General features: G+C 37.2%; 1 protein-coding gene and 1 long non-coding RNA gene across 3 annotated transcripts; both read left to right on the forward strand.

Moving 5' to 3' along the window:
* The first annotated feature begins 17398 nt into the window (after window positions 1-17398).
* LOC114093369 (cell surface glycoprotein CD200 receptor 5-like) lies at window positions 17399-83171 on the forward strand. Of its 2 annotated transcripts, XM_027936150.2 has the most exons (10): window positions 17399-17484; window positions 45602-45647; window positions 54873-55106; window positions 57584-57637; window positions 59269-59589; window positions 59710-59958; window positions 72099-72152; window positions 73682-73999; window positions 80276-80399; window positions 80786-83171. In XM_027936150.2, exons 3-10 carry the CDS (start codon window positions 55043-55045, stop codon window positions 80790-80792), a joined length of 1191 nt encoding a protein of 396 aa, XP_027791951.2. In that variant the 5' UTR covers window positions 17399-17484; window positions 45602-45647; window positions 54873-55042; the 3' UTR covers window positions 80793-83171. The 2 variants fall into 2 exon arrangements, with proteins under 2 accessions (XP_027791951.2, XP_027791952.2); XM_027936151.2 differs by lacking the exon at window positions 57584-57637.
* A 24136-nt stretch (window positions 83172-107307) lies between these two features.
* LOC114093333 (uncharacterized) lies at window positions 107308-109062 on the forward strand. Its single transcript, XR_003582878.2, has 3 exons — window positions 107308-107556; window positions 108214-108384; window positions 108857-109062. It is a non-coding gene; the product is annotated as an uncharacterized lncRNA (long non-coding RNA).
* The last annotated feature ends 35117 nt before the right edge of the window (window positions 109063-144179 follow it).

A 144179-nucleotide genomic window follows, 5' to 3' on the forward strand; every position in this document is an offset into this window, starting at 1 on the left:
TCATTGACAAATAATGATAGTTTGAGTTCTTCTTTTCCCATGCATATCTCTTTAATTTCTTTCATCTGTCTAATTGCTCTGTCTGGAGTTTCAAGGACTATGTTGAATAGAATTGGTGAAAGAGGTCATCCCCGTCTTGCTTCAGTTTTTAGAGGGAATGCTTCCAATTTTTCTCCATTTAGAAAGATGTTGGCTTTGGGTTTTGCATAGATGGCTTTTTACAATGTTGAGATATTTTCCTACTATCCCTAGTTTTTCTAGTGTTTTGAATATGAGACAGTGCTGTATTTTGTTAAATGCTTTATCTGAATCAATTGATATATAATCATATGATTTTTATCTTTAAGTCAATTGATGTAACAAATTATGTTTATTGATTTCTGTATGTTGAACCAAACTTGCATCTCTGGAATGAACCCCTCTTGATCATGGTGTACTACTTTTTAAGTATATGTGATTTGCCAGAATTTTATTGAGAATTTTTGCATCTATGTCCATCAGGGATATTGGTCTAAAATTTTCCTTCCTTGATGTGTCTTTGCCTGGTTTTGGTATCAGGATGATGCTAGCTTCATAGAATGAGTTTGGAAGGATCTCCTCCTTTTATATTTCATGGAATAATTTGAGGAGTATTGGTATTAATTCCTCTTTTGGGGTCTTCTAGAACTTATTGTAGAACTTGTCTGAGAATCCATCTGGTCCTGGTCTTTTTGTGGTTGGTAGGCTTTTTTAAAATTTTATTTTATTGGTTGTTCAAAACATTACAAAGCTCTTGACATATCATATTTCATACATTAGATTCAAGTGGGTTAAGAACTCCCATTTTTACCCCAAATACAGATTACGGAATCACATCAGTTACACATCCACATTTTTACATAATGCCATATTAGTAACTGTTTTATTCTGCTACCTTTCCTATCCTCTACTATCCCCCCTCCCCTCCCCTCCCATCTTCTCTCTCTACCCCATCTACTGTAATTCATTTCTCTCCTTGTTTTTTTCCCATTCCCCTCACAACCTCTTATATGTAATTTTGTATAACAATGAGGGTCTCCTTCCATTTCCATGCAATTTCCCTTTTCTCTCCATTTCCCTCCCACCTCATGTCTCTGTTTAATGTTAATCTTTTCCTCCTGCTCTTCCTCCCTGCTCTGTTCTTAGTTGCTCTCATTATATCAAAGAAGACATTTGGCATTTGTTTTTTAGGGATTGGCTAGCTTCACTTAGCATAATCTGCTCTAGTGCCATCCATTTCCCTGCAAATTCCATGATTTTGTCATTTTTTAGTGCTGCGTAATACTCCATTGTGTATAAATGCCACATTTTTTTTTATCCATTCATCTATTGAAGGGCATCTGGGTTGGTTCCACAGTCTAGCTATTGTGAATTGTGCTGCTATGAACATCGATGTGGCAGTATCCCTGTAGTACGCCCTTTTAAGGTCTTCAGGGAATAGTCCGAGAAGGGCAATAGCTGGGTCAAATGGTGGTTCCATTCCCAGCTTTCCCAGGAATCACCATACTGCTTTCCAAATTGGCCGCACCAATTTGCAATCCCACCAGCAATGTACAAGAGTACCCTTTTCCCTAAATCCTCGCCAGCACATGTTGTTGTTTGACTTCATAATGGCTGCCAATCTTACTGGAGTGAGATGGTATCTTAGGGTGGTTTTGATTTGCATTTCTCTGACTGCTAGAGATGGTGAGCATTTTTTCATGTACTTGTTGATTGGTTGTATGTCCTCCTCTGAGAAGTGTCTGTTCAGGTCCTTGGCCCATTTGTTGATTGGGTTATTTGTTATCTTATTGTTTAATTTTTTGAGTTCTCTGTATACTCTGGATATTAGGGCTCTATCTGAAGTGTGAGGAGTAAAAATTTGTTCCCAGGATATAGGCTCCCTATTTACCTCTCTTATTGTTTCTCTTGCTGAGAAAAAACTTTTTAGTTTAAGTAAGTCCCATTTGTTGATTCTTGTTATTAACTCTTGTGCTATGGATGTCCTATTAAGGAATTTGGAACCCGACCCCACAATATGTAGATCGGAGCCAACTTTTTCTTCTATCAGACGCAGAGTCTCTGATTTGATATCAAGCTTCTTGATCCATTTTGAGTTAACTTTTGTGCATAGCGAGAGGAGGGGATTCAGTTTCATTTTGTTGCATATGGATTTCCAGTTTTCCCAGCACCATTTGTTGAAGATGCTATCCTTTCTCCATTGCATGCTTTTAGCCCCTTTATCAAATATAAGATAGTTGTAGTTTTGTGGATTAGTCTCTGTGTCCTCTATTCTGTACCATTGGTCCACCCACCTGTTTTGGTACCAGTACCATGCTGTTTTTGTTACTATTGCTCTGTAATATAGTTTGAAATCTGGTATCGCTATGCCGCCTGATTCACACTTCTTGCTTAGAATTGCTTTTGCTATTCTGGGTCTTTTATTTTTCCATATGAATTTCATGATTGCTTTATCTATTTCTACAAGAAATGCCATTGGGATTTTGATTGGCATTGCATTAAACCCACAGAGAACTTTTGGTAATATCGCCATTTTGATGATGTTAGTTCTGCCTATCCATGAACAGGGTATATTTTTCCATCTTCTAAGATCTTCTTCTATTTCTCTCTTTAGGGTTCTGTAGTTTTCATTGTATAAATCTTTCACCTCTTTTGTTAGGTTGATTCCCAAGTATTTTTTTTTTTTTTGAGGATATTGTGAATGGGGTGTTTTTCCTCATTTCCATTTCAGAAGTCTTGTCACTGATATACAGAAATGTCTTTGATTTATGCGTGTTAATTTTATATCCTGCCACTTTGCTGAATACATTTATTAGCTCTAGTAGTTTTTTTGTAGACCCTTTTGGGTCTTTAGGTATAGAATCATGTCACCTGCAAATAGTGATAATTTAAGTTCTTCTTTTCCTATTTTTATGCCTTTAATTTCTTTTGTCTGTCTAATTGCTCTGGCCAGTGTTTCGAGAACTATATTGAATAGAAGTGGTGATAGAGGGCATCCCTGTCTTGTTCCAGATTTTAGAGGGAATGCCTTCAATTTTTCTCCATTCAGAATGATGCTAGCCTGAGGCTTAGCATAGATAGCTTTTACAATGTTGAGGTAAGTTCCTGTTATCCCTAGTTTTTCTAATGTTTTGAACATAAAGGGATGCTGTACTTTGTCGAATGCTTTTTCTGTGTCTATCGAGATGATCATATGGTTCTTATCTTTAAGTCTATTGATGTGGTGAATAACATTTATTGATTTCTGTATATTGAACCATCCTTGCATCCCAGGGATGAATCCTACTTGATCATGGTGCTCAATTTTTTTGATGTGTTTTTGTATCCGATTCACCAGAATTTTATTGAGGATTTTTGCATCTAGGTTCATTAGAGATATTGGTCTGTAGTTTTCTTTCTTTGAGGTGTCTTTGTCTGGTTTTGGAATCAGGGTGATGTTGGCCTCATAGAATGAATTTGGAAGAGCTCCCTCTTTTTCTATTTCCTGAAATAACTTGAAAAGTATTGGTATTAATTCTTCCTTAAATGTTTTGTAAAACTCTGCTGTATACCCATCCGGTCCTGGGCTTTTCTTGGTTGGTAGTCTTTTGATTGCTTCTTCTATTTCATCCATTGATATTGGTCTGTTCAAATTGTGTGTATCCTCCTGACTCAGTCTGGGCAAATCATATGACTTAAGAAATTTATCGATGTCTTCACTATCTTCTATTTTACTGTAATATAGTTTTCAAAATAATTCCTAATTATCTTCTGTATTTCTGTAGTATCTGTTGTGATGTTGCCTTTTTCATCCCGTATGTTAGTAATTTGAGTTCTCTCTCTTCTTCTCTTCATTAGCATGTCTAAGGGTCTGTCGATCTTATTTATTTTTTCGAAGAACCAACTTTTAGTTTTGTCAATTTTTTCAATAGTTTCTTTTGTTTCCATTTCGTTCATTTCCGCTCTGATTTTAATTATTTCTTGCCTTTTGCTACATTTGCTGTTGTTTTGCTCTTCCTTTTCTAGGGCTTTGAGATGAAGTGTGAGCTCATTTATTTGTTGTTTTTTTCTTTTTTTGAGGAATGACCTCCAGGCGATGAATTTCCCTCTTAAAACTGCTTTCATTGTGTCCCATAGATTCTGATATATTGTGTCTGTATTTTCATTTATCTCTAAGAATTTTTTGATTTCCTTCTTTATGTCTTCTGTAACCCATTGATCATTCAGTAACATATTGTTCATTTTCCATGTGATGTAGGATTTTTCCTTCCTTCTTTTATCATTGATTTCCAGTTTCATTCCATTATGATCAGATAAAATGCATGGTATTATCTCCACCCCTTTATATTTACTGAGGGTTGCCCTATGGCATAATATATGGTCTATTTTTGAGAAGGATCCATGTGCTGCTGAGAAAAAAGTATATCCACTTGATGATGGTTGATATATTCTATATATGTCAGTTAACTCTAGGTTATTGATTGTGATATTGAGTTCTATAGTTTCTTTATTCAGCTTTTGTTTGGAGGATCTGTCCAATGGTGAGAGAGGTGTGTTGAAGTCACCCATAATTATTGTGTTGTGGTCTATTTGATTCTTGAACTTGAGGAGAATTTGTTTTATGAACGTCGCAGCACCATTAATTGTTGCATAAATATTGATAATTGTTATATCTTGTTGGTGAATGGTTCCTTTTAACAGTATGTAATGTCCTTCCTTATCCCTTTTGATTAACTTAGTCTTGAAGTCGATTTTATTTGATATGAGGATGGCCACCCCTGCTTGCTTATGAGGACCATGTGCGTGGTATATTTTTTCCCAACCTTTCACCTTCAGCCTGTGTATGTCTTTTCCAATCAGATGTGTCTCCTGGAGGCAGCATATTGTTGTATTTGTTTTTTTAATCCATGTTACCAGCCTATGTCGCTTTATTGGAGAGTTTAAGCCATTAATGTTTAGAGTTACTATTGATATATGGTTTGTACTTCCAGCCATGTTTGATTATTTATCTTTTTTTTTTAAATTTAGTTTGTTTCTCCATGATTAGATTTCCCCCCGCCCTCTGTCTTTACTGAGGCACTTCCCACTGATGGTTTTGGTTATTGTTTTTCATTTATTACTCGTGTAATGTTTTGCTCAAGATGCTTTGCAATGCTGGTTTTCTGGCTGCAAATTCTTTTAACTTTTGTTTATCATGAAAGATTTTTATTTCATTGTCGTACCTGAAGCTTAATTTTGCTGGATACAGAATTCTTGGTTGGCATCCATTGTCTTTCAATGTTTGAAATACATTGTTCCAGGATCTTCTCGTTTTCAGCGTTTGTGATGAAAAATCCGTTGTTAACCTTATTGGTTTACCCCTGAATGTAATCTGCCTCCTTTCTCTTGTAGCTTTTAATATTTTCTCTTTGTTCTGTATATTGGATATCTTCATAACAATGTGTCTTGGTGTTGGTCTACTGTGATTTTTGTATGCTCGGTGTCCTGTATGCATCTACAATTTGTATATCCGTTTCCTTTTTTATTTCTGGAAAGTTTTCTATAATTATTTCATTCAGCAGGTTGCTCATTCCCTTGGTTTGAACCTCTATAACTTCCTCTATCCCGATGACTCTTAAGTTTGGTTTTTTTATGTTATCCCATATCTCTTGGATGTTTTTCTCGTGATTTTTTACCAGCCTTTCTGAGTTGGCTAGACTCTTTTCAAGATGATATATTTTGTCTTCGTTATCTGACGTTCTGGCTTCTACTGGCTCCACTCTGTTAATGATACTCTCATTTGAGTTTTTAATTTGGTTTATAGTTTCCTTCATTTCTAGAATTATTGTTTGATTTTTTAAATAATCTCTATCTCCTGATAAAGATGCTTAATTTCTTCTTTTATCTGTTTATGTAATTCATTTTCAATGTGTTCTTTCACTGTTTGAATTTGCTGTCTCATATCCTCTTTAAGGTTCCATTCCATCTGTCTAAGGTATTCCTTGAGTTCTTTATTTGACCATTTTTTCTGATGCCTCTAGGTTCTCCTGAATATTTAGGCTGTCCTGCATTGTTTGTACTCCTTTTCTTCCTTGCTTTTTCATGCTGCTCATGTTACTTCTTGTTCTGTTTGACTGCTGAGTTACTGTTTACTCTTATAAATTTATTTGATGCTTGGGAGGAAAGGTATTAGAAGGGAAGGGAAGAAGTCACTAAACAGAATGAGAGTAAGCAGGTAGAATTCAAGGAAGGGGGAATAAGGAAATTGAAAAGAAATAAAAAGACAAAAGAAAAAAAATAGAAAAGAAAAAAAATTTAAAAAATAATAAAAAAATAATAAAAATTAAAATTAAAAAAATAATAAAAAAATTTAAAAACAACAAAAAAATGAAAATGAAAAAAATAACCCAAATAAAAAAAATTAATAAATGCAGTTTTAGAGTTTGATTAAATTCTCTTCCAGTAGGTGGAGCTGTGCCCACCAGGCCAAGCTTCTCCTCTCAATATGCAGGAACCAATCACTGTACAGCAGCTCCTCCTCCCAGACTGGGCGGGTCTCCAATCCTGAGTGCCTAGGGCCTTCTCTTGTGTCTAGTCACTTCCCCACTTTTCCTCAAGCCAGGCCCCGCTCACCGGTGACGCTCACCACAATACTGCTACACGCCAGGTCTGCTGCTCCCGGGAGCCCTATTTTCATGAATGACTGGGCACACTCTCCCTGTTTGCCATTCCCTCAGACCCTAAGTTTGTGGAGCTTGGGGCTGAGAACCCTCAGCAAATTTTGCTTGCCCTCCGGTAGCCATGCCCCCAGTAGCTGGTGCAAGAGACCTCAGTTGTAAGCACTGGTGGGAGCGGTGGCTGGGAGTTCCGCGCCCCGGGTCCCGCGCCACTCCTGATTCCCTCAGTCTGGCTATCGTGCTCACGGGAGAGCTGGGAGGGGCCCTTAAGTTTTCCCCGCTGTGTGGGGAGAGAGGGCTAGGGGATTACACACCTGTCGCCGCTGGTTTCAATGAATTTATCTCCTCTGCCGCATTCTGGTGACATCAGTTCTCTGCCATGGTGGTATCCCATGCAAATGGCGACAGTTCGTTCCCCTTGCCGGGTGACCAATGCAACGGGTGGGTCCTGATTGGCTCTCCCAAGCCCCATTTCAATCCTATGGCCACTGCCTATGAAGGCTTGGTTGGCATTAACCTCCGCAGATTCAGAAGGTCCGACCAGTCGTTTCAGCGGGATCGTTTAGTGCTGCGTCACAGCAGTTTGTCTGCGAGAAGCAGGCGAACGGGAGCTTGAATTCAGCAGATCCGGGCTCGGTGCGTGTTCTGAGAGGCCCAGACTGTTCGCCCCAGATCCACATCAGCTCAGCATTGCCTAGTGATCCTGAGCAAACAGCATTTAGATGGTTTACGACTCCCTATGCCCGCACAGCTGAAGACGTCAGAGACTTGATCTCTCCGCGCCCGGCACCATGTTGGATCTTGGTTGGTAGGCTTTTGATGGCCTCTGCTACTTCCTTGCTTGAAACTGATCTTTAAACTGTGTATGTCCTCCTGATTCAGTTTAGGTAGATGATATGTCTCTAGAAATTCATTGATGACTTCAAGATTTTCTACATTGCTGGAGATATATTTTCAAAATAATTTCAATAGTGTCTGTTGTGATATTTCCTTTTTCATGACAAATTTTAGTAATTTGAGTTTTTGTTCTTCTTTTCATTAGAGTGGCTAAGAGTTTGCCAACTTTATTCATGTTTTAAAAGAACAGGATTTTGTTTTGTCAATTTTTTGAATTGTTTCTTTTGTTTCAATTTCTTTGATGTCAGCTCTGATTTTAATTATTTTCTTTTACTATTTTTGGTGTTGGTTTGTTCTTTTTTTTTAGGGCTTCAAGATGCAATGTCAGGTTGTTTATTTGTTGACTTTTTCTTCTTTTAATGAATGAGCTTAATGCAATACACTTTCCTCTTAGCACTGCCTTCATAGTATCCTAGAGATTTTGGTATGTTGTATCCGAGTCCTCATTTACTCCAAAGATTTTTTTTTTTAATTTCCTAACTGATGTCTTCTGTTATTCATGCATCATGCAGTAGCATATTATCTAGTCTGTAGGTGTTGGAGTAGCTTCTATTTTTTATTTCATCATTGATATCTAATTTCATTGTTACGGTCAGATAGAATGCCGGGTAGTATCTCTGTTTCTTTTGCATTTGCTAACACTTGCTTTTTGGCATAACATATGATCTGTTTTGGAGAAGGATCCCTGTGCTGCATTTGCTTTTTGATGAAATATTCCATATATGTCTGTTAAGTCTAAATTGTTGATTGTTTTATTGAGTTATAATGTTTCTTTGTTTAGTTTTTGTTTGGAAGATCTATCCAGTGGTGAGAGGTGTGTTAAAGGCACCCAGTATTATTGTGTTGTGGTCTGTTTGTTTCTTGAAGTTGAGAAGTGTTTGTTTGACATACATAGATGCCCCATTGTTTGGGGCATAGATATTTAAGATTGTTATATCTTCTTTATCCTTTCTCACTGACTTTGGTTTGAAGTCCACTTTATTTGATACTCTGCTTCTTTTTGTGGTCCATATGAGTGATATGTTTTTTTTTTTTTTTTCTCATCATTTCACCTTCAGTCTGTGGATGTCTTTTCTTGTGAGATGAGTCTAGAAGGCAGCATATTGTTGGGTCTTTTTAAAAAATCCAATCTTCCAGTCTATGTTTTAATTGATGAGTTTAGGCCATTCACGTTCAGGGTTATTATTGAAATATATTTTGTATTCTTAGTCATTTGGGTTTATTTTTGATTTTTAACTTGACTTTGTTTCTCCTTTGGCCTTTCCTTTAGTGTAGTTCCTCTCTTTGCAGATTTTCATTGTTGTTTTCCATTTCCTCCTCATGGAATATTTTGCCAACAATGTTCTGTAGTGCAGGCTTTCTTTCTGTAAATTCTTTTAACTTTTATTTCTTGTGGAAGGTTTTTATTTCAGAATCAACTCTGAAGCTTAATTTTGCTGGATATAAGATTCTTGGTTAGCATTCATTTTCTTTTAGTGCTTGGTATATGTTATTCTAGGATCTCCTGGCCTTGAGGGTCTGGGTTGAAAATTCTGCTGAGATACAAATTGGTCTCCCTTATATGTAATCTGATTCTTCTCTCTTGTGTCCTTTAAGATTCTATCCTTATTCTGTATGCTAGTCATTTTCAGTATAATGTGTCTTGGTGTAGATGTGTTGTAATTTTGTACATTTGGTGTCCTGTAAGCCTTTTGTATTAGATTTTCCAATTCATTTTTCATATTTGGGACATTTTCTGATATTATTTCATTGATGAGATTGTACATTCCTTTGGTTTGAAACTCTGTGCCTTCCTCTATCCCCCAAAATTTTAGATTTGGTCTTTTTATGTTATCCCATAATTCTTGGATTCTCTGTTCATGGTTTCTTACCATCTTCACTGTGTGGTCAAATTTATTTTCCATATTGTATATTTTGACTTCATTGTCTGAGGTTCTGTCTTCCAAGCGATCTAGTCTGTTGGTGATGCTTTCTATTAATTTTTTTTATTTGTTTTATTATTTTCTTCATTTCAAGGATTTCTGTTTGTTTGTTTTTTCTTCAAAATCACTACTCTTTCTTGAAGTAATCTTTTTCTACCTGTATTTGCTTTCTTATTTCTTTGTTGGTGTGATCAATAGCTGCCTGTGTTTCCTCTCTTATCTCTTTATTGGAGTGTTCAATTTTTGCCTGTATCTGCTCTTGTAGGTCATTCTTTAATTCTCAGATCATTTTAATTATGTACATTCTGAACTCCTTCTCTGTCATTTCCTCTACTGTGCTGTCAATGGATTCTATTTTATAGTATATTGGTTTGTTTGGGGCATATTCTCCCTTGTTTTTTTTTATTTTGTCTATGTGTCTTCCTCTCTTACAGTGCAGATCTGAGGTATTGCAGTTTCTACCCTATAATCTTTTAGTGTCCATGCAGGTTATAATCTCCACATTTAAGGGGACGATCAATGTTTACAGCACCCAATGCTACTAATATGCAGCCATAAATCAATTAGCTTCTTTTGGCCATGACCCATGCAGATGAGGCAGACTGGGTTAAATGGGCTGGCTACAACATTAAGCTAAGAAGAAGATGGTGAAAATCCCACAACACAGAAATACTTTTTAAATTGAGGGCAGGACGGCTCTGCAAATTTAAGGGTCCTGCTTCCACACCCAAATGACATAGGGCCTAAGCCCATGTTTGGTTTATTTTATAACAGGGACATCAGAGGCAGAGATAAGTTTTCAAGTCTTGCTTGAAAACTTGCTTGGAGTCTTGCTTCTGTTCTGCAGATTGATATCTTGGCAGGTCGCACCCATCTCAGGTGCTGTGTGGGGTCTGTGCAGAGGTTGAAGGGTAGGCTCATCTGCATTATGCAATCAATACCTGACAGGGAGTTCACAGTGCCAGACCTATCCCCTCATTTGGCTCCTATGCACAAGAGTCCACACACACAGCCCATGGACAGCTGGTGACAAGCTTCTATTTAGAACCTTATGGTTTTGATGCTATAAATAGAAATGAAGTTTATGGTTATCTTCTACCAGGTAGCCAGTAGGTTTGCATAAGGGCTTATAGTTTCTAGTGGAGGACAAAGAGGGAAGGGGTGGGAAGGATGTGATTTTTATGAGGTAGGATGTGAAAATATAGAGGTATTGGATTATAGGATGAATGAAAGTGAAATCAAAAAGAAGTTGGCTGTTAGCAGGAGAAAAATAAGAGAGAAAGAGAGAGAGAGAGAGAGAGAGAGAGAGAGGCGACCCCATGCAAAGCTTCTTGTTGCCTCTGCAACAGGATGGTGACTGTTAGCACACCTGGTAGGGATACCTCTGGTGTAACTGGGCTCACAGGGACCTTGGTGATGGTCTTCCAGATCCTACTTGTTGTCCCTAGATGGAAGTGACCAGGTCACTAGTTGGTGGTGGCAGTAGTGTCAAGCCTGTAGGTACCTTGCTATTGGGCTTCCAGGCCTCAGTTGGTGTCCCAAGATAGAATCTGCCCCAACTAAGGATGGGTGAAGTGGCAGCAGAGGTAACCTAAGATGATGGTGGAGGTGTCCCAAGATGGAGGCAACCGCTTTCAGAGATGAGGCTGAAAGTATGGGCTGTGCGATGGTGCTGGGCACCTCACTGGGGCACTGTGGTGGGAGATGCTGCAACAGGTAGCTGCCTCCTGGTCCAGTCCCTTGTCTGATGGTGGAGCTTACCACTTGGGAATGGGTATGGCAGTGGCTGTAGTGTCCCAAGATGGAGGTGGTTTGGGGTGTTCCTCTCCACATGGCACAGTGGGTCTGGGCTGTGGGTGTGTAAGGACAATTTATGAGCAGAAACTTTAGCTTACTGGTCAGCTCCTTCACTTCACACTCTATTGAAAAACCTTGAGTTGTGGTAGGAGACAGCATAACTCAAATTGATTTAGCCAGAAAAAAAGCCAAAAAAAAAAAGTATAAAGTAGAAGTTAACATTTAAGTAGAGAATTGTTTGCACTATCTTTTAAATACTTACTTTTAAATGCTTTGTGTCTCACTGTTTCATACTCTAGGAGGGAGAGATCATGCTTAACTTCTCTTGTAAATTACCAAACAAACATTCATAGAAGCACACCCACAAAATACAATGAAAGATAAGGGAAACTACCCATGAAAAGATCTTAATTTTTCTCCTACTTCTACTGAACTGTCTTTGATTGACTTCAGATAAGCTGCTTAAACTTTCTCTCTACTTCCTTATTTATAAAAACAAACAAAATGATACATGATTCATGATTCATAATAATTATTTTGACATAGTTAATATCATTGCAGTTGAGTATGAATCATGAGTCAGATGTGCATGTTTCTCTAGAGATAAAGAAATGTAGGAAAATGTTTGATTCTCAGCACTGCATATAAATAAATAAATGAAATAAAAGTCCATCAATAAAGAAAAAGATATATATGTCTTAAAAATAAATAAATGTAAGAAAGTACAGACAAGGAAATTCAGTATTTATTACCTCAACTCTACAAACAGAAAACATTTATTTTTATATTGCTCATGAAGCAAAACTACAAAGGGCTAATAAGGTGAGGGATTTTTCACCAGTGCTAATGATGCAGCAAAGAAAAGTAAAAGACCACAGCCTGCCTAGGATATGGTGGAACAGAATATAGAGGTGACAGAGGTAAGCACAGCTCAAAAATTCCTTTTGGAAGATGGCTTCAGGTTTTGGGATATGAGTCCCAATTTATCTTCATGTCATAGCTGGCAGGTCTGTCAGGGGTAAGAGATCTTATGGTGGATTAGAGAGAAAATCATGATGAGAAAACACACTAGAACATTTCACACTAGAATGTTTTATGTATTTAAAAATGCTCTATTTTCTTCTTCTCGTCTTTAATTTCTTGGCTAAAAATTTTAGAACAGTCATTGAATGTTCTGTGTTTCTGACAAGCTTCCAGGTAATGCTGATGCTGCCCATTTTCGAATAGCAAGGCTTCAAGGAAGTCTTATTATTTGAAAAGACAGTCTTACAATAAATCTTAGGATATTTCATTGCACCATATACTAAAAAAAAAAAAAAGAGTGAAGAAGAAATTCCCACATAAATGCAAATCTCTTTATAAATGGGCATATGTTATTTAATCCACTTTAGCGGGAATTAGTTTGTTTCTTTATTCTTACAGAAGTGTTCAGGAGGCAGTGTGATGTAGAAAAGCCCTGGCCATTCTCTGTGCTCTCTCTTACTGACTGGGTTTGAATATGCTCTGTTCCTTTGGAGGTAGACTGCATATGTAAAATGGGATGACTATTTTGCCCTCATAGAGAATTTATTTTAGTACTGAATACAGAAATGCTTCTCACAGGGTAGGTGCTCAGTAATTATTTTCTTCTCTCTTTCTCATCATATCTTTTGAAGAATTTATTTCTATATTTATAAATAACTAACATTTTTACATTCAAACCAACTTTATGTCTGGTTATCATTTCTTCTTGTATTCTGAACAATACAGTTTAGTAATTTAGTTTTATTACTGTAATGCAAGCTAACAAACTTTCATTTGTTTAAAAAGTATTTTATGTGTGGCTGGGGAGGTGGCTCAAGCCGTAACGCGCTTGCCTGGCATGCGTGGGGCGCTGGGTTCGATCCTCAGCACCACATAAAAATAAAATAAAGATGTTGCGTCTACCGAAAACTAAAAAATAAATATTAAAAAATTCTCTCTCTCTTTCTCTCTCTTTAAAAAAAGTATTTTATGAATACTTTTCTTCTAGGCTACAGTGATCTTCATTTCAGTGACTTTGAACAATCAAGGAAGCTTTGATAGTGAGAATAATACTGGTATTAAATTGGACATTGAGAGTTAGAGCTATCTGCTACTAATAATATTTGTCAAATTATCTCACATCAGTTTCCTCAGATAAAATGAGGACAATGTTTTTTCTCTCAATGAGATGGTGTAAAAGTAAGTGTAAATAAATATAAAAGTACCCCATGCTAGAGAATAATGAATCACCACTATTAACTACTAAGTATCCTTTGCTTAGTTTGCTTACTTCCTCCTGGTTTTCTTCATCATAAATATTCTTGAACAGTTTGGTACAAGTTTGTACACATGCATTTTATTTCCCAGGGGACATATTTATATTTTCCCCCATTTAATAGAGAACAATTCATGTCATTTTAACCAATGAAGAAAACTGAACTATAATGAGATTAATGATCATTGGCCTTAAGTCCACGTGGTGATTACACAGTGATTTAATAACAAAAGTTTTTTTTTTTTTTTTAATCTTAGCATAGTGTTTCATGATACATGGGGAAATGAATTCAAGGAGAAGTGATAAAAATAAAAGCAAAGCAATAAAGTAAACCAAAACTCATTAACTGAAAGAAATCACCTTTATTTTAAAATTGTATAAATCTTAAATTTCTGATTTTTGATGTTAAAATACTGTTTTAAAAAGTAAATAGAGGGTGCGAGTGATTTTCAAGTGCCTTTACTTTAAAACATTTCCATTAATTTTTTAAAAAATAATTCATAACTTCCCAACATCTAAGTACCATTTTCGAGAATAGAAGAATACCACCTTAAACAAGTGGCGGTACTTGGGTTATCTAGAGAATGTGCATACAGGAAGATGATTACTATTCAGTAGAAGATGATATTTAGAGATTTCTCTACTCATCTTTTAGCTTTTCTTTTTATTTTCTTCCTCCCTTCCCCCACCTCCCTCCTTCCCTCTCCCTCTCCTTTCTCTGATATTCATGAGATAAAGATACAGTAGAAAGATTTTGAAGTGACAAGTCTGTGTCCTAGTTTGCAATCTACCCTAACTGTAGACCAAAGGGAAATATAAAACAAAGTGGAGTTTGGGACCAAGAAAACAAACAAAAGCAAATGCCAAAAAGCTAAGGAGGGAAGCCAACATTTACCAGCTTCTGTTCCTCATTCATTTTAACTACTTCCCCTTTATCTCCCATCTCTTTGGGTCTTTATCTTTTGGGTATTTCTTCACTTCTATTACACCAAGGGGTGCAGTATTTAAGTGAGAGATTCTTCTTAATAAAATGCAACGTTCTTTTCAATCATCTGCTGTATAAGAGTCTTTTCTCACCCTTATCCTCCAGGACGCCTCGTTGCATTTGCACCTTAGCGATTCATTCGTGTTCAAAAATCCTGGAGCTAGTTATCCTGTTGTTTTAATCTCCCAGCACTCAGCAATGTGCCTTCAGATACAGCTTGCACTGGTAGCGCCCAGATATACAGGACAGAAGTGTCAGCTGTTCTATCCAGAAAGGTGCCATGTCTCCCATCCCCTTTACAGGACTCACCCTAACTTATTATCCTCCCCCTGGAGTATCTGATCTAACCCATCTCCCTATGCTTAGACTCTTCTTCAGAGACACCTTTCACAATGCAACCAAATCGCTTCATCAAGTAACCCATCTGACAAAACCATCCTCATATTTCCAGACTCTTCAAGAGCTCCCTACTTACTCTGTCCACTTGATAAAATATTTATTTTTTTGCCACTGAATTCTAGACCTCTGTTAACCAACCCATCTTTACACAATTCTCTTCTTACTAGGTGTGCCCTTCTCATTTGGCCCTGCTAAATTGCTTCCAAGGACTTAGTTTATCGTTTATTTCTGTGTGAGCTTGCCCCACACAACTCTTTTTCAATAGCGAGCCCTCAAAGATTCAGCTCTAAAGTCATCTTCTGTTTGACTTGAGATAATCAATACTGAGTTATTCATGTAAATTAAATGCTTATTAAATTTTAGATTTTTAGTTACTCAGTAGAGAAGAGATATGTGACTCATAGCAGTCAAATGCTGTAGTTATATGCATATGGACACTGGTATTTATATCAAGTGGATCTATGAAGGATATTATTTAATATTCATCTTTATACAATAAAAATGTTTTAGGTAAAAGATGTGTGATTAGTGAGACAGATTGAATAGCACCCTTTAAAATGGCAGGTTCACGGAGATCTTTATCAATACTTTCTTTCTATGTCCAGTGTTATGGTCTGAATTGGACCGTCCTCCAAAGACTCAGAAACATAAAGCATTGGTCCCTAATACAGTGATGTCCAGATGTGGGCTTGTAGGAAATGATTGAATCATGAGGGCTTTACCTTACCAGTGGATTGATCCATTTGATGGATTAATTATTTGAATGGATTATTGGGCAGTGGGACCTAGTTGGGGGAAGTAGGTCACTGGAGGCATGCCCTGGAAGGGTTTATCTTGTCTTTGACTCCTTATTCCTTATTTTCTCTCTCTCTCTCTCTCTCTCTCTCTCTCTCTCTCTCTCCTTCCTTGTTGCCATGAGCTGAGAAACTTTCTTCTTCCAGGCCCCTCTGCCATAAAGTTCTGCCTGTTCTTGGGCCCACAGCAATGGAACCAGCTAATAATGGACTAAAACCATAAACCAAAATAAACTTCTCCCCCTTTTAAAATTCTTTTTTCTCAGTTACTTGTCACAGAGACAGAAAGTTGACTGACATATCTAGTTAATATTTACCTGTTCATACTAGTAGCTATAAAGGCTATGCCCTCTTGTCCTTCTTATGCCTCTGACAATTGTGATGCTGACAGCATGGGAAATAGTCTTTAGAGACAAACCTTCCTGAATCAGAGCTTGCAGGTAAGAGAGAAGTGACATGATAGAAATGAACTGTGCTAACAGGAGAATAACTTGGGCCTCTAGATGGACCAGAATCCTGCCCTTCAGAGTAGTCAAATGGCCATCACTCATGGATGTTGAGTTTTTGTGTATTCTTTTAATGCTCAGTTGGGATTTCCAACATGGCCATGACCTTCTTGTGTGGGTAAAGAAGCACATCTATTGGCAGAATGATACACCTGTCTAGGTCTGGAATGGAATGATAACATTTGCCCAAAACTCTTAGAAGTGTGATTTGTCTTTTGACTTTTATTTCTATGATTCATATCACCTATTCCAATGATTCAAATTTGCTAATGTTGGTATTTGTTGAATATTTATTACATTTCAGATACTTATCTAGGTATTCAAGTGCATTGATTCATTTAATCTTCATAATAATAATAATGATTAGCTTTATTTTTACAGAAAAGAAAATGAGGCACAGAGAGGCTAAGCACTCTATTTCATTATATCTAAAATGCAGATTGTTTTTTTACACATTAACGTCTCCAAAATGAGATGTGCATCAGTCAGAGCCACAGCAGGAAGCAAGTTACACACCCTAACTGGGTAATTTGAGGAGTTTAAGAAAGAGGTGTGTATTTTACAAAGATATGGTCAATGTTTAGGAAAAATAATAAGAGATACTGAAGGTCTGTGAAGCTTGCCACCTCTGTGAGACATTCCACTCCTTAGCCTCAAGTTTCAAGATAAAGGAATGTAGAGAAAGTAGGATTTTTGTATGTTTTGTTGTTTTTTTTTTTAAAGAGAGGTCTGGCTATAAGACAGTGGTTAAAGTAGTGAGATATAGAAACCCATGGCATCCCCACAGGAATAACATTCTGACCTTATTATCTGCCTAACCTCTGACCTACACTTAATTCCCTTTTACTGCCAGTGTTTTCACAGGGCACAGAAAAGATTGCACAGCGAGGAAACAGTAGTGGCAGCATATGAAGTCAGATGATCTAATTACAGAGGCATTCCCTTAACTGATATTCACCAACAATCCTCACTAACCATTCATAAACTCTTGGTTTGTAAAAATTAAACTTGAATCAATTTTCTGTCTTATCAATGGTCTTCAGAGGTGTCCCTTCTTTCAAGGGAAAATAAAACTGAAGCCTGCAAAACCAGCGGAATAGATATTCTGGGCCCCAGGAGGAAATTGCATCACTGAGCATGAACCTCAGATTAACAGGATGGTGACTATGAGGAGAACATACCACTGGGTGGATGGCAATTTGTCTCAGGCAACTTGCTCTGTTTTACATTTAGGAACAAGAGTCTGACAGGAGGTAAGTACGCTTATAGTTACTGCTCTGATTTTGAAAACTTCATTCACTCAATTAGCTCCTCAGGAAATTTTAATTGAATTATATTGGATTTTCATATTCTGTCCTTCAATTTATTACCTCTTTCATAGTTTCCTCCTTGCTATATTTTATTGTTGCAGTAAGATTGTTCTCAGATCAATCTTTCACTTTACTATTTCCTTTTAACTATCTACACTTTTTTAAAATCCATCATTGAGATTTAATGTCAGTGACTTTATGTTTTAGTTCTTTGTTCTTTCAGTTTGCTTTCTTTTCTTTTTTAAAATTATCTTAATCATGTTATTTGATGATGGTCTTCATACTGCCCCATTATTTCTAGTTTTTGTGTTGCCAATTCTCCTCTTGATTGCTGTAATAGAATTATGGAATTATAGAGCAGACAGTGACTGTTGTATGGTAAATAGGTTGGGAAGAACCCAAAGAGTACTTTGCAAAAGAGATGAATTTTATACTAGGCCTAAAGGGTAGGTAGATATTTCAAAAGTTAATCAGGGGGCTGGGGCTCAAGTGGTAGCGCGCTCGGCTGGCATGCGCAGGGCGCTGGGTTCTATCCTCAGCACCACATAAAAATAAAAAAGAAAAAAAATAAAGATGTTATGTCCACCGAAAACTAAAAAAAAAAAAAAAAATATTAAAAAAATTCTCTCTCTCTCTCTCTCTCAAAAAAAAAGTTAATCAGGATGATACAGTCAAAAGAGGACATTCTAAGTAAAGATTTTTGCATATACAAACAGAGAATCATGAAATCTCATGTTGGCTAGAGAAGGAACATAATGCAGTGGGTGGGTGGTGAGTAGAGCAGAGGTAACAAGGAGCTTCAGAAGCAGATAGATACCATAGATGAGCCCCAGGGGCCAAATGGGACTGTGGTGAAATGCAGAGCCATACTAGGTAGAAAGGGTGACAGAAGGTACAAGAGTAATTTAATTTTTCAGCTCCAGCTGATGATTTACATTTGACTATGAGAACCTGGCATTACCAGACCTTTGTTTCTCAAGACAACCTGACATCTATATTTTATATAAACCTTTTCTAATTTAAAAAATTATGTTAGCTCAAAACAAATATAAAGATCTATATAGTTCAGATTAGCCCAATCTTTTAAATCTCTGGCCTGGATATAAAACATGACAAATAAAGGTCCAATTGTAAAAAGCCATGTATGGTGTTCTCAGAAGTTTAGATTTTACTCAGTAGGCAACAGAAAGGAATGGAGGATCTCAAGTAAAGGAATGGCATAACCACAAAATATTTTGCTTGTTTTATTATTATTATTTTTTAGTGGACTAGAATTAAAACAAGACAATGTCAAGGAGATCAGGGTGGAACCTATTTTAATAGTCTGAGATGAGTATAATTGTTGGGCTTGGATATAAACAAACAGAAAACAGAATATTCAGAATACTTAGAAGATATTTTAGTTATAGGATCAACAAAAATTTTATATCGATTAAACATGGAAGTTCAGTAGGGGTTGCTGATGACAGGGGTATTTTCCTCAATGTGGGTGACATTGCCATTGATCACCAAAAGAACACAGTTTGGATAAATAGATTTTGAGATGAGTTGGAAATGCAGGTTTGAAGCATAGGAAATAATGAATGAGATTCCGACTTGTAAGTTATTTTTTCCTAAGTTATGGATAAGCCTAGGAGCAGATGAACATTTCCTGGGAAGAAGATTGCATTGGATAGAGAAAGACACAGGATGGAATCTGAAGAATGTCACATTTTTAAGGTGTGGGACAGAGAAGAGAGACTAAAACAAGAGAGGAAGTACAGTTCTACTTCGTGGAGAAATAAAATCAATGCAAACCAATTATAGAGTTTGGAGGAAAAAAGTTGCAAGTATTTCAAGTTCCTTAAAGAGATTAGGTGGAATAGTAATTTAAAATACCCTTCAGATTAACCAGCACAAAGGCAATTTCAATAGAGTGTTGTGAAGAGTAGCAGCACTATGTCGGAATGACAGGGACTAACTCTTCTGCTTTTCTTCTTTGAATTACTGTGAAACATATCTGGAAACATTTTGAAATATGTCAGGTTTCTTTGTGCAATATCATAGTATTAACAAGATGCCAAAAAATGTATGCTAACAGATTCCCCATTTATATATCCATGTATACCTCCAACCCTCCACCCTGCAAAGATCTTCCTTCTTTTTTACATTTTTAAATTTTTTTATTTTTTAAAAAAAATTTATTTATTTTTTATTTATATATGACAGTGGAATGCATCAGCAAATCTTATTACACATATAGAGCACAATTTTTCATATCTCTGGTTGTATACACAGTATATTCATACCAATTTGTGTCTTCATACCTGTAATTTGGATAATAATGATCATCACATTCCACCATCATTAATAACCCCATGCCCTCCCTTCCCCTCCAATCCCTCTGCCCTATCTAGAGTTCATCTATTCCTCCCATGCTCCCCCTCCCTATCTCACTATGAATCAGCCTCCTTATATCAAAGAAAACATTTGGTATTTGGTATTTTGGGATTGGCTAACTTCACTTAGCATTATTTTCTCTAAATCCACCCATTTACCTGAAAATGCCATGAATTTATTCTCTTTTATTGCTGAATAACATTCCATTGTGTATGTATGCCACATTTATTTTATCCATTCATCTATTGAAGGGCATCTAGGTTGGTTCCACAGTTTAGCTATTGTGAATTGTGCTGCTATAAACATTGATGTGGCTGTATCCCTGTAGTATGCTGTTTTTAAGTCTTTTGGGTATAGACCGAGGAGAGGGATAGCTGAGTCAAAAGGTGGTTCCATTCCCAATTTTCCAAGAAATCTCCATACTGCTTTCCAGATTGGCTGCATCAATTTGGAATCCCACCAGCAATATATGAGTGTACCTTTTTCTCCACATCCTCACCAACACTTATTGTTGTTTGTATGCTTAATAGCTGCCATTCTGACTGGAGTAAAATGATAGAGTAGTTTTGATTTGCATTTCTCTAATTGCTAGTGATGATGTACTTTTTTCATGTATTTGTTGATTGATTGTACATTATCTTCTGAGAAGTGTCTGTTCAGGTCCTTGGCCCATTTATTGATTGGGTTATTTGTTTTTTTGGTGTTTAGCTTTTTGAATTCTTTATATACCCTAGAGTTTAATGCTCTATCTGATGTGTGAGAAGTAAAGATTTGCTCTCAAGATGTAGACTCTCGATTCACCTCACTGATTGTTTCTTTTGCTGAGAAAAAAACTTTTTAGTTTGATTCCATCCCATTTATTGATTCTTGATTTTAATCCTTGTGCTACAGGAGTCTTATTAAGGAAGTTGGGGCCTAATCCCACATGATGAAGGTTAGGGCCTACTTTTTCTTCTATTAGACACAGGGTCTCTGGTTTTATCCTAAGTCCTTGATCCGTTTTGAGTTGAGTTTTGTGCATGGTGAAAGAATAGGTTTAATTTCACTTTGTTGCATATGGATTTCCAGTTTTCCCAGCACCATTTGTTGAAGAAGCTATCTTTTCTCCAATGCATGTTCTTGGCACCTTTGTCTAATATAAGATAATTGTAGTTTTGTGGGTTAGACTCTGTGTCTTCTATTCTGTACCATTGGTCTACCAGTCTGTTTTGGTGCCAATTCTGTGCTGTTTTTGTTACTATTGCTCTGTAGTATAGTTTAAGTTCTGGTATAGTGATGCCAACTGCTTCACTCTTCCTGCTAAGGATTTATTTGGCTATTCTGGGTCTCTTATTTTTCCAGACGAATTTCATGACTGCTTTTTCTGTTTCTATGAGGAATGCCATTAGGATTTTGTTCAGAATTGCATTAAATCTGTATAGTGCTCTTGGAAGTATGGTCATTTTGATAATATTAATTCTACCCATCCAAGAGCAAGGTAGATCTTTCCATCTTCCAAGGTTTTCTTTGATTTCTTTCTTTAGGGCTGTGTAATTTCCATTATATAGATCTTTCAGCTCTTTTGTTAAGTTGATTCCCAAATATATATATTTATATTTTGAGGCTACTGTAAATGGGGTAATTTTTCTTGTTTCCCTTTCTGAGGATTTATCACTGATATACAGAAATGCATTTGATTTATGGGTGTTGATTTTATATCCTGCTACTTTGCTGAATTCATTTACTAGTTCTAAAAGTTTTCTGGTGGAACTTTTAGGGTCTTCTAGGTATAGAATCATATCATCAGCAAATAGTGCCAATTCTTCTTTCCCCATGTGTTTCCCTTTAATTTCTTTCGTCTAATTGCTCTGGCCAGTGTTTTAAGAACTATGTTGAATAGAAGTGGTGAAAGAAGGCACCTCTGTCTTGTTCCAGTTTTTAGAGGCAATGCCTTCAATTTTTCTTCATTTAGAATGATGTTGGCCTGGAGCTTAGCATACATAGCCTTTACAATATTGAGATACATTCCTGTTATCTCTACGTTTTCTAGTATTTTAAACATAAAGAGGTGCTGTATTTTGTCAAATGCTTTTTCTGCATCTATTGAGAAGATCATATGATTCATATCTTTAAGTCTATTGATGTGACGAATTACATTTATTGATTTCCTTATGTTGAAACAATCTTGCATCCCTGGGATGAATCCCTCTTGATTGTGGTGCACAATCGTTTTGATATGTTTTTGTTTTTGATTTGCCAGAATTTTATTGAGAATTTTTGCATCTATGTTCATTACAGATATTGGTCTGAAGTTTTCTTTCTTTGATGTGTCTTTGCCTGGTTTTGGAATCAGGGTGATATTGGCCTCATAGAATGAGTTTGGAAATGCTGCCTCTTTTTCTATTTCTTGAAATAAATTGAAGAGTATTGGTATAAGTTCTTCTTTAAAGGTCTTGTAGAACTCGGCTATGTATTCATCTGGTCCTCGGCTTTTCTTGGTTGGTAGACTTCTGATGGTGTCTGCTATTTTGTCACTTAAAATTGATCTGTTTAAATTGTGTACATCATCCTGATTCAATTTGGGCAAATTATAAGACTCTAGAAATTTATCAATACCTTCAATATTTTCTATTTTATTGGAGTTCAAGTTTTCAACATAATTTCAAATTATCTTCTGTTTTTCTGTAGTGTCTGTTGTGATATTTCCTTTTTCATCATGCATGTTAGTGATTTGAGTTTTCTCTCTACTTCTCTTCGTTAGCATGGCTAAGGGTCTGTCAATTTTATTTATTTTTTCAAAGAACCAACTTTTTGTTCTGTCAATTTTTTTTAAAGTTATTTCTTTTGTTTCAATTTCATTGATTTCAGCTCTGATTTTAATTATTTCCTGTCTTCTGCTGCTTGTGGTGTTGATTTGTTCTTCTTTTTCTAGGGCTTTGAGATGTAGTGTTAAATCATTTATTTGTTGACTTTTTCTTCTTTTAAGAAATGAATTCCATGCAATGAACTTTCCTCTTAGAACTGCTTTCATAGCGTCTCAGAGATTTCGATATGTTGTATTTGTGTCCTCATTCATCTCTAAATATTTTTTAATCTCCTTTTTGATGTTTTCTGTAACCCATTGTTCATTCAGTAGCATATTATTTAGTCTCCAGGTATTGGAGTAGATTTTATTTCTAATTTTATCATTGATTTCTAATTTCATTCCATTATGATCTGATAGAATGCAGGGTAGTATCTCTATTTTTTTATTTGCTAAGAGATGCTTTGTGGTATAGTATATGGTCTATTTAGAGAAGGATCAATGTGCTGCTGAGAAGAAAGTATATTCTCTCGTTTAAGGATGGAATATTCTATACATGTCAGTTAAGTCTAAGTTATTGATTGTATTATTGAGTTCTATAGTTTATTTGTTCAGCTTTTGTTTGGAAGATCTACCTAGTGATGAAAGAGGTGTGTTAAAGTCACCCAAAATTATTGTGTTGTGGTCTAATTGACTCTTGACCTTGAGAAGAATTTGTTTGATAAATATAGCTGCTCCATTGTTTGGGACATATATATTTATAATTGTTAAGTCTTGTTGGTATGTGGTTCCCTTGAGCAGTATGTAGAGTCCTTCTTTATCCTTTTTGATTGACTTTACTTTGAAGTCTACTTTATTTGATATGAGGATGGAAACCCCTGCTTGCTTTCACAATCTATGTGAGTGGTATGATTTTTCCCAACCCTTCACCTTCAGTCTGTGAATGTCTTTTTCTATGAGATAAGTCTCTTGGAGGTAGCATATTGTTGGGTATTTTTTTGTTTTGTTTTGTTTTTGATCCAATCTGCTAGTCTATGTCTTTTGATTGGTGAGTCTAGGCCATTAACATTCAGGGTTATTATTGAGGCATAATTTGTATTCCCAGCCATTTTTTATCTATTTTTGGTATTTAATGTGACTTGGTTTAACCACTGATTAGATTTTCCTTTAGTGTAAATTCTTCCTTCTGCTGATTTTCATCATTGTTTTTCATTTTCTCTTCTTGAAATATTTTGCTGAGGATGTTCTGTAGTGCAGGCTTTCTCATTGTAAATTTTTTAAAAAATATTTTTTAATTGTAGATAAACACAACACCTTTATTTTGTTTTTACATGGTGCTGAGAATTGAACCCAGTGTCTCATACAGGCTAGGCAAGTGCTCTACCACTGAGCCATAACTCCAGCCCTCGTTGAAAATTCTCTTAACTTATGTTGTTTATCATTGAAGGTTTTTATTGCATCATCAAATCTAAAGCTTAGTTTTGCTGGATATAAGATTCTTGGTTGGCATCCATTTTTTTCCAGAGCTTGCTATGTGTTGTTCCACGATCTTCTGGCTTTGAAGGTCTGGGTTGAAAAATCTGCTGAGATATGAATTGGTCTCCCCCTATATGTGATCTGATTCCTCTCTCTTGTGGCTTTTAAGATTCTATTCTTAAAATGCTAGGCATTTTCATTATAATGTAACTTGGTGTAGATCCATTGTAATTTTGTACATTTGGTGTCCTGTAAGCCTCTTGTATTTGGTTTTCCAATTCATTCCTCATGCTTGGGAAATTTTCTGATATTTTTGACTAAAAATGTAGTGATTATGTTGTCCAGGAGCTTATGCACAAAAGATTGTGCATTCTTTTAGTTTAAAACTCTGTGCCTTCCTCTATCCCAATGACTGAGATTTAGTCTTTTGAGCGGTCCCATAATTCTTGGATGTTCTGTTAATGGTTTCTGACTTTCTTCACTGTGGGATCAACTGTATTTTCCAGATTGTATACTTTGTCTTCATTATCTGAAGTTTTAAATTATCTAGTCTGTTGGTTATGCTTTCTATTGAGTTTTTTATTTGATTAATTGTATACTTCGTTTCAAGGATTTCTGACTAATTTTTTTAGGCTCTCTATCTCTCTCCTGAAGTCATCTTTTGTTACTGTATTTACTTTCTTGTCTTATTGTTGGAGTGATCAATTTTTTTGCCGGCATTTGCTCACTTAGGTCCTTCTTTAATTCACAGATCATTTTAATTATGAACCTCTGAACTCCTTTTCTGACTTTTCATCAACTTCGCTGTCCATGGGTTCTGTTATTATAGTGTTATGGTTTGTTTGGGGAACTTTCCTCCCTTGTTTTTTTCATATTGTCTATGTGTCTTCCTTTCTTGCAATGTGAATCTGAGATATTACAGTTTCTTCCCTATATTCTTGTGGTACCCATGCAGATTATCTGTACCTCACCTTGATGTTGGGCTTCCAAACCCTGCTGGTGTCCCTCAATAGTGCTACTGCATCTTGGATCTGGGTCCTGTGCAAGTTGGAGTAGGTGGATCTGGGCTGCTGGGCTTGACTTCCTGCAGTAGTCTGCTGGTCAGAAGGGGTGGTCTTGCACCAAAGGCTAGACTCTGGTGGTGTCTGCCCCACTGGGAAAGGGGTGGACCAGGCCTGCTGTGTGCCTGGGCTCTGCAGAGGCTAGTGTGGGTAGATCTGGGTCCCTAGGCTTGACCACCCACCAAGCTCTACTTGGACATCTAACAATTCAAATTTGATATGTCCCAAACAACTCCCCTTATCTTTCCAAACATGCTCCAGTCCCAGATTTTTACTCCTTGTTGATGGCAACTCTGTTCTTTTACTTCTGGGGACTAAATTCCTGAAATCGTCTTTAAATTCTATCTCTTTCTTTTTTTGTGTACTGGGGATTAGTCCTACAGCTCACCACCTGTTAAGTCAAGTGTTCTACCACTGAACTATATCCTCAGTCTGTTTTTTTTTTTTTTGTCCTATCATTTAATTCCTCAAAATATAATTATGTTTTGAAAAATATTCTTGTCTCTTGCAAAAACAATTTCAAAGTAACTTTAAGGAATAAATCAATTTCTCTAGACAAGAAAACAGTATGGTATGACTTTTAAAAAAAGAAAAAAACTCCGTTTCATAATCTGAAACTAAGAAGTTCTGAGTGGGGCTGGGGATGTGGCTTAGTGATAGAAAATGTGCGTAGGAGGCCCTATGTTTGATCCCCAGCATAAAAAACCAAAGTTTTTAGTGTCAAATAAATAATTCATTTGACTAAAAATGTAGTGACTACGTAGTGAAGGACACTGTCCAGGAGCTTATGCACAATATATTAGAGGGATATTTTTATTTTCTGAAAGAGATAAAAGATCATCTTTTTAAAAATGTATATTTTTTGACTTCTCCGGCATATGTCATCCAGTGACTGTCCCTAACCTCCACTTCTCATTAGCTTTCAATTGCATGCATTTTTATGTGTTCTCAGAAAATTACTTTATCTTTTTTATTAGGAAGAATGTGAATTATTTGGTTAGGATGTTACTGAATTTTCCACCATTTAATTCTCAGCATATGTTTTCTTTGACATCTGCTTGACTAATCTTTTTCCCTTAAAAATAAGGAAAAAAAATCAAAAGTAAGTAGGGTTGAGGGAAGAGCATCATTTTTGGAGCCTGTAATGTAATCTTGTAAGCTTCAGCTTTGCCATCTTTAAGATGAGCATACTGACATCTGTGTCACCAGACTGCTATGAGATGCCTCTTACAAATACTTAGTAAAACATCTTGTAAATGGCTGGTGCAAAATAATTGATAGCTCTTATAAAAAATTATTTCCCCCCTTTTTATTATTTTATTTTATTTTTGCTGCATTAAAAAAATTCATTCTAATTTGTTATATACGACAGCAGAATGCCTTACAATTCACATTACATATATAGAGTACAGGCTCTCACTAAACTGCTCAGGTGGCCTCAAATTTGCTATCCTCCTGCCTTAGCTTCTTGAGTAGCTGGGATTACAGCTGTGTGCCACCTCACTGACTTTGTGGCATATTACAGAAGTAATCTATCAGCCACTCCTGCAGTCTCTGTCTTCACAGTATTTCTAGATTCCTACCACTTCTTAATACTTTTACTGCTATCATCCTGATCTAAGCCAAAACCAGACCTGAACTGCTGAGTAACTGGCCCCCACCTCAGCTCAAACATAAACTATTTGTAACACAAAAGCCTGAGGGAAGCTGTTAAAACATATGTAGATGACCTCGCTCCTCTTTCACCATCTAGTGGATCCCCACTTCACCTTGAGCTTCTGGTGTTCCCCCGCAGCATTATGGGATCTGCCTTGGCACCTCTGTCCTCACCTGGCTAATTACTAGGATCCTCATCACCCACTTACCCTGGCCACTCTATTTTTCTCTCCTTCAAACATTCATGGGATTTTGCAACTGCTTATTTCATGGATTTTTGGATTGCTGTGTTTTTCTTTTTCTTTTTTTCTTCTTCCAGATATTCACAGGGTAACTTCTTCATTTTTTTTTTCAAACTTCTGTTCAAAAGTAATCTTAAGGGAGCATGGGAGGAACAGACGAACTCTAGATAGGACAGAGGGGTTAAAGGGGAAGGGAGGAGGCTAGGGGTTATTAATGATGGTGGAATGTGATGATCATTATTATCCAAAGTACATGTATGAAGACACAAATTGGTGTGAATAGACTTTGTATACAACCAGAGATATGTAAAAGTGTGCTCTATATGTGTAATAAGAATTGTAATGCATTCCACTGTATAAATACACAAAAAAGTAATCTTTTAACTGAAGTTTAACCTTGCCATGGGCCTTCCTTGGGCTCTGTGTGTGTGTGAACTATGTGCTTTTGAGTGTATGGGAGGACTGGCCTGGTGTTGCATGCTCTTTAGGCCAAGCAACACATGCGTGCACTTTCCTCTCACTCTGCCTGTGTTCCCACACAGCAAAGATGGGTGTGACTTGCCAAGTTGTCAATTGATCTACTGACCACAATCACCAAGCTAGACTCAACCCACTGCCTTATTTGGAAAGAACATTCCATGAACCTCCTTTTGTGCTCCACCCCCCCCCCCCCATAAAAATAAGGAATCCAGGTGCACACTCTCTTTCCAACAGACCCCTAAGGTCTAGAGCTGTTCCAGATTTTGAAAAAGTATTTCTGTGTGCTTGTGTGCTTTCTTTGCCATTTTCTGTTATTGATATAGCCAGATTTTGTGAACCCAGCATAGGTCACCAGCCCGGCTAGTTGGAGATATAAACTGACTAACAAATTTAAAATTATTACCAATTCCTACCCTAAATTTTCATCCCCACGTTTTCTTTACTAATTTTTTTTTAATAATGTAGTTCCTACAACACTAACATAGTTAGTTCCTTGACTATTCTTCTTTTTTTTAAAAAAAATATTTTTTAGGTTTAGTTGGACACATTGTATTTTATTTATTTAAAATTCATCCATCCATCCATTCATTCATTCATTCTTATGTGGTGCTGAGGATTGAACCCAAGGCCTTGCATATGCTAGGCAAGCACTCTACCACTGAGCCCCAGCCCCAGCCCCAAATATTATTCTTTATTATAGCATTTTCAGATCCATCTATTCCATTGTTGAATAACTTGTCTAAAAATTATTTCAAACTGAACTAGAAATTTGCATCCTACACTCTATTGGTTACCAACTTTAAGAGTACGACACAGGAATGGTTTATGAATTCTTTGCTACTGATTTAATTTTGATCTCTTCATAAGGTTTGTATATTCAAAACTTGGAAACCTACTCCAGATGTCAAATGGTAAATAAGAAAAATTTTTGAATGATTCACATCAAAGATTTAAACAATATATATTGCCATAGTTCATATGTTTGTATTGGTCTCCTCCTCCTCCTCCTCCTCCTCCTCCTCCTCCTCCTTCTTCTTCTTCTTTTTTTTTTTTTTTTGGTAAGGCAAACAGATCATGCATTTATTTCTACATGTGTAGTTTCAGGGTTATCTTTAATCTTCTTTCTGTCAGTTTTCCCCTCAAAGCTTGTGTAAGCAGATTTTATGTGCAACCCCTGTATTGTGTGTGACTGTAAACACACACATTTGCATAGAGAGGGATGAACATAGTGATGAGTAGTCTCATTTTTGTTATAGTTTTTTTTATCCTTGTCTTATTTATCTGGATTAGAAACAAACAGATTTTGGTCAACTAAATGAAGAATAAATCTCATTGAATCACTAAGTACAGATATTCCAGACTATGAGACACCAAACCCAGATGTCCTGCATACTCTCTTGGTTAATTAATTATTTTTGGTACCCAGGGATTGATCTCAGAGGAATTTTACCATTGAGCCACATCCCTAGCCACATCTTCTTTTTATTTATTTACTTTTTTATTTTGAGTCAGGGTCTCACTAAGTTGCTCAGGGCTTCAATTAGTTGCTGAGGCTGGTCTTGAACTTGCAATCCTCCTGCATCAGTCTCTGGAGCTGCCGGGATTACGGGCATGCACCAACATGACTGGCTCTTTTGGTTAGATTTATCAACTATTTGTGGGATCATGAGGGAAAAAGTAGATTTGATGGACCCTCAATCTTGTGTGATGATTTGAATATGAGGTGTCCACCAAAAACTCCTGTGTTGATGCAGAAATATTCAGAGGTGAATTGATTAGATTATGAGAGCTGTGACCTAATCAGTCCAATGTAGTTTGAATGGACTGGGTGGTAACTGTAGACAGGTGGGGACTGGCCGGAGAAGGTGGGTCACTAGGGGTACCCCTAACCCCTTCCCTCTCTCTGCTTCCTGGTTGCCCGGAATGGAGCTGCTCCCCTCCGCCATGCATTTCTGCCTTACCTTGGAATTAAAGCAACAGACTGGGCCAATCGTGGACTAAACTTCTGGAGCCATGAGGCTAAACAAACCTTCCCTCCGCTATGTTGTTCTCTTGGGGTATTTTGGTCACAATAATGCAAAGTTGACTAACATAGCTTAGATTGGCATTGACCTCAGATTTCTTCATAAATGGGTAGCAGAGACCTATTTATATTTTATGTCTGTGCTATTGTTTATCTTTAGGTCATCATTGAGTGGCTTAGTGTATCAATAATGTCTTTTGAACATTAAGGAGGAAAAATGAGAATCATAAGGAGCAGTTTTCATTCCTAAGAAGTTTGTATTCTATTTAACTAATTTGTTTTAGAACCACCAAATTCTGATAGATTTCATCTGTTTTTTTCTCATGATAATGATGAAACTAAAGATTGAGGGGAGTTGATTATTTGTATGAAAGTTTTTATGTCTTATATGCATAATTTTTGAGATATGTTAGGGTCTAGCAGTGATCTTTGTGGGAGAAAATAACAGAGAGAAACATGTTTCCCTTTATAAGTGGAAATTCATTAAATTTACAGTTGTCAGTAATCTTTGTGAGGAACATAATATAAAAAGAAACGAATTTCCTTTTATAAGTGGAAATAAGTTTTTTTTAATTCACAATTCCTTTGCAGAGAATAACTAATTAAAATCAGATTACATGGTCTTTCTTTTCCAACTTTCTAATGTCTTTGACACTCAAGAGGAAAGAATAAACTTTGGTTTTCCAAGCTTGTTTTAGCTTAGCTGTAGTAAAAATGTGATCCAAAGACCAAAGATGGTCCTCTGGGAGAAGTTCTTAAGGTTGTTTCTGTTTTCACAATAATGTTAAGATATTGTTTGTTTTTTAAAAAATATTGATTTTTATTAAATGTCAACTCCTAATAGATGTTTTAAAATATTCCATTTGGTGAAATGTGAAGTATACATAAAACACTTGTGATACCTCTCAAAGTATGATGGTTGTCTTTAACACAAATGCTTGTGTTACTTTTTGAGTTTTGAGTTGAATGAACTGCTTATTTTTTTTTAAAGAGAGAGAGAATTTTAATATTTATTTTTTAGTTTTCGGCGGACACAACATCTTTGTTTGTATGTGGTGCTGAGGATCGAACCCGGGCCGCACGCATGCCAGGCGAGCGCGCTACCGCTTGAGCCACATCCCCAGGCCAAATGAACTGCTTATTATTTTTTCTGGAATACCATCTTACTTGAATGAACAACTGACACACACTATGGTTATTACAGGTTGAGCACCTCTCAGGTGAAATGCTTGTGATTGGAAATGACTGGAAGTGTTTTAGATTTCGGATTTTTTTGGATTATGAAATATTTGCCTATATATAATGATATATCTTGGCAATGGGACCCAATTCTAAGCATGAAATTAATTTCTGTTTCGCATACACTTTATACATATAGACTGCAGTTATTTTTATACAATATTTTTAGTGCACCTGTTTTGACTGTAACTGGTCACATGAGGTCATGTGTGGAATTTTCCACTTGGGGTGTCATGCTGATTCTCAAAAAGTTTTGAATTTTGGTACATTTCAGATCTAAGAGTTTGGTTTGTTTGTTTTTAGCAATTTATTTCTGAATGCACAATCATTTTCTAGATCCTACATGACATGTTCATATTATTGCTTTAATGTCTTATAGAGTACATACTTGTGTAATTTTGTGTTTTCTAGGTGCATTTTTTTGGATCTTCAAGATACTTTAAGAGTACAAAATTCTTTTATTCACTTTTTCAATTTTAAAATTTAATTTTTAAACCTATCGATTGAAAAAATTAATGAGTTTTGTTGTGCAATTTCCATACATGCTAAAGGAATCTGAAATTAAAGGAAAAAAAGGTAAAGAGAATTTCATCAGTTGTTTTAGTTGATAAGAAATGTATATTATGAGGGCTGGGGATGTGGCTCAAGCGGACGCGCTCGCCTGGCATGCGCGTGGCCTGGGTTGGATCCTCAGCGCCACATGCAAATGGGGATGTTGTGTCCGCTGAGAACTAAAAAAATAAATATTAAAAAAATTCTCTCTCTCTCTTTTTTTAAAAAAAATGTATATTATGGCTGGACATGATGGCGCATACCTGTAATCCCAGTGGCTCAGGAGGCTGAGGCAGGAGGATGGAGAGTCCAAAGCCAGCTTTAGCAACTTATTGAGGACCTAAGCAACTCAGGGAGACACTGTCTTTAAATAAAATACAAAAAAAGCGCTGGGTATATGGTTCAGTAGTTGCATGTCCTTGAGTTCAATCCCCAGCACTGTCCCCTCCACCATGTATGTTATGATCACCTAAGATTAAATTAATTTTAACTTTGGAGACATTGCTTTAAACTTATAGAACATTTTCAAGTGTGGAAAAGTCATAAAAATTTATCAACAGCATTAATTGGTTTATGTGAATGGGCCTGTGAGTCTTTTCTTTCTTTCTTCCTTCCTTCCTTCCTTTCTTTTTTGTGGTGCATGGGATTGAACCCAGGGCCTTGTGCATTCGAGGAAAGTACTCTACCAACTGAGCTATATTACCAGCCCTCATTTTTTTCTTGTTATTAATTTGCACATTCTTCAACCTTAATAACCTGCCTTCTGCATACACACATGATGTGCGTAAGCCACTGTGATTGTTTATGCAGTCTAGCACACTGTGGAACAAGTCTAACCTGCCTTAAACAGTGGCCATGATTGATGAAAATAGTTTCCCAATTTTAACCCTAGTAAACATTTGGATTTTTCTACTTATTGCTCTTATTGCTCTTATCTTCCCAAATTGCAAAGCTTACTATATCTTCTTCTGGGGTCTTTCAAGTTTCTTACTGTTTCAAGATAAATTTCTAAGACAATTTTGCCAAATATGTTATAAATCAGCATTAACATTTATTGAGGGAATATTTATCGGGATTGCTTAAGCATTTAAAAAAATGACATTTTATTTTTTTGAAAATGAAATATACCTATATTAAGTTCAACCAATACAGAAAAACCTAAGTTCTTACAATTCCACCAATCATAAACAAACATGTTAATATCAGCTGCATACTTTTCTATTGATGTATATAAAAAGGAGAAAAAAATAATTTCACAAAAATGCTTTTATCTAGAAATCTTATTTTAAATAAGAAGTATTGTTACTTGATCTTAAAGTGTGAAACTGAAACAATTCTAATTTGGAGATACAAATTTCTTCACAATATTTAACAGTGACAGTGAACACCAACATAAACTGTAGACTGAGGAATAATCTAGAATCAACATAGGCTCATCAGTTATAGCAGATATACAACTTTGGTGGGAAATGCTGATGATGGGGGAGGCTGCACCTGTGTGTGGGAAAGGATCACAGAATGCTTTGTACTTTCCACTCAAATTTTTCTGTGAACTAAAACTGTTATAAAAGAGAAAGTCTATAGGGCTGGGGTTGTGGCTCAGTGGTAAAGGGCTCGCCTCATACTTGAGAGGCACTGGGTTTGATCCTCAGCACCACATAAAAGTAAATAAATAAAATAAAGGTATTGTGTCCATCTACAACAAAAAAAATAAAATAAAAAGACAGTCTATATCTGTACAGAAAATTGAGCTTTTCAGCTGTATTTTATGGTTTACCATAACAATGTGGAAAACATTCAGTGAACTAAAAAGAAGAACATGTTGAATAGAAAGAGAAATCTTCATAAATATATACTTCAATGGATTTGGATCATTGCCTCCTCTATTTTGAAAAGAAAATCTTTGCCAATAAGATACTCGTTTTTATTTTTTTGAGATACTCATTTTTAAAGGAGTTCGCTAAAGAAATTATGAACTATATTAGGAGATGTAACTAGAAGTAACTAACCACTCAATTTTTGTTTTGTTTTTTAAATTTAATTTTTATTGGTTCTTTTTAGTTACACATTATAGTAAAGTGTATTTTGACATATTATACATACACAGAATATAACGTATTCTAAATAGGATCCCATTCTTGTGGTTGTACATGATGTGGAGTTTCATTGGTGGTGTATTCATATATGAACATAGCAAATTTATGTCTAATTCATTTTACTGTATTTCCTATTCCCATCCTCTCTCCCTTTCTTTTATTCCCCTTTGTCTAATCCATTGAGCTTCTGTTCTTCCCTTCCCTCACTTATTGTGTGTTAGCACCCACATGTCAGACAGAACATTCAGCCTTTGTTTTTATGAGATTGGCTTATTTCACTTAGTATGATGGATCTCCAGATCCATCCACTTACTGGTAAAAGTCATAAAGCCATTTTTTATGGCTGAGTAATATTCCATTGTGTATAATATAGCATATTTTCTTTGTGCATTCATCTGTTGAAGAGCACCTGGGTTGGTTCCATGGCTTAGCTATTGTGAATTGTGCTGTGATAAACATTGGCGTGTCTGTGTCACATCACTGTAGTATGCTCATTTGAGGTCCTTTTGGTATATACCTAGGAGTGGGATAACTGGGCCAAATGATGGTTCCATTGTAAGTTTTCTGAGGAATCTCCATACTGCTTTCCAGAGCCTGTTTGTTTATTTTTAAAGTTAGGTTTTCACTGTCACACAATGTCCATTGACTCCATGCAAAACTTGCTCTTTTTTCCACTTTCTGATTTTTTATTTATTATTTTACATTTTTGAGGATTTAAAGTATTTGCATTCTGTTGTTTAGACATAGTTCCTTCAAATATTTAGTCTTAACTATATATTTAAATTAATTTTTTGTTTATCATCAGCATGGTTTTTATTTTGATTTGTCTCTTGGTTGATTGGACATCACTATCTGGAACTGTGTTGTTTTAGAGAAATATAAGAGGGAAGAAGAAGGATTAAAAGAAGAAGTGTGGGGCTGGAGTTGTGGCTCAGTGGTAGAGCACTTGCTTATCATGTGTGAGACACTAGGTTCAATTTTTAGCACCACATATAAATAAATGAATAAAAACAAAAGTCCATCAACATCTAAAAAAAGAAGAAGGAGTGTTTTCTCATTCTCTTCTGTTCCCTTTAATACAGATATATAGGCAAGATGAAATAAGACCCATAATTCCTTACTTAGCTCAGCATGTCTATTTTTGTGATGCTGCTCATTTAATATACGGTAGGATCTATTGCCTGATAATATAATCATGAAGTAATTAGCAGGACTAGTTTTTATTCTTAGGGAGAAAAAGAAGAAGAAGAAGAAAAACCAAACCAAACCAAACAAACCCAGACCCTCAGAAACAAAGCCAATTCTGGCTCATTATCAAAATTACTTGAAGACTACTGATTAAACAATGTTTTTCTCAAATGTTAGAGCAGATATAGAAACTGTAGCATTCAAATGAACTTGACTGTGGTTCAGATGAGAAATAAAGGATAGTGTATTCTAAGCTATGATGCTTGTAACAACCACAAGTAACCACACCATGAGAACACAATACCTGCTTTGTGCGTACATATATTTGTGTTTGTACAATTAGTGCTATTATGAAATGCTTGTATTAGTGGTGGAAATATCTGTGATAACATCAACCTGAACAGGAAGTTGATGTGGTAACTATTTCAGGGTTAAATATGCAGTTTAGAAAGGCTGGTGGAAGAAAAGGGGGGTATACTGCCCAACTCAATGGGGGCTGGTGATTGCAGCTGGCTGTGGAGGGTGATGGAGTCCCTGAAGTCCCTGGCATGTTTAAGCAAAAGCAGGTGAAGTCATATTTGGTGAAAGGCTTTAAAATGTCTAAAAGTAACTTTGAAAGTGAGCATATTTTCTGTACAGGATGTAGGTTGTCTCCAATGGGAATCGCAGAATTTAACTTTTGAAGACAGCAAGATTTTAAGGGTTTGTAAAATGCAGGGTGGTTAGGGACTATGGCATAGAAATGATCCAAGGTCATTTAAAAGCCAATATATTGAGTGACATCAACAAAAATGTAGGAAACTCCAAAACTCTGTTCCTCTAGTTCTTTGGAACTCTCAAACTTTATTAAAATACTTTATCAAAACCAAGGGAATGCGTAATACAGAGAAAACTTACTAAACTTCAGTAAGAGAATGATAATGACATTTTAACTTACCTGCCTACCATCTCCACACCACAGCTGGTCAGTGACTGTCAGAAAGGGCAATACAAATATCATTCTCAAACAATAATCGTGGTGGCATGTTTTGGCTTCTCTAGTGACTCTCTGAGGGTTTGGCCCCCAGGTAGGGATCTTGACTTTATTTTTTTCACTTTGAAACTATCTCAGGGCTGGAACCCCTTGAATGTCATCTGCTGAAAACCATTAAAAGGCAAATGTTCTAGGAATGGCTCTCTGGGGTGAGGGATAAAAAAATGGGATAAGCAGGACACAGACTGAAGAGCTTAGGAAGAAGCTAGGAAGGGAGATCTGTGGGAGGCTATGTACTTTGCAAAGCTTCCATATGCATTGGGGAAACTAACATCTGTCCACTTGACCAGGGCTGGACGTATGCTCAGAAAAGGTCTGAAAAGGCCCTAAATTCTTACATCTGGCTAACATTCAGGTAGGAAGACAGTGAAGTTTAAGGTATATTTGTAAACTGCCTGGTGCATGCTGAAGGTTTTCCTAATGTACACAGAACTCATCTGCAAAGACTAGGAGATATTCTCTTTGGGTTGCAGGTGTTTAAGGAAATTATTGTCAAATCAATGAATAATTAATAAGATAATGGAACATAGAAGTTATTAGGCACACACAGCAAAGAATTTATATTTTATTTATTTTTTATTTTTTTTATATTGTCACTCCCAAAGAATTTTTAATATCCAATATGTAATATAAATACATAGCATGGATGTCCTTCTTAAAATATCTCCATAGTCGATAGGAAAGGTAGCAGAATACAGTCACTAATATGCCATTTTGTAAAAATGTGAATGTGTAACCGATGTGATTCTGCAATTTGTATTTGGGGTAAAAATGGGAGTTCATAACCCACTTGAGTCAAATGTATGAAAGATGATATGTCATGAGCTTTGTAATGTTTTGAACAACCAATAAAAAAAAAGAATTTATATTTTAAAAATTAGTCTAAAAAATTCACTAAACAAACAAAAAGAACTATGGCAGGTAGCAACAACAAATCCAAGGAAGAAGGAAGAATCTGATTTCCAGAGGTATTGCATTATAATATTCAAAATGTTTAGTTTCCAAGAATTAAAAAAAAATTCTCAGGAATGCAAAGATACAAGGAATTTTGACCCATACACAGGGGGAAAATAAAGAAAGAAAATAGAAAGTGTCTCTAAAGAAACATGGATATTTTACCTACTAGTCAGAGGGTTCAAATCAAGTATTTTCAGTATGCCCAAAGAATTAAAGAAGACTTTGTAAAAAGAAATAAAAGAAAATCAGAAGAGTCCAATTTCACCGAATAAAAAAATACCAGCAAAGATAGAAATGTAATAAAGGAAAAAAGTAGAAACTTTGGAACCATAAGTATAATCACTGACATGAAAAAATTCATGAAAGACGTTAAATAGCAGATTTGAGAAGGCAGAGGAAAGAGAGAACTTGAAACTGAGAAATTGATAATCCCAATTGAGATTATGTAGTCTGAGAAGCAAGAAAAAATAAATAAAAGGAAGAAAAATGAACAGAATCTAAGAGCCTTGTAAAACATTATCAACTGTACAATGTGTACAAGATGAGCCCTAGAAGGAAAGGAGAGGGGAGAGAGGGAGAGAGGTAAAGGGGGGGGGGAGAGAAAATGAGAGAGAGAAGGAGAGAGAGAAAGAGAGAGAGGAGAGAGACCAAAAGAATATTTGAAGGAATAATGGCTGAAAAATTCCAAAATCTGATGAAAGACATGTGTTGACATATTTAATGAACTCAATGAATGCCAAGTAGGATGAATTCAAAGAAATCCACACTGATCCACATTATAAGCAAACTGTCAAAAGACAAAAACAAAGTGAGAATCTTGAAAACAGTAAAGAGAAGTGATTTATCTGCACAAAAGAACTTTAACAAGATAAATGGTCAGTGACTAAACAGAAGCCATGAAAACCAGAATGTGGATGAATGACATACTTAGAGTGTTGAAAGAAAAATAATTTTAAGGCAACAATTCCATGTCTGGCAAAACTATCTCTCAACATTAATGGAGAAATTAAGATAGTTCTAGAAAAAAAAAGGAGTTCATTCCCCATAAACAATAACTTATAGTCATAAGAGGAAATAAGAAACATTGGTAAAGATATCTACATGTGTGAATACGTCAGTATTATTTTATTTTTAGTTTCTAATTTTTTTCCTACATAATTTAAAAGGCAAATTCAAAAAGTTTATCTATGTTAAATGGGCCCATATGTTTAAAAGATCGAATTTGTGACAATAGAAATATTAAGGGAAAAAGATGAAGTTGAATAGGACCTAAAGTTTCACCTTATTTTCTTTTTGTTCTGTTGAAGCTAAGTTATATTGATTTAAACTAGATGGTTATAAATGTAAGTTTTAATTATAATATCGAGTACAACCACATAAATAAAAAACAAGAAAAAGGAAATGAAAAAGAAAACAAAATATTTCTCTAAAAAAGAATCAGAAAAGAAAGTATTATTGAGGAACTGAGAAACACAAACAATGTATAGGATACAGTGAAAACAAATGGAAAAATGGTAGAATTAGTACTTCCTTATCTGATTATGATAACTGCAGATTAAATTTTACATTTAAAAGTCAGAGATTAGAGAATGGTGGGAAAACAAACATGATCCAATTATGTGCTATCTAAAAGAGATTAATTTTATATCCAAAGACACAAATAAGATGAAAATGAAAAGATGGAAAATATATTTCTGTAAGTAGTAACCAAAAGAAAGCTAAGATGGATATACCTATTATCCAACAGATTTTAAGGCAAAAGTGTTACAAAAAGACAAAAATGCCACTTACTATTGATAAAATGTTGATATGTTAGATACAACAGGTGATACACACTTATAAACATACACACCTAACAAAAAAGCTCCAGAATGCATGAAGTAGAAACTGACAGCAGATAGCAGAAATAGTTTATAATAATTGTTGAAGGTTTCAGTTCCCTCCCTTCAATAATAGATAAAACAACTAGATAGATGGTCAGTATGGAAACAGAAGGCTGAAAGCACTATACACTACAATACAGCTAGACTCAACAGACAGATACACAACACTCCACCCCAAAACAACAGAATACAAATTTTTCTCAAGGGCACATGAAACAGTCCCCAGAATAGGCCATATGTTAGGCCACAAACCAGTCTGAATAAATTTAAGAATGTAATAAAATAAAAAGCATCTTCCCTGGAAACAATGTAATGAAAAGGAAATCAGTCTCAGAAAGGAAACTGGGAAGTTCACGAATATGTGGAAATTAAACAACTAATGGGACAAAGAAAAAATCATGAGGAAATTAGGAAATACATTCAGATGAATAAAATTGATCTCAATTTTAAAATTTTAAAATTGATCTCAATTTTCAATGTAGTGTTTCTATTTCTCAGTGAAAAATTTATGACTGTAAATGCCTATATTAAATAAGAACAGCTCAAATAAATAACCCTAAATATACAACTTAAATAACTAGAAAAGAAAAACAAATTAAATCTAAAGCTAACAGAAAAAGAAAATGATAAAGACTAGAGTGGAGATAAAGATAAATCAATAATAGGAAAATAATAGTCAAGAGAACCAAAAGTTTGCTTTTAAAAGATAAATAAATTTGGCTAGTTGGCTAAAATAGAAAGAAAGAAGGAGGTTCAAATTTTCTGAAATTAGAAATGAAAGCAGGGGCATTACTACTGATTTATGGAAAGAAGAATTATGAGAGAACACTGTGAATAAGAGTATACTGATAAATTAGATAACCTATGTGAAATTAACAACTTCTTAGAAACACACAAAGTACCAAAATTGAATCAAAAAGAATTAGAAAAATCTGCAGAAGGCCAAGGTAGGAGATAACAAGTTCAAGGCCAGCCTGAATAACAGAGTCCTTGACTCAAAAACAAAACAAAACAAAACAAAAGAGCCAGGAATGTTCTCAGAGCATCTCTGGGTTCAACCCCCAGTACTTAAAATTAAAAAGAAAAAAAAAAAGGAAATATGAATAGGCCTGTAACAAGGAAAGAGATTGAGTCAATAATCAAAAACTTCCTCACAGAAAAAAGGAACACGTTTATACTCTTGGTTGGACTGTAAATTAATATAACCAGTATGCAAATCAGTATGGAGATTCCTCACAAGACTAGAAATGGAGCACTAAATGAGTCAGTTATACAGCTCCTCGGTGTTTATCCTCAAGAATTAAAGTCAGCATGTTATAGTGATATATGTATACCCATGTTTATAGCATGTTTATAGTACAATTCACAATTGCCAAACTATGGAACAAGACTAAGGTGTCCATCACTGAATGAATGGTTAAAGGAATTTTGGCATATTCACATGATGGGCCATTAGGAAAAATGAAGTTATGTTGTTTTCAGCAAAATGGATGGAACTTGAGAGCATTATGTTAAGTAAAATAAGCCAGACTCAGAAAGTCAAGGGTCATATATTTTCTCTCATATGAGGACAGAGAAAAAGAAAGGTGTCAGAGGAATCACATGAAAGTTTAAGGGAAATCCGGTAAAGTGATGAGTGGGGTGGGTGGGGGGAGGTAGAGAAATAATCCTGGGGAATGCTATTGACCAAATTTTATTGTTAAAATGTGTTCATGTATGACTATGTAACAGTGAATCTCACTATTATGTATAATTATAATACACCAATAAAAAATATGGAGGGAAAGAACCTCTCTACAAATAAGGGCTCAGGACTAGATGACTTCATTGGTGAATACTACTAAACATTTAAACAGTTAACAAATTAAATTCTTCCAATAAATATAAGTGAAAGGAACACTTCCTAATTAATTCTATGAGAGCAACATTAACTTGATAACAAAGTCAGACAAAGACATCACAAGAAAATATAGAACAATATCTCTTACGTATATTGATAGAAAAATCCTCAACAAAATACTGACAAACATAATGCATTAGCATCGTAAAAGCATTATACAGCATGTTAAGTGGAATTGAACCACAGAATGTAATGGTTCAACATATTAAAATCAATCAATGTAATAAGCCACATTAATGTAATAAAGAAAAAACCCTACACATGATAATCTCAATGATACCAAAAAAAAAAAAAAAGACACTACACAGAATCCAACACCCTTTCATGACAAGAACACTCAGTAAACTCAGAATAGGGAGGAACATCCAAACACGATAGAGGACATTTATTAAAAACCCACAGCTAACAGAATGCTCAGTGATGAAGTTCAGAAGCTTTGCCCCCAAGAACAGAAACAAGGCAAGAGGGCCCACTTTGTCCACTTTATTTGACATTCTACTGGAAGTTCTATTCAGAGTAATTTGGGAAGTAGAAGAAATAAACATTGTCACAAGTGGTGAGAAAGAAGTAAAATTTCCTTACTCACATATGACATATGTCTTAAACATACCACAAAGAAACCCCAAACCCACGAGGACTAATGAAGAAATTCAGCAAGGTTTGGGGATACTAGAACAACATGCCAAAATGAGATGCATTTCTGCTGTATGCAGTGTAAATGCCTGTAATCACAGTGACTCAGGAGGCTGAGGCAAGAGGATCACAAGTTTGAGGCTTGCCTTAGCACCTTCACGAAGCCCTGTGCAATTTTGTCAGATCCTGTCTCAAAATAAAAAATAAAAAGGGCTGGGAATGTAGCTCAGTGGTAAGGCACTCCTGGGTTCAATTTCCCAGTACCAACCAACCAACCAACAAAAAAGAGATGCATTTCTATACATTAGCAATGAACAATCTGAAAAGAATATTAAACAATATTAAACAATTCAGAAGAATCTGAAAAGAATATTAAACAATTCGATTGACAAAAGCATCAAAAACATTGACATAGGAATTAATTTAATCAAGGGGTTACAAGACTTGTACAGTGAAAATTATAAAATATTGTCAAAAGAACTTCAGAAGATTTAAGTAAATGGAAATACATCCTATGTTCATGGATTGGAGACAATGTTGTTAAAAAGACAATACTTCTCAATAAGATCTACATATTCAATGCAATTCCTATCAAAATCCCAATGACTTTTTTCAGAAGTGAAAACCCTCATGTTCACATGGAATCTTAATTTAAACCAAAACAGTTAAAAATAATAATGAAAAAGAATAAAGTTGGAGGACTCACATTCCTAATTTCAAAACTGCCTACAAAGCTACAGAAATCAAAATAGTTTAGTACTAAAAAGATAGACACATAGGTCAATGGAATAGAATTGAGAGTCTAGAAATAAACCCACACTTTATGACTCACTGATTTTCTACAAATGAGCTAAGACCATTCATGGAGGAAGAATAGTCTATTCAATAAATGGTGCTGGAATAAATGGACCACCACATGTGAAGGAATGAAATTCATACCATATACAAAAAATAACCCCAAAGAGACCAAAGCCCAAATAAACCAAAGCTATGGTTTGGTTTCTTTGGGCTTTGGTCTCTTTGGAGTTAATTTTTTTTATATGGTATGAATTATATGGTATTATTCACTACCTTGTATTTACAATAACTTAGTTGTTATGATACCATACGGGCCCAAGAATCTAAAGAAAATATTAAAAAATGAACTTCATCAAAATTATGACTTTTGTAGTACTGGCGGGTAAATATAGGTACTTGCATATGCTAGGAAAGTGCGCTACCTCTGAGGTACATCCCCAGTTCTTTTTAAAATTTTAAATTTTGAGATAAGGTCTCACTAAGTTGCCCAAACTGACCTCAGACTTGTGATTTTCCTGCCTCAGCATTCTGAGTAGCTGGGATTACAAGTGTATTCCACATATGTGACTTCAAAATTACAACTTTTGTGCATCAAAATATATTATCAGGAAAGTGAAAGATAACCTACATAACTTGAAAAAGTATTTGCAAATTATATGTAAGGTTGTAGTATCCAGAAATTTTATAAATAACTTGTACTATTCAGAATAAACAATTTAATTTAAAAATAGCTGAAAGACTTGAACAGACATTTCTCCAAAGGAAATACACTAATAGTCAATGCATGCAATAAGACGGCCACTGTCACTAGTCATCAAAGAAATGCAAATCAAAACCACATGGAGATGCTACTTCATTCTCACTAGGATTGTTATAATGATAATTTTTTAAGTGGAAAATAACAAATGTTGACAGTAATGTGGAGAAGTTTGAAAGCTCATATATTGGTGGTGGGAAATAAAAAAAATTGCAGCCATTATGAACAAAAATTTGGCAAGTTTTTAATAAGTTAAACAGAATTACAATATGGCCTTGAAATTCCACTCTATGGCCCAAAGAATCGAAAAGAGGTATTAAAAAACCTCTACAGTAATGTTCATAGTAGCACTTTCAGGAATCACCAAAATTGGAAACAACTCTCAAATCCATCAGCTAACAAATGTGTAAGCCAAATGTGGTATATCCAGACAACTGGATATTATTCAGTCATGACAAAGAATGTGTTTGTATACACATGACATGGAAGAACCTTTAAAACATTTTTATGAAAACAAGCCAGGTACAAAAGGCCACATATTATATGATCACGTTTATATAAAATACCCATAAGAGTCATATTCATAGACATATGAAGCAGATGAGTGTTTCCAGGGTTTGGGGCAGGGGGAATGGGGAGTGACGGCTAGAGGGATTCCCCTCCAGGTGATAAAAATCTCCTGAAACTTAGTACTGGTGGCCCAAGATACATTTTTTTATTGTTAATTATAATTTCTACCACATATTAATCAGTGTTCTCTAGAGGAACAGAACCCATACTGTGTGTATGTATAAACAAACAAACAAACAAATAATTTTGTTCAGGCTAGCCTTGAACGTGCAATCTTACCTCAGCTCCCAAGTAGCTGGAATTACAGGCAGGTGCCGCTGTACCTGGCTGTAAGTGCAAATCATCTAAAATTATATGGTAAAAATAATTCAGATTGATTTTTTGGCAATATTCTCAAGGTCTGAGAAAGGGTTCAACATATTTGGTTCTGGGAAAAAAACCTTTTAGGAGAATATTTTGGTGCATCAAGATGGTGATAAAAACAAATTTGTTTTAGAGCAGGGGTTTCCCATTCATTAGCCATGACCCATAAAGCCTGCTGAACACTTAAAAATGGGCTTAATGTGAACTGAAATGTGAACTGTGGAGCATTGGGATGGGAGACGTGCAATTGTCCCTTTAGAACATGAATGAAAACGTCTCTACTGGTTTGGGAGTGTGTTGGTTTGCTAGGGCTACTGTAACAAATGACTTCAACCACAGAAACATATTGTTTTATTGTTCTGGAGCCTAGGAGTCTGAGATCAAGGTGTAGGGGGAGGGGGTGTTGGTTTCTTTTGAAATTTATATAATATATATTTATATATTGTTCAAAAACATATTTTATATACATAAATATATAAATTAGTATATGTGTTATTAAAATAAAAATAAATGATGTATTGACTCAGTTTTGAGGCCCTTGTTGGGGCAACAAGTTTCCCTCTTGAGAACTGGTTGAAGCCAAACCTAAACCACTTCCCTTATCTGGGCTCTCATGCTCCTGGCTGCTATGCACCTGTTCTAATTGCCCTATGACCCTATACCAGACAACTAGGAATGGCCCTTATGCTTTGGAATCCACAAAATTATTCAAATTGCTGCACAAGGAGTCCAGGAAAGCTTGCCAGCATCACCTGGTTTGCAATAATACGCTGCCCCCATAATTCTAGCTGTGCCTGGTATGACCCTTCTGTGACCCTTTTGTGATCGTGTGGCAATCCTCTCCTTTTGAAGTTGTCAGTAACAAGGGTTATTTTTACCAGAGCACCGTGTGGTGTCCCACAATCAATAAACTCTGAACTTTATGAAACAATTGGTGAGCAGAACAGCATGCTGATAAACTTGGTTCTGGCATAGCTTCTCAGAGGTCAGCTGTTGGCTTACTAATTGGTTTCAAAACCACCAGAAGAGCAGCTTGGGAAGGAGCTATTGCCTGTGGTGAGTTTCTGCTTTAGATTTGCCTGCCGTCTGCTTCTATGTCTATTACTGGTTTCCACATCTCTCCTTTCCCACACTTCCTTTGTGTTGAAATATTAAAAATGAGCAGTTTGGGGCTGGGGTTGTAGCTCAGCGATAGAGCGCTTGCTTAGCATGTGTGAAGCACTGGGTTCAATTCTCGGCACCACATAAAAATAAATAAAGGTCTACCAACAACTAATATAATATTAAACGAATTATGAGCACTTTTAATTGGCTAAACTTGGTGGGCTAGAGACTAGGCCAGATGGGGCTCTCTGGTAAGGCTATAGGAAGGACGGATCTCTTGAGTCACACTTTCCTGGACCAGGTGTTTCAGCATGTTTCCTGTCAGCCTGTGGTTGGCAGAGGCCTATTCAGGAGGCCCTCACATTTTTGGCATTGGTATTTATTATTATTTGGGGCAGCACCCTGGTTTGTTCCTGTGTTTGTACAGCCCATATGGAGGAAAGCGGATTGGGCTCCCCCACAGAAGAGCAATGGTACCTGGGATACCAACCTATCTCAGGTGGGATAGCAACCTATCTATCTTCTTTATAGTGACCACCTGGCTGCATTCACTGTGAACTTCATGCTCCCCAGACCCTCAAGGGTATTGTTGGTCATACCCTTGAAGACCAGCTCCCGGTTTGATTCTAAAGGAGTCCTCTGGAACAGGGGAACAAATAGTTCATCCTTATACTGCCAACCCCACCGCAGTGCTTGCCAAAGATACCCATTGATTAACCAATGTATAATCAATCCCCTGTTGGTGTGTTTGAGCCTTAACAAGTGCTGCCGCATGTCAACATGCAAGGGGACTGACACATGGGATTGTCTAAGTTAGGCTGCTAGAACAAAAATATCATAGATGGGGTGGCTTAAATAACAAATGTTTATTTCTCACATTTCTTATAGGAGGCTGCAAAGTTGAAGATCAAGACACTGGAAGATCTGTTATCTGGTGAGAGCTTGCTTCCTGGCTTACAGAAAGAATTCTTATATCCTCACACAGGAGGATACTAATATATAACTTTTAGGAAAACACAAGCATTTAGTTCATAGCAGGAGCTTAATATGCTGTCTAAGGAGAGACATGTTTCCAGAGTCTTTATTTTTACTAAACTCACATTATAAAGCCTCACGGAACACTGCTTATCCCCTTAAAAGTTCCAAATATAACTAATTGTAGCACACATTTCACCTTTCAAATACACAATGCTGAACTCTTGGAAAAGGCATTCAGTAGAATTGTCATGTCCCTAATGAGACCCAAACAGCCTATTTAGTGAGACACATTTATATCTTCACCTCCTTTTTTAAGTCCAATCTGGCAAATAAGCCTTTATTTTGCTTCAGATCTTGATCTCTCATAATTCAAGGCCCTTTGGCCAATTCACACCACACATCATTTTTTTAAAACTTTACCAGAATTCTTACATGTCCTTAAAGAGAGATTTATTCCACTTTCTAATATTAAGGACCGATTATATATGAAGACTTTTAATACTGTCTGATACAAGACCCATTTAGGTCTGAATTTCTACCACTCAAAACACCCTCCCTCTATATTCAGATCATAGGGAGAGGGTAATTTATCTGGACTTTCCTTCTGCTACCCTCCAGGAAGTTCAAATTAGTTCTCGAGGGTCATTACTACAGTTTGTATTACCAAGATGGAATATAGTCAATATAGTCTCCACACAGTCATTAAAAATCATATTTACAGATAATAGTAAAACCAATACCATATTAATCATAAACCCCAAACCATATAAAGCCTCCTTGATAACAAGGCCTGCTGAAAAAAAAATCAGTATCAAACAATAAAAACCTTTCAAGTGGGCTGCACATCTTTTTGTTGCTGGATGCTCTTGTTGCTATTTGTTTGTAGATCTGTGATCCAAAAACATAAACTATCCAGATAAGTCCTGTTTCAACCAAACATGATCAGTGCTTAGGCCTGCATGCTATCGAGTGGGGTTAATGCAAACCTTGCAGCCCAGGGGTCTCATTGGCTTGTCTATCATCAACCAAATTGACAACAGAGGCAAAGAGCCTGAGGTAATTGGCTGAACCAGAGAGCCTGCTCTAGTCTTAAGTTCCAGTCTTAGCCCATATCTTAGTCTAATCTTAGACATTTTAATTAGCAAACAACCTGGCACTCTATTTAGCTCAAATACAACTATATGATTTAAAATCTATTTGTAAGGGGCTACAGCTCAGTGATAGAGTGCAGGACTAGCATGTGTTAGGCCCTGGGTTCAATCCCCAGCATTCCCTGCCACCAATAGGATTAAAAATAAAAAATAATTGGCAGAAAAACATATATTATCATTCCAAACCTTAGACTGTTAGGAATTTTAGATTTGGCCATCCTTAACTGAAGTTTTAATTATGCTAGTGCATTCTGTGCTTTGGTGCTTTATAGCAGTATCATGGATGCTTACATCACCTTTGTTTTCTGTGCACCCACAAGCCCCTTAACTTTGAAAGACATTTGCAAGTCAACCTTCCAGGTCCAACATTGCATTTAAATTTTGTAAACTGCTCAACTTTGTATAATAGCATACATTCACAAAATAAAGACCTATATCAACCAGAATGGGTATCCACTTGAAAATAAGGGCCCTGTTCAATGTTGTAGAAGACATCGCTCCATCCCTGAGGGGCTTGGAACATATCATTCCAAGTCCTTTTGGATTTTAAAATTTTTGCTGAAAAATCAGAAGTATTTCTGATTGACTTGCCTTTATATGTGACCTGATATTTTTCTCTTGAGATTTTAAAATTCTATCCTTGTTCTGTATGTTAAGCATTTTAATTATAATATGTTATGAAAAGGTCTTTTTTGATCTTGTGTAGTTGGGGTTCTAAATTGCCTTTTTTAAAAATACTGTTTATTATTGTCAATGGATCTTTATTTTCATTTATTTATATATAGTGCTGAGAATCAAACCCAATGCCTTACACATGCTAGGCAAGCACTCTACCACAGAGCCACAACCCCACCCCCAAACCAATAAAATATTGTTGAAGTTTCAACATGGTTCACTTATGTGTGGAGCAAGGTGTACTCTGTTTGCTGATTTTAGCTCAGCAGCAAAGATTCTACCCTGTGAACTTGTGGTGTCCCAGTAATTTTCTGGCACCTCCCAGAAAAGGGCAAAACAAACAATAGCAATAACAGAAGCAAATTACAGCATTACAATAAATACCTGGTGCCTATTATGACTTACACAACACTAATTACCACAGAAACAGGAATAGAAGGGTCCCCAACTGCCAAAAGCAAAACCAATAATTAGCCACAAAGTAGATCTGGCACTAAAGTAAACTTCAGGTGTCAACTACTCCATACACAGTGTTAGTAAATTCAGCAACATGAATGGAGGGGGCTGGAATTATATGAACCAGAAATTCTAAAAGATGATAATAATAGTTCATTAAGAGAAAATAAAATGTGATAGAAAGGTAAAGGAAAGTTGAACATGTTCAAAATTTTAACAGAAAAAGAAGAGATATAGCAAGTGATGGCTATAAAATGGAAGAGAAAAAATAAATAAAAGAAAAAGTAAAGGGATAGAAAATGAGAGAAGAGAATTTGGCTATTAGAGGAAGAAGAGAGGAAACACTAAAAATAAGCACTAAAAATAAACAAAAATAAAAACAAAATAAACAAAACCCAATCCCTCAAAAGACAAGACACAGAAAAATAGCAGTCATTCAAAAATGCTAAAAGTGAGAGAAAAAGAAAAAAATATGTAAATGTACATATATCCACATGTACATCCATATATTCAGCTCAGCATGAATACACACATCACCACTACCACCACTCCATGGAAAACAGACTCAATGAAAATGAAGATATTTTCTTCACTGAGTTGGTCAAAACTGTCAAGGAGAATCTGGATGATCATTGCCTATTCCTGACTATCCTTTCCATTTCTTCCTGGGTGGTGTATCCCTTAGAGCAAGGGCTGAGTTTTTTCAAATCTTTTCTCTTTTTGTGTGGTTCATTGAACTGCCAGCTGGCATGGCCTCAACGGAGGCTTCCCTTCTCTCCAGTCTAAGGCAGGACAGAATGAGAAGTACGGTTGATAGGGATTTTGTCTGGACAAACTGGATCGAGACACTCTGAGGGTGGGGCTGCTTCAGAGTTCTAAGTAGGCAGTTCTGGTGGCTTGGGTTTTCTGATCAGGCTTTTGGAACTTTGTTGGGTGGTACCTGCTCTAGAAAGATTAGATCGATGCACCTGTAGGGCCAGCCAGATGCCAATCTCTGCTGGATGGATCTCAGGAACCCACCAAGAATTCTACTTCAATTTCACATTCTGCTGCCCACAAAAATGGCCTTCCCAAATTCCATCCCTGAGGATATTTATGCCTGCCTGTTCAGTTTCCTGACCCTCTTCAGCTGGTCATGTGAGCCATCAGATTCAGCCTACCCTCCTTATGGTTAGCACCCCTCCATATCTCTGACTTGAGTCCTCCTGGGTACAATATTCTGTTTGTGCCTGTTTCAATTATGTTCTTGTAGGTACACTCTGGTCTTTATGGTAGATAGATGCTTGCTAGGACAGTATGGCAATGTTTGCTCTGATCTTCTGAGCTCTCCAGCAGCAAGTTGCAATGTGGGCTCCTCATGATGGCTCCCTGTCTCATCTCTCTGTTTGCCAGTTGGGAAACCGAAATTTTCAAAGACAAGTTTGCTATGCAGTTGCTGGATCAGCTAAGTTCAAACTCTTTTCTATCCTACAGGTCTTTCCATTGTCTGTGTCCACTGTGCTTTTCTCTTTGTGCTATCCCTCCTCTCTGTAGTGAACTGGCACTGGTTCTGCAACTGGCCTGGCTCCAATGTACTCTTCCTTGTTCTTTGCACAATGCACCTGAATTTCTGAGTCTCTATGAGACTATCACTGTATGATATTGAATTTCAGTGAATTCCCACTTTGACCCAGAGAAGAAGTACACCTGATGCTTGAATCCCAAGCAGTGGAGCAACTGGAAACTCAGATTTCCTCTCGTACACCATCTAGCTCCATTTGAGAGGCCTTGACTAGAGGCTGTTAGTTTCCCTTCTTGAGCATCTGATTTAATTCCATGTCTCAACCACTTCTCTCATGCAGATTTCACATTCCAGGTCATTGGGCACCCACCCTTAATTGTTCCAGAACCAGCTGTCAGAAAACTAGGAATCACTCATAAACAGCTAACCCAGATCTCATGAGATTATTCAAATTTTTCAATGTACAAGAAGCCATGGAGACCAGTCCCCTCTCCCTAGCTGGCCATATATTGCTTGTCCTCTATAGCCCCAGCTTGTTGTGACCTTATCTTCAGGTATAACTCCTGGGTAGACCTTCATGGGAGCCTTCTCTGATTTGTAGCTATAAGTAACAAGTAGTTATGTCCTTCATTTATCCAAGTGTCTTTGTGTTAAGGCCTTTTGTCAAATTAGTCTTTAAATTCTATAAAAACAAGAAGGAAGAATCCATTCCTTGTCTCTCTTCTACTTTCAAGTGTTCTGCTGACAGTCTTTGGCACTTTTCTTAACTTATAGACAAAGCAATACCCTGGTCTCTGCCTTTATCCTACATGCTTCTTTTCCTGTGTGCATGGTTAGCCTAATTTTCTTCTCTTTATAAGGACATTGGTCATATTGGATTTGGTCCAGGCTTATTTCAGTACATTTCATCTTAACAAATTATATTTGCAATGATGCCATTTCCAAATAAGATCACATTCCAAAGTACTGGGGTTAGAACTTTAATATGAGAATGGGCAATTTGGCTCAGGACAAGAAGTATTTATTAAAACCACATATACAACTTTCCTATGACCCATCAATTTCTTAAATTGTGCTTCATTTTATTTTGTATTTGTTGTCTTTAGTTATACATGACAGTAGAGTGTATTTTGACTATTATACATACATGGAGTACAACCTATTCTAATTAGGATCTCATTCTTGTGGTTGTGGAGTTACACTGGTAGTGTATTTATGAGAAAAGGAAAGTTATGTCAGATTCATTTTACCATCATTCTTATTCCCATCCACCCTCCCTACCCTTCCTATGGTTAGCATCCACATATCAGAGAGAACATTTGGCCTTTGTTTTTTGGGGACTGGCTTATTTCACTCAGCATGATAGTCTCCAGATCCATCCATTTACTGACAAATGCCATAATTTTATTCTTCTTTATGATTGAGTAATATTCCATTGTGTACATATATAATGCATTTTATTTATCCATTCATCTGTTGAAGGGCACCTAGGTTGGTTGCATAGCTTAGCTATTGTGAATTGAACTACTATAAACATCGATGTGGCTGTGTCACTGTAGTATTCTGACTTTAAGTCCTTTGGGTATAAGCTGAGGATTGGGATAACTGGGTCAAATGGGGGATCCATTCCAAGTTTTCTAAGGAATACTTAAACTGTTTTCCAGAATGGTTGCACCAATTTGCAGTTCCACCAGCAATGTATGATTAAACTTTCCCCCCACATCCTCCTCAACATTTATTGTTACTTGTATTCTTAATCATTGCCTTTCTGATTGGAGTGAGATTGGGATCTCAGTGTAGTTTTAATTTTATAAACTTAATTGTTAGAGATGTTGAACATTTTTTCATATTTTTTGACCATTTTTATTTCTTCTTCTATGAAGTGACTTTTCAATTCCTTTGCCTATGATTATTATTTTTGGGGGTTAAGTTTTTTGAGTTATTTGTGTGTCCTGGATATTAATTTTTCTATATGAGGTGCAGGTGGCAAAGATTTTCTCCCATTCTGTAGTCTCTCTCTTCACATTCTTTTTTTCAAGGGGAGGTACTGGGAATTGAACTTAGGAGCACTTGATCACTGAGCCACATCCCCAGCCCTATTTTGTATTTTACTTAGAGACTGGGTCTCACTGAGTTGCTTAGCACCTGCTGGTGCTGAGGCTGGCTTTGAACTTGCAATCCTCATGCCTCAGCCTCCCGAGCTTCTGGGATTACAGGTGTGTACCACCTTGTTGGCTGTCTTCACATTCTTAATTGTTTCCTTTGCTGTGAAGAGCTATTTGGTTTGATACCACCCCCTTATTGATTCTTGATTTTTCTTCCTGTGCTTTAGGAATCTTATTGAGGAAGTCCATTCCTGAACCAACATGATGGAGAGATGGGCCTACTTTTTGTTCTAGAAGGTGCAGGGTCTCTGGTCTAATGCCTAGGTCCTTGACCCACTGTCAGTTGAGTTTTGTGCAGGGTCTTAAACAGGGGTTCAATTTCAATCTATTACGTAAGGATTTCCAGTTTTCCCAGCACCATTTGTTGAAGAGGCTCTCTTTTCTCCAATGTATGTTTATGGAGTCTTTGTCTAGTATGAGATAACTGTATTTATGTTGATATGACTCTGTGTCTTCTGTTCTGTTCCATTGGTCTTCATGTCTGTTTTGGTGCCAATACCATGTCATTTTTGTTACTGTAACTCTGTATTATAACTTAAGGTCTGATATTGTGTTGCCTCCTGCATACTTCTCTCACTATGAATTGTTTTGGCTATTCTGGATCTCTTTTTTTTCTCAAATGAAATTCATGACTGCTTTTTCTATTTCTACTAAGAATGTTATTGGAATTTTAATAGGAATTGCATTAAATCTGTATAGCACTTTTGTAGTAGGGCCATATTGACAATATTAATTCTGCCAATCCAAGAGTATGGGACAATTTTCCATTTTCTAAAGTATTCTTTAATTACTTTCTTTAGTGTTCTGTAGTTTTCATTGAGAGGTCTTTCTCCTCTTTTATTAGATTCACAATTTTTTTGAGGCTATTGTGAACAGAACAGCTGATTTCTCTTGCAGCTGATTTGTTATTGGTGTATAGGAATGCAATCGGTTTATCCATGTTAATTTTATATCCTGCTACTTTGCTGAATTCATTTATGAGTTCAATAAGCTTTCTGGTGGGCCTTTTTGGGTCTTCTAAGTATAGATTCATGTCATTGGCAAATGGGGACTGTCTGAGCTCTTGTTTTCTTGCTTGTATCGCTTTAATTTCTTTCTTTTGTCTAATTGCTCTAGCTAGGGTTTCAAGGACTATGTTGAATAGAAGCAGTGAAAGAGGGCATCACTGTCTTGTTCCAATTTTTAGAGGAAATGCTTTCAATTTTTCTCCATTTAGAATGATGTTGGTCTTGGGTTTAGTATATATAGCTTTTTCAAAGTTGAGTTATATATCCCTAGTTTTTCTAATGTTTTGAGCATGAAGGGGTTCTGTATTTTTTCAAATGCTTTTTCTGCATATATTGAGATAATCATGTGATTCTTGTCTTTTTGTGATGAATTATGTGTATTAATTTCTGTTTGTTAAACCAACCTTGAACCCTTGGAATGAACCCCACTTGATCATGGTACACTATTTTTTTAAAAAAAATTTTGGTACTTGGTATTGAACTTAGGGGCATTCAACCAGTAAGCCACATCCCCAGCCCTATTTTATATTTTTATTTAGAGACAGGGTCTCACTGAATTGCTCAGTGCCTCGCCATTGCTGAGGCTGGCTTTGAACTCACGCTCTCATGACTCAGGCTCCTGAGTCACTGGGATTACAGGTGTGCCCCACCATGCCCAGCATACTATCTTTTTAATTTGTTTTTGTATGCATTTGCCAGTATTTATTAAGAATATTTGTGTCTGTGTTCATCAGGGATATTGTCCTGAAGTTTTCTTTCCTTGATGTGTCTTTGTCTGGTTTTGGTATCAGAGTAACACTAGCTTCATAGAATGAGTTTGGAAGGGTTTCCTCCTTTTCTGGTTCATGAATAATTGGAGAAGTGTTAATGTAAGTTCTCCTTTGAAGATCTGGTGGAACTCAGCTGAGACTCCATCTGGTCTTAGGCTTTTCTTTGTTGGTAGGCTTTTGATGGTGTCTTCAGTTTCATTGCTTGAAATTCATTTGTTTAAATTTTCTATATCCTCCTGATTCAATTTGGGTCATAAGTCTCTAGAAATTTGTTGATGTCTTCATGATTTCATATTTTATTGGAGTATAGACTTTCAAAGTAGTTTCTGATTACCATCTGTATTTCAATAATATCCATGGTGATAGTTCCTTTTTCATCACAAATTTTAGGATTTGCATTTTCTCTCTTTTTTCTTATTTAGCTTGGCATGAACCACCAATTTTACTCATAGGTATATATTCAAGAAAATGAGTGTGTACATAGACCAAACAACATGTGCAAAGCATGAATGTTCATAGAAACTATATTTATGTTAGTCTTAAACTGGGATCATCCAAATCCACAAAGAAATTGATGAATAAATTATAGTACATTCATTAAAAAAACCCTACCACATAGCATTTAAACTTGAACTATGTAAAGAATTTTAAATATGTGATTCTATAAAACAAGCAAAATGAATTAATGATGTGGGGATGGGTATGTAGCTTAGTGGTAGAACACTTGCCTAGCTTCTTTGAGGCTCTGGATTCAATTTCTAGCACCATAAAAAAAAAAGAATCAATGATGATATAAATCAGAGTGGTACTGACCTCCGAGGAAAGAATATTGAATAGAATAAGTTATACTGCATGTATGTATAATATATAAAAATACATTCTACTGTCATGTATATCTAAAAAGAACAAATAAAGAATTAAAAAACAGAATAGTGAGAAAGCATAAAGGAAATTTTGAGTAATGAAAATGAGAGCCACCTTGGTTTTGAAAATGTTTATGTGAGTGTATGTATATATGTACAAGTTCACCAAGGTGTAACCTCTCTGTGCATTTTATCATATATAATTTATACTTTTAATAATGTTACTTTTAAAATAAAATTTGACCAATTATACTATGTGCATATACAAATATAAAGAATCTCAATCTTTGTATAATTATAATGCATCACTAAAAATAAAATAAATTGGTATGTCATTTATTTTTAATAAATAAATTAATAATTTTTTAAAACTAGTGTCTTATGGATGTACATGATGTTGAGATTCAATGTGGTATATTCATATACAAATGTAGGAAAGTCAGGCTAGATTCATTTCACTGACTTTCCCTATCCCATAAATTGCTATGTAATTAATTTTGTTACTTTAGTGCTATGGGAGAATCAATGATTCTTGGCTTTTTTCCTTTATCACTCACCAAAACTAATTGTATTTCCTTCCCATGACTAATCAGCGAAAATCATACAGAAAGAAAATGAAGATAATGATAAACAAAATGATAAGGAGAAATGACACGTAATCCTGTTGAACTGAGAGTAAACAGAAGTGACCAGAAGGGAGAGATTCAATGAGCCCAGAGATTGATTCACAGTGGATTTGTGTTTAAGTAGAATACCATTCCAAATGCATACTTTGAAGAGTACTTTGGCTTTGAGGTTACTGACCTCCATCTTTATCATGGTACCTGGTAAGTGTGACATTCTGACATTTTTAGAAGAAAATAAAACCATCTTTAAATAGGGACAAGGATTCTCTTGATTCAATTGTAAGATGCTTTTTGAATTGTCCTGTAGTGATAAATTTGTGCACTATCTGGCACACAGCTTCTGATGTCTCTTATTCCAGTGATGCACTAACTGTGGTCACCATGCAGTACAATAGACCATTAAAACTTATTCCTCCAGTCTAATTAGAATTTTGTACCCTTGGACCAACACCTTACCTTTTGCTGCTCCTCCCACAAACCTCCAGTGTCTGGTAACCACGTTTTTACTCTTTGTTTCTATGAGATCTACCTTTTCAGATTCTATATAAAAGTGAGATCATGGGCTGGGGATGTGGCTCAAGCGGTAGTGCACTCACCTGGCATGTGGGGCGCTGGGTTCTATCTTCAGCACCACATAAAAAATAAAATAAAGATGAGATGTTGTGTCCACCGAAAACTAAAAAAATAAATATTAAAATTTTTTTTTCTCACTCTTTAAAAAAAGTGAGATAATATAGTATTCATTTTCCTGTATTTGACTTATATCACTTAGCATAATAATTTCACTTAGCACTTCCATCTCTGTTGTCATGAATTACAAAATTTTCCTTCTTTTTAAAAGGCTATTCTGGGGTGTGTGTGTGTGTGTGTGTGTGTGTAAAGTGGAAGATATATATGTATATATACTTGTTTTGTCCATTCACCCAGTGATGGACATTTAAGTATTGCATATCTTGGCTATTTTGAATAATGCTGAAATTAACAGAATAGTGCAGATATACATGACATATGTATTTCAGATCTTTTAGATATATGGCCGGAAGTAGATTGCTAGATGATGTGAAGTGAGGAGCGGTAGGATAAGAAAAGTACAGTAAAATGAATCTGACCTAACTTTCCTATGTACATGTATCAATATACCACTGTGTATCTCACTGTCATGTATATCCACAAGACTAATTTTAAAAACTATTAAAAACCGAATATGTATCCCCTTGTTGTTGAAAGTAGTCTAGAGAGGACAGTTATACCAAGTTGATTGATGGGATTATTGAGTTCAGTTATGGGTGTCCTTCCTGATTTTATGCCTGTTGGTTCTGTCCATTTTGATTTATTCTTAATATTATATCAGTTTTAGCCTCACACATTTTGACACTCCGTTGTTAGGTATATATGTGTTAAGAATTATTAAATCTTCTTGGAGAATTGATCACTTTACACTTACACAATGCCTGTCTTTAACTCTGATACTTTTCCTTGTTCTGAAATCTTTTCTGACCAAATTAATGTAACTATTCACATTTTCTTTTACTAGAATTATCATAGTAACCTTTTTCCTCCCTTGTACATTTAAACTATATTGATCCTTATATTTACGTGAATTTTGTATAGATATAATACAGTTGGGTCTTGCTTTTTGACCTATAGTGAAGAATTTCTCTCTTAATTGGTGTGTTTAGATCATTGATATTCAGACCTGATGTATTTGGATTACCAGCTGCTGTAGTTTCTACTGTTTTCCTTTTGTTGCCCTCTTTCCTTTTTTTCCCCCTCTGTCTGCCTTTTATGGTTTCAGTGGAGCATTTTTAATAATTCTGTTTTGTCTCCTTTCTTAGTATAACAAATATGTTTCTATTTTTACTTTTCATGGTTGCCCTAGAATTTGCAATATGCATTTATGACTAACCTGAATATACTTTCATAAAACAGTATTTTGCTTCATGGTTAATACAAGTACCACATAATAACAAAATAATTTGAATTTCCCATTCCTGCATCTTGTATTTTTTTATAACACAATAAAATAAGTTCTCAGTAATCACATTTGAGAGTGTATAGGACTACTTTGATGAGAAAAAAAATTCATCTCACCCAAGGGTCTTAGGAACCATGAAGTTAGAAAGTTGAAGGAGGTGAGGACTTCCAACTTTGTTCCTCCTTCTGACTTTGCATCACTGCCTCCCCTTTTAAATTAAAAAAAAAAAAAAACTTTGGGACAGAAGAGAGATAAATGAATTCTTCTCAATTCTGATCATAAATAAAAGGCTCTCCTTTTCCATCTAGGTGAGGTTCCCATTCCTGGACCATACAACTTTAGTTAGGTGGTGGCATATACAGTTAGATGCCCATACTGTACCAATCTCCCTAGCTGGAGAAGGAGTTGGGGGTAGAAGAAGGGAGACAGGGTTACCGTGTATAAAATGGATGACAAAATGAGGGGTCCTATAGTAGGAAATCATTTATTAATACCTTCCAAATATAATTTTCAAGTAATTGTCAAGTAACATACTTTATTACTAGATGGCATAATTTCTAATTTCTGTTTTGCAATGATTATATGATAGTGGTGGTTAACCAATTGTCTCTCATGTTGAATGATAATATGGAGAAATAATGGCTTCTAGTCTATTTGAGCACATAAAATTGATTTCATTTACTCTTCTTTAAATACTCTCTAGATTCAAGTAGTTCTTGCTTGGATGGACAGCAGACGGCATTACCCCCTAGGGAAGGTAATATGCTTCCTTATTGAGGGCCAGCACTGAGGGGATGAAGAGTGGAACTTTGTTAGAAACAGTGGCTGATGGCCTGGTTGCAGGCCAGCCCTATGACTAACTTTTCAATATGGTGATCTGAATGTTGTGGTTGGGTGTCCCAAATGACCCTACTACTACTTGCTCCCTAAACAAGGCACAGTCTTATTTGCTGCTACACCTCTGTCAAGCTAGAGTGGTGGGAAGAGTGTGGGTTTAACTTCCTGTCAGGACTGAGTTTAGGTTCCATCTCTTTCTTTATCTAGTTATGTGATGTTTGGTTGACCATGAAATGCAAGCACTTGTATACACAAAAGAGAGAGTGATACTAAAACAGGAAAGGACAGGTATTAATTGTAGATTTTAGTGAAAGAAACCTTCATTCACATAAAAGGTTTGCTCTACTATAACTGCTCTGCCTGTGTTAAAGTGATGACATTAATGACCTCACCTTTGTTAGAGGTGAGTTGTGGCAGGTGCATTGTTGAGTAATCGCCTCTCAGTAAACCATGCTCAGTCTTGGACAGCATATGCTGTTTTATGGGAAGTGTGAGATTCTATGTTTGATGATACTTGTAGGTCAGAGGGCTTTTTTAAATCAAAAAGATAGACACAAGGGGTCAACTGTTATATTTAATTCTGAGAATTGGATTGAACATACTGAAACAAAATACGTAAGCGCAGGTCATAATTCATCTATCTATGGGTATATGTTGGTCTAAACAAGAAGAAAGAAAAAATATCCAAAGTCTATGATAAATATCACACATTTGCAATAAAATCCTTTTTTATGAAAAATTTCCAAAGCAGAACAAATTTTGGGTTTTGTTTCTTAATTTACATAGCACATTTCTTTTTCACCTGAAGTGAATATATGTAGACATCTCTAGGCATTGTCATTTTTCTTTTTTATGTAATCACTAATCTGATGAAATAACAGATTATACTAAAATCTGTTGATTTCACTGAGTTTGTTATTCTCTAAAAATATAAAATGTTTCCAACTGATTCAACCTGAATTCCATCTGAGTTACTTTTAATGAAAGTATCATATACTTTCTAGATGCATGTTTATCTTAAATGTTACCATGAGGGACAGATATTCAATTTTGATGCTACGAGTTTTTTTTTTTGTTTGTTTGTTTTTGGCATTTATTGAATTTCAAGGGGAGACAACCACATAACTAATATTCTGTTTTCTTTTGTTCCCCAAGGAGCATATATTGTGTGACTAATCCAACATTGCTCACCACTAAAACATTAGATTTAGGACATTACTTGTCCTAAATTGTCATTTTATCTAGAACTCTTTTTTCTGTCAGTCTGTTTTCAGATATCAAAACTCTGATTTAATTCCAACATATTTATAATGCATTTTCTTTCCATGATAATGCATAATGCTGAATGAAATTGGTTAACATTTGGATTTGGTATAGTATATTATATATATTTTGGGAATGTTAATTTATTGTATAAGTCTAATATTTCTGGAATAAGATCAACAGGAAAGCAAGGTTCTAGCACAACTTTATGTAGTCTTCTGTAAATAAATTGAAAACACAAAGTTCTTTATCATGGCTTCTTTTCTCATTCTCCTTGTGTGTGTCCAGATAACACTTGGCTGGCTGTGCAGATGGGTACAAAGGCTGTGCTCTGTTGCCCTCATATTCCACCAACATCAGTGTTGATACTAACAACATGGAAAATACACCTCAGAGACAAGCCTTCGTGCACCATTTCCCTCAACAGAGAAACAAATGAGACCGGGAAAAACAACTGTACTGATGGGAGAATCTCCTGGGCCTCCAGACCTGACCAGAATCCTGAACTTCAGATCCATCCAGTGTCCATCTCACATGAAGGGGATTACACATGTCAGATGGGAACAACTGATGGAAATTTTGAACTTACATATCACCTCCAAGTGTTAGGTAAAGAATGTCATCTACTGTGATATTTTGGGTTACTGGATTTGTGACTGAAACAGATGTCTCTGTAATCCCATAACCGTATGTTGAGACTGAAGCATGATTTCCCTTCCATCTCTGCAGTGCCCCCTGAAGTGACCCTGTCTCCGGGGAAGAATAGAACTGTGGAGTGCAAAGCAATTGCAGGAAGGCCAGCTGCACAGATTTTTTGGGCCCCAGAGGGGGATTGTGTCACTGGGAAAGAATACCAGGACAATGGCACAGTGACGACCAGGAGTAGGTGCCATTATCCAGATGGCAATGTGTCCACCGTGACCTGCTTGGTCTCCCACCTGACTGGCAACAGGAGTCAATCCACAGATCTGCTTCCTGGTTAGTAATTCTTCTAGTTGTTAAAATTTGTTTGATTATTTCCCATTATTTTAAAAGAGTTATGTTAAGAAAGAAAATATGGTGAAATTTTATTCATAGTTGTTCTTTTCAGCTTCCATTTTATCACTCTTCTCTTCCTAAAGAGGTGTCTAGGAGAATTTGTTTTAAAAAGCCATATTTTAGAATGCAGTGTATTCTCCTTTTTGAAAATGTTTTTTTAGTGCATCATAGTTATACATAATAATCAGGTTCATTTTTACATAATCATACATGCATGAAATATAATTTTTAAATTTCATTCTCCAGTGCTTCCTCTTTGCCTCCCTTCCTCCCTTCTCCTGTTACTCTACCTCTATTGTTCTTCCTTCTTTTTATATGTTGTTTTTAAATTGGTGATTTAAAGGTGAAAGGTGAAATTCACTGGTATAGTCACATAAGTACACAGCATAATTTGATGGATTTCATTCCTCAGTTTCTCCCTTCTCTCCCCTTCAATCTCTGTCCTTTATTCCACTAATCCTCCCTCTATTTTCATGGAATCCTCTCAGTTACCCTAATTTTGCTCTAGCTTCCACTTTTGAGGAAAAGATTCAACTCTTGACTTTCTGAGTCTGGCCTGTTTCAGTTGGCATAATGTTCTCCAGTTCCATTCATTTACCAGCAAATGCCATAAACTCATTCTGCTTTTTGGCTGAGTAAAACTCTATGGTACATATGTACTGCATATTCTTTATTCATTCATCTGTTTAGAGTCACCTGGGTTGGTTCTAAACTTGGCTATTGTGAATTGCATCATCAATAGATGGGCAAAATAATTAAATAGACATTTCTCAAAAGAAGAAATACAAATGGCCAACAAGTATACAAAAAAAGTTCGACATCACTAACAATTAGGGAAATACAAATCAAAACTATATTGAGAGTTCATCTCACACCAGTTAGAATGGCAAGAAAGGGAAGTCAGAGCTATAATAATAATAAATGCTGGCAAGGATGTTATGGAAAATGTATACTCATGCATTGTTGGTGGTCCTGCAAACTAGTACATCCACTATGGAAAACAGTATCAATATTACTCAAAAGACTAGCAATAGAACCAGAATATGACCCAGCTATCCCACTCTTTGGTATTTATCCAAAAGAACTAAAATCAGCATAGTATATTGATATAGGCTCATCAATGTTTATTGCTTATTATTCTTTTAATGCTCCCTTCTATACTAGTATTGACTTGAATAGTGTATTTTTAAAAGCATATTCATGTTTTTTAAATATTCTTTTAAAAAATATTCTAATTAGATATACATGACAGTAGAATGTTTTGACACATATTTCTCATTCTTCTGGCTCTACATGGTACTGAGTCACTCCAGTAGTGTAATTATACGTGTATATAAGGTAATAATATCTGTCTCATTCTCCCATCCTTCCCATCCCTATAGCCCCATCTCTCCCTTCACACCCATCTATACAAACCAAAGTTTCTTAATTATTCTCTGTCTCACCCATGCAACTATAGATCATCATCCACTTATAAGAAAAAACATTCAGCTTTTAAATTTTGAGGATTGGTTTATTTCACTTAGCATGATATTCTTTAGTTTTACCCATTTACCTGCAAATGCTATAATTTCATCTTGTTTAAGGCTGAGTAATATTCCACATTGTGTGTGTGTGTGTGTGTGTGTGTGTATCTCACAGTTTCTTTATCCATTCATGTGCTGAGGACGTCTAGGTTGGTTCCACAGTTTAGCTATTGTGAATTGAACTGCTATCAACATTGATGTGGCTGTGTCACTGTAGTATGCTGATTTTAAGTCCTTTGGGTATAAACCAAGGAGTGGGACAGCTGGATCAAATGGTGGTTTTTTTCTAAGTTTTCTGAGGTATCTCAAACTGATTTCCATAGTGGTTGCACCAATTTGCAGTCTCACCAGCAAGTATGAGTGTACCTAGTGAGGACATCATCACCAACAATTATTATTGCTTGTATTCTTGATAATTGCCATTTTGACTGGAGTGAGATGAAATCTTAGTGTAGTTTTGATTTGCATTTCTCTAATTGCTAGAGATGTTGAACATTTTTTCATTTATTTATTTTTTTTTATTTTTTATTTTTTAATTTTTTATTGTGGGTTGTTCAAAACATTACAAATTTCTTGACATATCATATTCCACACTTTGATTCAAGTGGGTTATGAACTCCCACCTTCACCCCATACACAGATTGCAGAATCACATCAGTTACACATCCATTGATTTACAAATTGCCATACTAGTGTCTGTTGTGCTCCGCTGCCTTTCCCATCCTCCCCCCTCCCCCCTCCCCACCTCTCCCCTCCCCTCCCCTCCTCTCTCTCTACCTCCTCCACTGTATAACCCTGAGGGTCTCCTTCCATTACCATGCAATTTCTCTTCTCTCTCCCTTTCCCTACCACCTCTCATCCCTGTTAAATGTTAATCTTCTTCTCCTGCTCTTCATCCCTACACTGTTCTTAGTTACTCTCCTTATATCAAAGAAGACATTTGGCATTTGTTTTTTAGGGATTGGCTAGCTTCACTTAGCATAATCTGCTCTAATGCCATCCATTTCCCTGTAAATTCTATGATTTTGTCATTTTTTAATGCAGAGTAATACTCCATTGTGTATAAATGCCACATTTTTTTTATCCATTCGTCTATTGAAGGGCATCTAGGTTGGTTCCACAGTCTTGCTATTGTGAATTGTGCTGCTATGAACATCGATGTAGCAGTGTCCCTGTAGCATGCTCTTTTTAGGTCTTTAGGGAATAGACCAAGAAGGGGAATAGCTGGGTCAAATGGTAGCTCCATTCCCAGCTTTCCAAGAAATCTCCATACTGCTTTCCAAATTGGCTGCACCAATCTGCAGTCCCACCAGCAATGTACAAGTGTACCCTTTTCCCCACATCCTCGCCAGCACTTGTTGTTGTTTGACTTCCTAATGGCTGCCAATCTTACTGGAGTGAGATGGTATCTTAGGGTGGTTTTGATTTGCATTTCTCTGACAGCTAGAGATGTTGAGCATTTTTTCATGTAATTGTTGATTGATTGTATGTCCTCCTCTGAGAAGTGTCTGTTCAGGTCCTTGGCCCATTTGTTGATTGGGTTGTTTGTTCTCTTATTGTCTAATTTTTTGAGTTCTTTGTATACTCTGGATATTAGGGCTCTATCTGAAGTGTGAGGAGTAAAGATTTGTTCCCAGGGTGTAGGCTCCCTATTTACCTCTCTTATTGTTTCTTTTGCTGAGAAAAAACTTTTTAGTTTGAGTAAGTCCCATTTGTTGATTCTAGTTATTAACTTTTGTGCTATGGGTGTCCTATTGAGGAATTTGGAGCCCGACCCCACCGAATGTAGATCGTAGCCAACTTTTTCTTCTATCAGACGGCGCGTCTCTGATTTGATATCAAGCTCCTTGATCCATTTTGAATTCACTTTTGTGCATGGCGAGAGAAAGGGATTCAGTTTCATTTTGTTGCATATGGATTTCCAGTTTTCCCAGCACCATTTGTTGAAGATGCTATCCTTCCTCCATTGCATGCTTTTAGCCCCTTTATCAAATATAAGATAGTTGTAGTTTTGTGGATTGGTTTCTGTGTCCTCTATTCTATACCATTGGTCCGCCCGCCTGTTTTGGTACCAGTACCATGCTGTTTTTGTTACTATTGCTCTGTAGTATAGTTTGAAGTCTGGTATCGCTATACCGCCTGATTCACACTTCCTGCTTAGCATTGTTTTTGCTATTCTGGGTCTTTTATTTTTCCATATGAATTTCATGATTGCTTTCTCTATTTCTACAAGAAATGCCGTTGGGATTTTGATTGGCATTGCATTAAACCTATAGAGAACTTTTGGTAATATCGCCATTTTGATGATGTTACTTCTGCCTATCCATGAACAGGGTATATTTTTCCATCTTCTAAGATCTTCTTCTATTTCTCTCTTTAGGGTTCTGTAGTTCTCATTGTATAAGTCTTTCACCTCTTTTGTTAGGTTGATTCCCAAGTATTTTATTTTTTTTGAAGATATTTTGAATGGAGTGGTTGTCCTCATTTCCATTTCAGAGGATTTGTCGCTGATATACAGGAATGCCCTTGATTTATGCGTGTTGATTTTATATCCTGCCACTTTGCTGAATTCATTTATTAGCTCTAATAGTTTCTTTGTAGAGCCTTTTGGGTCTGCTAGGTATAGAATCATATCATCTGCAAATAGTGATAATTTAAGTTCTTCTTTTCCTATTTTTATGCCTTTAATTTCTTTCGTCTGTCTAATTGCTCTGGCCAGTGTTTCGAGAGCTATGTTGAACAGAAGTGGAGAGAGAGGGCATCCCTGTCTTGTTCCAGATTTTAGAGGGAATGCCTTCAGTTTTTCTCCATTCAGAATGATGCTAGCCTGAGGCTTAGCATAGATTGCTTTTACAATATTGAGGTATGTTCCTGTTATCCCTAGTTTTTCTAGAGTTTTGAACATAAAGGGATGCTGTACTTTGTCGAATGCTTTTTCCGCATCTATCGAGATGATCATATGGTTCTTATTTTTAAGTCTCTTGATGTGGTGAATAACATTTATTGATTTCCTTATATTGAACCAGCCTTGCATCCCAGGGATGAATCCTACTTGATCATGGTGTACAATTTTTTTGATATGTTTTTGTATCCAATTCGCCAGAATTTTATTGAGGATTTTTGCATCTAGGTTCATTAGAGATATTGGTCTGTAGTTTTCTTTCTTTGAAGTGTCTTTGTCTGGTTTAGGTATCAGGGTGATGTTGGCCTCATAGAATGAATTTGGAAGTTCTCCCTCCTTTTCTATTTCCTGAAGTAGCTTGAAAAGTATTGGTATTAGTTCTTCTTTAAAGGTTTTGTAAAATTCTGCTGTATACCCATCCGGACCTGGGCTTTTCTTAGTTGGTAGTCTTTTTATGGTTTCTTCTATTTCCTCAATTGATATTGGTCTGTTTAGGTTTTCTATATCCTCCTGACTCAATCTGGGCAGATCATATGACTTAAGAAATTTATCTATGCCTTCACTATCTTCTAATTTGTTGGAGTATAAGGATTCAAAATAGTTTTTGATTATCTTCTGTATTTCTGAAGTGTCTGTTGTGATATTGCCTTTTTCATCCCGTATGCTAGTAATTTGAGTTCTCTCTCTCTTCTTCTCTTCGCTAGCATGGCTAAGGGTCTGTCGATTTTGTTTATTTTTTCAAAGAACCAACTTTTAGTTTTGTCAATTTTTTCAATTGTTTCTTTTGTTTCGATTTCATTAATTTCAGCTCTGATTTCAATTATTTCTTGCCTTCTACTTCTTTTGCTGTTGTTTTGCTCTTCTTTTTCAAGGAATTTGGGATGAAGTATGAGATCATTTATTTGTTGTTTTTTTCTTTTTTTAAGGAATGAACTCCAAGCAATGAATTTTCCTCTTAGAACTGCTTTCAATGTGTCCCATAGATTCCGATATGTTGTCTCTGTGTTTTCATTTATCTCTAAGAATTTTTTAATTTCCTTCTTGATGTCTTCTATAACCCATTGATCATTCAGTAACCTATTGTTCATTCTCCAAGTGATGTATGCTTTTTCCTTCCTTCTTTTATCGTTGATTTTCAGTTTCATTCCATTATGATCAGATAAGATGCATGGTATTATCTCTACTCCTTTATATTGTCTAAGAGTTGCCCTGTGACATAATATATGATCTATTTTTGAGAAGGATCCATGTGCTGCTGAGAAAAAAGTGTAACTGCTTGATGTTGGGTGGTATACTCTATATATGTCAATTAGGTCTAGGTTGTTAATAGTGTTATTGAGTTCTATAGTTTCCTTATTCAACTTTTGTTTGGAAGATCTGTCCAGTGGCGAGAGAGGTGTGTTGAAGTCTCCCATGATTATGGTATGGTGGTCTATTAGACTCTTGAACTTGAGAAGAGTTTGTTTGACGAACATAGCTGCACCATTGTTTGGGGCATAAATATTTATGATTGTTATGTCTTGTTGGTGTATGTTTCCCTTAAGCAGTATGTAGTGTCCGTCTTTATCTCTTTTGATTAACTTTGGCTTGAAATCTATTTTATTTGATATGAGTATGGACACTCCTGCTTGTTTCCGAAGTCCATATGAGTGATATAATTTTTCCCAACCTTTCACCTTCAGCCTATGTATGTCTTTTCCTATCAAATGCGTCTCCTGTAGGCAGCATATTGTTGGGTCTTGTTTTGTGATCCATTCTACTAGCCTGTGTCTCTTAATTGGTGAGTTTAAGCCATTAACATTTAGGGTTATTATTGAGATATGGGTTGTTCTTCCAGCCATATTTGTTTATTTCTGTTACTAAACATGGTTTGTTTTCATCTTTGATTATTCCCCCCCCCTTTACTGTCCTACCTCCCACTGTTGGTTTTCATTGTTATTTTCCATTTCCTCTTCCTGTAATGCTTTGGTGAGGATGTTTTGAAGAGATGGTTTTCTAGCTGCGAATTCTTTAAACTTTTGTTTATCGTGGAAGGTTTTAATTTCATCCTCCATCCTGAAGCTTAATTTCGCTGGATACACAATTCTTGGTTGGAACCCATTTTCTTTCAGTGTTTGAAATATGTTATTCCAGGATCTTCTAGCTTTCAGAGTCTGTGTTGAAAGATCAGCTGTTATCCTGATTGGCTTACCCCTAAATGTAATCTGCTTCCTTTCTCTTGTAGCTTTTAAAATTCTCTCCTTATTCTGTATGTTGGGCATCTTCATTATAATGTGTCTAGGTGTGGATCTCTTATGATTTTGCACATTCGGCGTCCTGTAGGCTTCTAGGATTTGGGATTCTGTCTCATTCTTCAAGTCTGGGAAGTTTTCTTGTATTATTTCATTGAATAGACTTCTCATTCCTTTGGTTTGGAGCTCTGTACCTTCCTGTATCCCAATGACTCTTAAGTTTGGTCTCTTAATGTTATCCCATATTTCTTGGATGTTCTGCTCATGGTTTCTTAACAGTCTTGCTGAGCTGTCTATGTTCTTTTCCAGTTGAAATACTTTGTCTTCATTGTCTGATGTTCTATCTTCTAAGTGTTCTACTCTGCTGGTAGTATTCTCCATTGAGTTTTTAAGTTGGTTTATTGCTTCCTGCATTTCTAGGATTTCTGTTTGTTTGTTTTTTATAACCTCTATCTCCCTGTATAGTTGATCCTTTGCTTCCTGGATTTGTTTGCATAATTCGTTGTCGAAGTGATCTTTCATTGTCTGATTTTGCTGTTTAATGTCTTCCTTGATACTCCAGATCATCTGAAGCATGTATATCCTGAATTCTTTATCTGACATTGCATCTGCTGCAGCTGTTACCTCTTCTAAAGTTGCGTTGACCTGCATTGCTTGTGGTCCTTTCTTTCCTTGTCTTTTCATACTGCTTGCGTATCTTTCCTGCAGGTGCGGGCGGCGGCTCTGCTCTCTCCTTATTCCAATTGGGGTTTCGTGGCTACCACGCCGGCAGGTCACTGGGCCTGTTCTGGGAGCTGGCGGCGGCTCTGTTCTGCCCCTACTCCAATTGGGGTGACGAGTGTACCACGCCGGCAGGCCACCGGGCCTGATCCGCCGGTCGATTGCAGGTTTGCCTACCCTGCAGGCGCGGGCGGCGGCTCTACTCTGCCCCTACTCCAAATGGGGTGACGTGTCTGTCGTACCCGCAGGCCACTGGGCCTGTCCCTCTGGTCGGTCGCAGATCTGCCCACCTTTCGGGCACGGGTGGAGGCTCTGCTCTGCCCCTACTCCAATTGGGGTGTCGTGACTACCCCGCCTGCAGGACGCTGGGCCTGTTCCTGGCACGGGCGGCGACTCTGCTCTGCCACTACTCCAATTAGGGTGGTGTTTGTACCACGCCGGCAGGCTCCTGGGCCTGATCCGCCGGTCTGTTGTAGGTCTGCCTACCTTGGAGGCGCGGGCGGCGGATCTGCCCTGCCCCTCCTACCACGCCTGCGGACCCCTGGGCCTGATCTGCAGGTTGATCACTGGTCTGCTCACCCTGCGGGCACGGGTGGCGGTTCCGCTTCGCCCCCACTCCAATTGGGGTCACGTGACCACCACACCGGCAGGGCCTGATCCGGGCGTGGGAGAAGGATCTGCTCTGCCCCTACTCCAGTTGGGGTGACGTGTGTACCACACTGGCAGGCCACTGGGCCTGACCCGCCAGGCTGTCACAGGTCTGTTTACCTTGCAAGCGCGAACGGCGGCTCTGCCCTGCCCCTCCTACCACGCCCATGTACCACTGGGTCGCGGGTCTGGCCACCTTGCGGGTGCGGGTGGCGGCTCCGCTCCGCCCCCTCTCCAATTGGGGTCACGCGGTCACCACGCTGGCGAGCCGCTGGCCCTGCTCCGGGCGCTGGCGGCGGCCCGGCTCCTCCCCTCTGGCTCGACGACAAATTGATGAGACTCGGGTGACTGTGCCTCACCCCCCCTACCAGGAGACCAACTGCTTATGTCACCGCTGGTATTGATGAAGTTCTCTCCTCCGCCGCTTTCTGCAGACATCAGATCTCTGCCATGTTGGTATCCTATGCGAATGGCAGCATTTCGTTCCCCTTGCCGGGCAACCAAAGCACCGGGTGAGTCCTGACCGGCCCTCAGCAGGACCCGGACCGAGAAGCAGTTTCCGCGGGCTCCTAGCCCCAGGCCAGGGAAGTTCCGGGAGCCGGAACTCGGCCGCTCCGTGCTCAGTGTAAGCTCCTATAAGTGTAAGCTCCAAGAAGCAGTCCCCGCGGGCTCAGTTCCGGGAGCCGGAATTTGGCTGCTTAGTGCTTGTTGTATGCTCTGATAGGAGCAGGGTCCAAGAAGCAGCCTCCCCAGGCTCAGCAGCCCTGGGCCAGGGCGGTTCCGGGACGGTTCCGGGAGCCGGAACTCGGCCGCCCCGCGCTCGGTGTTCACTCCGATAAGATCAGGTTCTAAGAAGCACCCAGGCGCTGAACCCTAGCAATCTGTCTGCAAGCCGCAGGCGAATTGCAGCCTGAAATTACCTGTTCTATGGCTGAATGAGCTGCGGTCAGTCGAAAACAGGGGTGGTGACGTCAGTTTATCAACATGGTGGCTGCTGGCCTCCTCTGTGGTCTGACTGGTGTGGAGAACCGAGATGGACCGCTTCCTTCCCCCGTCTCGAACCCAGAATTCAGCCCTGAGTACGGTGCTTGCGCGGCTGGCCTCATTTATTTTTTGATCAATAGTATTTTTTTTTCTGTGAAGTTTCTGTTCAGTTCCTTAGTCCATTTATTGATTGGGTTGTTTTTTCGGTGTTACATTTTTTGACTTTTTTATATATCTTGGAGATTAGTGCTCTATCTGAGGTATGTGTGGTAAAGATTTTCTTCCATTCTGTAGGCTCTCTCATCATGTTATTAATTGTTTCCTCTGCTGAGAAGAAGCTTTTTAGTTTGAATCCATGCATTTATTTATTCTTAATTTTACTTCCTGCACTTTAGGGGTCTTGTTAAGGAAATCAGGTCCTAAACCAACATGATGAAGATTTGGGCTTACTTTTTCTTCTATTAGGCTCAAGATCTCTGTTCTAGTGTCTAAGTCTTTGATCTACTTTGAACTGATTTTTGTGCATGGTGAAAGATAGAGGTTTAATTTCATTTTGCTACATGTAGATTTCCAGTTTTCCCAGCACCATTTGTTGAAGAGACTATCTTTTCTCCAATGTATGTTTTTGGCACCTTTGTCTAGTATGAGACAACTGTATTTAGTGAGTTTGTCTCTGTGTCTTCTATTTTGTACCATAATATCAATACCATGTCATCTTGTTACTATAGCTTTATAGTATAGTTTAAGGTCTGGTATTGTGATGCCCCCTGCTTCACTCTTTTTGCTAAGGATTTCTTTGGCTATTCTGGGTCTCTTATTTTTCCAAATGAATTTCGTGATTGCTTTTTCTAGTTCTATGAAGAATGTCATGGGCATTTAATAGGAATTGCATTAAATCTGTGTAACAGTTTTGGCAGTATGGCCATTTTGACTATATTAATTGTGTCTGTGACATTTCATGTACTGTGCTGTCAATGGATTCTATTATTGTAGCATCTTTGTTTGGGGTACTTTCTTCCCTTATTATTCATGGTTTTAATTGAAAGATAAAGTATAATTTTAAAAAAATGCTTATGGTTTTAGTAAAAGGATAAAGTTATTCAAAAAAAGTTGCCTTCATGAACTTTAGTGTGGTAAAATTTCTCCTCTAGGCTCTTCCTGATAAAATTTCTTAAATGCTTTTATAATCACATCTGTAATTTGGTTTCTTGGTTCTCTGCTTCAATCCTACCTTCATTTCCTTTTATTTAAAAATTTAAATATTATTAACATCAATGTAACATACAGAATTAAAAGTCAAATTGTTCTATAAGTCAGTAACTGAAAGATACCAGCCCTACTAGTGCCTTTCCAACCCCACAACTGTGTCCTCATTCAAATCCCCAGAGGCAAGTACTTTGAAATCTTTAAGTGTTTCTTGTGGTAATTAACTCCATTTTCTTAAACCACATTCTCACAGTGCTGTTTCTTAGTGTGTTGAATTTAGACTTTATGTACTCACTTTCTCTTATGGTAGATGAAGATTTAACCTTATCTTACTCCCTTTCCTCATCTTTCATGTTATTAATATATCAGCACTTCATTAACTTAAGTGGCCAATGTTTGCATTAATTTGTTATTAAGTGCTGAATCAAGAAATAAAGTAATTCTTTCTCTTTTGAATAACTTCTTGTTTTTCCTGGACTTCATAATTGCTTTACTTTTTTGGGATTCCTTAATGATATATATACCTTTTGTTACTTATTATTGATCTCACTGACTGAACTAGAGAACACCTAGTAATATTTTTTTCCCTCTGAAGACAAACTTTCTTGAAGTTTTTTTTAATGCTCTGAGACTAATAAGTTTTGCTGGTCACTTGACTTTCTGCAAAGCTATGGGCCTGGACATTCTCCTTGCCTCAATCTTTTGCTTGATCCTATGTTTACTTAATCTGAGCTCCTTTTTTCTCCTGGATATTGGTTTGTTTTTCATCTTTTTTCCCCTCATACAATACTTTTATTAACCCTTTGGTAATCCTTGCTCTCAATAAATTTCAAATTGAGCACTAAAGAACCAATTCAAAGCTGTATTATCTGATGGTGGGATTTACAAACTAATAAGTTTTGATACATGAACAAGAATGTAAATGATTTTTGTCTTAAAAAAATTTGTTCTTCCTTACATTTCTGAAGGTCTTTTTCTCTGGGACTGTTCAGACTCTTTGGAGAATTACTCTTCAGTACTTTGCCCTGGAAGAATAAACCTGACCCTGGTGTTCTGGAAGGGAGAATGCTGTGTGTGTTCACACATTCCACTGTTCATAGCTCAGACTTTCCTTTAATATTGCTCTTTGGTTTGGCACTTCAGCTCCACCCTTCCTAATGTCTGGATCCTTGACTCAGGAATCTCTAGTTTTACTATGAAGGTGCTCAGGATTATTTTCATTATAAAAAATATTATAGCACCCAAGGGAACTATTGCATGTGGGTCTTGGAACTATGAAATTAGAATATTGAAGTAGATAAGGACTCTCACCTCTGTTCCTCCCTCTTATTCTGCATCATTTCCCCTCCATATTTTTTTTTATCTTCCAAAGTAGGAAAAATATGGTAAAAGGGTAGACAAATGAAGTCTTCTCAATTCTGTTTCTAAAATCCTTGAGAAAAGGCTCTGCTTTATCTGTCAGGGTGAGGGTCCCATCATTAGACCAAACAACTTTAATTAGGGAGTGGCATATGGAGAAAGGAGTTGAGTCAGATCAGTTCATGTGAGATGCCCACACTGGACCAATCCCTCTGGCTGGAGAAGGGAGACAGGGTTACCTTGTGTAAATGGTTGACAAGATTAGGTGTCTGAAAAATGTGAAACCTTTGATTAATACCTTCTGAATATAATTTTCAACGTATTAACATAGTTTTATTACTAGATGGCATAACTTCTAATTTGTGTTTTGCAATGGTTATATAATTTTCGTGATGGTTAACCAATTGTCTCTCACGTTGAAGGAGAATATGGAGAAATACTGGCTTCCCCTCCATTTGAGCATATCAAATCGATCTCATTTACTCTTCTCTAAATATTTTCTAGATTCAAGTAGTTCATGCTTGGATGGACAGCAGATGGCATTACCCCCTATGGAAGGTAATATGCTTCCTTATTGAGGGCCAGCACTGAGGGGATGGAGAGTGGAACTTTGTTAGAAACAGTGGCTGATGGGCAGCCTCTTGTCTGGCTTTAGAATATGGCAATCTGAGTGTTTTGGTATGAGGTGTCCCAAGTGACCCTACCACTACTTGCTCCCTGAACAAGGTACAGTCTTACTTTCTGTCAGGACTGTGTTCAAGTCCTATCTCTTTCTTCATCTAGTTACATGATCTTTAGTTGATCACAAAATGCAAAGGCTTGGGTACCCAGAAGAGAGAGTGATACTAAAACAGGAAAGGACAGATGTTGATTGATTGTAGATTTTAGTGTAAGAAGGTTTCATTTACTCAAAAGGTTTGCTCCACCATAGCCGCTCTGCCTGTGTTACAGTGATGACATCACTGACCTTACCTTTGTTACAGGTGAGTTGTGGCAGGTACATTGGTTGAGTAACCACCTCTCAGTAAACTATGCTCAGTCATGGACAGTTTATGCTGGTTTATGGGAAATGTGAGATTCTATATTAGAAGATGTTTATAGGTTACAGGTCTCAAGTTTTGCTTTAAAAGATGGACACAAGGGGACAATTTGTATATTTAATTTTGAGAACTGGATTGAACACGCTGCAGTAAAATATGTAAGCACACGTCATAATTCATTTATCTGTGGATATATGTTGCTCTATAACAAGAAGGAAGGGAAACTTCTCCAGATACTATGTTTGATAATATCACACATTTACAGTAAAAACTGGAAGTTTTTCATTTTTTTATACACCAAACTACTTTTTTACCATAAATAAATATTTTGAAGGTCTCTTTTCACTAGGCATTTTTCATTTTCATGGAATGGCTGAACCCGTGAAACTGCATATTATTTCAAAATATATTGGTTTTACTGACTTGTGATTTGTAAATAATAAAAAATTAAAAATTTCCATCACACTCAATCTAAATGCTATATTATTTAACTTTAGTAAAAGTGCCACATACTTCCCACATTTATGTTGTCTGGAATTGCACCCTTAGTAACAGGCATTTAGATTTGATGTTACTGATAGTTTTGTACTCATCAAACCTCGGGGGGTGATCACCGCCTGATAATTATTCTATTTTATTTTATCTCCCTAGGAGCATGAATTGTATGATAAAATCAGTATTGCTCACTGCCAAAATATTAGAATTAGAACATTGTCTTTGTCATTTAATTTAGAATTCTGTCTTCTTGTCTGTTTCTAGACATTGAAACTCCTGATTTAATTTCAACATATTTTATAATGCATAGTTTCCCTAATAATTCATACTGCAGGAGAAAAATTGTTAATGTCTGAATTTCCTTTAATACATTATGTATATTTTGTGAATGTTAATTTCTTATGTAAATCTAATATTTCTGGAGTAAGATCACCAGCAAAGCAATGTTGTACTAGGACTTCAGTAATGTGCGGTGGATAAATCACACACACAGGTCCTTTATCAAGGCTTCCTTTTCTCATTCTCCTTGTGTATGTATGCATGTGTGTCCAGTTACCACTTCATTGTCTGTGCAGATGGGTACCAAGGTGGTGCTCTATTGCCCTTGTATTCCATTGACAAGAGTACTGATAACAACATGGCGAATACGCTTCAGAAACAAGCCTTCATGCAAAATTGCTCACGACAGGGAAACAAATCAAACCATCGAAACCATCTGTGTTGACAGGAGAATAACCTGGGCCTCCAGACCTGACCAGAGTCCTCACCTTCAGATTTATGCAACAGCCATCACTCATGATGGATATTTTAGGTGTCAAATGGCAACATATCATGGGAATTTCCGTCGTGGATATCACCTCCAAGTCTTAGGTAAAGAATGTCATATATTGTTGGGCTGGGGATGTGGCTCAAGCTGTAGTGTACTCGCCTGGCATGCATGGGGCACTGGGTTCAATCCTCAGCACCACATAAAAATAAAATAAAGATGTTGTGTCCACCGAAAACTAAAAAATAAATATTAAAAAATAAAAAAGAAAGGAGTGTCATATGTTGTGAATATGATATTTCAGATCATCAGATTTGTGACTGAATTAAGTGTCTCTAAATTTCATATTTCTTATGTTAAGATTGAAGCATGATTTCCCTTACATCTCTTCAGTGTCCCCTGAAGTCCCTGCTTTCAGTGCAGAATAGAACTGGGGTGTTAAAGGCAGTTGCAGACAAGTCAGCTGCACAGACTATTTGGACACCAGAGGGGGATTTTATCACACAGACAATTCTATGACAGTGACACAGTGGCAGCCGGGAGTATGTGCCACTCTTCAGATAGACACGTATCTATTATGACCTGCTTAGTCTCCCATTTGACTGGCAATAGGAGTCTATCCATAGATCTGCTTCCTGGTTTGTGATTTTTCTAGTTTGTTTTGTGTTTAAGAACTTGATGCTCTTACTTCTTCACTCTAGCTCTTGCCTTCTACTCATGTCCAAGATTCTTTACAAAACGAAACCTACATTTATTGTCTCTTTTATGTTACCTCACATCTATCCCTTGACATTTATTCCTTTGTGTCTACCTTCCCAGAAAGTAGTTGGACAAAAAGCATCAAATATTCCCCAGATGTCAAATAAAATATAAATTTTTCTTTGTTTGTTAGCTTAATTAGCTTTATTGTAAGTTTTCACAAATATTAATGTTAAATATTTACCATTCAGTGATATTGAATAATTGGTAACTTTAAATAATATTTATCAATTCTTAATAGTTGATTTATTTTTTGTTAATATTCAGTATGGTCACTCCTCCTTTCTCATGTGTTTCCCTCCCATTCTCACTTGATTCTCTTCCTTTTTCTTCTGTATATTTTTTGATGAATGATAATTATGCATAATAGTGAGATTAATTTTTACATATTTGTAAATGCACATGACATAGCATTATAATTAGGTTAATATCATTTCCCTGTATTTCTCTTTTCTATGCCCTCTGGTTCCCTTCCTCTATTCTACTGGTGTCCCTTCTATTTTCATGAGACATGAGACCCTCCCTGCAACCTTTTTCCCTTTTTCCTCTACAGTTTTCACATATGAGGAAAAAAAAAAACAGGACCCTTGATGTTCCGAGTTTGGTTTACTTTGCTTAACATAATGCTCTCAGGTTCTATCCATTTTCCTGAAAATGACATAATTTCATTCCTTATGACTAAATAAAACTCTATTGTGTATACATACCACATTTTCTTATCTATTCATCCATTGATATCCCCAGGCTCATTCCAAAATATGACTATTGTGAATTGTCCTATTATGAACATGGGTATGCATGTACTATAGTATGCTGACTTTATTTCTTTGGGATAAATACCAAGGTGTGGCATAGCTGGGTCACATGGTGATTCCATTTCTAGTCTCTTGAGGAATATCCATTCTGATCTCTGTAGTAGTGTACTAATTTATAATTCTAACAACAGTGTAAAAGTGTTTCATTTTCCCCCCCACATCATCACCAACATATATTATTGTTTGTATTGTTGATTACTGCTATTCTAAGTGAAGATAAAATCTCAATGTAGTTTTGATTTGCCTTTCCCTAATTGCTAAAGACATTGGACACTTTTTAAATATATATGTTTGTTGTAATTTGTATTTCTTCTTTTGAGAAATGTCTGTTTAGTTCATTTTCTCATTTATTGATTGGGTTGTTTTTGGTGTTAAGTTTTTTGAGTTTTTAACATATGCTGGATAGTAATTATCTGTCCAAAGAGTAGCTAGCAAAGATATTTTCCCATTCTGTAGGTTCTCCCTTCACCTTCTTAATTATTTTCTTGGCTGTGCAGAAGTTTTTTTAATTTGATGCCATTCATTCATTAATTCTTGATATTATTTCCTGAACTTTAGGAGTCTTATTGAGAAAGCCATTGCCTATGCCTATATGTTAGAGTGTTGACCCTACATTTTCTTTAATGAGTTACCAAATTTGTTGTCTAATTCCTAGGTCTTTGATCCACTTTGAGTTGATGTTTGGGCAAAGTAAAGAAATAAGGATTTAGTGTCATTCTTCTATATTAGTATAACCAGTTTTCCCAGCACCATTTGTTAAAAAGCCTGTATTTTCTCTAATGTCTGTTTTTGGCACCCCTGTCAAGGATCACATGACTGTAGGTGTGTGTGAATCTGTTTCTGTGTCTTCTGTCTGGTACCATTGGTCTATGAGTCTGTCTTTTTTATTTAAGAGAGAGAGAGAGAGAGGAGAGAGAATTTTTAATATTTATTTTTTAGTTTTTGGCAGACACAACATCTTTGTATGTGGTGCTGAGGATCGAACCCGGGCCGCACGCATGCCAGGCGAGCGCGCTACAGCTTGAGCCATATCCCCAGCCCTATGTGTCTGTTTTTATGCTAGTTCCATGCAGTTTTGGTTACTATAGGTCTGTAGTACAAGTTCAGATCAGGTATTGTGATGTCTCCAGCATTGCTTTTTTTTTTTGGTTTAGGATTACTTTTGCTATAGAGCATTTTTTTATTCTTCCAAATGAAATTTACGACTGCTGTTTCTAGTTCTATGAAGATTGCCATTGGTATTTTAATAGGGATTGCACTGAATCTGTACATTATTTTTGGTTATTTGGCTATTTTAACAATATTAATTTTGCCTATCCATGAAAATGGGAAGTCTTTCTATATTGTGTCTTATTTAATTTCTTCTTTCAATATTCTAAAATTTTCATTGTAGACATCTTTCATTTCCTTGGTTAGTTTCATTCCTAAGTACTTTATTTTTGTTGAAATTATTGTGAATGGGATTATTTTCCTGATTTCTTAGCAAATTCATTGTTGGCATATAGGAAAGCTACTGATTTTTGTATGTTGATTTTGTTTTCCATCCCTTGGTTCTCTTCTTAACATTCATTTGACTTATTTGTTTTCATGTATTCATTCTATGAATGAAAGTATTTCTATGGGTTGCATCCTTGACCTGATTCTCACTTATCTATGTTCCTTGAATAACCTCAAAATCATACCCATTGCTTCATCTATCAGCTAATTCTTAACTCTCAAATCTGTGTTTTCTTTTTGCCCAGATTTTGCTTCTTAGCTCTCTCAACTTGAAACTGAACAGGTTCACTTAGATGCATCAAGGGCAACTCAAATATTTTTACCCCTTCATGAGTTCTGCATGTTTGTTTTATAACTTTAAATTTTTGTACATTCTTTTGTACAAATCTTTCTGCACATTCTCTTCAATTATTTTCTTTTCTTCATATTTTTATTTGTGCATCATAATTATGCACAATAGTGGGATTCATTGTTACATATTCATACATGCACTTTATAACTTGATAAATTTCTTAAGCTAGAAACTTAAACAGATTCTACAACATCCTTCTTTCTTATTCCTCATATTCAAAACCAGTCACTCTGTTTTATTGATTTGACCTTAGAAATCATTCTTAAATATGGAAGCTTCTCTTTCTATCTTAGTTATTTGTATGATCATCTCTCACCAAGATTATTGAAATGGCTCTAGAGCAAGACTACTGGCCCTTAGCTTACTTAATTTCAATTTATTCCCTGGATTATTTCACAAGGACCATTCTAAAATGAAAAATGTTCCACTCCTCTACTTACATGACCCCCAAGGCTCCTTTGGCTTCATGGAAAGCTAAACCCCTTTGACAGCTTGCACTACAGCAGCTCTTTTCTGCCTCATGTCTCACTCTTCTCCAGTCTGCACCCCAGGTATGTGGGTCCTTTTCGGCTTTTCAAAAGTATTCTGCTCTGTTTCTCTGTTGCCTTTTACACTCAGCTTCAACATCCCCACAATGTACTTCTTTCTCTGTGCTCATTTCTTTCATTGCATTTGATCAATTCTTATTGAGTTTTGAGCCATTGCTCCTCTGGGATGATTTTTTTCTTTAATTTGAAGCTTAGTCAACTATTTATTCTCTGTATTGACGTAATGCTTCATGCGTGCCTCTGTCAGGGTACTTCCATATGTCTGTCATTGATGGCTCTGAACTATTTTCACTCACAATATGACACCAAATGAGCATGGTTCTTTTCTTTGCACACCAACCAATTCTCTAAATCTCCAGGTATTAACCAGGTGTCTTGAAATTCAATTTAACTCTGATGCTAACTCCTGGGATTAGCACAGATCCCACAGCTTAGGGAGTCAGTCTCACATACTGCCCCCACTTGAGACACCAGTAACAGGTCTTAGTTGCCACCTGTACTTATAGCTAATTGACTATAAATTCAAGGAGTTCCCACATTCCTCCGATCAGATTCAATAATCTGCCAGAATGGCTCACAAAACTCAGGAAGGCATTTTATTTACTGTTATTCATTATTATAAAGGAAACAACACAGGAACAGCCAAATGGAAGAGATACATAGGGCAAAGTACAGGGGAAGGGGCCTGGAGCTTCCATACCATCTTAGAGAAAGCCATTCTCCCAGCTCCTGGATATGTCTTCTAATGCAGAAGCTATCCAAACCCCATTGTTCATTGTCTTTATGGAGACTTCATTACATAGGCTTGATTGACTAAATCATTGGTGTTTGGTGATTAACTCAATCTCTAGCCTCCTTAGAGCTCAGTGATGGTGGTTGTGGTGGTGATAGAGGCTGAATGTTACAACTCTAATCATGCCTTACTTTTTCTGATAACTAATCCTCATTCTGAAGATATATAAGGTCTTCCAGACACCAGTCATCTTGCTAGCATACAAAAGACACTCTTACTATGGTGATATTTCCAAGGTTTTAAAAGCTATGTGCCAGGAGCCTGGTAACAAAGACATTATATTTCTCTTTGTATCACAACTACAGATGTCTTTGATTTCCAGTACGTTGTTGTAAGTTCCTTGAAAATAGGAACCACTTTTTTTTTTCCAATTCTACATCACTAAGATCTGTCACAATACCTGACACAAATAATTGCACAATTAGGTTCTGATTATCACAAAACCCAGTCTCTACATTTTTCACTCTATGCCCCAAATCTTCAAAGCTTTAAGTTGTTCCTTTCCCTTGAAACATCCTTCCTTCTTCTCTTAACCTATTTAATACTGCAGACCAGCAAAGCTCAGTTTAAATCCCACTTCTCTCTGACCCTCGGAGTTGATGAACCATTCTTATTCCTCAGATGGCTTATAATCTAATGCTCACCAGCACCATTTGCTCTCTCATGACTTCTCTTTCATTTGTGTGTGTTTGACTTCTCCAGTTAGACTTTGAGCTTTTGGGGGACTGCATTCATATTGTCCTTTCTTTTTTTAAAATTTATTTTTAAAATTTTTTTTAAATTTTATTTATTTTAATTTGTTATATATGACACTAGAATGCATTTCAATTATAGTGCACATTCGTATCTCTGGTTGAACACAAAGTAGAGTCACACCATTCATGTCTTCATACATGTACTTAGGGTAACGATGTCATTCTCATTTCACTGTCTTTCCTACCCTTGTGCCCCCTCCCTTTCCCTCCCTCCCTTTTGCCCTGACTAAAGTTCATCTATTCCTTCCATGATCCCCCACTCATCCCCGGTATGAATCAGCATCCTTATTATATTGTCTTCTTATCCCCTCACTGTGCCTTTTCATAGAAGAAAAGATTGCAGAATAATGATCCGATTAGTCTGCTTTCATCTTTTAAACAAATCCCAGGGGACATTTTACAGATGAGTAAAACGAAAGTAGGAAGACATAAAACACTTTATTAAAGTGGTTCTATCTACTCAGTGACAAAATCATTTCACTGTGTGTTGAAAGTGTTATCAGATCATGCCCAAAATATTCAGAATAAGATTAAACTTTGCAAGGGAAATTTTCTTTTTCTTTTTCTTTTTTTTAATATTTAGAACAACTAAAAATGCTTAGAATATTCTTATTCTTTCAGAAAATATGTGTTAAAATATGTGTTAAACCAAGTACAAAACAAAGATATGGTTCCTGAACTCAGTCATGAAATAATGATACATTAGTAATATTTGAAATATAATTTAGATTTTTTAAAAAAATTTTTGACAATCTATGAACTTTTAGGAATATTTTTAAAGTATTCTTTTAAACCATTGACTCTAATTTGTTAATTATAAGAATCTTCAAACAGACTTTTAACTCTTACCTACATTTAAAGGTCTCGGAACACCAGAATCTCCAGGTTCAACTCTGCTGATCATTCTCTATGCGAAACTCTCTCTTCTTGTGGTCATTCTGGTCATGGTGGGATTTGCTTTCTTCCAGAGGATAAATGATTGCAGGTAAGAACTGGTAAGACTCAGTAGGAAGCAAACATCACTGGGAGACTTTTGAGTTCCTTCTGTGCTGGAATGAGCTTGACACATTTCATGATACATTGTGTTCGCTGCCTCAGCTGCTTCTTTAACATTAGGCTTTGTGAACAACCAGAAGACCTGGCAGAAGTGTCCACAGAACTGGGGCCAGAGGTTGGTTGTGATTTTGAACCAAGAGAGTCCTAGCCTAGCACACTCCTTGAGATTCCAGCAGGAGGTTAAGAGGCTGCTGGTACTTCTCAAGAGTTTACTTCCATGTTTCCATGATTCGGATGACTTGTTTCTTGCATTATTATTATTATTATTATTATTATCATTATTAATATTATTGTTATTATTATGTTTCTTCCTAGAGAATAAAAATCAGAAGAGCTGGAAGTCAGTTGATGAGACATCACAAGAAAACAGCCATTTGTAATCAGCCTCATGTTCAACATCTAGCTGAAGTGCACTTTCGTACCTAAGCGTTTATGAGAATGGACATAAGTTGCAGGCAGTTTCAGTCTCTTAACATACAGTATATACACATATGCAAAAGCTTGGTGTTTGCTGTCATAAATGTCAAGGATGCTTTGTCTATTCTTCCCTTTCCTTCAGTGAATGCTTATTAGACAAAGTAAAACAATCCTGCTTCCCAGCCTAAAGAAGAAGATGGCTCAGCAATTCAAACAGCAATGCTGAGCAGTTTTTCTACACCCCTTGAGTCCTTTGGATGGTGCTTTCATCCAGCTTCTTGGTTCCTTTGTCCACTTGAGATGCTATCAAAGTTGCAATGGCTAGAGCCACTATAAACACTGCCTGCAAGTTGGCCAGTAGCGAACCTTCTGTCCTTTTTTTTTTTTTTCTTCCTAGCAAGTACCAGGGCAGTCACATTGCATATTTGGACTGAATCCTAAGTGAATGGCTTAAAGTCTTTTTTAGCAATAGTTGCATTTTAGTAGAAGTTATAAATTGTTCCCAACTAAGGAACTGCCAGTGTCCTTGGATACAATGCTGAAGGTCCCCTGACCTTTCAGAGCTCTAAGTGTCTCAGTACTGTTTGTTGTTTATATTATAAGTTACAGATTGGAATGGATTAATGAGGGTAAAGGGTGGGATACTGGTGAAGCCCTAATATCTTGAAAGGCTGCTGATTCAGATGGTAATCCTGTAGTAAAAAGTGTTGTTTTACCTAAATGTATCTTTCCGCCCCCCCCCCCCCCATACTGTAGATTGAACTCAGGGATGTTTCACCACTGAGCCATGTCCCCAACCCTTTTTATTTTTTATTTTGAGATAGAGTCTCACTAAAGTTTCTTAGGGCCTTGCTAAATTGCTGAGACTACCCTCAAACTTGTGATCCTCCTCCCTCAGCCTCCCAAGTTACTGGGATTACCAGCACGCACCACCATGCCCAGCTAAAGGAATCTTTTCTTATGTAAAGTTGTGAGTGATTTGGGCTGCTAGTTTTGTTTTCAATAAAACTGTAGGGGAGAAAATGAATGCTTAATATTGGAAGATGCTACACTAGTCCAGTACTCTAATTAGGTGGTGCTTTCATCCTAGATTCTTGGTTGCCCACCAAAAAAGTTTAATTCTTACTCAAATCACACTCCAATGTAGTTGGTGGGTCTGGGACAGTGGTTTGACAGGTATTGCTCCAAGCTAGCATTTTATCCTCTTTATGCTATGACTCTGATTTCCTCAGAGTACTCTGTAGTCACCTGGTGAAAAGGCAGCAGGATTTTATGTGGGAGGATTTTACAGGCCAGACTTGGAGTAGCAGTTACTTCTACTGGCATTCCATTGTCTAGTGTTCAGTCTGAAGGTCATGGTAACTTGTACAGAGCTTGGAAAATGGTCTGACTGCTTTGGAAGAAAAGGAATCAAGCTTGTTATACATCTAGCCAATAGTAAATAATAGGACTAGTGCTAAGATTAATGCCTACTCTATTTGTCATCTAACATGAATTAATAAATATTTTCATTAGTAAATATCATAGATATTTATTAGATTTTGTATTAGATTTTTTTCATGTTTATGATAGCATATTGAAAGTGAAGGAGTCTTGTAATTCAATTCTGTAATAGACTGAAAAAGACAGCAGAGATTGCAAGTTGCCTGGTCCATTGTGGTCCTACCCTTTCTCTTTGTGGCCATTGATTATGCTCACACCCCCTTTTACCCATGCAAGCTTTCAGCGGATTTCAAAGTCCTTTCCGTAAGGAGAGTACATGCTTATCCACCATATGTAATTTGCTTTGGCCAATAAAATGAGGCAGCAGTGGCAGTGTACCATCTGAGCATGGGTCTCATGAGGTCCTTCATGTTTCTGCCTGCTACTCCAATGAGAACATGTCTGGCCTAGCCTGCTGGGGAGTGAGAACCACATAGAGTATAGCTGAATCACCTCACTCCAATCTGCCCACCTCCCTGTTGAGTTTTGGCAAATGAAATATAAGCATATCTTCTGTGATATTTTCTGGAAAACTTTTTGAAAGAGAAAGGAAGGGTGCTTTTCTGCTTTTCCTCCTTATTTCTTGGACTGCAACATTGGTGTGATGACTGGAGGTCCAGCAGCCAACTTGAGCTATGAGTGACCCTTGAGGAAGAAGACTATTCACTGAGATGGATTTAAAAAAAATGGAAAAAGAAAGATGGAAGCATCCTGGGCCTGATGACCATGGAGCTTCCCTACCAACCCTAGTCCATCTACCTATTGACTTTGTATAAGAGAATAAACTATTTTATTCATGGCACTGCTATTTTGGGTTTTACTGTACACAAAGCCGAACTTCATCCTCATTGTCATAAACACCTAGTTGGTCAATCTGAAGGTTTGTTGTCAATCTTGCAAAAACAGGTTATGTTCTACTTATGTGCATATAGTGATCTATTTTTGTTCTTGACTTAGAGGTAATAAAACAGGCATAACATCAGAGGTTAGGAATCACAGAGCCATTTCTATGAAGATTTTGCAAGAACGGTTGGTTATGTAAAGTTAAGTGATGCTGTGGCTTGTGGTGGGTGGGAAAGGACTTGGGAATCTGGGGCTGTGAGAAGATCATCTAGTTGTCACTAGACATGAGAGGACATATCTGCTTTGTAGGATTGGAAAGACCAACATACCATTGTGAGTAAGAGAAACAGAGGAATTGAGATCTATTGGACTTTATTGTGTTAATTCTTTTTCACCAAAGGGACTCAGTCATTTGTGGGAGAGACTTACGTGAATTCAGGCCACCTTTCTATCCCATTCTCACTGGCAGGACGTTATTGATGGCACTTGACTGGAAGAGTAGAAAACTATAGCCCCTCCTTCCAACCTCCATCTTCCTATCTCTACATAAAAAGAATAAAAGGTGGTGGTGGGGGGAGACCCATATTATTTTTCTTTCTTGAACACCCATATGTATTATATATGCACCTACAGAAAAATTAATCACAGTCTCAAACTAAAGAAAATCTGGAGCTACTTGTGGCAAGACACAATTGAGGGCCACTAGATGGTGCTTCAACTTAATTCTTTTAACATTTTGAAGCAAGTTAAAAAAGCTACTTAACCTAAGGCAAAATAATCCTGTATTTTTTTTTCTTTAATTTTTCCATACAACTGCCCTACCATTTACTAATTCTTCAGGTCTTCTTGGGTGGTTTTGAGACAATTACATCAGCAGTGGGTGGGGAATGTTCTAACTTAAAATTAAGGAGAAAAAAAAGTTTTTTTCACTTCCTAAACTTGTACTACTCTTTTCACTAATTTAGTAGAAACATTATCTTTACTGAATGAGGTAGGAGTGGATTTTAACAGCCTGGCTGCAGGGAAAAAGTAGTGTGAGTCTTCATGGTAAACCAAGATTACTACTCATTTCTTCAGATGAAGAGTTGAGATCACCCAATTCTTAAAACTCAAACTGCTTGTTAAGTGTTAATGACTCCAGATTGTTAGAGCTATGGATAAAATTAGTTGGCCTTCTGCACTTCCTAGGCCCTCCCCAGCATCTTTGAGAAGCATATTTGGTATTCTAAAACTGGAAGGAAGCTACAGATAAATTAGGTCAACTTCCTCATTTTTCAAAAGAGGAAACTGAGACTCTCAGAATTCAGTGGCTACTGGGTCTTAGAAAGAGGCCTATTTTTCTTAGTGCCCCAAGGGAGGCAGGCAGCCATCATATGGCAACAGACAGACAATGGCACTTCAGAGGAAGAGGAATGTCCCTCTCTTTCTTGGATTCTGTCTTCCTAGTGAAAACCAAGAACCCCCATGTGCTTCTTCTCTCCTTTGATGGTCAAGGCCACAGGACAGTTAAGAAACAGATACTATGCTTATGTTGATTGATCTTTTGTGGAGCTAGGGCTAAGATCAACAATTTTCACCAGACACATATCTTGGTGGGAGAGATGTGAGTGGAGACCTGAATAAATTTGGGGCATTGCTAAGAAGGTAGAAGTGGAGAGTGGGTGTGAAGCCTCAGTGAAGGAGATGGTAATAGTCAAATTGAGTTTTATACGATGCCTTGGTGGATCAGGACAGGCAAGAAAGACTGCCAGAAGAGAAAACCTCATGGGCAGCAGAGACATACGTCAGGGTGCTTATCTCTCCAGGCGATGGGGAAACTATCATCTCATAAAAATCTTACATTTCATGAAGTCATGTGGGGACAGAGGACAGTTATTCTACTAAGAATGCCAGGAGAGTTTTGCAGATCCAGCAAATCTTGATGAATTTATAATGTTCCCTGAACAGAATGTCCAAATCTTCTGACTGATTCACCCAACACTGACTTTAAGATCAAATGAGGAGCCAAGAACATTGGTCTGTACACAGAGGAGAGCCGGAGAGGCTGGGAGAGGCTTGGGTCTGATGGATAATGTCGCTGAGTCTCAGAAGGGTGGGACTCGCTTTCTGATCTGGGTGAAGCTGGCAGAGCTGAGTCGTTTCTCCTAATTCTGGTTTTGCCTCATGAAATAGGAAAATAATACTAGCTCTTAGTGTAGCTGAAGAGAGCATTTTGAAGATAATCTTTATATATTTATAAACGTCCTTGTGGAAAGTGGTCTAGGAAGACAAGATCTTATTATTTAGCCTACCTGCTGCCAAATGTACCTCCTGTACACATGAGTGTGTGTGTGTGTATGTGTGTGTGTGTGTGTGTGTGTGTGTGTATGTATTCTTTTCTCCTATGTAAGAAACAGAGAGCCCATGGGTACCATAGACACTGGATTCCATTTCTAGTGTGCCTTCTCTATTCCAAAGCTCCCTCATATTGAAGAGAGCTCTTCAGAGACACAATCATCACCAGGGAGAAAAGAAATGAGCTTCTTTGCACAGTAGAGGGAGGCTATAGAGCAAAGCAAGATAATTTGCAACTTTTTAACTAGAGGAAGAGAAAAAATATTCACAGGTTCATATTAAAAACAAACAAATAAACAAAAAACAAATGTAACCAGATATGCTAAAACAATAGGACTTAATGAAATTCAATTCAGTGTTCTGACTTTTAGGAAAAAGAAAAAAAAATCACTTTCTAAATTGCTGTTTCGATTCACCTGTTGGTAAGAATGGGATCCCCCTGGGAAAACAAGGATGTACATGAGAAGCCAATCATTTACTGCTACCCTGTAACCTGATGAAAACACTTGAGGACATCATGACTTTGCAGTTTCTCTTTCATGCTATCTTTCTGAAAACAGAGCAAGAAACCTACTGAGGAGGGTGGTCTGTGACTAAGACGAGTTTTACTCTGATTCTGAGGGGCATCTAGTCTGCCATGCAGCAGGCGGGCATTCAGTGGGGACCACAGAACCTAGAAAGGAAGTGGGTTTCCTCCTTTGTGGGTACCATGTGGCAGGCCACGCTATTGGGAAGACTAACCTGGTGTGTGGCTGTGAAGCCTTTCAGTTGACATGAATGCTTCTGCAGTTCTGAGGGAGGCTGGGTGGGAGTCAGGAGGAGATGAGGTTATATATTTTGTGTCCCCCTTCAAGAACTTACAGTTTATTTACCAAAAATTCCTGCATTCCCAGTTTTAAGGCTTTTGGCCCCAGACAACACCATCCACAACATGACACCTTTGAAAAAACTCTGCCACAGACTTTCCCCATATTCCTTGTAATGGAAAATTGCAACATAATTTACAAGACATTGAAAACCAAGGAGCAGCCCAAGATGTCAGCTCCAAGAAGCTACAGTAAATGTCTTGGGACTAGAAAGAATGATTAAACAACTATCATTCCAGCAAGAAGCATCTGTCTTTTGTCATTCTCCCCACAGCTACATAAAATGTGCAGAGGAAGGCCGCCATTTCGGTGGAGGCGAAGGAGATCAGCTGTATGTAACATTTTCCACTAAAGCACACATCCCAGTACTCTCCAGCTGCCTATCAAATGTAGCTCAAGACGGCCTGTTGCTGTCCACAGTAACCCATGACAGCCATTGCATCCTGCAGGTGGAACTTAGGGAGGATCGGATAGGAAAACTTATTCTTAAAAAAATTGGGCCTGGGTTTTAAAATTTATTTCAATTTTGCTTTTTTTACCCCCTCTCTGATTTCTACCCCAAACATGCTTTCTTTGGCAGTCTCCCCAGAAAACTGTGAAGTCATAGAGCATAAATTATTTAATTCACACCTCTACAGGATGGTAAAACTTGCAAACCACAGCTGTTCTTGGGCAAGAGCTCTGGAGAGGCAAAAATCAGCTGATCCCCGAGCAATGCACACGTAGACGCTGGATGGACTGTGGGACAATCCATCTTCAGCTGTCATCACATGTCAGGGTGAGGCTATCTAGGTTTACATGATCTCTCCAAATTTTTACTTAATTCCTCATAGTCAGTAGTGTTCTTTTCTTTAATGACTGCTTCTCAAGGAGACTAGGAAGTGAATTTATTCCCATGTTTCTTATTTATGGGTAAAAGATTGAGACAGCTATACCCTACTTTTGTGTTCTGTCTTCCTCTATGATCCTCTTATTTCGATCCACACACCTATTATCCAAGTTTCCTGGAAATTTATCTCTAGTCCTTTCTTGTTTAATTTTCTGCTTTGGTTTGTGGTATTCCTGCCTTTGTTGCTACCCCTGCCTTCTCTTCAGTGTAACAGTATCCATAAAATCTTTCCAGATGCCTTGTTCTAAGTGAGGCATGGCCCCACCATAGAACTTCTTAAAATAGTATTTTGTGGAAATATCCTTGATTTTTATAGGTATTTGTGAATATTTGTCTCCAACACTAAATTGTAAAATCCATGAGAACAGATGCCACAGGGCATTTATTTTTATATTTTCTTGCTTAGCACAATATATATGTATATTATATGTATTATATATATATATCTTTTTTGCTTAGCATAGTGTGTGTGTATGTGTGTGTGTGTGTGTGTGTGTGTATATATATATATATATATATATATGCACTGAATTTTTGAAATTGAACTTAAACTTTCCTCCAAAAAAAATATTGAAAAATATATGACCCACAAAGGGATATGTGGATACTTTTGACTATGTGAATAGATGGAATTCTACCCATGAAAGACAGAAAGGGAGGAAATATTTGCAATATATATAAGACAAAATATTATTACCTTGACTCTGTTAACTCCAACAAATCAAAAGAAAAATACAAAATAAAAATCCCTTGGAAACATTGGCAAAAGATATGAATAGCCATTTCATAAGATAGAAAATAAAAATATCCAATAAATAGGAGGGAACAGTGGCACATGTCTGTAATCCCAGTGACTCAGGAGACTCAGTCAGAAGGGAGCCAAGTTTGAGGCCAGCCTCAGCAAGTTGGCCAGACCTTCAGTAACTTGTCTCAAAATTAATAAACAAACAAACAAATAAATAAAAAGGGGATATAGCTCAGTGGTAAAACACCCTGGGTTCTATCCCCAGTACTCCTCATCTATCTATCAAATAAACTTGAAATGATATTCAAACTAGTAATCAGGAAAAGGCCAATTAAAAAGAAAACCAAATATATATATATATATATATATATATATATATATATATATATATATATATATATATATTTTACATATCACAGTGGTAAAAATAATAATTTTGTAGTATCAACTGTTAAAAGAGACCTGGGGGACAAGTGGTTTCTAAAGGGAGTGTAAGATAATGCAGCCATTTCAGAGAGCTGTTGGCAAGTAAGACCTCATGATTCCTCCTTTCAGTATCTACTCAAAGTACCATTGCTCATGTGCACAAGAAAGTACATTTTACCACACGGTTTATAGTAGCAAAAAATGGGCCCACACCTCACCATCCATTTTCGGGGGGGTGCAACGTTGCACAGCACTGACACTGTCTTAGCAGAGAGGCACTCCTGACATCTAATGTACCACCCTGCCTGCATCCCTTCACCCACTTTCTTTCTTCTTAGCACCCATTCCTTCATGTTCTGGCGTTAGTCATTCTCATGCTTATTTGACTATTATCTTTCACCATCTCTAAAATTTAAGACAGATGGAGGCAGACTCAACCTGTTTTTCCTGTGCCATGGGTGCAGCCCTTGGTGTGTATTTTCTAGCACACAATAGAGGCACAATAAATTTTTATGGACTATACAATGTGGAGCTATATGTAACAACACGGAAAGATTTTCAAGGCACAAACAAGAAAAAAAAGTAACTTATAAAATAATATCTAATGATTCCATTGTCTCCTGACACCCTCCTATTTCTAACATGGCCATACCCAGCAGAAAGATGTAAATGGACAGGAGGTAGGGAGGTCACCTATAAATCTCTTCCTAATATTGGTTTTTAAAGGAACAGAGAGAATTTTGAGCTTCTTTCCTATCTTAATACCAATGCACCCTAATAAACAAAGCAAAACTACCTTGAACTGAGAGGATTTGGGCATGTGGAACAAGTGATGAGAGTCTGGACTCCTTTGGGGATGGGGGACTATTTCTTCCAGGCAGAACCCACAAAGTAAAAGGCCCCAGAGGGAGCATTGTCAAAAGAACCCGGATGGCACTGGGGCATTCTCTTTAGCGAACACTAAAGTAGAAGACTGATTCTTACTTCTTTCAATGATGATGTGGCAAGAGCAGTCTCTAGATCCAAAGAGGTGGGCAAAGGGGAACAAGGGTTTCCTCCCTAATGCCTATGGCATAGATGGCACACAGGACCAACCAGGTACTTCTCTGATGACCACCAAATTTAGATACACAGGGTGAAAACAAGGAGAGAAGGAGCTGACAACTGGGAATACTTTTTTTTTTTTTCATGTTGCTCAAACAAGTCCTCGAAATGCCATGATTTTTCTTGCATACAAGAGTAAGAAGCTGAGCTTTTCACCTGTACTATCATTCAATGTGTACCTGGAAAATCATCTGGAAGATTGCAAGCTTGATGATGGGTGATGGTGAAGAGAGGCTTGAGCTTCAATATTTGAGTTTTGCACCGAGAATATATCCATGTAATTAAAAAATGCATTTTCCCAAAAAGTAGAAAGTAAAACAACCTAATGTACTTTCTTGGCAGAAGGTAAGGCAAAAGTTCTAGGGTTCGCTAAGACTGACTAAGGGCAGATCCAAATAAGGCTGCAGGGTAGCCGACCAGATATGACCTACAGGAAGCTGTGATTCTGTACTTTTGTTTTTTATTCATGAAGATCATTTTTTTCTGTCCTGCTTACAGATTTGTTTAGCAGTTTAAAAATACTAGAATTTATGAGAGTTTGTAACTCAAGAATTAATGAAAGACACATGGTAGGAAAGATGAACCATTAAATCCAAGTACTGTCATGCATATGCCTTTTTAATTACTTGAGAAAACAGCATAAAATCTGAAATTTATGACTATCTCATACATTTTAGCTGGTTTCAACTTCAAACATGTTAAATTGTATACATATTAAGTTTCATGTTCTTGGTGTTTTTGCTTTAACTAGAATGGCTTTGGAATTAATTTTATTTTGCATTTCTTGATACCTCTGTTTCTTGTTGTTCATGACAGGTTAGAAGTTATTTTAGTAAGTTAATGAACATTTAAATACAAGTCTAGAGAAGAAGAACTTAGACTGAAAGCTTTTTTTTTTTTTTTTAAAACAAACCACTAGTGTTTGAGAATCCCAAACCCCTGGTGCACTGATGTATACCTATAATCATTTATTTTAGAAATTGTGTCCTTTTACTTTATCCTTCCCTAAGGTGACTCAGTTTCTCCCTGTCCATTACATTGTACTTTTGAAGACAGAGTCAATCAACCAGAATGAGATAATCTTCTCTCCTAAGTAGTTCCTGTTGACAGCAGATATTTTACATATCTGATTCTTCCTTCATGTCTTCCATTATAACTACCACGATGTAGTGTGTATATATCAGATACATATTTAAGCAAAAAATAAATTTACTAGGTAGCTCATAGAATCTCTGACCCTGGAAAGCTAGTACTGGGAAATGGGCAGGAACAAAGCCATCTAGTAAAGAAGGGCACCAATGTCATAACCTCTAGACCACAAGATGCCATAGCTTACAATGTTGCCATTTGGCCAACAGATGTCAGACACTTCACCAGCTCTCATTGCCTGCATATTTGCATCTGCTAGCTCGTGATATAAGATCTTAAGTGGACAAGTGCACCTGATGAGTCATGCCTGGGTCCCTTGTTCAAACCCCAGCTACCAGAGGTCTGCATGGGAAGGAACAGAAGCTTCTTGCTGACATTGCCAAAGTAAGTAAGTGTCTGGCACCTTGCATTTGCTAGGTCTAATGCATTATCTAGGAAATGCATTATCTCTTACCAGAATCCAGGAGGTACAGAATTCACAGAGGAAGGGTGCTCAAAGGCCAAGGAGTCACCAAAACCCAATAATGTCTATCACAGGGATTAAAATGCAGCCTTTTAGGGCTGGGGCCGTAGCTCAGTGGCAGAGTGCTTGCCTAGCATGAGCAAAGCACTGGATTCGATCCTTAACACCATATACAAATAAAATAAAGGCATTTTGTCCATCTACAGCTTTAAAAATTTTAAGAAAAAATGCAGCCTTTTAACTCTTACTGACCACGAGAGGTTTTTAAACACTGGTTCTCGGAATATTAGCTTTTAAATCTCTAACTGATTATATTAGTTTTGTATTGCTGCATAGCAATTTACCCCCCAAAAGTAGCAGTTTAAAACAAAAATAAACACTTATTCTTTCACACAGTTTATATGGGTCAAGAATTTCAGGAAGCTAAAATAGAGGGTTCTTGGAACTCTCATGAGGTTGAGTGGAGGTGTCAGCTGGGGCTGCAGTTCTCTGCAGGCTTGATATGGGTTTGGGCATCCAGTTTGAAGATGGCTCACTCACTTGCTGACAGTCCATCTGGTGTTGGCAGGAAGCTTCTGTGCCTTGCCACGTAGACCTCTTTGTAGGGCTGAGTGTTCTCATGATGTGGAAGCTGTTAGTAATCCAAGAGTGAACAAAGCAGAAGCTGCAATATCTTTTATGACTTTTCTACACCACAGTCTGTTGGTCACACAGTCAATTCCTAGTCAGTGTAGGAAAGGATGATGGTGGGACATGGGCACCAGGTTGCAAGGCAAATAGAAACTTGTGAATTATCTATTTAATTTCTTAATCAGAATGGAAAGTCAAAAAGATCCATTCTCCATCTGACTCTGAGATATTTAGACATATTTGGTTTTTTTTTTTTGCAATGAGGATATCATTATTACTCGATTTGAAGGCCAAAAGTTTTGCTGACTCCATTAAGTTAGAATGATTAAACAAAATCCAGAAACAATTCAAAGCCTATCAAACAGATTCAAGAATTTTTTTCAATTGAAGCCAATTTGGAATTTCTTTATTGAAATATACTTCCCATTTCTCTTTCAAACTTGTCAGAATAAAATAAAATTGAAAATCTAGAAAATTAAGGGGATTTGCTCTTCTTGAAGCTTTTTATTTGGCTGATCAGAAAGTTTTAAATTATTTTAAAATATTAGTTTCTTTTTGCTTAGAATTATGAGCAGTCATGAGGTTTTGGACCCAGATTGGGAACGATAAAGACCATTGTTTTTGTCAAGCTTTAGGACAAGTCTTAGCCTTTTTTTGTTCAACTCTCATGAGTTTGGCTCTGTCTTTCTAATCCTATTGCTCTCATGAGATCAGAAGAAATTACAATTTAGACAAAATTTTCCTTCTTGGGTCCCAAGTGAAAATTTTTTGTATATATGTTTATCTTAGTCCATGTAGGCAGCCATAACAGAGTACCAGAAACTAGGTATTATTAGCAAAGGAAATGTATTTCTAACTTGAGGACAAGGGAGTTTTCGGTAATCTCTTTAAGAAGGGCCTAAGTACATGTATGGAGATGCAAATGGTGTGATGCTACTTTGTGTACGACCAGAGAAATGAAAAATTGTGCTCTATATGTGTACTATGAATTGAAATGCATTCTGCTATCATGTATCACAAATTAGAATAAAAAAATAATTTTTTTTTAAAGAAGGGACTTTGAACTGAGCATGGTGGCACATGCCTATAATCCCAATGACTCAGAAGGATGAAGCAGGAGGATCACAAGTTCAAGGTAACTTTCTGCAGTTTAGCAATACACTGTCTCAAAAAAATATGGGTATGGGACTATGGATGTGGCTCTGGGTTCAATCCCTGGTGCCAGGAATAAGGAGCTCTTCCCTTGTGACCTGATCACCTAACCAAAGATCACCTCCTAATACTATCATATCAGGGGTTAGGATTTCAATATGAATTTGTAGGGGACAAATAGTCTATAGTATGTCTCTTTGGTTTTAAATAAGTAACACAGCATTTAAGAGAGTAATAAAGAAAGGAGAGAAGAAAGACAGAAAATACTTACCAATCATCAACTTCTCAGGGGCAGAGAAAATGAGTTTTGATCTAAGGAGGAAAGTGGACTTAATATCTAGTCCAGAAAGTGCTCAGAAATTTATTGAGTTTAAGGGCATGCCAATCATTTCATCACTATGAACAGGTTCTAAACTAGAGGTGTCCCTAATGCTGGAAGCAGGGCATAGTAGAAGTTCCTATGAAACTTCATGGTGGTTGCAGAGTCTGAGAAGATCTCTTGAACAAAGAGAAAGAGTATTCAACTGGAATGACATCAGTCATGTGCTGGAGCCTGCTCTTGGTAGCTTGTGAGATTTGTTACTCATTATTCAGATAATTTGTGAATTGATTATTAGACTGTTGGTAGCTTGAAGTAGGCCATTGTGGCAATATTCACACCACAGTGCCATCAGGGCTCCCCCTGTGCCCACCTAGAAAGCATCAATTAATCAACATATTGCAATGAGGATACCCTGAGAAGACAGGCTATGATATGGAATTTACAGCAACACCGTGGTGGGGGAACCAGTGGGGAAACCTGAGGAGCCTTGGGAGACAAAACTGGGTGAACCAGCCAAAGACAGTGTTCACAGGACAGAGAGAGCTAGTTCAGGGAGATGTACAGGGATTAGAGCCAAGGAAGCTTTTTAAAAAATAATAAAGGTGGGGCTGGGGTTGTGGCTTAGTGGTAGAGTGCTAGCCTGGCATGCTTGAGGCACTGAGTTCGATCCTCCACACCACATAAATGTAAAATAAAGATATTGTGTCCACTTGAAAAACTAAAAAATAAATGTTTAAAATAATAATAATAATAGTGACCTCAGACCAGAGTGGTATAGTCTACAACCTAAAGGGGGAATTTAGAGTTTAATTAGGTAAAGGAGACAGGAGCCAACACTTATAAAGAGGCACTTGCTTCACAAACTTAATTGTTTCATTAGTCTTTTGAGGTAGATAGTTAGTACTGTTTTTTTAAATATATTTTACAATTAAGAAAACTGAAGCTCTATTCATCTGTTGAAAGGTACCTAGTTTGTTTCCATAGCTTAGCTATTGTGAATTGAGCTGCTATAAACATTGATGTGGCTATGTCACTGTAGTATGCTGATATTAAGTCCTTCGGGTATAAAACCAAGGAGTGGGATAACTGGGTCAAATGGTGGTTCCATTCCAAGTTTTCTAAGGAATCTCTATACTGCTTTCCATAGTAGTTACAACAATTTGTATTCCTACCAGCAATTTATGAGTGAAACTTTTCCTCACATCCTTGCCAACATTTATTGTTATCTGTATTCTTAATAATTGCCAATGAATTGGAAAAAGAAAGTGTGGTATATATACACAATGGAATATTACTCAGCCATAAAGCAATACACTGAATAAAAATATGGCATTTGCTGGTAAATGGATGGAACTGGAGACGGTCATGCTAAGTGAAATAAGTCAATTCCCCAAAACTAAAGGCCAAATGTTCTCTCTGCTATGTGGATGCTAACACATAATAAGGGAGGTGGAGAGAAGAACAGAAGTTCTTTGGATTAAACAAGGGGGAATGATGGGAAGGGAGGGGAAATAAGAATAGAAAGACAGTAGAATGAATTGGACATAACTTTCCTATTTTCATATATGAATATATGATCAGGGAAACTCCCCATCATGTACAACTGCCAGAATAAGATCCTAATTAGACTGTTATACTCCATGTATGTATAGTATGTCAAAATATACTCTATTGTCACACATATCTAAAATGAACAAATTTAAAAGAAAAAATTTTAAAAAGATAAAAAACACAGAGAAAGAAAGTTGAAGCTCCAAAGGCCAACAAGTAGAGTTGAGCTCCTAACTCAGAGTTTTCCCACAGTCCTGTAACCTCCTAGATCTTCTTCTAAGAAGTTGGAAAGGGGAAAAGGAAGACAAAGTGGAATTGTTCTGGGACCAGAAATCTCCAGAAGGAGCAGAGAAGTAAATGCAAAATCAGTGAAGAAAGAAGTGAAGTTCAAAGGAAGAATGTCTGAGTGGATTCCTCACCAAGAGAGGAAGGTAGGCTGGCTTGAAAAAAATGGGTTTTGTATCTAAGTTTCTGCTCTAGAGCCAGGAAAGGGTACACAGAACTCGAGTATCATGGAAACAAAGGAGCAGCTTTATAAATTAGACCAGGGTTGCCACCATGTGCAGCAACCCTATAGCTATTCTGCAGTCCCTACCCAAAGAGTCCAAAGGAAATTGGTGAAGACTTCTCTTTAGCTGGAGATGGACTGATAGTGAGCTTCTCTTCGTCTCCACTCGACTTCTGTTACCTTGTTTGAACCTCAGGTTCTATAAACTGGCACTCTTTCTGCGTGAACAAGGAATGAGATTCCATGCTCCTGGAGGGCAGGAACTTGGCCTTCTTCATGGGTATGTCTCTTGACAACATGACATATTGGATGAACAATAATTACTTTTCAGATAAATGTGTTGAGCAGACATTTAAAGCCTCTGCTAAAAATAAAATTGGCTGCAGGTTTTGTTGCTCTACCTCTGTGGTCTCACTGCACACACATATGTTTTAGATCTGAGGCTATTAAGGACATGTGTTCTGACCTATTATTTATAACAAACTGAAATGGAAAATGCAACCAGAAGCTTAAAGAATTTGCCTGTGGACTATAAATGCAGGCTGTGAGGTGGCCAAATCAGGGATCCAGGAATAATCAGAAAGCATTCAGTAAAACTATGTGGCTCATGACCCTTCGGTGGACTCTTTCTGTCCTGCTGTGTAACTTACCCTACCGAGATCTGAGATCATGCACCCAAAGTTTCTTAGAACTTCAAGCGCTGGTTTATTTTCATTCTTGCTCAAAATCCAGAAGATTTTGAGTTTTTAATCTGGGCAAGGACAGCCTCCTATCTCTGCCTTTCCAGGGATAGCTACAACTCTTCTGAAGTTAGTGATGCAGGTTAAACCATTCTTATCCTTTTGTCTTGGCAAATAAAAGTACTAGCAATGGGAAAAAGATGATTGCTGAAATCCGGTGTTCATGTGTTTCCTAGTTTTGACTGTAGAAAATGAGGGAATGAAAGATCACAATTAAAGGGAAAGCTTGAATCCCCTCCTGTTGCTGAGGAAGCCTCAGGATAGTTATGACTGCTGATTCCAAACATGTGTGCCCATCCTTGCTTTTAGACATAACAGCATTTGTGCTGATCAGTTTTATGTTGCTGTGACAAAATACCTAGAATCAACTTAAAAGGAACAAAGGTTTATTTTGGCTCACGATCTCAAGAGGTTTTGGTCCATCGTCCCTTGTCCTATTGCTTTGGGCCTGTGGTGGCACAGTATCTCATGGCAACAGAAAGCAACAAATAAACGAATAATAAGAGAGGAAGGGTTAGGGTCCCAATATCCCCTTCAAGGAAACACCCCCAATGATCTAACTTCCTTCTCCTAGGTCTCACCTCTTAAGTAGTCCATCACCTCCCAAGAACACCACAGAACACCTCTAGCATTTAGGCCTTTGGGGATTATTTAGATCCAAACCATAATACCATCCATGATATTTTTGAGACACTTAGATAGTGGACAGTAGATATACAGAATATATTATTCTAGTCCCAGATGTTTTCATTTCCTTTTTCTTTTGCCATAGATAGAATATAAATATATAAAATACTTCTGAGTTTGAATTTAAATTTAACAGATTTCCTTTCAATGCATTAATAAGAAAATGAAAAAATTGAAGGTTTGACAATGGTTCTAAATTCTTTTCTTCTTTCAGGAGATCGATAGGGGGAAACACCAGAATTTGTTTGTGAAATACTGGCAGTTTAGAAACCCACATTTTTTAATGGAAGACATCCCAGCTGAAAACCTAAAGATCTGAGTTTTAACACCAGGTTTCAGATACTAAGCTTTCCCATGCCTTAGTTTGCTAAACTGTGAAATGAAATTTAGATAATGCTTACCTAAATTGCTTTCCTTCTGAGGTCCTAGGCTTCTGTGGTACCTGGATATAAACTGCAAAATATTAGTTTAGAAGAAGAGTCTGGATCCAAAGATAATGGGTCTTAGATCTGAGTTTGAACATTTTGTGGTTTTATTTCCTCATCTCTGAGAAATGGAGAGTAATATCTGTCATTTGGTTACAAGTGTGATGTCAGATTACACATTTCCTTGAAATAACAGTATTACAATTAATTGCAAAATACTTGTAATACTACAATTTGCAGGTAAAAAACAAATGGAAGTCTTCCCTTTCAAGATATTAAAAATATGAAAAGCAAGATTAATGAGATACAATGTAGCATCTACATAGGAAAAAGCAAAAGATTAAATATGTATCAGCAGGTATTTTATTGAAGAAAAATACAAGTAAATAATACACTAACGAAAAAGTACTAAGTAGAACTACAAGTCAAAGAACTACAAGTCAAAGAAATACAATTAAAAGCATACTTTGTTTAACACATAAGTTGAAATGTTCAACATCAAGTTGGTAAAGATATAGAGAAATGAATACCATGAACACCAACAATACACTGTTGTTGAGAATATGAACTGATACAGGCATCTTTTTAATTAAAAAAATTTCTTAGTTCTAATCAGTTATACATGGCAGCAAAAAGCTCATCAATTCATTGTGCACATATGAAGCCCAATTTTTCACTTCTCTGGTTGTACATGAAGTAGAGTCACATCATTCGTGCAATCATACATGTACCTAGGATAATGATGTCCATCCCATTCCACTATCTTTCCTAACTCCATGACCTCTCCCCCACCTTTGCCCCACCCAAAGTTCCTCCACTCATCCTGTGCTCCCCATGCCCCACTATGGATTAGCATCCACTTATCAGAGAAAATATTTGGCTCCTGGTTTTTTGGGATTGGATAATTTCCCATAGCATGATATTCTCCAACTCCATCCATTTACCTGCAAATGCCATAATTTTATTCTCTTTTAATGCTGAGTAATATTCCATTGTGTATATGTACTACATTTTCTTTATCCATTTATCTGTTGAAGGGCACCTACTCTAGTTACTTAGTCTAGCTATTGTGAATTGAGCTGCTATAAACATTGATGTGGCTGCATCACTGTTGTATGCTGATTTTAAGTCCTTAGGGTATAGACTGAGGAATGGGAGAACTGGGTCAAATGGTGGTTCCATTCTAAGTTTTCTAAGGAGTCTCCATACTGCCTTCCAGATTGGTGGCACCAATTTGCAGTCTCAACAGCAATGTATCAGTGTGCCTTTCCCCCACATCCTCACCAACAATTATTTTTGCTTGTATTCTTGATAACTGCCATTCTCACTGATGTGAGATGAAATCTTATAGTAGTTTTGATTTGCATTTCTCTAATTACTAGAGGTGTTGAACCTTTTTTATATATATATTTGTTGATTGGTTATATATCCTCTTCTGAGAAGTGTCTCTTCACCTCTTTAGCTCATTTATTTATTGGGTTGTTTATTTTTTTGGTGTTAAGCTTTTTGAATTATTTATATATCCTGGAGATTAGTGCTCTATCTAATATGTGTGTGGCAAAAATTTACTCCTAAAACGTACACTCTCTCTTTATCTCATTGATTGTTTCTTTTTCTGAGAAAAAGTTTTTTAGTTTGAATCCATCCCATTTATTGATTCTTGATTTTATTTATTCACTTTAGGAGTCTCGTTAAGGAAATTGGGGCCTAATTCAACATCAGGAATATTTGGGCCTATTTTCTCTTCTTTTAGGAGCAGAGTCTCTGGTCTTATTCCTAGGTCTTTGATCCACTTTGAGTTTGATTCCTGCCACAATGAAGTAAACATTGTCTTCTACTTCACGCTCTTGCTGGCACGATGTATTGTGCCACCACAACAGGGCAAGGGATCATAGACCAAAACCTCTGAGACCAAGAGCCAAAATAAACCCTTTGTCCTTTTAAGTTGATTCTAGGAATTTTATTACAGCAACAGAAAGCTGACTAATGCAGAAGTGGTTCAACACAAGATTGTCTATCCATAGCAAGGAGTACTATGCAATTGTTAAAAAGAAAGAGTTAGCTGTCCCTTAACGGACATGAAACTATCACTAAAGCATACTGTAAAGTAAAAAGATAGTTATAGAATAGTTTAAATTACTTATGCCTGAACACATACAAAATAACAAAAATATATATGTATGTGAAAATGCCAAGAAAAAAGTTCTGGAAGGATACACCATGAGCTGATAATAATAATAACTTTTGCAACTTTGAGAAGGGGAATGGTAATAAAAGGGACTTACACTATCTGGAACATTTACATTTTTTTGTGTGTGTATGTAAGATGGCATTCTTGCATTATTTAGACATTAAAGAAGATTTTTTTTTTTCCAAATTGAAGAGAGTAAGATAAATTGGCTTGAACATTTTCTATTCAATTAAACTAAAATCGGTCTTGAGTTATTTTCTTTCAGGCAAGGTTATATGAACTTCCACATATACTTCATGTGCTAGAATACCACCCAATTTACTTGGTTTGAATCCTTTAAATAAACTCAGGATTTCATAAACTTTATTCTTTGATTTACCTCAAAATACAGCCATTGATGGTAAAATTTGATTTCCCAAGTGTTCAGAAACTATTATCCAGACTCTGTTTAGGTAAAGATAATTCTGGGATTTAAATCATTATGGAATTATTCAATTTTATTGAAGTCAAAAGCATAAGGTCAGAGAATGTGGTGGTATTTCTCCAGAGGTGGATAATTATCTTAATCATTGTTGTTACAAGTACTCTGCTATGGAGATACTGTTTGCCTTTGCAAAAGAGCAGATTGCAGAATTCCAGAACCTAGCTATAATTCTTCCACTGGACTTTTAAAAGTCTATCCTTTTCATCAGAAGTTAGTAATTTGAGAAAACACAAATGCATGCTAAACAATAGTTGTTAATTTTAGAAACATGAAGAATGCAGAACGTGAAGTTGGTGACCCACAGTGACAAACCTTGTCCCCTTCAACAATCTTGAAAGTAGAGAGGGAAGATATTGTTATGTCCCATTTTGTATATTAAGAAAATCAGACTCAAAAAGTTCAGAAATTTGTCCAAAGACACCTGGCAAGTAGTAAGAACAATTTAGTTTTTCTCCTCAACTGCAAGTCTAGCAATCTTTGCACTCCATTTAATCCCTACCATCTTGAAACTAGGAGCTGAAATTTGAAGTTACAAGTCCAAGTTGACCTACTGAGTCAGTTCACATGTCACCTAACATATTTTGAATGCTTACCAGGCATCTGGTTCCATTCCAGATCCTTCCATAATATTCTCTTGAATTTTATCAGAACTATGTAAGTTATTATGATCCCTGGTTTAAAAGTGAAGAAATGAAGCAGTTTACTCATGCCACCTCACCAAGAAGTGGAGGGGTAAAACATTCAAGCCTGTGACTTCCTGTTAGCAACTCACTAGGAGTCATTCTCGGCAGCAGACAATGCAATCCTTGAAGAGTTTATCCCCAAATAGACTTATGCCCTTGAGTCTAGGTTAACTGCCTTTTATAGGACACTCATCAAGCAAAGCAGTGTGGCCAGCGTGGGGTGTTTTTATATATGGCTTGGAGTCATCTGGTCATATTAGCAAAACAAACCATTTCTAAATAATGGCATCTGTGAGCCAACAAGAGATCCTTTCTTTCATTTCTCCTCAAGGGGCCTCTCCACCTCCTCAGCTGGAATGAATGTTAGGGCTCCCCTTATACTGACCCAGAGTAATTTGTTTTAGTAATGTCTGAGCACTCTGAGGTAATAGTCTCATGACCTCAACTAGTGCATTTAAGGAAGAAAGAAATGTGACTAAGTAGAACACTTATTTTTTCCTCTTAATTTCTAAGTTCAGAAATAACTAGAAAATCATCTGAACAGTAAATTTGGGTGCATGTTACCATAAGCCTCAGGAAACCTATTTGAATGAGAATATTTTATTACAGGGCAAATTTGAAAATGGCAGATACGGGGAGAAAGAAAGAATAAGAGAATCAAAAGAGGCTCCCCTAGACTGATGATTTGCCTTGATCATGACCACATTATTTACGAGCACGTACTGCATATCAGGCACTTCGAATGAAGTAACTGATTCATTCTTCTAAAAATTCAATGAGGAAGGTTTGTTTTAGTTCCACTGAATAATGAAGAAACTGAGAATAAATCGTGTCTATGTCAGAATGCAAACCTAAATCTATCTCTGGCTTTAAAAAATATTGTTCCTTCCCCTACTGGCTCCTGGGTTGAGGGCAGAGCATGTAATCTATACTAGTGGTTTGCTGAGTGTTGTTCAAGAAAATCCAGGCAGCACTTATTTGTCTATGATGGACTTCTGAATTATCTTCCTTCTTTTATATGAGATGTAAGCTCATTCACAGCCAAGATCCAAAGAAAGCAATGCATTCCAAGAGTGCTTGGCCCATTTCGACAGATGGCATTGAGCTCTGGGGATATTGTAAAAAAAATTATGATATAGGGTCGGGATTGTGGCTCAGTGGTAAAGCACTCACCTAGCCATGTGTGAAGCCCTGGGTTTGAGTCTCAGCACCACATAAAAATAAATAAATAAAATAAAGGTATTGTTTCCAAATACAACTAAAAAAATAAGTATTTTTTTAAAAATATGATATATTAAAAAAAGTAAAACCAGAAGATGTAAACAGTAGAAGAGAAATTCCTGACTCACTTCTGGGCTTGAGAAACAAAACTTGACAAATCCAGTAAAAGCCTTCTGTGTGCCCCACTCTGATTTCATCTACTCTCTCTGTTCTAGAGATCACCACTATCTTTCATCTAAAGTAAGTCATTGTGTTGAAATTTCTCACAGCTACCACATATGTTCATTTGCATCTTTATAAAATACATTTTATAATTTTACATATTGTAGATTTTAAATTTTATATAAATGGCCTTATATTTATGTATTTTCTGTTCTTAGATTTTTTTTTACCTTTTTTTGATCTGAAGAACTGAAACACTATCTCATGATTTCAAAAATGCTTATTTTAATTATTGGTGATATTGAGTGCCTTTTCATATGTTCATAAACCATCTGTTTTTCTTGTTCTGTCATTTGCCTATTCATTTTAAGTATGTATTGGATTACCAGTTTTCCTTTTGATTTATGGGTATTCTTTATATATTCTAGAGAGGTCTATAAGTAGGTATATAGATATCTAGATAAAGATATATAGATATATGTCTGTATATACTTTCCAAATAACTTCTCCTGGTTTATCTTCTTTGTATCTTGACCTGACTGTTGGTAATGCTAAATAAACAAAAGCAATCATAATTTTACAATTTCTGGTACTACCATTTTCACTTATGAAGAACATTAAAATAGGGCTGGGGTTGTGGCTCAGTGATAGAAAGCTTGCCTACCATGCAGGAGGCATTGGGTTCAATCCCCAGCACCACATCAAAAAACTAAATAAACAAAATTATGTCCTTCTACAACTAAATTTTTTTTAAAAAAAGGACATTAAAATAGGCTTTCTAGAAATTAAAGAAGACCATAGAAGATGGAAAGATCTACCTTGTTCTTAGATAAGCAGAATTAATATTATTAAAATGACCATACTACCAAAAGCACTATACAGATTCAATGCAATCCCAATCAAAATCCCAATGACATTCCTTATAGAAATAGAAAAAGCAATCATGAAATTCATCTGGAAAAATAAGAGACCCAGAATAGCCAAAGCTATCCTTAGCAAGAAGAGTGAAGCTTTCCTATACCAGACCTTAAACTATACTACCGAGCAATAATAACAAAACCAGCAGGATATTGGCATAAAAATAGACTGGTAGACCAATGGAGCAGAATAGAGGACACAGAGTCTAACTCACATAACTACAGTTATCTTATATTAGACAAAAGCACCCCCCAAAAAATACATTGGAGAAAAGAGAGTCTCTTCAACAAATGGTGCTGAGAAAACTGGAAATCCACATGTAACAAAATGAAATTAAACCTCTATCTCTCACCATGCACAAAACTCAACTCAAAGTAGATCAAGGAATTAGACCAGAGACCTTGTGCCTAATGGAAAAAAAAGTAGGCCCAAATCTCCATCATGTGGGATTAGGCCCCAACTTCCTTAATAAAATTCCTTTGGCACAAGAATTAAAACCAAGAGTCAATAAATGGGATGAATTCAAACTAAAAAGCTTCTTCTCAGCAAAAGAAACAATCAGTGAGGTGAATAGAGAGTTTACAGAATGGGAGCAAATCTTTACCACAAGCACATCAGATAAAGCACGAATCTCTAGGATATAAAAAGAACTAAAAAAAACTTAACACCAAAAAAAAAAAAGAAATGACCCAATCAATAAATGGACCAAGGAACTGAACAGACATTTCTCAGAAGAGGATATACAATCAATCAACAAATATATGAACAAATGTTCAACATCTCTAATAATTAGAGAAATGCAAATCAAAACAACTCTAAGATTTCATCTCACTCCAGTCAGAATGGGCAGTTATCAAGAATACAAACAATAATTGTTGGCGAGGATGTGGGGGAAAAGGCAATGAGTATACATTGCTAGTGGTACTGTAAGTTGAAGCAGTCAATCTGGAAAGCAATATGGAGATTCCTTGGAAAACTTGGAATGGAACCACCATTTGACCCAACTATCCTACTCCTTGGTGTTGAACATCTACACAAAGAAAAGACCACCGACTCCAATTTTAAATCAAGTTAAAGCATGCTCATATTTGTGTACACAAGGCTGGCCATCAACAGTCTCACCTGAAATTCCGGGCTAGAGATAAGTACCCCAGCTTTCGAGGGACACGGTTTTATATCACAAAAAGTTGCAAAGGGGTGTATCTTGAGAACTTACAGATAACAGGATTTTGACAAGCATAATACAAAGGCAGATAGCAGGTTAATGATCTAAATGGCATGATATTTCAAGGTAGGGAGTAAATTCAAATCCCAACATCAGAATTTATGAGGTGCCACTAACGTTTCAGAGAGGATTATTATCTGGTCAGGGAAAGCAAGGCATGGGTGAGTTCAAAGCATGGGCAGGAATTCCAAACAAGTTTAGAAATCGCAGTAATTTATAGTAAAACAGAAATGAACTTTTCATGACTTTGTAATGAGATGGCTCCCAACCTTAAAATGGAATCAGGCTGGGTTCATCACTCAGTTTATACCCAAAGGACTTAAAAACAGCATTCTACAGGGACACAGCCACATCAATGTTTATAGCAGCACAATTCACAATAGCTAAATTGTGGAACCAACCCAGGTACATTTTAGTAGATGAATGGATAGGGAAATTTTGGTGTATATACACAATGGAATATTACTCAGCATTAAAAGAGAATAAAATCATAGTATTTGCAAGTAAATGGATGGAGTTGGAGAATATAATGCTAAGTGAAGCAAGCCAATCCCTCAAAACCAAATGCTGAATGTTTTCTTTGATATGAGGATGCTGACTCATAATGGTGGTGGTGGTGGTGGGGGGAGCATGGGAGGAATGGAGGAACTTCAGATAGGGCAAAGAGGAGGGAGGGAAAGGGAGGGGGCAAGGGAGTAGGAATGATAGTGGAATGAGTTAGACATCATTACCCTAAGTACATGTATAATGACATGAATGGTGTGAAAATATTTTGTGTATAATCAGTGACTTGAAAAATTGTGCTCTATATGTGTAATATGAAATAAATTGCATTCTGCCATCTTGTATAACAAATTAGAATAAATAAATAATTTTAAAAATAGGCTTTCTATGAAGACTACTGTGGCTTAAACCATTAATATTACTGGTACTTGCAGTAAGTTTCTGTAGAGGTCTCTGTTTTAGATATATTTGAATTTCCATGTGATTTTCCTATAAAATGAAATGATCTTCATGTGATCAGCTCTTTAGAAGTTTTTGCATGTGAATAATTTGGAAATAAATTTATATTTGGGTGCAGTGGTACATGTCTGTAATTCCAGCAATGATTATCGAAGAAAGGCTGAGGCAGGAGGATCACAAGTTCAAGGCCAGCCTCAGCAACTTAGCAAAAGTCTCATCAATTTAGTGAGACCCTGTTTCAAAATAGAAAATAAAAATGACTGGGGATGTAACTGGTTTTCATCCTCACCACCAAGTGATGATGATGATGATGATGATGATGATGATAATTTATGTGACTTTTTCCCTTGCTCTAGGAGATGAAAAAAATAATGTCTTCTGCAAGGTAATTAACTTTATCATTTTTTTCCAGTACTGGAGGTTGAACCCAGAGCCTGTGCATGCTAAGCAAGTGTTCAATCACTGAGTTACAACCCCAGCCCCAAATTTTATTATCTTTTTAAAAACTGTTCCCCGTTGTAACTCGAAAACTTACTGACTATGCTTATGAGGGGGGGATTCTCTTCAAAGTGAAGATCAAGATTAAAGTTATCCTCCAATTCATGAGGGTGGCCACTCAGAGCTGTTTTTGGTGACCTGTTGCCAACTTCCATCTATCCTATGTGGATAATTTATCCTACCTCATCCCATCTCCTTAGGAAGAAGTAAGATACAGTCGTTAAGACTTTGGGGTCAAAAGCTCCATCACTTTCCAGGGGAACTTTTTAGGCAAATTATTTACAATATATGAACCCTAATGTCTGCATTCAAAATGTGAAAATGCTTCGTTTGTCACAGCCTTCCTTAGAGGTTAAATGAGATCACATCTATCTGGTACCTTTGCATTAATGGTTGTTACTAATACACAGTCTCTGTGAAATCCTCACCCAGTTGAAAAATAGGCTTTAAAAATTCTCCAACTTCTCAAAGAAAACATGCCCTCTTTTTTTTTAAATGGAGGCACATGCTGGGGACAAAAGATTTTTCTGGAAAAGACATAGCTTTATGAAAGGAACTGAAAATTCTCTCCTTCTTTCTCAGCTCCCCAAATTGAACTATTGGTCTTGTTTGGCAACTCAGCTACACAGGAACGCAGTGTATTAGGCTGGACCATAAAGGCCAATAGAACCTGAAAATATAACCTGTTCCTACAGAGATGATAGAGGACTAACCCATGTTGCCCCTGGCAGAACATTTTGTTTAGCCACAATGTTTTTCAAAGCTACAGAACACTCTAGTTGTTCTGTTGTATACAATGTGCTTATTCTTTGGCCTTACTAGCTCTATATTAAAGCTTATTTGTCTACCCCATGGACACATCTAACACTTGCACACACACACACACACACACCCAATATACACACTAATGCTTAAATTGAACAAGGAGACTATAAATAGAAAACAACTCTTCTCAAGATAATAAATAAAGGATCAGCTTAGATTTCCCTAGCCAACTGTGATTCTATTGGAGTTCCTCAGAGACACCAATTTACTTAGAATTTTATAAATATATGCCTAGTTTTCCTAACAGGGACTCAGTCCATCTTGCTGTTAGGAAGTTTTGGTATTCTTGAAGCATTTATCTTAAACTAACAAACAAATCTAGTAACTTTTTGTTGAAATAAATATCGGAATAGGTTACAAAATGGGTGAAAAGAAATAGAAATATTATCTTAGAATCTTGGACTATATAATTTACTCTCTGTGGGACCTGAAATAGTCATTTATTTAATCCCCCCTGCACCTTATCTAGTCTGTAAAGTGGACCTACTAAGAGATATAAACCAGAGTAAGAACTCGGGCTGCTGGTGCCTGGACCAAAGTGAAACGTTACAAATACTTGTGAAACATAACTGGTCCTTTTTTAGACTCTCTGTCTTAGGTTATGCAAATCTATATCCTTCTACACTTTCAGGTATGTCATTTTTCAGGAGAATAGTAGGGGGTTTCCACAGAACCCCTCTGATATCTTATGTCAGAGTTCAGGTGTCAAAGGGACCCAGATAGCACCAAAAGCTTCTGGTTCTGAAGGTCATCTCACAGGTCACGGAGTTCAGGAAAGAGGGGAACAGCAGCCATGCCCTAACTCCTTTTCTCCTCTCAAGTCTGTCCGTGCTGGCCTGGGGGAAGTGTGATGTCCACTCAGTGCCAGGGCTTGGGCTGCTTCCACCCAATGGGGAAAGCTACAATTTCTGTTTTTAAGGCAGCGGCATCTGGCAGGAGTCAGGTAGGACAGGGCCTGCCTTTGGCTCACAACCCAGAATTATTGCTGTCATCTCCTAGAGGGCAGGGGTGGGGCAGGAAAACATCCTCCTCAATGTTTACTTCTCAGAGTCCATTCAACACCACATCCTGGCAGGCAGGTCTCACAGGGTGGGCAGGGAAACTGAACTCAAGGGAAGGTGGGCTACTCCACCCTTAGCAAGAAGCAAGCACACTGTGTTCAGAGATCCCAAGGTCATTGCAGGTGAGTAATTTTTATGGTGAGAATCTCAGTTGTGAATTTTCTGCTTGGAGGAAATAAAAGTCTCACAAGCATTGGGATAGCATGAGAAATGTTTCTCCAAGAACAACATGTGCAAATTCAAGATTGTCTCCAATGCACTTAACCTCAGACTCTGCCTAGTCTTTCTGTAGAGGGCCCATTGTATGACCTGAAAGGAGCCAATTTAAAAGGCCCATTTCTTGCTACTTCTAGCAATAGCTGATATAACTGTAGTTGCTGAGTATTTTTTATTGAGATAGTCGTATTTTCTTCTTGCAATATGTTTTCCTCTTTTTTTCCCCCAGAAAGCCAGCTTGCCCTTTGAGCCCCTCCCTTGTCTCAGGGGAGGTTTGCGTTATGGGTACATGAAACAAAAATTATCTAATGTAGATGAGAAAGGCAATGTCTTTTTCTGACTCGGGGGCTGTGCTTCTTGGGAGTATTATGCCAGAGAGATGGGAGAAAAGTGAGTACTCTTTGAGAAGGTGCCTCCCGAGACAGGAGCAAATGGAAATCTGCATAGGAGAGGTAGGATTCACTCCATGGACCAAGGAGACAGGAAGGAAGGAGACAGGACTGAGGAGTTTGGACCCTCACAAAGAGTTCTGCCTTGGCTATGATTTCTCTGCCGTCACACAGCAGGTAAAATAGTGGGGATACCAGATCAATGCTATTTGGACAATGGATGTATCTCAGCAAACCCAGTGTGGAGCTGAAGTTCTCTGAAGAAGTCACATCTCCATTAAAGATTCTGAAGACCAATGTTGACGGAGTACAACATCGTGATTGAGGAGAGATGAAATGCTGCAGGTCAAGAGCCAAAATTATCTTGGGCTATCTTAGGCCTTTCAATAGCTACTTTCGACCTTTGTATTTGACCTAACATTCTTATGACTCTTAACGTAAGACTACTGGAAGTTATGCCTAAGCTCAGCAGACCTCTGACTTCCACAAACCCTAAAGCTAAGACTTCTATGAGATAATATCTGAAACCCACAGGAAAGGTATCCCCACATTACTGGAATCCACCTAAATAATGTCCTGACCCATGTATTCGGTAATTGCATTGATTTATGATTTCCTCTTTTCCTGTGACCTTAAATGTTCACTTAACCTCTTTCATGGTGGAGTATGTTATTCAGGGCCATCTGAATCAGTGTTCCCAGACCTTGGTCACTGATATTTGGCTCAGAATTCTCTCTCTCTTATTTCCTTTGAAACAAGATCTGTATTTTGTATTGATGCCAGAATGATCTGATGTTTGATTTTTCTATGATCTCAGGAAGGAAGACTCTTATCAGACAGAAAAAAAAAAATTCTACCCACTGAAGTTTGGTCTTGGAGGCCTGCTAATTAAACTGGCAAAAAGATACCTTCAGAGGCTGGCGCTGTAGCTCAGTGCAGAGCCCTTGCCTAACATGCGTGAGGCACTGGGTTCAATAGTCAGCACCACATAAAAATAAACAAATAAATAAATTTTTAAAAAGATATGTTCAATACATGACTGATTTTTACTTTGTCTGTATATAGGAGTTCAAAGAAAAATGTGACACAAGGTGTTTAGAATCTGAGGTTTATATACCATCTTAGGGGAAGGGGAGGGAAAGAAACCAAAGAAATGAAATAGTTTTCTCATCTCTTGAGTTCATGGAATAAAACTTGTACAGGCTACAAATGCAACTGCCCCTAAGATATATAAAATATATTCACTTATTACCAATTATTAACACTCTACTGCATATTATTCATCAATAGGATCAAATTAGAACTAGTTCTCTGAAAACAGGAAAAAATGGCAGGAAAAAATTGAAAAGAGATAGCAAGAAATGAAGGCTCACTGGTGGAGTTGGAAAATCATCAGGCCATTTAATTGGGTATATGACCTTTTCTTTCCATCCACAGCTGAAACCTCCCCTTGAGTTTCTTTCCCTCCAAAACTAAACAATTATTAGCATCTGGGGAAAAATACTGATTGGTGCCTAGGTGTTCCTGTATGTGAACTTGATTCCTCTCTCTACCTTCAGAGGATGGTGTGTGCAAAATTCTTTTAAAACAGGCATTCTGCAATAAATGCAACCATGAGAACACAGGAAAGAAATCAAACTAGAAGAGTAGATAAGAAAATGAGAATTAGAAAAGAAAGAAACATTAGAAAGGCAACAAAACGACAGACAGGATTTAGTACATACCGTTCAACAATACTCTTAAATATAAATGGTATTAATTTTCCAATTAAAAGACATGCACTGGCAGATTGGATTAAAAAACAATACCCTACTCTTTGTCACCTGTAAGAAACTTACTTCTTTGACAAAGACATACACAGACTGAAAATGAAAGGATTGAAAATAATATTCCATACAAATGGAGTCCTAAAGCAATAGGAGTAGCTACACTCATATCTGATAAAGCAGACTTCAAGCTGTTTGGTTGAATTATAGTTTGGATCTAGAATATTCCCCAAAGTCTCCTGATAAAGACTTAGTCCCTAATGCAACAATGTGGGATTCATAATTTGGTGGCATTGTCGGAAGTGGCAGAAACTGTAGGAAGTGAGGATTAATTGTAGGAAGTATACCAAAAAGCACATCTCTGGCCCTTTTAATTCTCTTTTTTGCTTCATATCTGCCATGAAGTGAGTAGCTTTGGTCTGCTACATCCTCCTCACCATGTTCTGCCTCACCACAAGCGTACTGGAGCCAAGTAATGACAGTCTGAAACTGTCAAAATAAATCTGCCTTCCTTCAAGTTGTTTTCCTCATTTATTTTATCACAGAGAGGGGAAAACACACAGGCCAAAATTAGAAGAGACAAAGAAAATCACTGCATATTGGTAAAGGGAAAAATACACCAAGAAGATATAAATGTATACTAGAACATCAGTCTGCCCAATTTCATAAAACAAACACTACTTTACATAAAGAGATAGATAGATTCTAATTTAATAATAGCGGATGACTTCAATACCCTACTTTCACAAATAGATAGGTCATCTAGACAAAAAAATCAACAGAGAAACATCAGAGTTAAACTACACTATAGATCAAATGAACTTATATCTACAAAATACTCTGTACAATAGCAGAATATACATTCTTTTTAGAAACTCATGAAACTTTCTCCAAATAGATCATATTTCAAGCCATAAAGCATGTTCTAACATATAAAAAACTGAAATAACATCTTGCATGATATCAGATCAAAATGGAATGTAATTAGAAATCAACAAGAGAAACTATACAAACAATTCAATTTTAGATTGAAGAATAAATTTTTGAATGATCAATGGATCATTGAAGAAATCATGGGAGAAATATTAAATATCCTAGAAACAAATGAAAATAGAAACATGGCATACGTGGGATAGAGTAAAGGCAGTTCTACGAGGGAAGTTTATAGATATGAGTGCCTATATTGAAAAATCAGAGAGGTCTCAAATAAATGCCTCTCAAGGTCCTAGAAAAACAAGAACAAATCAAATCTAAAACAGGAGAAAAAAAGAGCTAATATGGAGCAGAATCAAAATTGACAAAATAGAGACTAAAAGAGCAAACAAAGGATCAGTAAAACAAAGAGTTAGTTTTTTGAAAATATGAGATTGATAAATCCCTATCCAAACTAACCCAAAGGAAAGCAAGAGAAGACCAAAAGTAATAAAACTATATGTGAAAAGAGAAAATTACAACAGATACCACTGAAGTTCAGAGGATCATTAGTGACTATTTTGAAAATTTATGTTCCAGTAAATCTAGAAAAAAAATGGATAAATTTGTGGACACATAAAGCCAGCCATAAATGAATCACAAGGATATAAAAACCCAAACAAATTAATAACAAATAGAACTAAGGCAGTAATAAAATGTCTCCCACCAAAGAAAAAATCAGGACCAAATGATTCCCTGCTGAATTTTACCAAATCTTTGGAGAATTAAATCCAATGATCTTCACACTGCTCCATGAACAAAAAGGGAGAGAATGATTCCAAAGTCATTTTATAAAGCCATTATTACCCTGATATCAAAACTGGATGAGAACACACAACAGCAAATATAGACCAATATCCTTGATTAATATGGATGTAAAAATCTTCAATAAAATACTTGCAAACTTATTTCAACAACACCTTAGAAAGATCATAAGCCATGATCAAGTTGCTTTCACTCCAGGGATGCAAGAATGGCTCAATGTATACACATATTGATTATAAGCATAATACACTACAGAAATGGAAAAATTAACATGATCAGCTCAAAAGCTGCATAAAAATCTTTGGTAAAATTTAACATCCCTTCATCATAAAAGCCCCAAAGAAACTAGGTATACAAGGATCTTGCCTCCACATGACGAAGGCTATGTATAACAAGCCCATAGCTAACATCAATAATACTGAATGGGGAAAAACTGAAATAATTTCTTTAAAATCCAAAATAAGACAAAGAAGTCCACTCTCACCACTCTCACTCAACGTAGAAATTTTAGTCAGATAAATTAAATTAGAGAAAGAAATATAAGTTATACAAATAAAAAAAGAAGTAAAACTTTTCCTATTTGCTGAAGATAAGATCCTATACAGAGAAAATCCTAAGGATTTCATCAGAAGTCTTTTAGATCTGATTTAAAAATTCAGCAAAGTAGCGAGGTACAAAACCAACATACAAAAGTCAACATTTTTTTTTATAAACTAATGATGAACCTGCAGAGAAAGAAATCAGAAAACAATTCCATTCACAACAGCTTAAAACACACACACACACACACACACACACACACACACACACCTAGGAATAAATCTAACCAAGGAAGTGAAAGACCTCTACAATGAAAACTATAGAACACTGAAGAAAGAAATTGAAAAAGACAGTAGAAGATAGAAAGATCTTCTATGATCATGGATCTGCAGAATAAATAATGTTCAAATGGTATATTGTTAAAAGTGATCTATAGATTCTATGCAATCCCCATTTAAAAAAACACAATGTATTCCTTACAGAACTAGAAAAATCAATCCTAAAATTCATATGGAAGCATAAAAGATCCAGAATAGCCAAAGCAATCCTGATCAAAAAGAGCAATGCTGGGGACATCACAATACCTGATTTCAAAAGTAACAAAAACAGCATGATTCTGGCATAAAAACAAAAAAGAAGACCAATGGAATAGAATAGAGAACACAGAGAGAAACTCACATAGCTACAGCCATCTGATTCTTGTCAAAGGTGTAAAAACATATGTTTGAGGAAAGACGGCCTTTTTAACAAAAAGCACCAGGAAACTGAATATCCACATGTAAAAGATTGAAACTAGATTCCTGTCTCTCACCCTGTACAAAAATCAACTCAAAAATATCAGAGACCTAATACAAGGCCTGAAACTTTGAAACTGCTGAAAGAAAACACAGAGAGAACACTTCAGGATATAGGCACAGGAAACAACTCCCCGAATAGGGCTCTTATAGTTCAGGAAATAATAGAGTCAACAAGTGGGGTTGCATCAATTGTAAAACCTTCTGCACAGCAAAGGAAATAAAATGAATGAAGAGAAGGCCTACAGAATGGGAGAAAATCTTGACCATTATTCTTCCTACAAAAGATTAACATGCAGAATAGGTGAAAAACTAAAAAGCTCAACACACACACACACACACACACACACACACACACACACACACAAATAAACCAATAGATAAATGAACAAATAAACTGAACAGACACTTCTCAAAAGAAGCACAAATGGCCAGTAGAACCAGTTGAACACTAAAAAAGTTCAACATCTTTAGTCATCATGGAAATGCAAATTAAAATTACTTTGAGATTCCATCTCACCCCACTCAGAATGGCTATTATCAAGAATACAAAAACCAATAAGTACTGATGAGGATGTGGGGAAAAGGAAAGGTTTATGCACTAGTGGTGGGAATGTAAGTTACTACAGCCACTCTAAAAATCATTATGGAGTTTCCTCAAAAAATACTCAAAGTAGAACTATCACATGTTCCAGCTATACCACTTCTTGATATGTACCTGGAGGAGGAGTTAAGGTCGGCATGTTACAGAGATACCTGTATACCCTTGTTTATAATGGCATGATTCACAACGGGCAAGTTATGAAATCAGTCTAAGTGCTTTTCAACAGATGAATGGATTAAAAATGTGGCATATATACACATTAGGGTATTTTTTTTAGCCACAAAAGATAATGAAAATACGTCGTTTGCAGGAAAATGGATGGAACTAGAGGTTATCACATTAAGTGAAATAAGCCAGACTGAGAAAGACACTTATCATAAGTTTTCTCTTACATGTGAAATCTAGAAAATAAATGATGTGAAAAAGTAGAAGGGGCTGGGCACAGTGGTGCATGCCTATAATCCCAGTGGCTCAGGAGGCTGAGGCAGGAGGATTGTAGATTTCAAAGCCAGCCTCAGCAAAAATGAGGCACTTAGCAACTCAGTGATACCCTGTCTCTGAGTAAAATACAATATAGGGCTGGGGATGTGGCTCAGTGGCTGAGTGCCCCTGAGTTCAATCCCCAGTACAAAAAAAAAAAAAAATAGTGGAGGGGATACCATTAGAGAACAGGAAGGGAAATTGGGAGAGGGGAGAGTGAAGGAAGACAATGGGGGGATGGATATGATCAAAGTAAGTTATATGCCATAATGAAGCCAATTTTCTTTATAATTAATATGCACTAATAAAAAACAGGTCTTCTATGATTAGGTGATACCTTGAGGTAAATCATTATTTGGAGTTTCCTTTTTCTTTTCAGTAGTTTGGCCCTGCTATGTCTTTATCAGTGTGTGGTAAAAATTTCAGATGGTCTCTGAATGTAGTCTTTCCTACCCTTTCTAATGTCAACACCTCTGCATTTCCCTGAACCACTAAGAAAAGAGAATTATTAAGCAATATATTATTTATTGAAACTCTGGTAAGGATGACAGAAAATAAAGTTATCTTATAATGCACAGTGAACTCTTTAAAAACATTGTTTAAAATCTCTGTTCCCCAAAATTTTCATTTTAGCTACTCAGCAACTGTATGTTCTGCTTTTTATTTTTTCCAAACATGGTCAAGCTTCTACTCTTCTGCTGAGCAATTCAATTCTTCTCCTAAACTTGCAATCCCTAGGTGCTCAATAAAAAAAATCAAAGTCTACAGTGTATAGGACTTCCCTCTCCTATTAGGAAAATGTTGAGCAACTGTTTATTACTACTTAAAAATGAACTTGAATATCTCACTCTACCCTCACCATGTAGTTGATTGAAACGTATTTCCCCAAATATGTAAAATTATTTTTTGTAGAAGAATGATGGTAAATATACATTTCTCTTCCTGATTGCATAATAATGTGGCTGCTTATCAGGGTCATTAACTGTTAGCAAATTCTAGGAATGTCAGGATGTTGAAAAGTTCAAGAGTCTCAGAAAAGATGTTCATTCCCTGAGAGTGACCAGAAACTTTTTATTTTCTTAGATTCTGAAACAGCCTGAAAATTTAAAAGTAATTCTGAAATAATTCTATTTTGGCTTTGTTGTTACATAAAAAAAAAAACTACCATTAAGGTGTGGGGTTGTGGCTTAGTGGTATAGCACTTGCCTAGCAGGTGTGAGGCACTGGGTTTGAGCCTCAGCACTGCATGAAAGTAAATAACAAATAGGTTTCCATCTACAACAAACAAAGAATTTAGTGACTTAAAAATGATTTTATTTTTGCTCAGGACTTTTTGGTTCAGAAATTTGGTAAGAGCTCAATTAGATGGTTCTGGTTTGGGATCACTGAAGAAGTTGAAATTAGACATCGCTGGGGCTGTCATCACCTGAAGGCTTGACTAGTCTGGATGGTCAAGAATAACTCACAGTGCTTGTGGTTGATACCTTCTGGAAGCAACACCGGGAGTGTCAAATGCAGTACCTACATGTGGTCTTTCCACAGAGTTTGGCTTACTGTTGGCAGAGTGATCTTCGGGTTTCTTATGTGGAGCTCTGTACTCCATGGAACCATTCTGGTGAACAAGGCAAAAATCACATTGCCTTTTATGGACCAATCCTGGAAATCACAAAGCATTGCTTTTGCTATACTCAGCTATTAGAAGCAGTCACATGTCCTGCACAGATTCAAACCAAGGGGAATTAGACTCACTTCTTGATAGGGGAGTAGCAAAGTCACATAGAAAAATAGAGATATTGTTGGTAAAAACAATCTCTCCGATAATGCAAAGAGGATCAACTGTGCTGCTTGTACGTGAACAAAAATGAAGTGTGAAATAGGTTTATAAAAGTCTTTTCACAAAACCTTCTTCCATTGCCATTGTCTCCAACCAAATCATTTATCATTGCTCATAGGAATTTCACCTGAAAAGATGTGGCTTAGATTTCTAGGGCTCTCAGTAGAAAGAGAGTGTGTAGTGGTCTGAAGGTATATGATAGATTTCTTTCTTGAGATTTAAGTTCACAATTTTATATAGAAATAGGAATGATTTTGTTGTGGTTGATTGGACTTAATCACATCAGAGCATGGACCATATGTTTCACTGGTGAGGCCTACAGATGTCCAAGGAAATACTAGATCTTCAGTGTATGAAAACCTACATTGTATGTAGGACTTTATCTAATAGTATGTTTCTCCTGACACCTGTTACAAAGTCCACAAAATACCATATGCACAGGTTAGGCTGAACTATTATTGGAACAAGGTTTTAGACTTGATTTTACAAAGCTTCTTGCTGGGTTTGTTTCATGCTACAGAGAGGAATAGAATGTCCTAATTAGGTCACCCAACTCTGTATCAAGTAGAGTCCAGAGCTAAGCTACATTAAATGGAATTAAATTGCAAAAAGTGTGTGTGTGTGTGTGTGTGTGTTTTGAATCTATAGTGCCTTTTCTTCTGATGAAGAAATTTTAGAATTTCCTCTTCTATCATATTCAGATTCCTGCATTACAGAGAGGGACACTGTTTAGTATGGGAACTTTGTTCTCTCCTAAAAGAAAATATAATTGCAAATCACACTGAGCAAACTGTTTACATTTCTGCATAACTGAGGAGTTCAACTTTATTTAATGGGATCTTTGGGCTCAGCATAGTGGGAAAAAACAAAACAAAACAGGATACCATATCTGACAGAGAAATGTGACAGTCTTGCAAAAATAAACTTCTGATAAAGCCGTAATCCCTTTGTTGGTTTAACCATGATTAGATTTGAGACTCTGGAAAAGTCCACAAAGGACTTTCACATAGCATGGACAATAAATTTGTTAAGCACATATTCACAAGGGAAATAGGGGAAGAGTTATTAGGCCCTTTGCTAAATGCATCATTTCAGCAATGCTTTAAAGTTGGACATACCCCTAATTCTGAGAGATTTGAAGCTCTTGTCTTATTCCCACTCCCCTGAGAACCAGGTGGGTTTAGTTGGCATGGCAATAAGGGAGGCAGAAATGAATCCATGTCAATCTAGATTATGAGAAAGAAGATGATCTTAAATGATTTTATTGTAGGTTTGAATTCAGCTTGACTCAACATCTTGTTCAAGAAGCAAACTGTGTTCCAACAGGAAGTCTTCTTGTCCTACGGCTGCCACCTAGTTTAGGGGTATAGTCAGGCTCTGATTAGTCTAGTAGTTTGGACCTCTTACTAGTAAGGTTTTATATTTTATTAAAAAGGGAAATTGGAAAATCTAGCAGTCTACAAGATAAAGAAGCTTTAATTACTTCTTAAGATTTGAATCCATTTGGAAGGTGATCTATGCAAGTTACCGGGAAACTCAGTTAAAATGCCACAGCAATCAGGATCCAGTCAGTAAAACCTAGTCCATGCCAGATATTCTAATAGAAATAATTTAGTGCAGGGCAGTAGCTACCAAGGGGCTGGAATTGCTGAGAGAGCACATAGGGTTTCTTAAAGATTGGTGGTTTAGAGATTAGTAACTGCAGGAAGCCACTACCATCCACAATACTTCAGGGACAAAGGAAGGAGATAATGTTTACCAGAGCTCTCAGGATCTAAAAGATGGATGATGAGTGGAAGCTGGACCATGGAAGAGGGCCTGTTGGCAGTGTCTGGGATTATGGAGAGGACAAAGCCAATAATGGAGACACTACATGAATTAGAGGAAAAGGGGAAGAAATACCTTGGCTTCTCCTTTCCTGACTCAGATTTCCTGCTAGGGCTGCTGATGACTAGATCTGGATGAAATCAACTGGCCATGGAGTTTGGAAATATCATTTTCAGGGAAGAGTGCAACTGTTATGGTTTGGATCCAAAGCGTCCCCCAAACACTCATGTGTTGAAGAGTTGGTCCCCGTTACAGCAGTGTTCAGAGGTGGGACTTTTGGAAAATGATTGGAGAATGAGGACTCTGACTTCATCAATGGAATAATCATTAAGGATTCTTGCTTACTGGGTTTTGGGAGGAGAGCTTTGTTGGAAAAGTAAATTCTCTCTCTTGCTTCTTGGCCACCATGAGGTGAACAGGTTTACTCCATCATGTATTCCTTACCATGATTTTCTGCCTCACCACAGGCCCAGAAACAGCAAAGCCAAATGACCATGGACTGAAACCATGAGCCCAAATCAATCTTTTCTTCTTTAAGTTGACTTTCATGGGTATTTTATCATAGCGATGGAAAGCTGACCAACAAAGCAACATAAATCTATAAGCAGGTAAATTACCAGTACAATAGATTAAATAAAGAGGATTTATTTTCCTATTTAATAAGAGATCCTGAGGTAGAAGCTTATTCATACTGGTTTAGTGTCTATGATAGCAAATTATCTCAGGTAACAAAATACCTGAGATAATGAACTTAAAAAATGAAATTGGCCCAAAGTTTTGGAGACTTCAGTTCATGGTCAGTTGACCCATTTCTTTGGGGTCTGTTGTGAGGCAGTGTGTCATGTGGGAATGAATGGCAAAGGAAGCTGCTTACTACATGGTGCTTGGGAAGTGATAAAAATAGAGGAAGATACTGGTGTCCACAGTCTCCTCTGAAGACATGCACTCAAAACCATAACTTCTTTTGAATAGGCCCACCTCCAAAAGGTTCTGCTACTTCTTGATAATGCCATGGGCTAAGATCCAAGCCTTTAACACACAAGTCCTTTGGGGGACATTCAAGATCCAAACTACAGCAGTTTCTAATGAGGTAAAGATGGAGGAAACTGAAACTCTCTTGGCTATTCCCTCAGGCACCTGAGTTGTCCAATGTAGCTCCCATTCTTATGTCCACATTCTACAGAGGAAGAGGAGGGAAGGGCCATATGAATTATTTATGTCTCCTTTTATCAGGAAAAAATGTTTGTTTCCCATATATGCCTGAAAATATATATGCATTTAATTTAACCTACTAGCACCAGGTGCTATTATAGGAAGCTGGGAGAAACCAGTAGACAAAACTGTCAAAAGTTCTTAACACTTCTAGGGCTTATATTCTGGTGAGGAGAACAGACAATAAAATGAAATAATAGTCTGTTAGAAGGGGATAAGGGCTATGGGAAAAAAACAGCAATTTGAAGGTGATAAAACTCTCCATAAAGAACAAAGGTATTTACAATTTTACATAAGATGTTCAGGGTAGGAATCCTTGATTCTAATGCCACGTATGAAAAAGTAAGGTTGGAGTTTCTCATAGTTGGGGACCACATCACTTCTTCTTGATCTTTTCAAAGCCATGGGGTCCTTTTTGACTCCAAGTTTCTCTATCTTTCAAAGACTAATAATTCTCTGCTCTTTAAAGCCAATATTTGTATGCTTGTTTTTTTCCTGGGTTGCCACAGAGAGCATATTAAACAGCTAAATAATTTAGAATTTAAAAAATAACATTCCACTTATATCAGTAATTCTAAAGTTTGATTAATTACCATCAACATATCCTTTAAACATTTCTGAATTAGTTTTGAAATAGATATACTAGTGCACATTGGAAATACAAATGAAGAATTTTCAGCCACAACTTCACATTTAACTTCATGCTTGACCAAACAATTCTTCTAATTTAAAATTTTGATCTTCTGACTATTGTACAGATTTTTCTTCCAGGAAGGTGGTGCTATATAAAGATGATTGTACCTCTCTTCCTGGCTTTCACCAACTCCAACGATGCCAATCCTCATTTCCCATCCCATTTCCATCCTTCCCAGGAGCCATACACATCCAGAACTAGGTCTGCAGACCCACCTACCTGCTCTAACCTGAATAAATAACCAACCAAACCTGCTCAGTTCTCAGTAGAATTGCCTGCAATTGTGGGTGGTTGCAGTTTTCTGAGAAAATCAATAGCAATTCTCACTTAAATTCAAAGTTTCAGTGTTATTCCAGTTAACATTGTCCTTTTCTTAGAGAACACCTCATTTCTAACAATACTTTTCCCCTTTCCTGGGACTTTGCATTAGGCTTTTCCTTCTTTCCATGACCCTAGAACTAAGCCAGGAATACTTGTAAATTTTGAAGTAATCTGGGATTCATGTTTAAATGTAAAAGTCAAGACGATTCAGTTCTGCTTTGTTATTCTGGTGCTAGATAATTTTTTTTAATTGAGCTGCTTGCCAAAAATCCTTCCATCTTCTTTATGATGATGATAGAAAAAGACATTGTTATTTCCATAGTTCATAGAGAAGACAGCTGAGGAATTCACTGGCAAGCTTGTGAGTATTGCTTTTTACAGTGTTTAATTGTGAAATGTAGATGAGTCATTGTCAGATCATTGCTACAAGACTGCAGTATTCTCAAAGAATTTTTATGTAATTCAAATGGGTTAGAAAATAAAAAGACTTCTGAAGAAAGAGAAAGAGAGAGACACAAATCAGCCATGTCCATGCATGGCACTACATAAAGGAGTCCTTGAATGATTTTAATCCCTCTTGGAATGTGTGGAACTTGATGAAATGTGGAACATTTTTGTTGGAGCTGTGTATTCTTACTGTACCACCATCTGACTGGAACCAGAGTTTGCTGTGATATTTACTATGGGATCATAACACTATGATTGCAATAATCCATCATGTGGAATTATAGGCAGAGTAGATCTGTTAGTCAGTCAATACAAAGATTAAACATTTTAACAAAAGTCTATTACAGACTACCATGTATCCAATAGTTTTCAAGGTGCAGAGATGAATAATCATAGTTCTTACTCTCAAGAAATTTACATTCCAGTCCAGGGCCAATGTGAGTCTTTTTTCCTTTGAAGGCTAGATATTCAGTATACATATTTCCACACAGCTCTTAGGAAACCATCTCTAAAATATTGGTGTTGGTATGAGATAATTCCACTACTTACAAGGTCATGATTTTACTGGTAGCAGCAACTATCAATGATGGGGGGCTGACTCTGTAACTAGAGGGCTATGCCTTTTCTGTGTATTACCTCATACAATTTCCACAACACTTCTATTACTATCTCCATTTTATAGAAAAGAAAACTGAGCTAAGACAGGCTGCCTAACCTGCTAGCATTGACAAGCACAGTAAGCATTAAAACTAGGATTTGAACTCTGGCAATCTGAATCAATCCTGTACTGTTAGGATTATATAATAGTACTTCTTACATTCCATCTCTAATTAAGGTCTTCAACTTTTTAAATTAAAATTTTAACTGTTAAATTCCTCTTAAATTTTCTCTTCTTAACACAGAGGAATCAAAACCTCTTTATTGTATTTATTGGATTTTCCATTTTTCTGAACTTGTAATTCCTTTATTCAATACTAAGTGTTCTGAGCCCTGCACTAGATTTTGGGAAATAGCAGTGAATAAGACAAAGAAGTTTCTGCCTCATGAAACTGACATTCTTAGCCTTTCTGAGTCAATGACCTCATCTTCACTATAGGGCTCTGAGATTGAATTTAGGCGAAGGTTTGGCATAGGGGACACTGTCCTCAGAGACTCAAGAGTCAATGGGATCATTGCCACTCCCACTATCATATACTAGTGTCCCACAACCTGAAAGAGACGGTGGCTTAGTTATCATGGCTTCAGCTTTAGGCCAGTGGGATCAGGGAAGAATGGTGAATCAGCTTGTTCAGGATGTAGCAGAGGTTGGGTATTGAAACTCCGAGAAGAGGCCCTGGGGGAGTGTTAGAAGGATACACCTACAAGTTCTTGAGTCTGAAGTAAATTAGTCCACAACCATATTCATTGCCTCCACCTGATTCTAAGTTCCAGAGAGTCACTGTGAGCCTCATTGAGACAGGAAGGGAGTTTTCTGGGTAGGCAGGAGCAGATAGAGAGTAGGGCATCAGATGCAATGAATTTAGCCGTGCAACAAATGGTTTTTAGGTAGACAACCAAGGCCTCTAAGTACTAATGGATTATATTTCTGGAGAACTATGTAAAAATCCAGGTAACTTTTAAGATTTAGGTCCCTGGGAATAAGTGCATTGTAAAAGATCAATTGAATGCATTGTGCAAAATGAATTTGCACGTAAGCTTATATGTCCCTTGATTCATATGTACAAAAATTAAAGGTATGAAAGATAGCTATCATGGATGATCAAAAAGACCAGTGGGGTTTGAGAACCAGAAAAAAACATTCCTCTGAGACAGGCTTATCAGTTTCCTGATAGTCTAAAGGTGACCAAAGATGACTAACATAGAAATGAGCACAGCATATCTGGCTCTCAGAGATAAGATCAGCATCAGATGACTGGTCTCCTGTAAGTGAAAGGCCTGCTGATAGTCTGCAAAGACAGAGACCAAGGTGGTAGTCTAAAGGACTGCTGAGGACTCCTGTGGTTCTTCCTTTTTTCAGTGTGGTGGACACCAATGCCCATGATAGGCAAACAAGGGACGGTACAGAAGGCCTTGTGTGGGGATAAGTGATTTGTCAGCACCATTCACAGTTTAGGCCCACCTGTCATTTTTTGTTTGTTTTATTTATTTTTTTGAACTCTCCCTCCAAGAATCATTTCTCCTAATGTAATCCTAGGACTCCCAAGATAAGAACAGGACCATTGAAAAGATGGATCAGATATTTAGTTAAGTCTTATTATAAACCATATTCATCACCACCATCATATTGCTTAAGGACAAATTTGACTCTAAAATATGGACCTATGCCTTATAGACTCAGATTCAAAGATCAGGGTGCAGGGGACGGGAATAAACATCATTGTAATATGGACTGTTTTGTATTATGATGGGTATTAAAGGGACTAAGATTCTACAGAAATAAAAATCCCCTCAGTGCACTTTTAAATTAATAATGAAGACAATTAGCCATGGTTTGAGGTGCTATGGCAAAGATCAAAGATCTTGGAATCAGCACCAAAGGAGCTGCCAAAGCAATATTGCAATGCCCACTGGGCTCAGGCAACCTGTCACTGGACATGATAGGGATGGGGATTAAAGTAAGAAGTAAAGGTATCTGAGTAAAAGCAATAGAATATCAGCCAATAGATATGAGGGGGACCAGGCTACTAGCAATATGCTCTTCACCTCCATGTTCCTGCTTTCCATAGGAAACCAGCATTCTAGGATCCATCCTTGGTTAATGGTCTTTGGGCATGAAACCTAAGAAGCAATCAAGTTGAAGAGATGAGCTATGAACTCACCATGGCCCACCTAATGGAAGCACCCACAATTGGTACCTATAAAGGAATACAAAGTGAGGTCCCTACCTGCAACTGTGAGGAACAGGGTTAGGGTAAGCATGGTTGGGTCTGAAGAATGCAAATAATTGCTATGGTGACTTTGAATCTAGGAAATATAGTTAATCTTTTTAAGCTGTTCCCTTCTGTAGAGTATGTTCATTCTTGCTGCTAAGTTCCAGTTATTTGAGAAAATAAAGTAAAGCTATGTTTAGCAACTATTATAAGCCAGATACCAAGTAGGTTCTATCACTATGCAGGGGAAGGGAATCAGGTCATTGTAACATGGACTGTTTTGTATTGTTGTTATAAACCATATTCATCACCTCTACCCTGTCATTTAAGGACAAATTTGACTCCAAAACATGGAGTTGTGACTTATAGACTCAGATTCAAAGGTTATTAGGGTGCAGGGGAAGGGAATCAAGGTCATTATTTACCCTCCATAACTCCGTTGAATAAATACTGTTTTCTTATTTTGCAAATGGGAGAATTGTCTTAATGAAGACAAGTAGCTTGTTCAAGTGACATAGAGCTAGTAAGCAGGGTAGCCTCTATGACTTTAAAGCCATAGTAAGTTCAAATCCTGAGCCTGTCCGACTTTCTTTAATCTCTGGGCCATTGAACTTCCTCCTACATCCTTCTCCCACCCACACCCACAGACCTCTTCTCTGTTTGGTTTAGTAATTGTCCTTTGCATCAGGGTATAGCTCTCACTTCCTCTGAAAATCTTTCCTGCCCCACCCTCCCTCCTCCAGTTTGGGTTAGCTAGCCTCCTACGCACTTCCATTTCCCCATCCCAGTATTTACCACATTTTATTGAAACTGCCTATTTACTGAACCCTGTCTCTCCGTACGCTGTAGTCTCCCTGAAGATAAGGCTAATGTTTTTATTTATAACTGTATCTCCAGTAGGGACCAGAATTCAAGGTAGGGGGTTTCATAATGTGTTTGAGTTAAGACTGAAGTTCAGTGTTTAGAATTGGGGGGGGGTGTCAAAGTCAGGGTCAAAGTCTACAGTAATTGAGACCAGGACCTAGATGGCTGGGTAAGATTAGTTCACATTTCTCCCCTTGGACCTGTCTCTTCAGGATCATAGAGAGACTTGGGATGGGGGTGGGGAACAGTCTCCCTCAGAGGGCCACAGAGGCTAGGTATCTAGCAGAGCCTGGTTCTAGAAGGCAGAGACAAAGGACATTCACTGATATGAATTTGGCACCAAACCAGGGAGGCAAAACCTCAGAAGATGCCCCCTCCTGGATGTTTTGGGTTACACCTTGAGCCCTGCTGTCCATATGTGGGAGTGTGGGTGATATGGGTGGAATATGCTATAGCCTTAGCATCTTTATTTCTCACTCTTTGACTCATTACAACCTCTTCTGCCCTTGTACACCTGATCCCTGCCCCCAATCCCCAGTATGACCTTCCAACCTGGCTCTTCCATCAGATGCTCTCTGTTTAATTCATCCTTGCTCTGCAGCATCAGTCCTTGCCTTCTAAGCGTTCATAGCAATCATCATTGTCCCTCAGGCTGGCACACTTCCTAACACTGGTTCACAGGAACTTCACTTCCCTTTCCCTTGAGCCTGCTGTTGGCCTGACTTAGACCCCCCAGACCTCATCCTGCCACAACTCAGACTTGTTCTTCAGCGAGACTTCACCAGCCTCCAGCTTGGATTTTTTTTTTTTTATTTTTATTTTTTTTAGATGTTGATAGACCTTTATTTTATTTATTTATTTATTTATTTATATGTGGTGCTGAGAAATCAAACCTAGTGCCTCACACATGCCAGGCAAGTGTGCTACCATTGAGCCATAGCCCCAGCCCCCAGCTTGGATTTTTATATGATGTTTCACCATATGTTTCTGTTTTAACTAATATGTGTCTTATAGCATCAAGAGATTCTGTGGAAGGTGAGGGTGGGTTCTGTTCTCACCTAAAATCTGAGACCAGAGTAAGCAGCCCTGTCTTTCACTGACTAATCAGTCATCAGAAAACATTTATTGAGAACCTATTGCACATCATCTGATTGATCCACAGAAAAAAAATTACTTGGAATACAAAGTAATAAGAAAGAATAATATTTAAAAATTAGTGATACATTTCTATGCCAATTTTATTTTTTCCCCAGTATCTTCTCTAATGTGTATAAAATCGAACAAATAGCAGATATCACTCAGACCAGAGTGAGAAAGCCTCGAGCCAAATTGTATCAGAATTATTACCTCACCAGGGGGGCATTAGTTTGCCCATTACCTGATTCAGGGCTTCCTTCTCTGCTTCTCTCATCCCTGAGTGCTACACATCTTCATACATCCAAGGGCTAATTTTACTTTTGAACACCTTCAGCACAATCAATTGCCTGAAGTTTCTTTTTCGAAGGAGAAACCAACTCTGTCCTAGAAACAGCTCACCAGTAGTTAAGGCAATGGCTGAATAATCTAGTTTCTGCTTTTGAAGTTTAATGAAATCTTGTGAGGCAGACACAGAGGAAACAGAATTTTGCTGACTCAATTGCTCATAAAAATAGATATTTTTGGAAGTTACTGAATTCCAGACCTAGATCAGGTATTACTATCAGCTATTCAGTTTAGTATCTTTATGAAGATGTGGGTGTCAGGCTAGGTGTAAATGATACCCTGAAGTGAGCCTCATAATCTCCCCTGGAGCTGAACTCACTATCCATGGGGATTACAAAATGAACATCTCCCAACCCCATGAGACATTTATCATACTACTTCATCTACCAAACACTTATTAAATGTCCAAATACCTCGGAGACTACTGCTTGAATGCTTACACTCTTTGGTAGTAATAGGTTTTGTTACTAGAGCCCTCTCAGGGAATGTGCTAATAAAGCACAGGCTTCCAGAGATAATGTGGGCTTAATCCACAAGACTGAATTAAACAGTGGCATTTCTGGTATTCTCTAGGCCATGAAGAGAACTTTGACAACTGGAGAGTTTTATGGACATGGGGATGGTCAGTGCCTTCTGCTCCATCAGTCCACACCAGCAGCCTCCAACTCCTTCAGGTTCCTCACCCACTGCGGGCCTATTCTTCCCTCACTGGTTCTCTGAGGAGGACATCATTCATCAGTGATAGTGGCTCCCAGAGCCAAGGATTCTTACTTGAGAGTAGGAAACCGAGGGTTCTGTCCACTGAGAATGTGCAAATCCTGGGGAAGTACTTTGAACTCCACCCCAGGGTGATTCTGATTCTCCCGTTTGATCATTGTCAAGAACCTAGGGTGCAGAAGAGCACAGACTGCTGAACTGTCATAGAGAAGTCTCTCAGACAGATGATATCAGAGCAACTGGAAGGGAGACTTTAAAATCTGTGCCTTCACTGCTGAGAAAACCTTTCCTGGAACCCTCAGAAATTGACGGTGGGAATGCAGACTGGAGCATTCTTTCTGGAGAAAAATTTGGCAGTATGTGCTATACTTAGGTGAGCCTATGCCATATGACCAAGCCACCTCTCTCTGGAGTCTACACCCCCGAAAAACCCAGGCACTAGCTTATAAAGGGATGTGTATCAGGGTGTTCATGGTGGCACTGGTATGGGGATAATAGTGATGGTGATGATGGTGATACTGATGTTTTCTAACTCCCACTGGATGCTTGTGGGTGCTAAGGAATTGACACATTCCTAGTATGCCATGAAGTAGATACTTCTACTATTCCATGTTTTAAAAATGAGAAAACTAAGGTTAGAAGTTGTTTAGTAGATGTGTTTAGTTGATGCAGATTGTTTTCACAGGTTATGACGCCCGGCAGTCTGACTCCTGAGTACTCCTAACCACTGTGCATTATGATCTACTTCTGTAACTGCCACCTGAGTAGGGTGCATCAAGCTCATGGACAAATCTTAAAAGCATAGTGCTGAGTGAAACAATAAGTGAAAAAAAGAATGAGTTCCATAATCGAATCTTCTATCCATCTATCTATCCATCCATCCACACACACACACATCTTTACAATGTACACAGAGATAATCATAAAATTTCAAATGTATTACTATGTGCACACACCCAAGTACATATTAGTGAGCATCTATGAAGGTGGCAAATAGAAGCCAGGAATGAAGAATACACGTATAATATGAAGTATAACAAACAATAGCAACAGTAAACAAGGAAGAGCCTTGCCTGGAATGGTGATGATTGGGTGCCATGAATTGAGGTTGTACTTAATCCTGCCCTCTCCTCCTTCCCACCCTATAATTCCTTTCATGAAACTGAATCCAAAGCTACAACCCACCTATACGCAGAATCAGAGGAGTCACATTCATCCTCACTCTCTTCTTCAGGGCTCCATCTAGTGAGCACAGACTCCTGCAATATGTGTGCCTTCTAGCTGATGTTTTATTCCCCCTTACTCTGTATGTGCACTTCCTCCCGTTTCACAGATTCAAAGAGAAGCAGTTCAGAGAGGAAGCGACTTGCAAATTATCTGCACATCAGAGATTCAGCCTTGTGGTTTACAGCATACCACTGCAATGGTCCTGATGGCCACCAGTTTCATCTATAGAAATAGCCACGTGTTTCCCAGAAACTGAGATATTGCTCTAGTTACTGCTTGAGAAAGACCACAAATTAAGGACGAGATATGCAGCAATGATGAGTAGTTTCCTAAGGTTATACAGAAACAGTGCATAATTGCAAAGTTTTGAGAACATTAGTTATTTACATATCTCTGATGGACCTTAACACTTGGCATCGCTTATGACATGCCAACATCTGCATGGCGTGCTTGTCTGTAGATGAACCTCTCTCAGTCTGTTCTTGCCTGAGCATCTAGAAATGTGAATGCCAGCACTTCTAAACGAGATCACTTGACTGCATACGATTTGTTTCTATACAGATGCAGAATTAATTCATAGTTAAAGTTGTGATCAGACAGACTTCAATAAATGATTCAATAGGACAATATTTGGCAAATGCACAATAAACCACAGCTACTTCAACTGCCCTCTTTTAATAGATCTGGTGGCATAAGAACTCTGTTTCTTTAAACCCTTGTAGGTTTTATTCCCACAACACTTATAAGTTGTTATTATCTATCTGACACTGTGCCCCCCATAGAAAATAAAACTCTGGTTGGGGGACAAGTTGGCTGTGAAACCATGTTGGATGGTGCAGCTCACCTGGTAGGTCATGTGAAGAATCTGGATCAAAATCCTAAAGAAATAGTGGAGGAGGTTTGGAGAGGCTAGGGGAGGAGGGAAGAAGGCAGAGTAACATCCCTGAAAGTGTGAGGTCAGGGACGAGGAGGAGGGTGGAGGTGGATGGGAGGAAGGAGGACAGTGACAAATGAGCCTGAGAAGAGAGTGCATGGTGGGGAGAAGAGGCACAGGGCTGAGGAGGCGAGGTTGTGCTGGTAGAGAAGCAGGGTCTTGGTACCAGGCTTGGCCGTGGACTTACAGGGGTGTGCCTCAAAGCAGGTTCTCCCTCACACTGACTCATGGGTGTGAAAGCCCACGGGACTCAGGAACAGGCTCATTTGTATGTGGACTTTCAGTTCTCTCTAATCACCAGATGCAGAAAGGAATACCAAGGCGTAGAGTGAACATCCCCCGAAGCAGCTTTTCAGGCCTGCAGATTCAGACAGTTCATAAAAGATGCCCCAAATGCTAGAGGACTTCAACCCAGAGCTTTGGCACAGGCTGTTCCTCGCACTGGATAGTGTTTCTCTTTCCTCTCCACCTCTCTAGACCTGTGCTGTCCAATACAATGGTCACATGAACACTGGAAGTGTGGTTAGTCCAAATAGATTAGAACTGTAAAGAAAATATTCACAGGATTCTGAGGACTCATTATTTAAAAATAGTGAACTACCTCATGGAGAAATTAATTTAAAAAAATATTTATCTCATGTGGAAGTGATAATATTTGGTTAAATGAAATAATAACATTAAAATTAATTTTACCATGTCGTATTTTTTTATATGTGACTACTAGAAATTTCCGAATCGTTTATGTAGCCTATATTACATGGCTACCGAGCAGTCCTTCCTTATATTTTATTCATCTTCAGGAAGGTGCACAGCATAGGAGTCGAGTCCCCAAGCTCTGGAGCCAGGCTGCCAAAAAATTTAAGTGTTGGGTACAGATCTTGCATATTTATACCATGTACTGTGTACCTGGGTCCCTAAACTTCATGCCTGCCACCAGGAAGAGCAAGGCCTAGATGCAGGCTCTGCTGTCCCTCAGAAGCTCCCCCTGGCTCCTGTTGCTTGAGGCCTCCCTCTAACTGTGGCTGTGCTTTGGCACTGAGTACTTGGGCTCATGGTGTATAAGTTGTTTCATCAATTTCCTGAATTGCACTTTGATAACTCATTGTTGCCTCTCAGATCTTTTTGCCCGTGTATAGGTGTTGTGGATGGGATGTGGCATCTCCTCCCAGAAAGGCTGCAGAGTTCCAGGTCCTCTGCAAAAATCAGGCTCACACAGGTTCCACATTCCACGGGTCACAGTGATGCAGTTCTCTATGGGTGGGGGAGGGGAGGGCAAGTTTGACTTCATTTACGAGTAACCTTATTTTTTATTTGTGTGTAACACATCCAGAAAAATACAAAATTCATTAACAATGAGTTTTTAAGAAAGTAAAATTTATTGTGACCTTCATATATTCAAGAAATACAAGGAAAACCATTCCAGAATCATCCATGTACACAAGAGCCGAGCCACTTATAGTCCCTCTTCCTTCCCAGAAGATAACCACTTTTTCAGTGTGCTTACTGGAGATTTTTTTTTTTTTTTTGGTCATTTTGATTTGTTGTGAGTGAAATCATCCTCTTATGTTGGAGTTCTTTAATGCAGCGTTAGGTTTATGAGACTCATCCACATTGCTGTGTTGCTGGTAGGAGTTTGTTCATTTTTAATGCTAAAAATGGTATACCATTTTAATAAATTTAACACACTTAGCTAATTCATTCCATTGCTAATGGATATTTGACCCATTTTCAGAAGATGTTATTGTGAACAATGCTGCTTTGAATAATCCTGAGTACCAAGGAGTGGAACTTTGGACTTTAGGATAGGCATATATACCGCAAGAGTAGATAATTATGTTAAGTAAAATGCATAGAAGCCATTGGTTTGGATGGAACTCCTGCACTAGGCCCAACAGACCTAATAAAAAGGGAGTCACTCATGCCAAAGTTCCAGGTCACCAAGCCCAATCTAAGCTCTTCATCTAAATTTCTGAGTAATCAAGAGGGAGATAAAAGCCAAAATCTCAAATTTAGCTGGAATGATAAAGTTGCTTTAACTCACAAAAGAAAAGTTAACTTTGTTATACTCCTGTCTTTTTCTTTTTCATTTTTTTCCATGTTGGAGATTGAATCCAGGGGTGCTTTATCCCTACACCCCAACACCACAACCCCTTCCCCTTTAAAAAAAATTGTAGTTGTAAATGGACAGAATGCCTTTATTTTATTTGATTATTTTTATGTGGTGCTGAGGATCAAACCTACTGCCTCCGCATGCTAGGCAAGTACTCTACCTATAAAATCAAACTCTTCTGTGGAACTCACAGACATGATCAGTCTATTTTATTGAATGATGTTTTGCCAAATTTTAGGATCGAAAATAAAACTAAGATCTTAACACGGAATTTGTTGTAATTTTTGTCTTTTCACACTTCTAAACTCACTTTTAAACTGTTGGGACCAATTTCCACTCCTGATAACAATGTATGAAAGTTCCAGATGTCCCATGTATTTGCCAACACATTTCCTTCATTCTGAGGGCAGGGAATAGTTTTAATTTGTGTTTCCTTAAAAGATAGGCACCTTTTCATATCCTTATTAGCCATTTGTGTATCCTCTTTTGTGAAATTCAAGTCTTTTTCCATTGACCCCCACGCTCCCCACCCCCCACATTTTATTTATTTGGGTTGATTGCTTTTTTCTATTGACATATGTGATTTCTTCAAATACTTTCACCTAAATCTATTTTGGATGCATGTATTGCAAATATCTTTTCCCAGTCTGTGGCTTGTCTTTTCACTCTCTGAATGGTATCCTTTTATGGACAGTTATTGAATTTAGTGACATTAATTTTTCCTATATGCGTTAGTTATTTCTGTAATCTGTTTAGGAGATCTTTGCCTTTATGATACAGCCAATTTAACATTAGTAAATTTTATCAACCTTGCCACAGTATTGGGCCTAAAAAATAAGTGGAACTCTCCATGTTAACAACTCTGGTAACCATTTGACAATGGTTTATGCCGTGATTCTAAATGGTGTAAGAGCTTCTCCTTCAGCTCCACTCCTCCAAACCTGACATCCATCCCCAACAAACTTTCTCTTTGATCTTTCCTGTTTTCCTTTCCTATCCTTGGCACCCATAGTGCTGCTACTTGGGTTACCTTCTATGTCAAATATTCAGGAGGCTCTTTCATACTTAATAGTGTCAATAAACAAAACTTCAGGAAATTTACTTTAATGATCTACTTGGCTTTCATTAGTGATTCAAGAATTGAATGGCATTCCATCAATGAAATAGAAAGGCATTCTGGCAAAACAGTCAGTTTTTATAAAGTACGAAGAAACAGGATTGGTTAACATCAGGTTGCTCCAGGTTGCTTTCTTTGTAAGGAGAGGAGACTTCCTATTCATGCTGGTTAAAACTGACCTGTTTGGGGATTTAGCTGTCATCTCCCTTCTGATTTCTCAGAAGGTCAGTGGAACCGTAGCATGAGTGATTCAGTTTAGGATTGATCTGTTGGGGACTTAGTGCAGGAGCTCAGTCCAAATCAATGGTTGTTGTCTTGATCTGTTGCTATAACTGAATGCCACAGACTAAGTGATAAAGAACAAAGGTTTTTTCAGATCATAATTCTGGAGACTGGAAGATCCAAGATTGAAGGACTATATCTGAAAAGGGCTTTCTTGCTGGTAAGGAATCTATGCAGAGTACTGAGGTGGTGCAGGACATTTACAAAAGACTGAGCCGAACTGGCTTTTATAATGACTCAGTCTCAAGATAACCCATCAATCCATTAATCCATAACCCAGTCATCTTGTAAAGATGCTCCTTCCTCTTAATACCTGAAAACGGGATTAAATTTCAGAATAAATCTCACTGGGGACATTCTAACCCTAGCAACCTCCATAAATTTTATTTAACAAGAGTAGTAATGATTATTAATATTTAATGAGCACTCACTATGTATCAGGAACCGTGCTAAGTGTTTTCCATGCATTCTATCATTAATTTCATGGACCATTCATGGGTTACCTATTGGCACATTTTCAGATTAACAAACCTGAGGTCTAGAGAGATCAAGGGCATGCATCTAGAAAACTGTGGAGCTAAGATTCAAACTGAGGTTGCCTGGCCCATTATATCACACAACATATTCTAGCCCTTAGGTTATCTTTTTAGCCCTGGTTCACTCTCCAGGACAGGAAGGCCATTTAGCATTGCTTTTTGATTGATCAATCAACTTCTGAGCAAGAAGTTCAAAAGCCTCAGTTCAAGGGGTGCTCATTCCTTACATGTTAGATCTTGGCAAGAGTGGTCAGCCCTTCCGTTTGTGCAATCCTTGTTGTCTCTACTGACATCAGTTTTACCTTCTCCTCTCTTGCCATCTTCCTAAGAGGTCCATTGCAGCTGTTTCCTGCCAGTGATGCCCCTGCATATTTCAGGGTGGGCAGTGAGCGAGTCCAGTGTGTGGCCCTGGAGGACAGAAGGGGTCCTCAGTCCTCATGAGTTAAACCTGATAGACTCAGAGAGCATAAGGAAGGTTCTCAGAAGCAATGCGAGGAGGCAGATTGGGGGAGGAGAATACATTCTTTTAAAATAATCCTTCATAATATAGACGTTTTTCTATTTCTACTGTACAAAGAGTGAAACCAAAGTCCCATCCTTGGCTTCCAGAAATACAACCCAGACCACATGACGTGAATATAAGTAGGAGTGCCCTGATAAAACCCACATAAGTGTGCCTTGCACTTTACACTTTCCTGTAACTTTCATATAGAATATGTCATCTGAATCCTGGCAGAATCCTTGTGAGGTCAAGAAAGAAAATGCAGAGAAGCCTATTTTATAGTATAACAAGCTGAGTTCAGAGGGGTCAAAGAAAATGCCTGCATTATTTCAGGTAAATGATAAGATGTCCAGACCAGAATTTAAGTCCCTTTATTCTAGCTCAGTGTTGTTGTTGTATTTTTTTTTTAAACTAGATTTCACTACTTCTATAACAAGGCTCAATAACATTTAGATCCATACTCTCTGATCAGTTTTTAAGTGTCAGGCATTTTGGTTGCAAGAGAAAATAGTCCTCAGGGAAGATACTAGTGGAGACGATGGGATATTTAAAACCTTCTTATTGAAATACAACATATGAACAGAAAAGTTCATAGCTCCTCAGTGTTCAGCTGACTGCATTCTCACAAAGTGAACACACTGTGAGGTCACCGCCTAGGTGAAGAAATGGACCAATATCATCATCCCAGCAGAACTCTCTATGCTAATAATTAAATATACTAGTCAGACTAAAATAGAGGTTAACAGTTGTAGAATTGAGGTCTTAATGGTATTGGAAGAAGAATAGTTCCTGGAGGTAGGCGTCCCAGGTGGGGGGGGGGGGGATCCAAACATCTGCCTCGCACAGAGGAATGGTATAGGGAGGCCTCAAGGGATGGCGGGAGAAGAAGTGGAGCAGGAAAGAAGCTCAAACACCAGGTTTGAGTCCTCTGTTACCCCCATGGGAGGAAGCAGGGAGAGGCTAGGGAGGGTCTGAGCACTCCTAGCAGCTGAAAGGACCCTGCAGCTGCTGCCACTTCTCACCAAACCTGCCTCTGGGCTGGTGGTGGTGCCTTATGGGTGAGTCCTCAGTTCCTCTCTCCCTAGCACAATCAACCTCACGCTCACACTCTCTCTGTGAGGTTCTTATGGTGGCAAGAAACGTGAGAAAATGTCAAATGTACCCAAACGAGAGTTAGAAGAGACCCTTGTGGCTTTTGCTTAGCTGCCTCCTGAGGTCCTACCTGAGATCAAGACAGAGGGCAAAGGAAGCTCACATACATAGACTCCCCGCTCAATGCAGAGAAAACTGAGAAGTGGATGTGGTTTAACCAAGCCTTTCTTTAGGAAAGACTGTTGCAATATTTGTAGAATATGTGCTGTGGTGGTTAAGAATATAAAGTTTCAAGTGTTCTCATGTTTGAATTGTAACAGCTCATCATCTAATTTAAAATTGGAGGCTCTGTCTATGCTTCACAGTCTTATTAATCTAAGTTTTAGAAACTCTAAAACAGAAAACTATATGATCAGATGGTGGCTTGATCATCTTTTCATTAATTATTTATACCCAGCCTAAGAAAGAAGCAGAGATCTCTGGTTGTTCTTGGTCTTTTTCCTGTGCATGTCTCTATCTGGACTAATATTTTTCAGGATGCTTTAAGATTAAAGGTCTATGGCCATTTTGCCAGAGGAAGCAATTAGAGAATATTTAGGGATTTAGGAGTATTTGAGTAAACTATTTTTATACAAAAAAGATAGTACACTCTAACGTAATGATAAAAAGCATAGTATAGTAAAATATAATCCAGTCTAATAAGTTCATTATCGAGTATTAAGTACTTACATAACTGTATGTGCTACACTTTTATACCAATGGCAAAAGAGTAGGTTTGTTCACAATGGCATTACCAAAATCATGTGAGGAATACGCTGTGCTACAATGTTCTGACTCTAACAGAGTCACTAAGCAATAGGAATTTTTTAGCTTCATTATAATCTCATGGGACTACAATTATATATGTGGTCTGCCATTGTTACGAAACACATGACTGTGAGTAAATAGGCAGACAGAGGTGATTTATTAGGGGAGTTGGCTCATGGGGTTGCAGAGACTAAGAAGTCCCATGACAGGCTGTCTGCAAACTGGAGACTCTAGGATGACTTTAGCTTGGCTCAGTCCAGGTCTAGCTTCAGAAGAAGCCAGAGGGGCCATGGGAGTAAGTCATGCAGCCCAAAGGCCTGAAGGCCTGGAGGACAGGGTAAGAAGAAGATCCCAGCTGCAAGAGAGAGAAGAAATTATCTTTTTTTTTTGGTTGTTGTTCTGCAAAGGCTTCTAATCTCTCGCCCACCCACACAGAAGGCAGATCTTCCCCTCAGTCCACCAACGCACACACCAGTGTCCTCTGAAAACACCCTCACAGCCACATCCAGAAGAAATGCTTTACCAGTTGTCTGGGTATTCCTTTAAGCCATCAAGTTTACACCCAAAATTGCCCATCACAACAGCGAACTTTCTGGCTCACTTTTTGGAGGGGATCAACATAAATTCCCCAGTGAAGGAAATGACTGGAGTGAAGGATTCTTAATGACTAAAGTTAAAAAATGGTCAATAAAACGGTGACCGGAAGGCTCTGAATTTTGAAAGCCTACATCCAAAGGGCAGCTTTTGCTGTAATAAAAGGGCACTGTAGAGGGGACCCAAAAGAGTTCAGGAGGAGTGCTACAAAAATGGAAGCTGGGCTCAACCTCAAAATTTACCTTCATCACAATTTTTTTTTAAACTGGCCTTAATTCTGGACCATTCTTCTCATTGCTACTATCTTTATATGTGATTCAGGAAATCGTGACATGAAAGTTGGATCCAGAGTTTATCTAGGCAGACTTTTCTCTGGACCATGAAGCAACTTGTACCACGAAGCGAATTCACTAATTTGAAAACACAGAGGGGAAAAAACAGCAAATACAAACAAACTCACACACACGAACACAAAAATTTTGTCAAATGTGACTATCATCTTCTATCCCTCCTTACCTCACCTTCAATGTCGTATTTTATAGCTTACGTTAAAAAAAAAAAAATTATTCTGCCTGTGCTACTTGTCCCTGAGTGTATAATAGGGATAGAAGTAGAGAAAACCTTATTCCAATCTTTTCCTGGAAGATTCTAGGTATCAAAAAGAACTGTGTAAAGTAGAAAAGTTCTTATGACTGGGTTCCCCACATATGAAAGAGATTGAATGCAAAGGCCCCGGACAGGTCTAAAGGTCCATTGTGAACTGAATTAAAAAGTCAGAAGACACAAACATCTGGGAAGTGTCCCAAGAATATTAAACATTTGGAGACATGTGCTGCTAGATTTTGTTAAGCAAGTGTCAGAGCTATGGTGTCATGTGCACAAGAAATACTGCTGTAACTGCGGGTATGATGGAGAAGTCTGTAGTGGGCCTTTCAAGGGGAAAGTGGTCAGGTCTGGGTAAGTGTTTCATGTTCTTGTGACCTTGGGGATAAACAAGCTAATGAAATCTCCAGACGACATCTTGGAAGCTTGCAATAGGAGAGAAGGCCAAAGAATTATGAGTAGGACTGAGAAAGGAATAGGATCCTTACTTTGGGGGTAGAAATGCATTGCTATAGAAGAAGTAAATACCACAAGACAGCTTCCCATTTGGTATGAGGCCAGACTGGCGTGCCCTTAGGGAACGATTCTGAAAGGGTATAATCAGCGAGTGGGAGTCATGGCCTTGAGAGCAAATGTGACTGACCAATTAAACAGGGATATGGACCAGAAGAATTTCTATAATAGTAGGGAAAATTAACAAAGAGGGCATCCTTGTCCCTCCCTCATAGTACAATTTTAATTTGGAATTTGATTCAAGGTTTTTCTTGCAGGTACCAGCATTCTAATCCCATCTCTAAGTACTTGGTCTTAACTGCTATAGCAATTTAGGCCTTGAATTAGGCCAGACATTACTAATTTGAAAGGGCCTCTCTCTCTCTCTTCTGTTGCAAAACCCAAACCAAGAAGTCCTGATCTCATCTGTGCCAGCAGCATGGTGTGGTGGTGGAACACACTGCTTTGCTCAAACCTTGCCCTTGAGCTTTATTCTTTTGGATTTATGGGGAATTAAACCTTTTCTAGTTCTTGCAAAATTGAAGAATATGAACCTAGAAGGTATACACTCTTCTTTTTTTTTTGTTCTTGCACTGCTTTTCAGAGACTTTTCCATTAAAAAAGCAATGAATAGCATCTGCTCATGAAATGGCACAGACTTGCTGAGCTGAATGCCACACCTGGGGAATGGAATGGAGGAGGAAGTGGAATTCAAAGCATTTGACATTCCCTTGTTTTTGACACAATTCATTCAGTGACCTTGATTCTTGTAAATTCAGGTGGCTTAGAGGTTTTTAGCTATGAAATCCACTTGGACAGAAAAAGTGCAGCAGAGTGGCTTTTTAATTAGGAGAGGTGAGGCTCCGTGGGAGCTTGTTGTTTCTAGGGTCTCCTTAACTTCATAGGGACAAAGTTTTGAAGCAGTTATTGTTTCTATAGGTCAATACATTTTCTTATACTTTATTGCCTTTTGGGAAGGATTTAGAACATTGCCGATTTGACACACTGAAATGTTTTCTCGAACTTCATATTCTGTTTAACTATGTCTGACCCTAGAAATCAAAGAGAGGCAAAGCTGGCCAAAGTTCTATTACATGCCACATAAAAAAGGGTCAGGTTTGGCATATCATAACCATGTCAACTTCCTGTCATCTCCCCCATGGTGGCTCACACCAAAGACAAAGGAAATGATGGCATTTCCTTTAGCTGTGAGTGGGATTTTAGGAGAGATGCCTTGCTGTTGTTAAAATTAATATGCTAAGCAAACCTCCCCCAGGCTGATGGCCTACCATCTGCTGCTGTGTGTGTACCTCACCAGTGTTTTGGGTCAGTTGCTTGTGAGCTTGTTATTAGATTACAGTTAGGTGGGTAGAGATATATCTTATCAGCTTTTATGTCACGAGACGGTAGCTGCTTCATAGTAGAAACGCAGAGAACATTTTCATACTTACCTCTAGCATATAGCAAGTCTGAGATGATGCAAATAAATCCAAAAAACCAGGATATCAGGGGTCCATGGTATGGTGAATTGTGTCCCCCCAAAAATGATTATGTGATTTTATTTGGAAAAAGGATTTTTGCAGATGTAATTAAGTTAAGGGCTTCGAGATAGGATAATCTCATATTATCCAGATGGGGCCCAAATTCTATAACAGGTGTCCTTCCTGGAGACACAGAGGACAGACACACACAGAACTGAGAGAGGCAAGGATTGGGATGATATATCTACACTAATAACTGCTGGCAGCCACCAGATGCTGGAAGAGAAGCATGGAACTGATTGTTTCTTGGAACTCCAGAAGTAATCAACACCACAAATACTTTAATTTTAGACTTCTAGGTTTCAGAAAGGTGAGAGAATGAATTTATATTGCTGTAAACTATCAGGTTTTTGGTCATTAGTTACGGCAGCCATGAGAAACTGATATAGGATCTACAGGAAATTCAGAGAAAGCAGAGCACAACGTTTATTTTTCAAATATCTCTGTGGAAACTGACAGTTCCCACCCCATGGTATGTATAGGAAGACAGGCCAAATGAGGGTCACAGTGTCTAACCCAGGGTGTTGCCTTCTCCTGTAAAGCTCACTGAGTAAGGACTTCCTGTTTCCGAATTCTGGTCCAGTTTCACTTTGGGTAAGTCACTCTTTCTCCCTGGACTTCAGTTTCCCGGTTACAAAAGGGAGGTGCTCTCCAGCTGCACCTCACAGTACCTCCAGAACTGTTTGAGGTGGGGGAGGGGAGTGAGCGGGCGGTAGGGGTGTGATGTGAGAGAGAATCACATGACTGGCACAAGTTAAGGGCTGGCTAGTAGAGCATTAAATAGTAGAAGATATTTAGATTTCCCGGTAGCCTCCCACCAAGGAGTTTGTGGCTCCTCTGTAATTCTGGAGTGGGGACACTTACTCATTTATTTTCCAGACAGACCCAGACCAAAGCTTATATATCACTGCCTTTTTATGAGGAATTAACAGTCTTTTGGTGACAACACAGCTATGCCAGCTGAATCAATATAAATTTTAACCAAGAACACTGTAGGCTAGAAAAATGGCCTATGCTGAAAGAACATCAGTCCCAAGAGAGGCCACCTGGAGCCTTACACTCTGTCCTCTTTGGCCCCATGAACTGAGCTGTCCTTGCTGTTCCATAATTGGCTTGGTTCCAAGAAGCCACTGCATGAAGTGACATAAAAGCAAATGAGATATATCACTACCCACCAAACTATAATCTAATAACAGGCTCACAAGCAATGGACTCAAAACACTGATTCCTCCTCCCTTTACCTCATGATGAAGCTCATTTGAAGGACCACCCTACCCTGTGTGCTTAGGGCTGAGGCTCAGCTGAGGGTGGGGTGTGGGGTGGGGTTCCCCAGATAGGCACAGAAAGTCATGGGGTCTGAGGCCCACAGCAGATGATTCTAAGTCCACAAGAGGGCTCTGCACCCATCCTTGTCTGGGTGCCAGGGTGTTGTTTATATAAACTGAGCAATGCTTTCTTGGTCACCAGCTATGAAGAATCTGCCAGTGGATTTAACCTTCTGAAGGATGCATGCCACAAAGCCCACATAGAAAATTCTGGGATGAAGGCAGAGTTATCGCACATGGCTCTTCCTACCACAATGTCTAGAGTCAGAGAGTCTGGATTGGAATCCCAGGCTCTGTCCTTACCAACCATGGTACTTCTTCTCTAAGTCTCAGTTTTATAATTTGTAAAATAATACTAGCACATGATGTCATTGTAAATATAGAGGTACTTTGGATTAGACAGCGGGGAATGAAGGGAGGGGAGGTGGTATGGGGGTAGAAATAATAGTAGAATGAATTGGACATTATTACCCTGTGTGTATATATGATTACATGACTGGTATGATTCTACATCATGTACAACCAGAAGAATGAGAAGTTATACTCCCTTTATGTATGATGTTATATCTGCTTTCAACTGTCAGGTATAACTAATTAGAACAAATTTTTTTTTAAAAAGGGGTCCTGGGGATGTATCTCACTGAACCCCTCAGATCAATTCTCAGTACCAAAAGAGAAAAGAAAAAAATATAACAATTATAAATATGCAGGCTCTAATAGCAGACTCAAACATTAATGAATAAGCAGAAGAAATGGGCAAGTCAACACAGTAGAAAATTCCAACTCTCATTCATCAGCAATGGCTGGACCCTAGACCAATAAATAAATAAATAAACAAAAACACAGAAGATAGGAACAACACAATAATTCAACTCTACCTATGTGACATTTATAAAGCACTACACATAAGTGTAGTATATACATTATCTTCTAAGTCTACATGCTAAAAATCATGCATAATTTATTCTTTGACCATAACACATTTCTATATCATGAGCCATTGATGAAAACAGAAGGGAAATTAGAAAATATGTGATCTAAATGAAAATCAGAATATAAAGGGAAACTATAGCTTCAAATGCTTATTACAGAAATGATGCAGGTTCTAAAAATGCTGTTTACAGCTGAAGAATTAAGAAAAACAAGAACAAAGTAAACACAAAGTAAACAGAAGTTTAAAAACATGAGACAATGATTATATTTTTAAACAAACTTAACGAAACAAAAAGATTAGCAAGTAGAATCCAGCGACAGTAAAAGGATAATACATAAAACATGACCAAGTAAGTGTTATACCAGGAATCCAAGTTTGGTTACCATTCAAAAATCAATCAATGCCATTTATCATATTAACAGCATAAAGGGGAAGGGTCACATTGTTTCAATGTGTGAAGGAAAGCATTTGAAAATTTCCACCCCCTTTCATGATAGAAAGTTAGAAATAGTAGTAAGTTTTCTCAAACTGAGAAGAGTATTTTTTAAAAACTTTTAAGTATTTTCCTTAAAAAAGAAAAGCAAAATTATTACTCCTTAAGTCAGGGCTAAGGTCCCTGCTTACTCTAACCACTTGTATTTGACACTGTTTTTCAGTTTTTAACCAGTATGGTAAAAGAAGGAAGAGGAAAGACAAAAACTGGCAAAAAACAAATATTTGCAGATGATATGATTGCTTAGCTAAAAGAAAACTAAGGATTCTGCAAAAGAACTACTAGAATGAAATTATCAAAGTCATGGGGTACAAGGATAATATGCAATAATCAATTGAATTCTTATAGACTACTTGTAAGTAATTGGAAAATTAAATTAAAAAATACAGTCCCATTTACAGTAGCAAACAAACATATACAATACTTAGGGATAACTCCACAAAAGATATCTAAGACCTTCACACTAAATTTAAAAAATATTGTTTAGAGAAATTTGAGAAGTCCTAAAGAAGTCAAGAAGTATGTCATGATTACAGATAAGAAGACTATAACATCGAGATTCAAAATATTCCCAAATTTGTCACTACAATACCAATAAAACTTGTACCAGCTTTTATTAATAGATACTGAAAAACTGATTTGAAATTATAGAAATGCAAAAGACTTAAAGTAGCCACGGAAATTTTTTAAAAAAGAAAGAACAAATTAGAGGATTTACTGTATTTGATTTCAAGATTTACTCTAAAGTAGTAGAGTAAAGACATTTTGGTATGGTTAAAAGATTATCTATGCATCAATGAAACAGAGTAGAGTCCAGAAAGAGACCCACATATGTATGGTCAGTTGATTTATTACAAAGGTATGAAGTTTATTTAATGAGGAAAAAGGTCTTCAAAAGTTGGTGCTGGAAAGATTAATACAAGGAAGGAAGCCGGGGCAGGGGGGTGGTGTAAGGAGAGATTCTGGGGCTTAATTAGAATAAGATATTCCATGCTTGTATATTTAGGTCAAAATGGATTCTACTGTTATGTAAAACTAAAAGAACCAGTAAAAAAAAAAAAAGTTGATTTTGGATATCAATATGAAAAAAAAAATCAACCTTACCTTATTTCATACGTAAAATTATGCTAAAATAAATCAAATGCCCAAATGTAAAATCCAACATTATAAAAAATCAAGAAGAAAGAAGAAAATCTTTGCTATCTTGGGGTAGGCAAAGTTGTCTTAGACAAACTGTAAAGAACAAAAACCGTAATAAAATGATAAAATTGGACTTCATCAAAATTAAAAACATTTGTTTTTCACAAGAAAGCAAAAAGGCAAACCACGAACTTGGATGAGATGTTTGCAACACATATATCTGCCAAAAAGACTTGATTTGAAAATATAAAAACTCTTGAGAAGAAGAAGACAAACAACTCAGCTAAAATATGAACAAAAGATTTAGACACTATCAATACACTTATTAGAATGACTAAAATTAAAATAACTAAGTTTTGGTGAGGATATGGAGCAACTGGAACTCTCTTGAACTATTGGTAAAATGGTAAAACCATTTTGAAAACAAGTTTGTAGTTCCTTGAAAATTTAAAACTATACCTATAGCCCCACCATTCCACTCCTAGAAAATAGAATTGCTCATAGCTGCTTTATCTTTAATAAATAAAACCTGGGAACAACCCAAATGTATATCAACAGTTTAAATGGTAAATTTAGGTTTACCTATATGGAGGGATACTATACTCAGCATTAAAAAAAATGAAATATTGATATATGTAACAATGTAAATAAATCTCAAAATACTTAAGTTGAATGAAAAAATACAAGCAAAACAAACAAACAAAAGGAGTGCCTATTATATGATTTCACTTGTTAAAAGATAAACTGAGGAGCATTAACTATTAAATATTTTACCTGAACAGACAGTGATTCATGAATCAGACAGCTCCAGACCACATGTGTGGGCTCCCCAGCAAAAGGTACAAGGGGAAGATTTTTTTAGATGAATGAAGAAGCAATGTAAAAAAATAATTGGGGTTGGTCAAAGTGGAGCAGTACATTTATTTAGGTCATTCTAGTGAAAAGTCCCTAATTGGAGGTTAGTTGGTGGTTTCTAATTTGTTAAGTTCAAATTTTATGTTACTATTTACAATTTGAGTTTCGGTTCGATTACACAGAGACCCAGAGTGCAGGAGTTGCCTCAGCCTAATTGTCTCCCAATTAATCATTTTAAACACATTTTTATAAAATTATAGCAAATGAAAATAATGAATAGTGACAAAGCAGATCAGTGGTTGTCCAGGGACTGAGATGGAGGGTGAGATCACAAACAAGCATGAAGAAAATTTTGGGTGGTAGAAATATTTGTTACCTTGATTTTGTAAGTGTATATTAAAACTGAATAAATTACAGGCTCTTAATGTGTGGGATATACTTCACTTACACCCTAACAAAATTATAAAAGATTTTAAAAATATGTAAGCACAGCAAAAATGGAAAAATGAAAGTAAGAGATAAAGCATATGTTACAAATTTTGATAACTATTGAATATGGATGATGGATACAGAGAGGTTCATTGTACTCTACAATCTTCTTTTGCATATATTAGAAAATGTTCCTAACATAATTTGTTTTAAGTACAACTAAGTTGCCACTTTGGAAATAGTATTCTGCAGAGCTAAGGTGATATGAATCTGTAACAATTATATGGTTTTGTGTTCTGTGTCTTGAAATTTATAATATGTGGGTAAAGAAATCAAGTGGTGGAATGAGTGGTTCCTGCCACCAGTACTACCAATGTCTTTCTGGGGAATTTGTACTTTCCATCTCAGCACTTTTAGTCTTTGCTTGAGTGAAGGTTCTGGTTCATTGGGAATGGTCACAAATCTCAGGGAATAAGGTAAACGTCCCATTAAACCTAAAGAGGTCCCCAATGATTTGGTCTCAGGACCATTTTAAATTCTTTGTAGACCCCCATAAATTTTATTTTTTTTGAGTTTTTCTCTACCACTAATTATTCTATTATTTGTAATTAAAGTTGAGGACTTTCAAAATGTTTATTAATTAATTTTAAAATATTAGTAAACCACTACATATTAAAGTAAATAACATGTTTTAATAAAAAAAAAGTTTTCAGAACAAAAAATTTAATAAGAGAATGCCATTGTTTTACATTTTTGTCAATTTTCTTAATATCTGACTTAATAGAAGACACAAGGATTCTCATACTGCTTCAGTCTTCAATCTGCTATGGTATGTTCTTTTAGTATATGAAGAAAATCTGGTCTCTTGAAGATATGTAGTTGAAAATGTGGACCCCAGGAGCACCATGAAATAGTCTTGGGAACTCCCAGTCTCTTCA

The sequence above is a fragment of the Marmota flaviventris genome, chromosome 8, assembly GCF_047511675.1.
Source record: "Marmota flaviventris isolate mMarFla1 chromosome 8, mMarFla1.hap1, whole genome shotgun sequence".
Classification (NCBI taxonomy): Eukaryota; Metazoa; Chordata; class Mammalia; order Rodentia; family Sciuridae; genus Marmota; species Marmota flaviventris.

Coding starts and splice junctions, on each gene's coding strand:
- LOC114093369 (XM_027936150.2), top strand. CDS start 55,043: ATGCATACTTTGAAGAGTACTTTGGCTTTGAGGTTACTGACCTCCATC. Junction 57,638..59,268: donor GGCATTACCCCCTAGGGAAG/GTAATATGCTTC, acceptor GTGTGTGTCCAG/ATAACACTTGGCTGGCTGTG. Junction 59,959..72,098: donor ATCCACAGATCTGCTTCCTG/GTTAGTAATTCT, acceptor AATATTTTCTAG/ATTCAAGTAGTTCATGCTTG.